Source organism: Drosophila virilis, chromosome 2 (genome assembly GCF_030788295.1).
Source record: "Drosophila virilis strain 15010-1051.87 chromosome 2, Dvir_AGI_RSII-ME, whole genome shotgun sequence".
Taxonomy (NCBI): Eukaryota; Metazoa; Arthropoda; class Insecta; order Diptera; family Drosophilidae; genus Drosophila; species Drosophila virilis.
The window spans coordinates 11,474,377-11,581,609 of record NC_091544.1 but is presented as its reverse complement, the minus strand read 5'-3'; the positions used below and the strand labels follow the sequence as shown (position 1 = coordinate 11,581,609).

Below are 107,233 nucleotides of genomic sequence, written 5' to 3'. Positions count from 1 at the left end.
GCAGTTAACATGCTGGCAAAATGTATTACTGCTCTTATGCTATTGTCAGCATTGCGCTAGCACTTAGCGAAAATTTAACATCATTGCAACGGCATGTTAACCATTTAAGAGGAAAATAGAAAATATATTAAACAAAATGTTTAAATGTATCGCAGTTTTCAAACAAATACGTAACCTAATAAATAAGTGATAAATATTCTTCTAATAAAATGTATGTCTACACAAAAAACGCCGGCTGTTGTTGCTTCTGTCAAAACCATCAGTTACATTTTTGTTGAAATTGAATTGGTGTTCTTTTTAACTGTAAAATTTAAAAAATAAAAGGCTGACTAGCTTAGTTAATAAACATTCTCATATCGGTCGATGAAATTTGGGCACCTATTGTTTTCTATTTGCATGCCGCGCCATTTAAAGTTTAAAGCTTAAACTTTAAAATGTTTTCATCTAGGCTAAATATATTTAATATTTGGGCACTTTACAGTTCAAAACTGACATGCATCAATCATGCGCAGCGATTCATCAAGACAATTTGAAGCTTTTAATTTGGCAAATTGTTTGAGTTGTTTTTGATAAATGCTTTGGAACTATGGCAGCTACATAATTATGTGGGCCACTCACACGCACACACGTTTACGCCCCTCCGGACTCATTAGTGTTTTCCCCCTCGCTGCCAGTACGTGAAGCGTATGCTAAAATTATCCCCAAGGTATAATAGAGGCGCACATATTTTCATATTAAAATTTGTTGCTTTAACAGTCAAGCACATAGTCATACACATAAAGATAAATATGTATCTGTGCACATAGTAGATAAGTATACACGTATACAGGATTTAATGCCTGGCAGCCTTGTCCTTGTCATTAGGTCTAAGCCTTGGCAGGACCCACAGCGCCTGTTGTTTGTGAGCTGCTCTTTATATACAATTTTCTTTTTTATATTTATTTTATACACTTTTGTGAAATTTCAATTTTGGTACCAGGCCCCAAACGGTAAACTCATAAATCAAAATGTCTGCGCAAAACAAAGCCCCGAAAATAAATACGCAAAAAAAGCGCAAGTATGCCCAGTAATCGGCCAATGAATAGGGATGTTCGGGTCCCACCAATTAAAGCAATTGATTTAAAAGCTTTTTTTGCATTGAATCGAGTGCTTAATGCATGCAATGCCATTTCGAGTGATTAAACAAGCATAAAGCGAAGTTAAAAGCTGCCCACAATGTGCATACAAAGCCACAGAGCGCGGGTGCGAAAGGGTAAAGTGCTGTCGAGATTGCCGAGGTTGGAGGATGGGGGGGCTAGCGCCTGCTAAACAAATACGAGTACGTACACAACTTAGCAGATTGCTTGCGGATATAGAAAACATCAATCTTTAAATGTCACCGACAGCACACACACACGCATACACACACAGATGCAAAGGCTGCGACTTGAACTGGGCTGGGTTCAAGCCAGGTTGGGTAACCATGTCATAAATTCACGTCAGCTTTTAAAGAAATACGCGTGTCGACAGTCGACAGCTGCTTAAAAAGTCGTTTAGCCTGCAAGAGAATTTCATGCACTGCAAATTTGATGCATGTCCCAATACAAATTATTGAAAAATGATGCAATGGATAAATAGAAAACATATTTTTGGATCAAATCTGGCAAATGGAATGTGGACGATGCGGATAGAATTGTAAGAAATAACAGAAAAGGACTAAAGCGAAAAGCACGGCGAGAAGCAAAATCTTACGAGAAATTTCAAATGTTTTGATAAGTGAAGCAAGCCAAAACCCGAGTGAATGTGAACATTTGCAGATATACGAAGCTCAGCGAAAATGTTAGCGAGAAGCGTATTTCAATAAGGATACAGCTTAGCACCGTGGAGCGAAAGAGTTGCAAGAGATAAAGGCGAAGGGAGAATCGAAAGAAAAGCAAACAAAGCAAAAAGCAGGAATGAAAGCGAATTCAAGCAAACAAATTCGAACAGAAATTAAAAATAAAGCGAAAGGAAACACACAATTAGTCAAAATAATGTTAAAAAAAAATAAAATAACTCACACAATAAAAAAAAAAACAAGGAAGAAAGCGCCAAGTAATGCAAATTGTTAAACTGAAAACTAAGAAGCAGCAAAATGTAAAAGAAATACTTTAAGTAAAACAAGGCACGATTTGAGATCAAGCAAAAAACATACAAAGCAACAGGACAAGACAAGGGAGAAGCGAAGAGCTGACAAGAGTTAAGCTATGTTTTGAGACAAAAGTCAGCAAGAAGCAAACGACATAGTTAAAGCGTGAAGAATAGCAACTTGAGATTACGGTAGTCGAGAGCAGAAACAAAAACGTTAAGTATTCAAGGAAGAAGCGAAGCAAGTCTATCTAAGAAATTGCAATGCAAAGGCAAATGTAGAAGCTCAGCAAAAAGACAAACGCAGGCAAGCCAATGTGAAGCAAAAAGCCAAGAGCGATGCCATAACCAAATCAAATCCAAGAACTTGCACAGCTAAAAATATAAATTCTGATTCAGCTTGAGAAGCAAAACAAAAAGAAGCCAAGCAAAAGGCGATTTAAGTAACAAAAAAGAGCTTTAAGCCAAAAGCGTGGCAAGATATGAATAAACAAAAACGAGAAAGTAAGGATATCTTCAACACGACGAAGATTTAATACTCTTGTAGACAATTCCCTTTGTAAGATACGGGAAAATAGTGCAGCTCGAAAATGCTGAGTTTGCTGAGAATATCTTTGAAAACATAATAATTTGCTATAAGAGATGTTGAAAAGATTTTGCATACTTGTAGAGGGTGTAACTAAGCTTAGAAATGTAGAATTCGGGTTAGATATCTTGTTTACTCTGATTTGGAATATCTATACCTTATGCGTCACACATTTTATGATAATATTAAAATACCCTCTATAAGGGTATAAAAACAGCTCCGTATTTGCTGAGCCTGGGCCATGAAATTGGAAACAAAAATAATTAAAACAAAAACTATAATGAGAGTATGAATAATGCATGCGGCATATTATTAGCATATTTAAACGTAAATTGGTTATATTAATTTGTAATTTTTAGGCAATCATTGGCGGCTGTTTGTTTTGGTGAATTCGAAACCCAAACGATGGTCAAAATAATTTGCCTAATTATTTACACCGAACAAACATAAAAGCATTAACACAGTTGGGGACGGATGGGGTATGGTGTATGCAATGCGTTGCAAATTCCGCAACGTTTCGGGGCACGAGGGTTTTGTGCCATGCAATAAAAATGTAAATTCATCGAATGAGGGCGGGGGTTGGCGGGTACGAAACCAATGCCTGTCAGCAGGAGCACTAATGATTAAATCGATATCTGTATCCTGCGCCTGTGCTGTATCTGTATCTGGCCATCTAGCTCATATTGTTTTGCCTGGATGCTGGCGGCTGTGGCCTCTGTATCTTGCCATTTGTCTGGGGCCGAGGCCTGCGCCTGTCAATCTTAAAGATGCGTCTGACGAATGCGCTGCAATTTGTTTGCCACGCAAATTTGTTTGTCAATTTTGTAGGCGAAGTAGCAAAATGTTTAGGCGCATAAGCGTTTGGTAAACAGCGTGGGCGGAGCATAAAATATGCGCGGCATTACGCGGCACAAATCAATAAGCTGTAACAGCATAAATAAACCACACAGCGCAGCGTACATTACGCATACGCCGCGGTGGTGGCCGCCAGGAAATATGTAAATTGCTCAATGTTAAGGTCGCGTTTCGGAAATATTTTTCGCATTCCTTGCACTCGCTTGCTTTGTGTTGTTGTTTTTGTGTTTGTTTGCCGACAGAAATATGAGTATAAAATGAAATTTACGGCAAACCGCCGGCATTGTGACAATTTGATTATTTCATGTCAAAATGGCAAGTTGTATTTTTTTTTTGTCCTTTATGAATTTTATATCAAATCAACAGTGCAGCCAGCGCTGTGCTGCTGCAGAGGGGAAGGGGGCGGGGCCTCGCGCAACAATGAAACTTTTTTGTGAATGATAAAAAATATTCGCTTTGTGAGCAGAAAGTCAACAAGGCAACATTCTTGCTCTGTGGGATTTTTCCGTAAAATATTGTTATATTTTTGTTTTGCGGCTGACGCGGCGTATGCGCAACTTTAGTTTGTGGGTGGAAAAAGTGCAGCATCAGATCAAAGCCCCAAAGCAACTAGTTATGGCTTTGACAGACAGCATTTTATAAGGCGCACACAACTGGGTCAAAACTAATTAAATTTGTAAATTCACAATGAGCCAAGCAAAGTGGCATAAAAATAGGAACTTATGTACGTTATAATTGAAAATAAATATATATAAAATATATAAATGCAAGCTGAAAAGTAGAGTAGAGCCAAAAGTGTCTATAATGGATGTAGTTTTGTTTAATATTAATAATAATATTTGTTGAAAACTTTATGTAATATTATAGCATATTGTCAGGGGCTTAAATATGATTCGAAATCATGCTTGTGCATTTTGATAAACTGGGATTGTAATTCGTTTATTAGCAAGCATTCCTAGAAGAGCAATTAATTAAACAATCGTTGCAATGTCGTGACAAAATTGATCGAAATATTGCAGCAAATTCGATTACAATATTAGATAAAAGCAGGTTAGGCAACGCCACAATAATTTTAGTGATATTAGTTAAATCGAATTCCAAGGAATTTCAATTATGACGTCCATAACATCTGGCAATTCAGTTCAAAGCGCAAACATGCATTACAATTTACACAATTAACAGCGTACATATATGCATTGAAACTAATCCGTATTGTGTCGATTGTTTGAGCAAATCAACCCGAACCCATTTCAAATGTTAGCGAACAATAATCTAATTAAATAAAAGGCCGCAAAATTCGCATATCGAAACCTTGGGCTTGCTAAATGCTATTGAGACGAAGTTATTTGAGCAGTAATAAGTGATTTATTTTAATTGATTTTTGCACTTACTAATGATTAATTGGCGTAATGGACACGCCCATGCAAAGGGGCGTTGACGCGCCTTAAATTGTTTGCCAAGTCTATTGTCCCAAAATTTGAGCAAACGAAACCTAATGACCTGTCTGTTCGTGTGTTTGTATGTGTGTGTGTGTGTGTGTATGTGCGTGTGTGCGCCATTAGGAACAAGTGCAAAGTTCAGGCTACCATATAATCGATTTTCACATTAATTAAGCGCTAATTACATGCACAGCCTCCCATTCAATCGCAATTTCATAATTAACTCACACTAAGAAAATTAAATACATTAATTTGCTTTGCTTGGCTGCTGAAAAGTTACTGTTGATTAAGATGTGTGTGTGTGTGTGTGTGTTTGTACGTGTGTGTGTGTATATACACAACATTATTAATTAAAAAGCTTGTCCCTTTCGCTCTCATTCTTAATGCTGTGCACAAAGTTAAGTCATTCAGCTGGCAATGACTGTCAGAACGCGGCTCTAAAAACACACACACACACACACACACTTTTCAAATTATACGGCCGAAAGGCATATATAAATTTCGGCGGTACAGCAAAAGTTTTTGGCTTTCAACTAAATGTACTCTCGCATTCAACTTTTTGACTTAGTGCTCACTTTGCACCAAACGCACTTCAGTTGCAAATTAAATTTACAACGCGACTCATTTATGTGGCAATTACAGCTGCTACATACACACACACACACACACACACACACAGACAAAAGCTATAAACAATTGAAATAAACCCTGAATAACCGTCAGATACTTAGTATATTAATAGGTATGTTAACGACTGGGATATAGCGACTTATACACGTTTCATTTATTTTTAAAAGAAAATAAACACATTTTCGATTTTGATCAGGCACGTATATATAACGACTAGCGGGTATTACGCGGCCTTGCCTTGATATTGTCGCCAATTCTATTTAAAATATGATTAAATTGCATCGCATAATGAACCAAATGTTGAAGCCGAAGAATACACTTTCGTTTATTAACATTTTGGTGCCGCATTCTCTTGACTTTAACAAAGATCTCTGAAAATAAGTTTGAGACGATCGGAGAGAAAATTTTAGCTTCCCATGTCTCACGATTTAGACAGTCAGTCAGTCAGTCAGTCAGAACAAACAGTCGTATATACAGATATATCCGTGAATATACATGTATCACAGATTTAATTCCAGAAGTTACTATACTCAGGCGCAGTCGAAGATAATACATAGCACATTTGGTTGCTAGTTTCATTAAAAATCAGTATATGTATCATATAACATATATTTCTCAAAAATTGAATTCAGCTTAAAATTCATCAAGCTGTAACGAACTTTCGACAATTGATATTGTTTAAATTATTTATTTTATATTGAACATAATGTGTTTAAAACTTTAAGTATAGATTTTCGCATAAAATTCAACCAACGCCTGAACTTTTGATTCTATATGCAGCGCTTGAAAATTTTAAATTAGAGGAAATAAAATTGCGTTAAATTTTTATTAAATTAATGCACTTGACTATATACAGCGTAGCATTCATAATTTTATGCATTTTTGATGAAAAATAGGGCTTTTAATAATTTTGAATAAGCTCTTAAGCCGAAGCCAACTAATTTGCGAGCGAAAAATTTGGTAGAAATGCAATATAAATTTAATAAAAACTATTAGATAAAAAAGGAAAGTAACATGTTCCTAAAGTTTCATGTTTAAAACCTTCGACGAATAATCCAATTCTTCGAAATTTTCTTTATATGGCCACAAATTTAAAGCCCTATATATGCTAATTCCAAATGAAAACGACAAAGCAGAACAATTTATTGCATGCCCCGAAAAGTAGGCAACAATTTTATATTTTATTTTATTTTTACTGTCGTTTTATTTTTTTTCCTTTTACCTTGTAGCACACGGCAAGTACAACAACCTTTTAAAGCAGCACTTAAAGCATTACCAGCCGGAATTGATGTCAATTCATGCTGGGGAAAAAAAAAAAACGGAAATTTACATAAAATGCAAACAGAACAATAAAAAAATGTGTGTATGTGGCCGGGTTTCGAGTAAAAATATTTCAGCTGTATTTAATAAAAGATGCAAAACGAATGTTTTTCTTTTTCGCAGTCGCAATGATAAATGAAAAAATGTTCATTGTCAGAAATGAAAAGTGTAACAAATAGCAAAAAACAGCAATTTGCCCGAAGAGCGGTTCGGGAGCAGAATAAAAATGCAATCATTAAATGATTTTAATCAGAGAGAATAAAAGCAATAGAGCCAGATGATGATGATAATAAAGGCAACAAAACAAAAGGAAACAAAAACATAAATGCAAAATACAAAAGGCAAACAAGTTTTTCTTTATTATTATAATGTCGAGCCTGAATGACAGTCGGGGGCCATAACTTTCTATCAAAACTGTTGAGGCGAGCATGAATATTAAGTAGAAGACACACAGCCACACACATACGCACAATTGGACATACACGTAGGGAAAGTTTCTCAATGAAAATACGCAAACAATTAAAACTTTTCACTTGCCTTTGGCTGTAGCAACGGCAGCAACACGTACTTTCAGTGCGTATGGGCGTGTCACGCCCAACTGACAAACTAATTGTTTGCTAAGTGTTGCCAAAGACGAAAATTAACATATCACAGCATGCGTGCCGTCAACAATTCGAACGAACGGGTTTCCACCCAGCCACCGCGGCACTCCTTTCAAATTACGCACGTTCCGTTGGCTGCGTGAAAAGCCGGCGCGACGCGAATGCGAACAAAGCAACAGAGCGAAGCGGTCACGGCAAAGGACATCTGCGTTATGTGCGGCTCAACAAAGTTTCGCTGTTGCCACTGCGAGGCGAGCTGCGAGCCAGCTGTTCGGGCGAATAACGAAGCCAGCGCTCGGCTAGCGCGCGTGTGTGTTGTGTGTCTGTATGTGTGCACCTATGTATAAGTGTATGTGTATGTGTTTGTGTGTGTGTGTGTGTGTCAGTGTGTCAGTATGCGGCAACTGTTGCTCTTTTTCAAGTTTATTGGCTCACAAGTGTCAAGGGAAGTACGTATTAATGGCAACGTGTTGCAAAAGGCATAGACTGTGGCAGCAAAAGGTAGTTTGTATAAATGGTAGTAGACAATGTTAAAATAGTAGCAACTTTTTTTATTAATGACTTAAGCAACAGCGTTGCCAGATAGTTTGCACTCTCGCAAATTTGAAGCCAAACATAGTACTATACATTTATATATACAGTTTCCTGAACAGAATAATTTATTAAATTCTTTATTTGTTAAGGCTCATAATATTTCAAAATATGAATCGGAATAAAGGTTGTAAGGGCCAATGCATACGATACAAGCGAAATTTTAATTCTTTGTACATCTGAAAAAAACATTTATATATCAATATCAGAAAAATCTCGACAAATTGAATAACACTCAGATATGCGAGGAGCATTAAAGAGGACAATATTGCTGAGTTTGCTGAAGCTATTAAATATGGGGTTCCGAAGAGGAGCAAAGTGAGACTTGTAAATGCCGAGTTCGGTCAGGGATATCTTAAAGAAAAGTAGTTAGTACTGAAATTTTATTTTCGGCCGATCATTGCTATGGCACCTATATGATACAGTGGAAAGTCCCATTTCTCTAGACTGTTACATTCTATATTAAGCGAATTCAGTATTCGGATAAAAAGTTAATAATATAAGCACTTATTTACACTCTATATATAAAATATTGCATTTTAAATAAATGCCAAAATATTCATAATATTGCTGTAATCCTTAAGCAGTACAAGTCAAGGACCTCCAGCAGGCAGACCCGCAACCGCCCAAAACTGGCGGTTACGACTGCGGCCGCAGCTTAACCAATGTCTGTCTGCTGTAATCGGGCAAGGCGTTCTTTACAAAAATTTGAGCTAATTAAACTATGGCTTTAAGCATCTGTACCACGCACACACGCACAAACACACACACGCGCGCACATATTTGGGTGCAGATGTTTTTCGTCAAGGCATGCAAATGCAAACGCTGGTGATGCTTGAGACGAATTCGCGTCGAGGTTGGGCCAAAGTGTGGCACGCTCCCAAGGGGACAGTATGTCTCAGTATCGCCATATGTATGTATGTGTGTGTGTGCGCGCGCTTTGCAACTCAATAAGTTGTAATTTTCTTGGCATTTTATGTGCCAAGATGCCGTCGCTGGCGACAACGGTCATGGCAATGGAAACGCGCGAGTGCGCAAAGGAAATTGAAGATGAAAGCAAAACAGATAGGGCACAGAGCAGACACAAAACACCTTAAAGGATGTGCACTGAGCAGACAACGCACAGTGGCCCAAAGACTATGGGAACCAGACACCGTACGGAGGGGCAAGGCGTCGCAGTCTTCCTACACTGTTTGACGGCGTGGAAAATGGGAAAAATGTGCAAGGGCACGCATAATTGAATATCGATGTTTAATAAGTTTTTTTTTTTTTCTTTTTCTTTGGTTATCATGTTATTGTGAATTAATTGTGAATGCGTAATGGCTGCATGAGATCTATAGGACATACCAATTCATAAGCATGCTGCTGTTTTTTTATGTTTCACGCAAAAAACGTAAAAAACGTATTTCTCTGGATTTTGAAACATTTTTCATTTGTATTTTTTTTTTTTAATAAGCGCACGTGGCTTTGGCTACAATGAAAAGCTCAAGCACACACACACGCGCGTAGCCATTTGTTAAATATACAAGAACGAAACAGTACTTAACTTCACGACTTTTACAACACTAGTCACGCACAGACGCGCACTCCGCTTGGCACGTTGTGAGCTCGGCAATAACAATCCAGGCACTGAAAGCCATCTGCCTACAGCACGCAGTAGGTCCTGGGTGCTCAAACACCGAAACAGTCTTGCACAAGGCTGCGACGCCAACTGCGCTGCCGCTACTCTGACTGACATACATATTTATGTATGGATGGGTGAGACCCCAACAATTTCAGGTAGAGCAGCATAGCGGCAAGGCTTTGTCTGGGTCGCGCGAAGGGTGTGAGCAGCAGCGCCTATAACTGTTGCTCCAACAGACTAGCAAAGAGAGCCAGCAAGAGAGTGAAAGCGCCTTAAGAGCGTCCAGTGTTGCCGTGCTGCGCGCACGCTCAAAACTGTTGCGCCTACTGTGGTCGTCATCTCATTCAGACAATGCTCATTATAATACGCGTAAAAGCTTTCGTGACATAGTTTTGTTAGCACGTTTAAAGCTTTTACGCCACACTGTGTGTGGGCGTTTGTTTATGTTTTCTTAACTGGAATAGCATGTGCTACACCAATACTCACGCATGCACACACATACACAGAGACAAAGGATCTCACACGTAAGCATTGTATGAAGCACTTGAAGCAAAATTTTTGTTTGGCCGCCTGAAAAATGGCGTCGCTTGACCTCAGTCTTGAACGCCTTTATTTATGTGCCAGTTTTTATGCATGTATGTATGGGTGTGTAGGCCTAACGCCTGTTGTTATTGTTGGCCGCAAAGAATGAGTTAATTTCATGTTAGACCAAACACAAAGTACAGCTCATTTCTCATCCAGTTTTGTTGCAAAGGACGATAAATGAACAGGCATTTTAAGGTCATAACTGAAAGGCAACTTCTTCTTTACCTTTAAGTTTAAAGCATTTGCAGTTAAAAATACTAAAATTGTTGCCGATTCATTGCGCGGCTTTATAAGCCAAAAAGTCTCGCACAAATAATTAGCATATTTTGGCTGGCTATGCAAACAATGGCAAAAGCAAAGCAGCATCAAATGCAAAAACAATTAATTTGCTCGAACCTGAAGCGGAAATGCTGCTGCTGCACAGTGCTGCCAGACCCTTGAAAAACTACACACAATGCGCGCATTACACAAAGCTCTGCTCGTTCGCACAGCTGTGGCCCACTGTGCATAGGCGGCGGCTGCTGTTGTGGAAGCCCAACAAAATGGCAGACAAATTAAATTGTAATTAATCATTAGGCTGCTCCACAACGGCGGCAGCACGTGCTGAGCGGCCTATGACAACGCTTCTGGCAGCAGCAGTAAAATATATGTACGGCCAATTAATTACAAAACGCACAAGAGGCCAGATAAGAGCGTTCGCCATTTAAGAAATTAAGCCTGGCGCCAGCACAGTTCCAGCCAACAAAAAAGAAGGACAACAAAAAAAAAAACGGTGTCAACAAGGATTAACAATTAACACCCAGCTCATAAAGGTGGCATTTGTGGCTCACGCAGATATATCTTCATATGGGTAAGGTAATAAATATATGCACATTTGTGTGCATATTAAAATTGACTGCATTTACTTAGTTGAAAATTGTTATGACAAGTCAAGTTGCAATTGGCTTGTGAGATCGACTAGCAGATACTCTGTTTTCAGTATGAGCATATCATGCATGGATTGTTTTAATCTTTTCTACTAAGATAAACCAAGTCATGATAAACCATATCATTTTATTTGATGGGCTTTCGTTTAAAAAGACTTCAAACTTAGATTGAGCTTTACCTGTTACAAATTTAAAGATGTTGCCATATGTTGTTTCCGTCTCTTTTCCCCTCATATTGGCAACTCTGCCCTGTTAATGTGCCTCATAGTACACGATTAACAATATGGCTGTTAAATACGGTTATCCAGAAAGAATAGAACGAGAGGGTGTCGAGCTGTAATCTAACACAACTTCTGCGATGCACGCAAGCTCGAAATAACGATGCCACCTTGTTTTTATAATATTTATATTCGAATATTTTCGTTATATGGCAATATACTTTCATTGCCACGTTTTTACTTCGTCAGGTGCATATACATACATATATATTATTTATGTTCAAGACGAGCTCGTCCAAATCCCAGAAACCGAAACGAAATTAGCGCAAAACACGCGCCAAAATTGGCTCACTTTAATATGCTGGGCGCACAGACACATACACACACACACACAAACGCACACGCACAGCCAAACATTTGTTCGCATTTGGTTAGCTGTTGGGGCTTCGCTACCCCCACCCCCACCCACCCATCGGCAAACAGATGAGTTGTATGAGTGGGGTGGTAGGGCACGGGGTGAGCACCGCGCAGGCAGGATATGACTGCGTGTGTGTGCGTGCGCTTGTGTTACTTGTTACACATTCTGCCACCATTATTTCTTTCATTTACTCGATTCCTTTATTGTTGTTTGCTCGAGTGTCGTTATCATTTGTCGGTTTATTCTCTCCACATGTGTGAGGTATCCACGCAGATGGAGCTCCACTCCTTTCGGGCACGGCAACTGCGGTTTATGCGCTCTGTTCCATTGCTTGCCCTAATGCCCTACGATTTCAACACACACACAATCACTATAAAAAGCTGCTGAATTAGCACTTCTCGTGACCACCCTTAGCATTAGCTCCCAAGTTTCCTTTAAAAGTACTTGCCAAACAAAAATTTGAGGAGTTGAGTTCTTCTCGACGTGAACCCAGCAGGTGAGTGCTGACCTAACTTTGCGGAATTTTGTTGCTCTGTGATTAATTACTTTTGCTTTTCAGCTGACAGGGAATCGATAAATGTTATTCATTACATCAATACCCTCCTTGAAATGTATTGTAAAGTAAATATTTCTATGTTTTATACTGTTGCTAAACCTAACCTTCAGTTAAATTCAGGTACAACCTTCCCGCTGGGTGCTTTGAAATGCCAGCTCAGTTACAGTTACAGCGGCATGCCGTGCTGCCAGATGCGCAAAATAATGTCGTATGCCATTCACAGCGATAAGCAACAACGTCAACAAAAACACTCACTACACGCATTTACAAACATATGCATATATGCGTAAAATAGTATATGTAAAAATTGTGTGTAGCGCAGTGCAGCTGAAGCAAATAAAGAAAACGCAATTCCAAAAATAAAGTGATCGCCACATTTAAAACGAATATTAAGTGCCGAGAGCAGCGCAGCGCAGCGCACAACAGTTGCCACACAAAGCCAGACGCTGCGTTGTCGTCGTTGTCACTGCAGTTGCAGTCGTCAGCGGGTCAGCAACGACGGCGGCCCCACCGCGGCAACAAATCGAAGCCACACAAATAGACTACGGAATTGGGTTGACGCTGCCACTGCGGCTGTGGAATAGTTGGCATGTCCTACTTTATGCACAGTGCCAGCAGCGATTTGGTTAATCTCAATGTGGGCGGTCAACGGTGAGTGGAGCAAATCTAGCATTAACTTTGATGACGCATGCAAAAAAAAAAAAACCAACACAATATAGACTACACACACCCCCTACCTCCCCCTTGATGTGCTTGCAGCTTCTCGACGTCACGGCAAACACTTACATGGATACCGGACACATTCTTTACGGCCCTGCTGAGTGGTCGCATCTCGAGTCTGCGAGATGAGCACAATGCCATCTTTATTGATCGCGATCCGACGCTTTTCTCCATCATTTTAAACTACTTGCGGACGAAAGACATTGATATCAAGAATTGTGAAATACGCGCATTGCGCCATGAGGCGGAGTATTATGGCATCACGCCGCTGACCAAGCGTCTGGCTCTGTGCGAGGATCTCAATCACTCCTCGTGCGGCGATGTGCTCTTCTATGGCTTTCTAACAGCACCAGCCATGCCGCCCAATGATGCGCTGCAGGCCACAATGGAAGCTGCAAACAGTCCCATGGAATCGTATGCTGGTTTGCCTACGTCATCTGGCAATGGTGCTGCTGCTGCACGACCTGGTTCCATGGTGCGCGTGCCGGAGACATCATCAGCCTCGTCGCGTCACTCCTCTACGCATTCGCGCAATTCGTCCTGGGATTTGCGCAGTGGCCGTGGCTCAAATAGCGCTTCGAGCTCCAATGCGGCACCTGTTGCGCCTCCAGCTGCCTGGAATCCAGTTGGTGGACATTCGCGCAACGCTTCGCTCGATTTTATGCGACACTCGCGCAACTCCTCGGCTGATCTGAACAAAGTGATACGCAACGAAGTGGGTCTGGTGTTCAGTCCCACACAGAGCTCGAATTGGACGCCACCGCTGCGCGTGCAGATCATCAAGGCGCATCAGAACTGGATTGCCGTTGCCTATGCGCACTTTGTCACCTGCTATCGCGTGAAGGACTCGAATGGCTGGCAGCAAGTGTTCACATCGCCACACATCGATGCTGCCATCGAGCGCATTGCCATCAACTCGAAGGTGAACACATCCACCGCCGAGCCGATGCCAAGTAAAATGATAGCCATATCGTATGGCAGCCAGATACGTTTGTGGAGCATACAGGAGGGCGGCAACAAATCAGATATTGGCACCTTCAATCTCAATGTGCGCGTGGAGTATTTGTTCTTCATTGGCAGCCAGCTGGTGGCGTTGTCCTCGTCTGGTAAAATTGGCGTCTGGCATGCCATGACACAGCACTGGCAAATACAGGATCTGGTGCCGGTGCTTTCCTTCGACTCGGCGGGCTCCTTTCTGCTGCTGGGCTGCAACAATGGCTCCATTTACTACATAGGTATGTCGCACAAGCCAAGATAGACTCTCTTTAATAACCCTTTTGCTCCTAGATATGCAAAAGTTTCCGTTGCGTATGAAGGACAACGATTTGCTGGTAACCGAGCTGTATAAGGACGCCAATATGGATCCCATTACAGCAATATCCGTTTATTTAACTCCGAAGACGTCGAGCATAAGCGGCAACTGGATAGAGATTGCCTATGGCACCAAATCCGGAGCCGTGCGCATAATTGTACAGCATCCGGAAACGGCCGGTCATGGGCCACATCTTTTCGAGACATTCTTTGTACATCAAAGTCCCATTACCAAGGCAAGACTTTTTTGATTCTTTAAAAAAAAAAATGTACTTAACAACCATCTTCTATGACAGGTCATGCTATCGGAGCGGTATTTGGTATCCGTTTGCAGCGAGTATCATCATGTGCGCACCTGGAGCCTGACACGCTTTCGTGGCATGCTCTCGACACAGCCGGGATCCACGCCGGAGGCTTCCTTCAAGATTGTCTCACTGGAGGCCACAGATAGCAACTACAGCTATGCGGCTGGCAATGATTTTGGACCCTATGGCGACTACGATGACATGATCTTTGTGCAGAAAGTGGTGCCCGAGACAAATCAGTTGTATGTGCGACAGGCTTCCAACGGTGATCGTGTCTGTGTGATACGCTCCGTGGATGGCTCAACCATATCGGCATTCTGTGTGCACGAGTGCGAGGTATCGTCGCGGATGGGCTCACGCTTCATACTCACCGGTCACTGCAATGGAGCCATACAAATGTGGGATCTAACAACAGCACTGGCGCTGCACGCAAAGGATGAGCCGCAGCAGAAAACCTCTGGCGGACCCGACACTAACGAGCTTCTCCGCCTACTTGACCAGTGTGAAATCAGCAATTCATCATGCTCAACACCTTGTATGTCACCGTGTCTATCGGCTATGGGAGGCGGCCTGGCCACCTCTATAGCCCGCATGAAGGCCAGCAATATTGCGCTGCTGAACCGAGATCCCGGCCAGCAACAGCAACCGCCAGTTGTCAGCCAGCCCCCGTCGTTGCCGCCTCCCACGTCGGCTTCATCAGCTGCATTCCTAGCCCAGGTGCAACAGCAAATATTGCCAGCGGCCCCACAGGCAATGCTAATGATGCAGCCGCAGCAGCAACAACAGCCTGCAGCAGCAGTAGCCGTAGCCGCAGCAGGCGTGGCGGCTATGGCACAGCCGGCCGATGGAAACAATGAATGAAACGTGGAAGCGGCTGTTTCGGCGCTTGTCGGGCGCGTTTCATCCTTTACATTTCATAGGTGTAGCTTGATCTTTGATTATCAATACATATTCCTACAGTTTGTGCTCTGTGCGTTCATCTACTATGTGTGGCGATCTCGCATGGCGAACAGCACACGAGCAACGGACACGGCGGGCACAGCATTAGATGCTGCTGCCGCTCATGCTGCCGGTAACAACTGACTGCATCCGGCATTTAGCTAAATCAAATAATCTCCCATATACACATATATATATATACATATAAAAATACATATATGCATACCTTTTGTGCTCGATGTGGTTGCAATTGCAATTTATGCTCGTAATGTTACTTGTATCTATGTAAACACAGTCTCGTGTAGTTGCACGTGTAGTTTGGATTGTGCCCCTCGTGCTGCTGTAAAACGTAAATAAATAAATTATTAAATCTATATAGTATATACAACAGTTTTTCATTGGTTATCAACACACTGTTAGATCTAGGAACTGGGTTTTCAACAATTCCACACAAAAAGCTGCAAAATTAATGGAAAGCTGCTTTGTCTGTTTAAGATAAATGTTATCTCGCTTGTTGGAAGAAAGTTTAATTTTCCTTAAACTTATCATTCATCCTTTATCATTATCCGTATTGCAGCAATTTTCCATTCGGCTCACACAGGTAAATCTTGGGTGGAAGCCAGAAAGTTAAAATTATGTTTGCAAAGTTTTTCGAATTGAAATTTAATGTTCATTCATTTCACTTCAAATTTATTTGCAATCCTCTTTTTTTTTAAATTCACTTCAAATGGTGAATAACGGGTGAAAAGGCTTTACGAAAAATAAACTAGATTGCAAGAAATCAAAACAATTGACAGTCATCAATAATTTATTCAACTTTTAGCTTAGTTATTTGTGGCTTGAATACTTGAAATTTGTTTTTGTTTTTTACTAACATGGGCTTGTCAGCCAGTTATCGTATGTGTGTGTGTGTGTAATCGTATTGAATGGGTATACATATGTCCGTATGTATGTCCAGGCGACATCAATAAAGTAAAAAAGCAGCAAAAAATGCTAACATATAAAAATATACAATCTATAATATAGTAATCTTCCCTTGATTTGCTTACTTTGTTTTTTGTTTGTTTTAAATATCTTTCTGCTTATCAACGCGGTATTCTAATCAATTGAAAACGTATCGCCTTTGTTCTTGCATTAAATTTAACTAAATTAGGACGCACTGGTATTTAGATTTACTCATAGTATATAGCTATCTATATATATGTAAGCATATAGGCTTATCTGCCGCGTGGAAATAATTATCGAGTTTAACATACAAATACTTTGTACATGAAGTTCTTGTTATTTATATAACTAAGTGCTAGGCTAGGGCTAAAGTGCGAACCGATATGAAGCAGCATACAATGCATGCAACACATCTAGCTTTATTCTTGGGTTCCATGGACTCTAATCAAAAACTTTGCTGCTGTGCATCCAATGTGATATGTGCGTTGAGTAAAAAAAAGTAATAATAATAAAAGCAATTGCTAGGCAAACGAAAATGCTAGGGTGTGCGTGTGCGTTTTTGTGGGCGTTTTGTAAATATAGTTCAACGAGATCCAGCTCACTACTGTTTGCAGCTACTGTTGTTACAGCTACACCTGAAAGTAATCATCCACTACCAGCTGCTGTTCACTGGGCGTGCTCAGCGGGCTGCTCGCCTGCGTATTGTTATCCGACTCCAGACGCTCGTAGCCATTATCCGTGTTGTTACTGCTGCTGCTGCTATTGCTGTTGCTGTTGTTGCTGCTGTTGTTAGTAGATGTTGTTGTTTGTGTCATTGTTGTGGCATTTAAATAGCACACCGACTCGTAGTTGGGATCCGTTTCACTGCCCGTGCCCGTAAGTGATTCATACTGTGAGGAACTAGGCGTCTGATGTGAGCTCATGCTGCTCACCATGCTGGTGCTGGTGGTCACTGTAATCATGGACAAGCTGTTCGCCATGGAGGATGAGTTGGGCGTAAGGGGCGAAGTGAGCGCCACATTCTCAGCTATACGCGCATAGTGATCCGTTTCGCTTGCAGCCGGTGCCAGATGCGCCTTAGTCTCGAGTATGCTGGCATAATTATGATTCGCATCGGCGCCAGGTATTGTGCTGTAGCCACCACTACTATCCACAACATCGCCGGGCGGACGCTTCTTTTCCAGCACCTTGGCATAGCCATCGTCCGAATGGGCGCGACTCTTCAACACCTCATAGTTGGGATCATAGTCGGACTTCTTGGCATCATCATCGTTGGGCGCCGTCTGCAGCTGCTCATAGCCAGGATCGTTGCTGTTCGAGGGCTGACACGGTGGGCAGTTAATAGTCTCGTAGTGCTTTGTGCTGGTGCTGGGCGCAACAGGTTTGACCTGAACGCTGCTGCTGCTGATATTGTTGTGATGCGTTTGACTGACAGCTGTTATAACCGGTACAACAAAGGCGGCTATTAGTAAAATGCATTAAAATTCTGGAGTAGAGGTTAAAGTCTTAAGATGCATGCCAAGCTAAAAAGCGTCATCCATTTGATATACTAACCACTGTCAGTTTCCAACAAAAACTGACGAAACTGTCGAAACGCGCAAATTTCTCATTTTGGCAAAACAACTAAATTGTGGATACCCAAGGCGTGGGTTAAAGTATAAAAAATAAATAAACAAGACACAAGGAGAGAAACAAGAGGAGATTAATTGGGCATATTAGGTGGTTAGACAGAGTAGCTGGGAACTAAAAGGTTGAGATAAACGATATTGTGCAAGAGTTACAAATCTTAAAGTCGACCTATAAACCTGATGTTCAATTTATTGCGATAAGTCAACGCAAATTAGCCAGCTTAAAGCTTCTAGCCATAATCTATGAGTTTAAAGACATATAGCTTATATTTATAGTCGAGCTCTAAGCTTTAACTTTAACTGAACTGAGCTTTGTACCATGACTTTAATAAACACTTTTGAAAATGTTCCAGCACGCGTTTGAGAAAGCTACAATTCATATTTTCTTAATACAGTTCAGTTCGCTTAAAGTTTTCCAGCTACAAGTTTGCAGCTTTTTTTGTTTTCTAGATTCGAGTATCAAGTAAAGTTCATTGCTCTAAGTAAATAAAATTTAACTTGCTTGAAACTATCATTAATTTGAAAAATAGCTTGATACATAGTCAAAACAACGCAACCTTCTTCAAGCTTCACAGCTTTTAATTTGCTTTTGACTTGTTGGGTTTCGAGCTTTAAGCACAATGAATTGCGTTTAAGCTCTATAAATTACATTGATTTCTCCCTGTTTTTGTTTCACCTTTGATCTGCACAAATATCGTTCATCTCTACTGGAAAATAAGAGACTGCTTGAACTTATTTACCTGCTTCCAGCTGCCGCTCCTTTTGCAGAATGTTGGCATAACAATCCGACTTGCGATTCTCGTGCGGCAGCTGATTTTGCGTCAGTTTCTGCCCATCCGCCGGTATCGTCTCGTATCCATGATCTTTGGCAGTGTAACTGTTGCTGCGCACACGACTCTTGTCAGACCCAGATGTCGTCAGCTTCAGTGGATCCATTAGAAGCGCCGCTGCTGCACTATCCAAGGGACTGACACCAAGTACCTCCGGCTGGTGTGAGGAGAACTTGTGCTTCTTCATCACCTGCAATCGGAAAGCGGCGAGGTTATAATTGTGATGTCGGCAGTACAATAAGCCAATACTCACCTTGGCGTACATTCCCTCGATGTTTCTGCTGCCCTCAACATCTTTGGATGGGCTTAGACTCTTGCTGTGCTTGCGCTGTGGGGATGCATTGCTAGCATCATTGGCATCGTTGTTGCCCTCACCGCCGGCTTCAATTACAGAGATAACAGAGCTGCGCCCAGATGTAAGATTGCTGCTGCTTGCTGCTGAATGAAGGTGATGTTGCCCTTGCGACTGACTGAGACTCGCTTTGGGCGTAGGAGGCAACGGAGAATTTGCCTGCCTCTTCTCCGGTTTGGGCGAACCTAAATTGCACACAGACGACGAAGAAGATGCTTGCCGCGAGTGCATTTGTGCGCGCAAATTATCCACATGATGCGGCACGGGCCCAGCATACTCCATGCTGCTGCTGCTCACTCGGTGCGTCGATCCGCTGCCCGTAGTGTGATTAAGCGGCGGCAGCTGCCCGCTACTGCCTGTCGCTGCACTCGCTGCCGACAAGCTGCTGCTGTTGTTAATCTCAACTGCCACTACAATGGGATTAGCCTGCATTGGCTGGATTTGTGCATAGGTCTCTGAACCGCTTGTATAAATATCGGTGGCATTTGGTATGTGACGATTGTTGGGATCCTCAATAGCCGCATATGTTTCATCTACATAAGTGAGCAAAATAATTAATCAACATATTTTTAATCAGCATCATGGCTTTGAGACTTACCCGAATCGTCTGAGACGGTTGCATAGTGCGAGTCATTGACATCACGCGTCAGCGTAGTTTTTCTGGCCGTCTGTTTGCTCGGCGGTTGCTGTGCCAGAATATTAGCCAGCGGCTCACGCACGCTAATGCTCGTATATCCCTCTGTAGATAACAATTACAATTACAATTACAATTACAATTACGAAAAACAGTTCTTAGAGAGCAGAGTATGACCACTTACTAGAAGAGTCTTGTGAGTCGCCACTAAAATGTTGATTTGCAATGGGCGGCGTCATATAGGGCAGATCCTGACTGGCCGATATCATGCCCGCAATAGCCGATGCAGCCGGTATTTCTACCTGCGAAGTCGATTCATCGTTCAGGTGCTGTGCCGACTCGCCACTGAGCTGTGAGCCACGCTGCAGTGAGTCGGTGCCATGTTGTGAACATGCAGCTTTGCTGCTGGAATTGCTTGCATTTGTTGCTGCTACAGCAGAGGTGGAGGTGGACGGTGCATTAAGTTGCGCATACGGATGCTCGGTGCCACGCACCTTGGCATAATCATGCGGCAAGCCCTTAACACGCGAATACGGCGAGCTAACATCATCCGCCTGGCTGATGGAGCTATGTTGCGATACGCTGGTTTGCTTTTTCAAACTGGGCTGAGCTGCTGGGGGGCAAGATAATGGTAGGGATTAGCATATTATTGTCTTGCCCCTAGTGTATATACGTACGACTTTGATTATGCGCATTGGCCAGCTGCTTGTCGGCAACAGTCTCATACAATTCGGAGCCATTGTCGTTGTTCTCCGCAACGGGTATGTCCGGCAAGCTGCGATGCGCCGCTGTGCTAGATCTATCGTACGGGGGGATGGAGCAATTAATGAATTGCAATTGAATATGATTTGCATGGGAATAGCGAACAGCAGGCAACCCACCTCTTTTCTGAGTCAGCATTTGAGACCGTAGACGCATTCAGCTCTGCTTGTGACTCACTGTTGTGCACCAGGCTGTTGCTATTTGTTGCCGCATTCGTATTCGCATTCGAATTGTTGCTGCTGACCACAATAACCTCGTCGGGGTTCTTTAGCTTCACCATGCCCTCCAGGCCGAGCAAATCATTTCTGCGTAAAATGCATATGCACATATGTAGATATCACTTACGTTTGTGTTTCTCTGGAGATCGGACGTGAAAATTGCAGTCTCGTGTGTGTGTGCGCGTTAGTGCACCGCTGGCAGCAGGCATAAACCAAGAAAGTGACATTGACACTGTATAAAGCCCGCCCCAGGGCAATCCATACAAATCCCGCTTATAGTGGGCAAACTATACGCAACTGCTGCCTCTGGCAGCCGGAGTGTTATACAAATTAACAATATTTTAACAAAAAAAAATTACCGCGTGCAGTGCGTGAGAACAAGTTCTTGCAAAACTTAAGCTGCGCTCAGCTGATCGCAACTCAAGTGCGTGTGTGTGTGCGCGAGTGCAGCAAAGCTTTCGCGAGAGAGCTTTCAGCTTGCAGCTGCACTGATAGTGCTGGCAAAACAGTCACTGCAGTGACAGTGCTGACACTAAAGTCACAATTTGTGATCAATCACTTGTTACAAAAATACGGGTTATTTTTGTAATTAAGTGTAAAAAACTTGTTTTGTTTTTATTTTTTATTCTTTTTTCTCCCTGTGGGGAAAAAATTATAACAAAGTAAAGAACAATGGCTACAAACAACCGACCCCAAAACAACGAAGAAATTCATTCGCCAATCTACCCGCTGCCGAACAGCTCAATAATATCCCCTACAAATATAGCCGCTAATGTCGATCGCCTCGACGGAAGCAGGCCACTGGAAGATTTTTACCAATATTACAACAACGTGCTCGCCAGTAGTGCAAACCGGAACGGCGCCTCCACCTCGCTGTCAGCCGGTACCCAGCAATGCTCGACTTGGCAACCGCAACAGCACGGCACTGTCAGCACAACGACAGCAACAACCACCACAACCACAGCGTCATCCAGCAGCGGCTGCAGGACATCTGCCTCAACAGGCACAAGCCGCGCCGCTTTAGAGCCCATCGGGACCCGCCCCAAAGCCGCCAATCCGACCTTGCAGTCCACCCCTTATGGCACCCAGGCAGCTGGTTCTTGTGTCACAAACCCCCCTCTGCCTCCCATAAAGAACGCAGGTGCTACGCTAGCCTTCGAAGAGCCACTGGTAGATTGGCAAACGGTTTCCGCAAAAAAACGGCGTGGGACTACATTATTATCCGAAGGCGTAAAAAAAGGGAAGCAACTAAATAACCGCAACACCAGCCGCGCTGGAGCTAAGCCCGCAACTCCCAGTACCGCTTCGGCAATTAGCAACAGATATGCCTCCCTTGAGCCTCAGGAAGACGCCTCTGTAATCGATGACGGCGAGATGGACACTGCCGACGAAGCGCCTCCAGTCACAGACCAACAACAATCAGCGAAAAAGATCTCCAAACCCAGGCCGATAACAGTCCCTGGAGTCAGCGATATTGTCGCAATGGAGCGAACCATAGATCAGGCAGTGGGCGCAGACGCCTATGAATTCAAGGTCTCTCCCTCTGGCTATCTAAGAATTTACGCCAAAGATGCCGACACCCACAGAGCAATTGTCCGCAAGCTCACTGAAGTGAGAGTGCAATTTACCCACTTCTGCCTAAAGGAAGACAGACCATACCGCGTTGTGGTTAAAAATCTGGCCGCTTCCACTCCCAGAAGCCAGATTGAAGCTGCCTTTACATCGCACGGCCATATTGTGACGAACCTTTACAACCCGGGCGCCAGACAGCCAACAAGTGATGCAGACTCCACCAACGACTTTCCAAGTCGCAACTTCTGGTTTGTCGATCTCAAGCAGTCTCTTAACAACAGGGAAGCGCTGCGGCTCAACAAGGTTGGCCGCCAACGGGTCACTATTGAGCTTCCGAGGAAGAACAATAGTATAAGGCAGTGTTTCCGCTGCTTCGAGTTCGACCACACCAAAAACTACTGTCTCAAACAGCCCAAGTGTGGTAGGTGCGGTCAGTCCCATTGGACAAACTCCGAGCAGTGCCAGGCCAAAACAGTGGCAGACCTGCGATGCTCCAACTGCGAGGGAAACCATGCTGCTTCCTATAAAGGATGCAAAAGCTATCAGGTGAGACTAAATGCCAGGCAGCCGGCCATCAATGTCTCCCCTCCTACACGATATAGCCATCCTCAAAATACACGAAGAACCACTCAGCAGTTCGTACCTTCCCGAATTGTGCAACAGGGCCTGTCGTATGCTGATGCGCTACGGCCAGGCCATCATGTACAAGTCCGCCAACCCCCAGCGCGCACTCTTCAGCCCACCGTCAATCCAATGCAGCTCCAACAACCACTGCAAGGACCTCAGGAGCAAGACGCTTCCCTTGGAGGCATCCTTCAAAACCTCCAGCAGTCCATTGCAGCACTGAATGCCGCAGTTGCAACCATTCTGGTTAGCATTAAAGAGCTAAAGGATGCGCAAGGTTCCCCGCAGCTTAGATTCCCAAAAAGCCGCAAATAATGGCTACCCAGTTACGTCTCGGATCGTGGAACGCTCGTGGCATCCTCCAAAATGCTAACGAGCTCAAGCTTTTTCTGAAAAAGCATGATGTAGACATCATGCTCATCTCAGAAACACATCTGCACACAAACTTGTACCTAACAATGGAGGGGTACGTCTGCTACCGTGCGGATCACCCTACAGGACGAGCCAGAGGTGGTGCTGTAGTGCTGGCAAAGCAGGATTTAGCACACTACCATCTACACACAGTGACCTCCAGCGACACACAGCTGGCTGCTATCATGGTGGAGACTCCCTTGGGCGAAATCCTCGTTGCGGCAGCATACCTACCACCAAACATCCCCTGGAACCGAGCGGAATTTGATTCCCTGTTTGGCCAGCTTGGCCCCAAATTCATCGTTGGAGGCGACTTCAACGCTAAGCACAGACTGTGGGGAAACTACAGAGCTGACAGCAGAGGCACTGCGCTCCATGAGGCGCTCACTCCCTGCTCAGCCCAGGTACTGGCCACCGGTAGACCTACCCACTTTCCGTACAACCGGCAAAGTACGCCTTCCTGTATCGACTTTTTTATATTCAAGGGCATCCCCAACAGCGTACTATCGGTTCGCGAAGAGTATGATCTATCTTCCGACCATCTGCCACTCCTCACAACGATCAACACGGCTGCACAAAGGATCCCAAAAAAGCGCAGGCTTGTCCTCCCTGGGTCGAACATCCAACGATTTAAGGCCGAACTAAATAGCTTGATCAACCTAAACACGCAGATTCTGTCAGTTGAGGACGTCGACGCTGCAGTACAAACCCTGTTGGACCAAGTACATGCCGCAGCCGCCAACGCTGCGCCCGCACATATCTACTCAGCCCCTACAAGCCAGCGGCCAAGGACGTTTTCCCCCATATTGGAAGGTCTTCTCGCCCTAAAAAAGCGACTGAGGAGGGAGTATGTCCGTACCCAGGACCCCACGATTGACAGGATCTATCGTCGTATTGCTAACAGGGTCAGGAAGGAGCTGATTATCTCGAAAAGAAATGCCACAGACACCATGCTGGAGGAAGCAACGGCAGACGAGAGCTCCAAATTCGCGCTGTGGAAACTTAGCAGTCGATACAAGCGGCAAGCTGCGCCAAAGTTCCCCGTTCGACTTCCCGATGACACCTGGGCCAGATCACCAATGGACAGAGCCGAAGCCTTTGCCTGCAACTTGGAGGAGCGCTTCAAGCCGTTTGAGACCGCATCGCATGGAAGGATACAGCGAGTCGCGCAAATCCTGGAGGCGCCACTCCAAATGTCACTCCCTGTATCGCCAATCACCTTCCAAGAAGTAGAGCAGGAGATGAAGAGATTAAAAAGCAGCAAAGCCCCTGGGGAAGATCGGTTGGACAACCAGACAATCAAGCTACTGCCATACAAGGCGGTGCTTTTTCTCGTCGCCATTTTTAATGCAGCTCTTCGGCTAGGTTACTTTCCAGTGGCTTGGAAGAAGGCACATATAATCATGTTGCACAAGAGCGGAAAGCCCCCTAATCAACTGGGATCCTATCGCCCCATCAGCCTCCTGCCTGCCTTTGGTAAGATTCTGGAAAGGTGCATCCTCAGAAGGGTCCTGGATACCCCGGAAATAAAACGCTTGATCCCGAAGTTCCAGTTTGGGTTTCGACTCAAACACGGTACCCCTGAGCAACTACATCGGGTCACAAATTATATTTTGGACGGCTTTCACAGGAAAGAGTATGTGGTGGCAGCATACCTCGACATCCAAGAAGCCTTCGACCGGGTGTGGCACGCAGGACTCCTCTCCAAGATAAAGGACAAATTGAATCCGCAGCTATTTAGCACCATTGCGAGCTTCCTAACTGAGAGAACCTTTCAAGTGGTGCAGGATGGAGTAGCCTCTCAAACCAAACGCATAAAAGCGGGCGTTCCACAAGGCAGCGTCTTGGGTCCCACGCTATATAGCCTGTTTACACATGACATGCCCACAGCAAATGCAAGCAGACGGAATGATCGGCAGGACCTTCTGGTGGCCACGTTTGCTGACGACACGGCAATCCTTGCAAAAAACAAATGTGTGTACGTGGCAACTGACCTCTTGCAGGAATACCTCAAGCGATTTGAAAACTGGGCTTGTAGATGGAACATCGCAGTGAACCCTGGAAAGTGCGCCACGGTTACCCACACTCTACGCAAGGACTCATGCCCCGGACTTTTTCTTCATGGTGAGCTTCTAGAGCAATATCGTCAACACAAGTACCTAGGTGTCACTCTCGACAGACGACTTACATTTAGTAAGCACGTCTCTGCAGTAACGAGCAACATCAAATCTAAGATAAGGCGAATGAGCTGGCTCCTCAACTCCAAAAACAAACTCTCGCTCCGAAACAAGGTCCTAATCTACAAGGTAATCCTTGCCCCAGTGTGGCGTTACGGGCTTCAAGTTTACGGTATAGCTGCAAAAACACACCTGAACAAAATTCGCATCATTCAGGCCAAAACCCTGCGCAAAATAACTGGAGCCGAATGGTATATTCGCACACGCGACATCGCCAAGGACCTCAAGGTTCCAATGGTGGGCGACGTAGTCAACAGGCAAGCAGCGAGCTACTCAACAAAGCTCCACAACCATCCAAACATCCTGGCGAGGAGCCTGCTAAGGAGGCGAAGAAGAAGGCGACTGAAGAGGACCTACCCAACCGACCTAATCGATCGTTATGTATAGGTGACAAGCTTCGTTAATTACACCAAAATATGTTTCTGTAATCTGTTAACCTAATTGTATAACTAATTGTAAAACCACAATCATCGCTAAGCTAAGTTATTATGTCACTCTGATAAAAGTTGCTAACATAGAGTAACAGGATACCAGATTTCTTAATAAACAAAATATAAAAAAAAAAAAAAAAAAAAAAAAAACATATGTAGATATAATTGGTGAATTAATGTTTTTGGCGCGAGCGCATCCAACTGGAACTGGGACGTAACTTTCACTCGCGCAGTGACCAATATGTGGCTGGCCAGCAGCCTGGTTATGGGCATAGCCGCAGACTCCATTTACTTACTTTGGTATTCTTTTCTTGCAGCACAGACAATTGAAAAACATTACAATTAACGCAAGCGTTAAATTTAGCGTCACAAGCAGATATGTGTAGGCCTCCAGATTGCCAAATTTTGTCGCCTCAACCATGCCTACATCTATATATACATATGCACTATGTATGTTTAGAAATAACACGAGCACGCTTTTAATTTTCCATGCGACGTCACGAAATGCATTGCACTTTTACAATTATTAACAATTACAACTGTTTTTCACATAGTTTTCGCTGCTGTTGCTGCTGCAGTTGCAATGTTATTTACGATTTTTCCATTTGCCATTCACCCGAAAAATGCACACGCAGGCAACACCAAATGCAAATGTCTGGCAACTCTAGTGAATACACAGCGAGAAATTTTAACTTCATGAGATTTTCAATTCATTTAATAACACAATTATTGCGCTCCATAGCTGCATAGGTTTTGGTATAAAAATGTTAGTAAATCTTAATGCTAAAGTTAACAATTGTTTGAGAAAATATGTATGTGTTTGTCTACAACTAATTTGCTCATTTTGCGCATTTGGCACGGCTATTATCAAATAAATAGTTAAAGTTCAGTATGCTTGAATATGGTATTTTCAATATTCTCCTGAAGTTTTTCGACTTTGCGAGTTTGTTTCTTAAGTAGCTCCTCCATATCTTCGAATCGATTGCTTTTGTCCTTGTGCTTTTCGTCCTGGTGTGGAAAATAAAGCATTTCAATCAACCAATTACACATTATTATTTCTCAATAATACCTTGTACTTCTCCTTGTGCAGAGCATGTTCCGCATGTAAATGACGTAACTTTAGCAGGCGACTCTCAAAATGATGCAATTCGGTTTTAAGAGACGCCAGTTCCTGGTCCGTGAAATTGTTTGCCTGTGCCACACGCCATAAGCCCTGCACCTTTGGCTCTATAAAGTCCTGGCTATGTGGTCCGGAGGATACCAAACGCTCCAGGCGATCATAGTGATCCTTTATGCCAACATGATGACCACGCAAAGCATTCATGTCGCTTTCAAACTTTTTTACATTTTGTTCATGTGTTTTAATCTCATTATCGTTGGGATCATTGGAAATGAGATTGTAGCTATCCAGATCTTCGGTGTTGATAGCATCTAAGGAAATTATTGCAAAATGAACACATAGACATTTGTTTTTATAGTAAAGGTTAACTTACTCTCATGCTTATCAGTATCCAGGCTGCCAATGTTCTCCAGTAGGCTATAATACACATCCACTTTGTCCTGATGATGCTCAAACTCTTGTTTGAGGGATTTAAGCTCTTCCGCCGTGAAACCGGATATTTCCGCTTTCTCCCACAAACGGTTCAGTTTCTTGTCCTTAAATAGACTTTTGTTTTTGTGTCTCTCCTCGGGATCATGGAATTTCTGTGTAAAGCAAAACAATTATAACAATCTGTAGCACTGAGTCGTTAAGCCTTGTCCGTACTTTAAAGGGCTTTATTTTTTCCGCATCCTGGGTATCTTCAAAGTGTTCCAGCAAATCATAGCTGCTCATTATTCCAATCAGCTTCTGGCGCAACTCATTAGCCTTCAGACCATCCTTGTCCTTGTGCTGCGAGTTGAGCTGCTTCCATGCAATCTCCTCCTTATCGTGGATCTTAAGCTCCATGTACAAAGACTTTATTTTGCTTTCAGTCAAACGCTAAAATGCATATTGTTACAATTTAAACGTCATGAACGAACAAGAAACACTTACGTTTTGTGCCTTGGACCAAATCAGATTCAATTTAGCCATGCGAAAGGGTCGCTGGAGATTCCGAATTTCCGGCTCATACTTTTCCTCCGCGACTTGCTTGAAATGCGGGCTGTTTGCCTCTTTGCTGTACTTTTTGCTCTGCTTTCTGTCGGCGTCCACATATTGCGTTGCAATTAATAGGAATATGGCGGTAAGTGCCACAATTAAGTGACACGTTTTCAACATGATATTTCTGCAAATCTGATCAAATCTTCTAAACTAGCCTCTAGTGTTGGGTTGGGAGCACAAAAAGAGTTACTGATTGGACTCAGCTCATGAGCTGGTTCTTTTCACGGCTCAAACGATATATTTATCGATATGTCCAATTTGAATAGCTGGAATGAGTGTGACAAGGATGGGGCATTCAAATAAAGCCCGCTAATATAGTTGACATTTATTCTTTTAAATATTATTTCTTTTGAAAATGTGCTGTAACACATAATAAGTTATTTTCAGTTGTATTTAATACTGTTTTATTTAACCGTCTACGTCCAGTCCAAAGTGGGTATTTACAAAAATTATATTAAGACTGCATTTTTCCCAAACATTACATACTAAAACCGAAAATATAATGATAATAATTGCACATGGTGATGTCCCTTTCAGTTTGTAAAGGTATGTTCAGATCATCGAATGGCCTGCGACATATGTAGAGGCGTAACCATCAGCGTCAGTTCAGCATCCTTAAGGTTAGCACCTCGCAAATTGGCCTCCTGCAAATCGCTGCCTGATAGATTGCAACGTTCCAGGTCGGCACCGGCCAGTACAGCGGCGCGTAAATTACAATTTTTCATATTTGCATTTTTCAGATTTGCTACGCGCAAATTGACACCGGCCATATTACTGCTCTCTAGGCAGGCACCCTTCAGATTCACACCCTCCAAATTGGTGCGCACACCTGTTGGATCCTCAAAATTGCAGCCACGCAAATTGGCGCCCTCCTAAAAATGAATGAATACATAACTTTAGGAATAAAATTGACCAGGCGTATTTCGTGCTCGTATCCTAGTGGGGATTCATGTTTGCGACGTGTTAGTTAATTCCGACACGCGCACATCTCTAGCATACACTGAGAAAATCTTTACCATGTTGGCACAAAGTCCACGCACTGAGACTAACTGAGCGCATTCCAGATTCGCATACTGAAGATCCGCACGCTCCAGGCAGCAGTAGTTTAGATTTGTGTGCGATAAATTGCAGCGCGACATGTTTGCATACTAATAAAGAAGAGAAAGTAATCAGTATAGATAGTAATTAAATATCAGAGAGCACTGCACACCTTAAAATTAATGTTCCGGAAGTCCAATTTTCGCAGATCGGCTCCGGCTAGATTGACACCCTGGAAACGCAGTTCCGTAATAGCAGATGTCTGTATGATGGCTTTTATGACGTCCATGCGCGTCAGTGGTCTATCGTCGAGCTGCTCCTGTTCGCCCAGTCGCTCCTCCAAGTGTGTGACCAACGAGTAAATGCCAAAGAAACGCGCCTCCTCTAGAACGCCCTTTAAGCTGATGTGATTGTCGCACACAAATTCGCCGTGACGCAAATAATTAATGATCGGCTCGAAATAGCGAGCACTTCGATCTATCAAGTACGCGCCCTGTTCGTCCCTTTCACTGGGCATCATGCCACCATCCTGTAGAAACATTCTCGCTAGCATTGAGTCTGGTTCACGGCCAACGAGCGTATCAATAGTTGTTGTATAAATTTTTCCGCCCACATTTAGTTTAACCCATTTATTGGATGGGAAAGTGTGGGGGGTGGGTGCTACACCGCTAACTGCAACAACAGCATTTGTATTTTTTTGCGCTCCATCACTTTCCATTGGGTTAAATTTTTTGCAATTGTTTTGTTTTGTTGTGGTTTTTGTTGCTGCAATTTCAGCTGCTCCGATTTCTTTGTTTGGGCGAACGGCAAATTATCGTTAGTGTGGCCGCACATCTTTGTTCAGCTATCGATAACAATCGTTTGTCTTGCGATAAAGTATCCATTAATAATCTTATATTATTGAGGAAAATTTAGAATCATCCTCCGTCAACATACATACGTACATTTCTAAAAAGTGCTGCACTCCCAACATTAAGAAACAATATGACAACGGCCGATGCCGAAAGACCTGTTGGCAGCGGCAGCAGCAGCAGCAGCTCAACTGCCAATCAACGGGGTGTCAGTCGCGTACTTGCAAAGTTATCCCATTCGTTGGCGGAGGGAGAGTTTTATGAAGCACACATGATGTATCGAACGTTATATTTTCGTTATACTGCCCAGAAACGTTACCAGGACTGCTTAGATTTGCTATTCGACGGTGCACAGAAACTAATCGAGAAGGAGCAGGAAGGCAGCGCTGCGGATTTGTGTTTATTGCTAGTGGATACCCTGGAGAAGCGTGGCCCGCGACCGGATGACACGGACAATTTCGAATGGGTGCCTCGCTTTGGTGCATTAATACGCGGATTGAGCGCAACTACAGTGGAGCGCGAGACGCTGATCGTATGTCAAAGTTATTCAATTTACCCAACTATTTCTTATATGTTTTGTTTTGTTACATTAGCATCGCGTTGTGAAATGGAGCACCAGTGTGCACGGTCAGTTCGGTCATCCGGTCTTGCACAAGCTTATTGCGCATGTGTTCTGGACAGAGGGAAACATTGAGTCGGCACGCCACCACTATTTGCTCTGCCAGGATGGTAGCCTGTGCGGGCGCGTGCTGATTGAAATAAGCCAGAGCAAGGGCTTCCACAAAGAAGTCGATTTGTTTTTGGTGCAGGCGGTGCTGCAGCAGCTATCATTGAAGGATCGCAAAACGGCAGATGACATGTTTAGCGAGTATACACGATACCATCCAAAAATACTGAGGCACGAGTTTCCCTACAAGGAGCCGTTGATCAATTTCCTGTACTTCTTGTTTCGACTTATCGACACGAAGAGTGTGATGGGATTTCGTGCTCTGCGCAAGCTGTATGATCCTTCCCTGAAGCGAGACGCTTCCTTTCATAAATATCTAACGAAGATTGGTGTCATATACTTTGATGAGCAACCGGAGCAGGTGCATGCTGGTCCCTCCGGGCTTGGTGGCATGTTTGGCGACATCTTCAACCAGCTAATGCAGGGTTTCGATGAAGAGGATGAGGTGCAAAGCAGACCACAGCGACAGCGACAAAACGCTAACAGTGAACTGGACTAACAGCAAATGCCGTGGCCGGATTAGCAGTCCGCGAAGTCAACGGGGTTCATTAATACTTATCTACCACACCGGGGCTTTGTTTGTAATGTTATTATATATTTGCTAAATTAAAACCTTACTGGCATTTGCAGTAATAAGCATAAATGATTTATGTATATACGCTGTTAGTGTGGGCAGCCGAAATATCCCTAAATGGCAAAGCACAAATTCCACAGAATGGCATTGGACGACACAAGTTCATACGCTGTTCGTAGTGTAATAGTGTACGGTATAGTTATCGATAAGCTGTTGCTCGATATAAATCTCTCATTACACATCTCTATTGGAATGTATTGTATTTTTTAGTACATGGCCGCATGCGGTATTTTACCACGTAATTCTGCCGTTTAACAGCAAAATGCTGAGTTAAGAACGGTTTTGCTTTAATTTTGCAAGGCAATTTTTAACAACTAAAATTACGGTTACAAGACATGTCATATATAAAAATGTACACCGTTGCTTACACGTGAGTGGGATTGGAGTAAACAAATATAAGTCACGTGCCCATCTCTAGTTCACATATATTTTAGTTTCAGATAGAGTTGAATAGAAAAAGTTGAAAATTAAGTTTTATTCTTGGGCTGTAAAGGAAACAGACCTAATCGAGTGACTTTCAAATTTCCGAGTAAGTTAACCGCGTTCAAATTCCAAATGCCTAGACAAACGTACGTAAATCCATCTAAATACGGTGCCATTTGCAGCGATATGGATGATAAAGCAGCAGCGCCCACTGCCGACGCTGCAACCGAAACAGAGGCCGGTAATGAAATTTCATCAGCGCTAGATCACACAACGGTCACATTGGAGCCATTGCCGACCACATCAAAGTCGACAATTGCCGAAACAGATGAGGCAGAGAGGCGCACGGCGGCAGCTGCTGCAGCAACAGCGAGAGATTCGTTCAACGTGGACACGGAACGGTGCTGTTGGATTTGCTTTGCGACGGACGAGGACAATCGCTTGGCGGCCTGGGTGCAGCCCTGCCAGTGTCGTGGCACAACAAAGTGGGTTCATCAGAGCTGCCTGTATCGCTGGATCGATGAGAAGACACAGAAGGGTAATGCGCTTCGCTCTGTATCCTGCCCGCAATGTCAAACGGAATACATCATTGTATTCCCACAAATGGGCAAACTGGGTGGTGCCTTAGAAGCCATGGACAATCTGGTCAAGCGTCTGAGTCCGTTTCTGGCGGCGGGCTTTTTTGTCGGTTCGCTGTACTGGACAGCGGTGACTTATGGCGCTGTGACCTTCCTCCAGGTGAGCCCATCAGGCGAAAGCTACATATAATGTCATAACGATGTTCATGCAGATTGTTGGTCACGAGCATGGCATGTCTATAATGGAATCCGGTGATCCGCTCATACTACTAATTGGCCTACCTGCCATACCAGTTGGCCTGGTACTTGGTCGGCTAATTCGTTGGGAAGACGCCCTGTTGCGTTTGATACGCAATCGCGGCACCGTCATGCGCAAGTTTCCCTTTGTGAACTTTATATATCCAGACCTGTAAGTTTCTCAATCTATCTGATAGTGGCTTTAGTTGAGGTTATTTTCGTTTGCAGTAATCAGCAGGAGGAAGAACTGCCGACATCTTCAAATCCGGCCACGCCGGCACTTTCGGATCCAGTTTCGGCAACTCGCATATTTTGCGGAGCTCTGCTGCTGCCAACAATTTCATGCATTGTGGGTCGCATATTGTTCGATTCCGTGGAGAACACACTGCATCGCACACTACTCGGCGGTTTAACCTTCATCACTGTGAAGGGCATGTTGAAAATCTATTTAAAACAGAAGCAATACGCGCGTCGCAAGAAACGTCGTATTGTCGACTATACGGAGGAGAACATACGCAATTTTATGCATCGCAACAATAACAACGCTGGTGCCGCTGGTATTGGTGGGGCTCGTCATATCCTGCAGCAGCAGCAGCAACAACAGCAGCAGCAGCCACAGCAACAGCCAGTGCTGGCGATGCCCCGCCTGGTTGCTGCTGCGGCGGCTGCTCGGGACCGTGCTGCTCGAGACCGCGAGCGGGAAAGGGAGCATGAGGTCAATGGTGTGGACAGCGTTGTTTAGATGCAAATGGACACTCAATTGAAATTCAATTGATATATAGCTATATACTTATTGTTCAACTAGTTCAGTTTTGGTTTAAGTTCATTTTGTTAACCACTCAAAAACACGGGGCACAGGTCACCAACAACTCAGAAAATCAAAAACAAAAAAAAAAAAACAAAAAAAATGCACCTGCGTACATGCGAGCCAAATTCAATGTTAAATCTTGCGAGATGAAGCCCTTCAGGAAGGAACGATTAAGTCAGCCGCATATTGGTTGGTCAAATTTTATGTTATCAATAAAATATGAGAGAAATCAAATTTGCACTGTCCATTTAGCTATTAAATATATATATATATATATTTATATATATATATATATATATATATATATACATACACATATATATATAAATAACTAATTATAACACATATTATGCATATATGCTTCCACAGAATTGAATTTATGTTAACATTGTGTAAACTACAAATACTGCAAAATTGCCTATGTAAATAAAACCAAAGCCCTTGGCTGTGGGTGGGTTTATAATGATGCCAATATTAATTCACTGTGTATTTAAGATCCATGCCCCAAAGTGCAAAATACGTATTTGACTTGGCCAGATTAGATTAGGCTCGCCGCGACTGTTCCCACTGCAATCGCAGCAAGAAAGTGTGAATAATTTCTTTATTTTAAAGCACTCGCCCTGTAAGCCGCTCGGCCTGAGTCATCAAGATAATGAACCCGCTTTGTGAGTGACCGCCCCGGCAGCACTTACTCGGCTATATGTGTGAGTGTGTGTGTGTGTATGTGTGTGTGCGTAGTTAAACATGGCTTGAAGGTGCTGCACAAGAGCCGCAACATCATCCCATCTATCATATGTACACAAAAGTTACAGTTAAAGACCCGGACAAAGTGAATGCTCCAAAAAGCGATCTAATCATTTATAATTGTTAGCGACTCGAGTGTTTGTTTTGTCTATTTGCGCTTATCATCGACAACACACGAGCTGCTAGATGGTATCTGTGTGTGTACATATACAAAATACATATGTATAACAAACGCAAACTTCTGTCCGCCAATAGCGACTTTTGCAGTGCGCTCTAATCTCTTTAGTTAGGCATAAATAGATTTCTTGGGCGCACTTTTTTAAGTTTTAAGATTCAGTTAGATCTGCAAGCTTAATGTTTAATGTCTCTCGAAGTTGCCCAAATAGCTCTGTGTCAGATTAACCGAAACTTTGAGCTTAAACGAAACTATGATAAAATCTTTTTGTTGCAGATTGTACACATTTCGGTTCCGGCCGGTTTGTATTACGATATCATATCATATATATCATAAGGTTTTCGTTTCGATTTTTTGTTTGTTTTTAAAGGTGTCTTAACAAAATTCGAGACTTACAGGTATTACTAAATGCATGTCGGCAAAATTATTTAATAATAATATTAATATAAATATTTTATTAATTGTAGTGCATTAAGGCAGTCTGCAAGGCTGCGTCTATTCAACATGAAGTCATGAAGCACAACCAATACAGAGCCAAATTCGCACACAGGTGATTTATATAGGAGTGTGTATGTGAACGTGTGTGTGTGTATGTGTGTGTAGTGTGCGAGTGTGTAGCCCACCTGTTTGGCTTTTCAGGAGCAATCACACGCTCTTGCGTTCACCGCAGTTGAAAGATTTCTTGCTGCTTTCTTTCGCTGCAGTCACACCAGCAACAACAGCAACAACAAGACCAACAACAGCAACAACAATAACAACAACTCCAACGGGTTGCGTTTGTTCTTTGTGACTGAGCGTCCGTTGGGGGCCAAAGGCGGGCGCACTCATAACGTAACGAATCGCTGGAGCTGGAGCTGGGAGTCGTGTCGCTGCTTCTCGACTCTGTTGCTGTTGTCGTTGTTATTGCTTCTGCTGCCGCTGCTGCCGCTGCTGCTGCTGTTGTTGCTGTCGCCGTTGTCACTTGTGTGCGACGACAGCGACTACGGTTAATAACAACGTTGAGTCGGCAACTCCGCAGTCAGACGGGCACCGGCGACCAACACGCATCGGCAGCGACGCGTTGCTCTGATAAAAGCGGCAGCAAAGAATACGAAAAAAGTTGAAAGAAAACATATGTAGAAATACGCTAATATATATTGTATAGTACGTTAGTCGGTATCAGTCGCGAGTTTCTCGGCATTATAACAAAATAAACGAAATGAACTGATACCAAATCGAGTTGTTGTCGCAACTGCAACTGGCCACGATTACTGATTGTCATTGAAAAAGGTGCAGCAGCAATTATCATTGAACCGGCGACCAGCAACAGCAGATACCCACGATCCTTGAACAACATGAGCAACACCATGACCGCCGCCCATGAGCCGACCATGCACTATCTGGACAGCATCTTGAATGAGGAGGAGAAGCGCTGCGATCAATACTCGCATCAATGGCGCAATTTCACAATATCACGCTCGGGCCGCTTCAGGTCGAAGAACAAGAAACGGGACGTGGTCGACGGGAAACTGTTCGATGGCAAGGAAAATGATAAGGTGCGTTCAGGTGCTCCTTTTAGCCCAGTTTTGTAGTGGCCCATTTTCATTTTCATTTTCATTTCATTGCTTATCGGCGGCCACTCCAAAAATAGACAATATATATATATATATAAATCAATGACAGCAATATCGCGATCAATATTGTAAATTGTGTGCGTGCACGTTAGCGTGATTTATATATATATATATACGTATCTGTATATATATTAATCTAGCAACGTCGTGGGTCTTAAGGGTCTTTTGGCTCGAAAGTCCAAACGTCAGATATAAGTTTTGCTGTGTCTTTTTCAAGTGAATTGAACAAACAACAACAGCAATAACAAAAAGAAGCAAAAAAAAAAAACAGAAAAAAACGGAAATGCTCATTAATAATAAACGGAAGTTGCATTATTATGATAAGACGGCGTGCAGTCAGCTCTATGATGATGATTATGGGCTACGCTCTCCCTATATACATATCCATACATATATATATACATATAAGCCACAAGGATGACAAATTTTCACTTTTTCCTGCGATATATGCAAAAATGAACAAGTGCTTTACGTGTATCGTACACTTAAGGCCAAGAGTAGAGATACAATTGTGAAATATTTATACAAAAAACCTCTTAACGTTAGTCATTCGTAATAAAAGCAATTAGGAGAAGTGTTGCTCGAATAAAAAAAAAAAAAAAAAAGTTGAAGCTTAAACTCGTTTATGAACACAAGTGAAAAGGTTGCCAAGCTTAAATATAAATCAGACCCGAGCGCTCTTAGTATCTAGTATTGGCCTTATAAAAACGCATCCCGCCTTCACATGGCCCAAACCAAAATCACTTATAGATATGGCGTAACTAGTGCAAAATTCTCTTGCTTGCAATTTGGCAACTATAAAAAAGAAAAAAAAAAACAGATAAGATTATAATGGGTACTTTTGCTGCTATCAAATTCATAGCCTTGACTGCAATTTTTCACTTGCGTCGCAGATCTTGGAACCTAACATTTAGTAAGTTTTTATGCCAGACGAATGCCCTCATAAGAGGATTGTTTACTTTTGAATTAAGTGAAAAAGTAGAAATATATTACTTTTTATATGTGCCTTTGCAAAATGAATGCACAGGTAAAAAAATAAATTATTAAAAATAAGTATATAAAGTAAACAAAAAACCGAACAGAACTCACTCGTGTGCAAGCCAAAATAAGTAAGATCCATGTGTTTTTTATGCATATAATGCATATAAAGATATATATATGTATATATATATTTGCGTACATGTATGTACAGACAGCGACCGACAAACACACCTTTCTGGAAATTTGATACACCTGTATTTGTTTGGCGCCACCGTAAGATGAGTAAACCGACCAAAATTTAGCATATTGTCATATAATACACATTCGAATTTCGTTTATAAATATATGCAACTATCTACACGGCAAACAACGTAACCAAATACGTCGCAGGGGCCACATACAAAAGTTGTATTCGACGGCACGCGAATCTTGTTAAATTTGGCAAACTCAACCGGCCAGCCAGCCAGCCGGTTGGTCAGTGGAGAAGGGGTAATGCCACGACACTAACTGTAGGGGTGTGATGGGGGAGGAGGAGCTGGGAGCTGGGTGGTGAGGGTGTGTTCCTTACTGCTTTGTTACGCAACAAATGCAGTGACCGATCGATTGTCAACAGCCACGCGGCGGTTGCCGCGTCATTGTCGTCTGTGCATTGAACTTGGCTAATGTTATTGAGAAACGAAAACAAATATCTCGCTTTGTTTTATTATACCAGTTAAAGTAATTTCAGATTGGTCATGTTTCTGGTTGTACCACATGTCGTATGCATAATTTAAAACAACAAACACCTCGGCACAATAATTTTCAAGCTGTGCAAATTTAAACAAGGATTTCAAGCCAAACTTTCCAAGAATTTCGTTGTTTATCTTAAAACTAAAAACTGGACCAGTTTTTAAGAGTTTCTCTACGACAAAAAATTAACCAGTATTAATAGAACTCGTGACGTGGTCTGGGCTTAAAGTATGACAATGAAAAGCCCCTGTCTGGTCTATATATCCGTGTTAATGTGCTATGATAGTGTAGCATGAATTATGGCCAAGGTTTTACCAACTAAAGCACTCAAACAATATTGTATGTACACCTATATCAGATATTGCAAAATTTTCTTCTTTGCGTTTTAACAGCGCAAAAACCTTATCAAGCAACAACAATGGCAAAAGCAACAGCAACAAAGACAAACCTTTTTTTTCTGTGCTTTTATTGTTATACATATAGGGAAAAACACCTATGTATATACGTAGGTACGTACATATATCATACAGGTAAGTGGTTGTGCACGCTTCGACTGTTGTGTTGCCGCCACTTGTCAAAAAACAGCTCCAGCAGAGAATTATACTTGTGTATACATACATATTCGTATATATATATATTCGTATGTATTTAGTGCATGTCGATAGCATGTATTTGATTAAAATCAGGTGCTAAATCAAAATTATGACTTTGGAACATGTCTTTTGATTACTTTTTGAAAGTCAGTGTCTCTGATTGCTGGCAGCCAAGTGAAGCCCTAATCTAAATAGACCTCAAATTGTAGCTGATATCGTTTAAAGATTGCTTGACTAGATGTTAAATTTATTATAACTCTTATATTGCAGATCTCAGCGCGCAATACAACCAGCGCCATGTCCAAATCATCCTGCTCCTATAATACAAATACAACAACTGGCGGCAGTGCAGCGACAACAACGGGAACGTCCTCGGTGCGAAGTCAACGTGACAAAACGGAGAGCTATAAAAGTTTTTACGAAACAAATTTATAGATAGTGCCGGGAGCTATATACATTCTGACATATGCATGCATTTACGTATATATATAAAGCCTTAAATATATGTATATATATGTATAGACATATGTGTCCCCTATATAGCATTTGTATTACGCTTTATTAAATCAACCTAAGAGTTTATTGCACAACGTGTGGACTATATAAATGTGCAAAATTCGCAACAACAAAAAAATAAAAACAAAAGAACACGACGAAAAAAACATACAATAACTGCAACAACACAGGAAAAGACTAATTTTTGCGCAGGCTGCTTGATAAAGATTATTTTGTGTGTTTTTTAGTTTTCTGCTATTTAGTTTTAGTAGAGTATAGAACAGATTGGGCGCTAGCTTAGACATTCTCTAAATATATATAAACACATATATATATATATATATATATATATATATATATATAGATCGATTGTACTTACATATATAAAGTAAATGTATGAACATTATTATCTCTTTCTTGCTTAGATTGTACAAGTATTAAAACGTGATAATTGCACTAAATCGCATATGCATATCTTTAACTATACACATTACAATAGTATATATATACATATGTATATTTGTCTTAACTTTAGTAAAAATTCAATGCTTAAAATATAATCAAATAAAGCATAAGGTTCCTTTTCCTTAAACGTTTAATTCACTTAACTAAATCATGAGGCATCATCGTCGTTTTCGTTGGTGGCCACTGTTGCTCTTATATAGCTCACATCTAGCACACAGAATTTGGCACGACACATGGGACATGTGCATTTCTGTTCTAGCCATACCTCACGATCGATGTCACTCTGACGGGCTGCAAACCAGCGCGCCAAGCACTCCACACACCACATGGGCCGACAATAGCAATTGGAGCAGCATGCCTCATCTGTTAGAGGCGCGCCTGCCCGATTCAAATCGGAGCATTGCTTGTTTATCTTGATGTTGGGCTCGGCTAGCATGCAGGCAAAGCACTTGTCTGTAATGGGTTCCGAGCTAAAGATTGGATTGAGTGCCACCTGCGTTTTGAATACATCCACAAAGCGATCGATGACGCTTCGATGGAATTGTATGTTAGAGGGTATGGTAATAGGACGTCTAAGGCGATCCTCCAAGCTACGAAATTCCAATGCATTGATGCGAATGTTAAAATCGGAAACACCTTGACGCATCGGACGCACAACTATGCTAATCATTTGCAAGGTATCGTTCTGATCGTGGTGCGATATATTGTACGTTTCCGCCTTCAAAAAAGTATTTTAGCTATCTAAAAATTATAGAAATTTGGAAAGCAGCCGATAAATACCTTGGCAACGCTGAGTGAAGTGTTGGCTTGATGAGCAAAGTTGACATTATACATGGTTGTTTTGATAATCCAGTTCTCTGTGGCAATCACCATGCTAATGGAGTTGAGTTTCTTTTTGTATATATCCTGGCGACGGAACTCGGTGCCAATGTCGCTGGCTACGACGCTGTAACTGCCTGGAGTATTCGAGTATTTAGCCAGTGTTTTGTTTATGGGATGTCGGCGCCAGTTTTGCTGATGCCAATTGAAGATCAGTGCCGGCACGGCTAAAACAGCCAGCACGCTGAAGCGTTGCGCCATTTTCCAGGTGAGTGTTTTAAAGGCCACTGCCTCCTGTGGCATGGGAAAATCCGGGTCAAGCTCATTATCTTCGAGCGGTTGTTGTGTGGCAAAAACTGAAAACTTCAATCTGTGTATGAGGAAATAGGTGACGGGCAGGCAGCTGTGTACGAAGAGATTAAGTGATGTGCGGCGCAAATGGTAGCCAACAAAATCACGATATTCCTCTCCCAGGAATCGCGAGAACACCTGCTCGATTGTAAAGCCCAGACGCTGAAATTCCTCGGGCGGATAAATGACGCACATGCACAATAGGAAGTAGAACAAATTGAAGAGCAGTTCCGACTCATCCATGTTGCGAAAAATTTTGAAAAATTCAAGAAAAACCAGTAATAAAATATACAAGTCCAGGGTCTAAATTAGAGATGCGCAATTGTTGTTGATGTGTCGCGTACACAGAGTTGCACTCGCTGTGGTCGATAAATCGATGAGTTTGAATTTCCGTTTTTTTTTTTGTGTTTGAGCGCGACTGACATATTCCTGTCAATTTCAAATTGTTTTGTTGTTTCTCGGTTGATCATAGCTGAGGGTATCCTGATGATTTTTTGAAATCCTCAGTGCTATCAAAAGTGGTAGCAGCGGAATAAGGTATATGCCATAATCCATTATGAAATCAATGGCGGAGATTATGAAAACCATTCTTCAGTGTTATAAATGTATATTTTTTGTAAAATTGTTTTAATACAAAACTTGCTTTGATTGATTGCTTGACTTGTGCTTTAGTTTGATGATGAAAACAAATGCAAATATGTAATATTTTGCGTCAAATGATTATTATATAACATTCCATTGGGTGTCATGGATGCTGTGTCTGATTTAAAGCGATATGTTAAATTAGGCAGTTAACAACTTGCGTTAGAATTTTTCTTATCCGGACATTATATACATTACTCTATAGCTATATCATTAGTATAACAAACCACATCCATTAACGGCCACTATTTTAGTGCTTAACGGAATGTGTGTGTGCGTTGGTGTGGCTTGCAAAAAGTAAACTAGTGCGTATTAGTGGACGGTTACTCTACTGCTGGAGTTCACTCAGATTCGGAATGTTGTTGGTGTAATCATCGTTGGAGGCCGAACTGGAATCGTTGGTAAACTCAAAGCTATTCTCGCCGCTGGTACAGGTAACTGTTGTCAGACTGGAGTCATTATTAGAGGTCTGATGATCGGAATTGCTCAGATTTGGTAGTGACACATCTGCCTCTTCGTCATCCACATCCACCACATCATCGTCGTCATCGTCATCGTCATCTTCTTCTTGGTCGTCGTCATCATTACTCAGGCTATTTGTGCCGCTGCTGTTGTTGTCCGCATTATCACCGCGAGCCTTGGCTCCATTGCCATCCAGCTCCCCAGCCCCGCTGGCAATATTCAAATTTAATGCGCTTATCGCTGGCAAATTATTGTAGCTAGCTGTGCTCATTTCTGGTACTGTTTTCGTAGCGGTCGATTTTGATGTTATTGCTGTCGCATCAGATGCGTCGCTTATCTCGCAGCTGGAATTTTCAATTAAAAGCGTTATCAGTGGCACATTTGGTATGGTCGCTGTTGATGTGCTTGCACTGCTGCGGCCATTGCTGGCGTTGTCCGATTTGCCAGCATCCAGCGTCGTGGATGTTGTTGCCATTAATACTGCCACGGAGCTGCCATTGAGTATGGATAGGTTTGGTATATTTTGCGGCTGAAGTGTTTGTTCGCTTGAAGCCGCCAGCTTTTTGCTGCTTGCATTGAGAATTGAAAGATTGGGCACGTTGGCTGTGTTTGAGGCAGATGGGGCATTGCTTGCAGTTGTGGGAGCGACATTGCTGGCCGTGGCTTTCAGCAGACGCGAGGATCGTGCGGCTCGTGGTGGAGGCACGGGCACTGTGCTGGATGTGCCATTCTCAAGCTGCTGCGGTACGCTCTTGTCGCGTCTAACCATATGCTTATCGAAGTAATCCAGATTCATGCCAGTACCACGGGCTTGTTCAACGGCTGCATTCAATGCGGATGTATTGGGCTGGTAGCTAGCACCGTCCTCCACGTCCATGTCCTCGCTGAGATCTTCACTGCACAAATCCAAGCTGATGTGCGCTGCAGGTCCATCAGTGGGACGTTCTGGTTTCGGCTCTAAAACAAAGTGAAACCTGTTAGATATGGGTAAATTAAAATATTGCTGATGTTACTTACCATTCAGGAAATGCAATGCCACAAAATCGGCAGCGCTGTAGATCTCGGCATGCACAAGCAATTGCAGCAACACACCAACTGTGGGGCGTTCGTTTAGCTTGCCTGAGGTTTTCCACTCGTCAATCATTACCTGCGATATGCTTTGCCCGGGCGTTAAGCGTTCTGCGGTGCCATCAATCAGGCTTATTTGTTGGGCGGTATATTTAAGTCCCACCTTGGCAGCGATTTCCTGATAGTTGAGCGCACCCGGTGCGCTGCAGGCCTGCGCATCCAGGCGCTTCGGTATGATGGACATTAGCTTGCGCCAGCAGCCGTTCACATCGAGAATTGTGGCCAACTTGTATATGTCGTTGTCATCGACACGCCGCAGTTCCGTGCAGCGCGTATATTTTGAATATATGGGAACAGTGCTTGTGTTGGTGCTGGTACAAACAACCGCCCAACCGTTTGCTTTTGCCATTTCCATTTTGTTTCGGTTGCTGAATCCTTTAGCTTAACTACGAGCGAGCGTCTTTTGATTGGAGGGAGCTGTTTTCTGATTGTCACATGTGCCGTTATAAAAGCATTTTATTTATTTACTTGCGTTTCGTTGCTCTTGCGTTTTCACTGAATTTTCCTATGAGCCATCATCATTGGTTTCTCCGCACACACATATATGTATAAAAATACATATGGAATTGCCGAAGCGATCAGCTGTTTAAAATTTCAGAGTTGCTTTATCGATAAGCAATCGATAACATCGACTGCTCAGCAATCGAACTGAACTGAGCGCTCCAACATTTCAAATTGCTGTCTTCAGTACTATTATTTTAGAATTGATTTTAATTTTATTATAAAATAGCTGTTCAAATATTTGTATAATGGACACAATTACATTCAATCAATACATTGTATAAGTGTATGCTTAAAAAATCATAAACAAGGACGAACGAACACAGATAAGGTCGTAAAATGGATAGACAGCTTTGTGCTTATGCTAATTATAAAACTTTCGTTGGTAATTTCAAAATGAAACATACATATATATATGTTATAACTATAATAGATTTGTGTGCTTACATTGCTTTCAATTCATATGCTCTACTTATTTTTTATATATTTAAGGTCACTTTCTTATTTGTTTCGCATATGTTCAATTCGCTGAGGTTTCGCTAGTAGACGGAATGTTTGCTGATTTATATCTAAACGAGACTCTTGAGTTTGTATGTATTTTGTAAAGCTGTACGCTTTGCCAAAAAACTCGGACGGTTTGATTTCATATTATCTTATTACTAATTATTGGCGTTGGTATAAAAAAAGGTTGTGATAAACAATAACACGCTCATGATCAGCGCGGTATTGATGTTGTGGCCGTGTCGTGTATTCGCTGCATTGCGTGTTGTCTTGCCCATTTGGAAACGCAGAGTGGGACTGGACATGCGTCCATCGCCTCCATTGCTGTAGGCTAGCACACGCATATTGTAGCTCTTACCGGGCGTCAGTGTGTTGATGAAGACCTCGAGTTTCTGTCCAATAGGCACAATTGTATTGTTGGCAGTGATCATATTTTGATCTGTCTCCCAAATGCGTACCTGCCAAAAAGGGAATTACATTTTATATATGGTTGCCTAAAGCATATTCACAGGCTTTTATACCTTATAGCCCTCAATGGGTTCCTCATCTTGAGCTGGTGATACGTAACGCCACACAACGCGCACCGTGGACGGATTTATGCCATAGACATGCACTGAAGACGGTGGTTTCTGTGGTGCCTTGCGATATGTGCGTTCTGTTGTAAATAAAATAAATACGTTAAATATTTGTTATTTGAACACTTTTGCCTAATTGACGTCACCTTCGAAACGTTCGCTTTCGGGACCCTCGCCGGCCGCATTGTATGCCATGACTTTCACAAAGTAATACGTATCCGGCTGCAGACCCACAATAAGCGCCCAGGGGCGTGTGGTACGCGATAAATAGTAGACGGCATCCTCTTCCTGATGCGTAGTCTTCCAATATTTTAACTGGAGTAATAAACGTATATAGTAAACAAGCTATAGCAACATACTTAATAAGCTTTCACTTACCCTATGACCTATTAGCTTGCCGCGTATATTCTCACGAGACATGTCAATGGGACTCCAGGATACATTGAAACAGGTAGAATTATAGGCCAGCGCAAACGGTTTCTGTGGCGCCACTTGTGGCATATCTTCGGCAGAGTGTATGACAACCGTATCGCTAATGGGTCCCGGGCCAACGCTGTTGATTGCTTGCACTCTCACCTCGTACTCGGTATAATAGTTGTTGAGCGGAATGTTTACCACGGCCACGCCTACATTTTCTTGTTTCTTTATTATATCCGAGGCCCAATCAAGGGCACCCTTTAGCTTCCAAAATACCTTGTAATGTATGCCATGACTATGTTGCTCCTGTGGCAACAACGGATCCCAGGTAATGGTCAGATCGCCAATCTTGCCGCCACCACCGCCCACATTCCGTGGGGCAATATACGGTTTATCGTCGTAGGTGCTGTAGATGGGCGATGGTGCCGAAGGTGCGCCAATGCCCAGATCATTGACAGCCGTGACGCTGAACTCGTAGGAGGACCATGGCGTTAAATCTCCGACCTCAGTCTGCTGGCGTGATGTATAACGATCTACCTCACGCGCATGTTGAAACATGGAAACGTTGGTCCAAGTACGATTCCAGTTGGTGCGGCCAAGTATATGGTAGTAGCGTATAGGACGACCATTGTTTACGCCATCCACCCATTCAATGATGGCCTTGGTCTTGCCAATCTCAATCACCTGCACCCCGCCTGGAGCACCAGGAGCGCCCTCAATGATAACATTTGTCGTGGTACTAATTTCATTGACAGCTGATTTGACGACACACTCATAATCGCCAGAATCGCGCATCGTTGTGTTGTGCACCGTCAAGCTGTTCCAATCGACAATCTGCAAAAGAATTTATAAAGATATAGAACTTATAATTTTTAGATTTGGAGTAAGGTGGGACATACAATGCGCTCGGTGCCGTCGTGATTATTGCGTAGTACTTCTCCATTATGCTTCCAAACATAGGCAATGTCCAGCAGCTCATCGTAAGCAGCCTCACAGTGTAGATAAATAAGGTCATGCTCGCGGGAAACAATGCGCTGCGGTGGCCTCTGTACAAAGCGAATTTCCTCTGCAAAAATATATGAATGCATGTTCAGATACTGCAGTGCCTCTAGTATTCACAATTATAGCTTACGTAGGACAATTACTCGAGCATGCGATTCATCCGATCCCGCTTGATTGGAGGCTACGCACGTATACATGCCCTCATCATCACGGGATGTAGGTGATATGATGAGAGTGCCGCTGGGCAAAATGCGACGATGTCCACCGGAGCCCAGCAATTGACCATCTTTTTTCCATTGAAATTTGGGACGTGGTGCAGCCTCTGGATCACAAACAATAGTCGTATTGCCATTGTAAACAGCATAGATCTCCGATTCGAGCGGACGCTTCTTAAACGATGGCTTCATGGATAGCACACGCAACTGAGCCGAGCTGTAGGATGTCTTCAGCTGATTCTGTGCACCACACTGGTACATGCCCTCATCTTTGTCCTTCTCAAGGAATTTAATGGTAAGCAAATTGTCCTGTATAACATAGCGGTCCCGATTGATGCTTAAAGGATCAAGACGCTCGCCGTTCTTGTACCAAGTGTAGTTGGCATCGGGTATGGCAAAGGCTTCACAAATGAAGGTCACATCACTGTTGTAGTCCTTGATCATGTCCTTAAGCGGTATGGTGAATTCAGGTCGCATTTGTATGTTGATATAAATGGACTTTTCCAGAGTCTTACGGGGATTGGTAATACTGCACGTGTACTGGCCATTATCATTGGTCGTGGCATTCCGAATGATCAGAACGCGTCCATAGCTGGTCGTGTAGGCATTGCGCTGCAGCGGCTGGCCATTGCGCGTCCAGTTGTACGCAGGTATAGGATAGCCAAAAGCCATGCATTCCAAACGAATCTCTTCGCCGGCAACTGGAGCTTCCGGAAAGACTTTGGGAAAAGTATTGGCAAAGATCAACGCCTGATAATTGCTATTGGGCGTAACGCGCAGCGGAAAGAAGGGTCCATTGCGACCCGTATCTGAGACAAGCGTTTGTACAGTGCACGAATAATTTGCACGATCTACGATCTCAATAAACGAGAAGTAGAGGGCACCATCGTAAGAGACAAAAACACGCTGATCCTCCTCCACGAAATTGGGGAAATAATCACGCGACCAATAGTATTTAATAGCCGGGTAATGTTGCGGCGGATCGCAGAATATAGACTTGCCCCAGTTCATTTCACTTGATTCTGCCGAACGCTTCAAATTGAATTCCATAATGAAACCAAAGTTAAGATGCGCACTCTCCGAACGGATGCGACCAAATTTGTTTTGTGCAATGCAATGATACGCGCCCTGATCCAGAGCCTGCTTGGGCTCATAAATAATCAAATTGCCGCCCGATATGGTATAGCGATTGTCCACCAAGGGATCAATCCGATGGTATTCCAACGTATCGTTCACATAGACTTCGCGAAACCACTCGTATGTGGGCGTCGGATAGCCTCCAGCAAGGCAGCCCAGTGAAACATCGTTGATCAACCGATTCTTGTTCACATCAAAGGTTGTGTCATTTGGTTGCTTTACAAAGAACGGGCCACGTGGTATGCGCTCCAAATCTCGAATGTCCAGGCCATAGGTATAGGGGCGTTTATCATCCAGTTTTATATTGACATTGTCAGGACTGTAAAGCGCCTTGGACTCGCATATAAAGAGATTCATTTCAATTTCGTACGCAGGCATAAACATCCAGCGATCGCGTTTTTTCGAATAAGCATAAACCACACGATCCCGCAAATAGCCATTATCTCCATAGGGCTGATTTGGACCTGTAATGGATAAACGATATTAATATGTGTATTTGCATTTCCTGATTTTTCTTCATACCAAAGTAGCCACGCAGATTGTTTTGATTCCGCTGATTCAGATTCGTTGTGCCCGCCAGCGAATTATAGTACTGATTGGGATTATTATTAAAATTGCGATTGTTCGGATCGTTTTGCACAAGAAAACGATTGTCAATTAGATCCTCGTTTTCGAGCGCCTGCTGCTCATCGAAGGCAAAAGAGTCTTCAATTTGCACCAGTTGCGTATTGTCATCATTCACCCAGTTTTGTGGACCCGTTTGGCGTGCCGAGATAAAGAAACGATTTTGTCGCTGATTCTGCAGGATCAACTGCTTTAAAATAAACGAATGCTTCTCCACATTGTCCACATTCAGCAAATCCGCTGTGTAGGCCTTGCATATTTTCTTCGCCTCAGCCCAGTTGCGCTTGGGGGACCGTATAAAGCGATAGCATGTCTGTCGGAATGATACCCAATGCTCGGGACAAAAGTTATCCTCATCGGTGAACATGTCCCTATAGCCGATAGCTGAGTTGCCGGTCACAGTGTTGCGATTAAAGGGATCGTATTGGGGCCCCGCGTTGCCAATGCTGCCTGGTCCGCCAATATTGCTGCCAGTCCCCAACAATGGACGATTACCGTCGTAATTGTTGTAGCCATTATAGTTGTTTGGATTAAGCCCGGCGCCACCATAATTTGGGTTACTTGGCTGATTGTTGAAGTCCAGCAACGGATTATCGTATTGTGTGCTGTCGGGATTTTGTGGTTGACCCGTGTACAATGGATTATAGCGAGGCGAATAATCCTTGTTATAACTGGGCTGATATGGCTGGGGCTGTTGCAGTTGCGTCGGCGACTGTGGCTGGCCCGGCTGTTGTTGCTGCTGTTGTTGCAAGTCGCTGGGCAGTTGGGCCCTGCCCGTTGCCAGCAGCAATAATTGCACTAGCCAGCAGACTAGTAGCCTGCTGCATGTTGACATGGTGACTTGGTTTAGTTTTAGTAGGAGCTCGTTATGAGAACTCTTCCAGCTGGCGTTGCGTCGAAGACTAAAGGCACATTTTCGTATTGGAAATTCGTAGTCTATAAATAAATAACAATAGACAATGTTTATTTGCAATAATCGATTTATGAACAGTCCATATAAACAAATCAAGAGATCAGTTGTATTAGTCAGACCTCTAACGGTTGTATTAGTAAGCGCACACATACACACACACGTGTACAGTGCAAGCTCGCAATAAGCGACAGTTACACTGAGAACACAAGAACTTATGTTGCAAAAATTTGCCAAATATATTGGGATTAAAAATAATGACGGGCTAAGATGTTCGGTCGAGAGAGATGTACGTAAGTCAAGCTCCACTGTATATGAACATGGGGAAATTAATGTACGTTTGTGTGTGTGTGCTGCTGCTTTAGGCGTGGTCTGGAGTTTGTGTGTGCATAATTACAAAACAATTAATTAAACTAACAAACATTTCTAACATAAATATAATTGAATTGTACATTAACTGTTTTAATTATATATTTAGTCACTTTTTCTTGATTTACAGCCTAAGAAAGTTGGCAGGGCCGCCGCCCAACTTGAGTAAAGCTGCGCTTAGTCAAACAACCAAAGCCCAACCACACCTTAAATTTAGAGCCACGAATTTTGGTGCTAATAAAGGGACTTGACCATGTTTATTATCAATTTAAACACATTGTTTCTCCCGAATTTTAAGTTGCACTAACCAATGTGCATAAATTACTCACAAAACACTTGTTTATTAAGGCTGTATTAAATAAAAACAAAAACTAGACACAACTGCGACAAAGCCACGATTAGCTACGCGATAAGCGATAACAATCGCATGCAACTCCTGTGTAAGAGTTGTCAACACATCGCATTATTTTTAATTTGCGCTTATGTTAGCATGATACTTTCTTTTTGTCAAATACTCATACGAAAAGATGTATTCAGTGTAATACAACGGAAATGTTGCTCATAAATTCTAATGCATTTATTATCATTTTATTAAATTGTTGTGTTTAAATTATAAACACAAACTAAATGAAATGAATAGAGTAATTTTATAACTGAACCAACCAATAAGAATTAAAGGACCATCATACAGCTAGATTTATTTTACACTCGATATTTTTACCTCGATACTTATCGATGTTTCAACAACAAATCCGTCGTGTACTTAATGAATTTCAGCCGAGTGGTGATGTGTAATAAACCAAAGTTTTGCTGATATTTCAAATAAAAACAGAGCTATTTACTCAACAAACAACACAGCAAGTGACAGGGCCCAACATCAACGAGATGAACTATAATCCAAATGCGGGTATACGGAATCGTAAGTGGGAAAATTGTAAGGAACAAGCTATGGCTACGCAAGTATACCACGAAGGCAGCTGCTGCCAATGCCGCCTCTGCTGCTGCCCTCGCAGAATGCCGCAGCTGGCGGTTGTTTTAGTTGCCTCTCGTATTCAATTGTTGAATTCCTTGAATTGATTACCACAGCCTGCATTACTAATACTGTTGCGTTTATAGTTTGTTTACTGCGTGTGTAGCTTGATTTTACCTTTTTCCCCCTAACACTTCACCCATCCCACCAATCCCATTGGAATGGCCAATAAATAGTTGCAATTTTCTCTTTCTGCTCAACCAAAAATAGCACAAGGCGGCGGACGTGCACGCCCCATTAAACGGGTGAGCGATTTGAATGCTATGGGTCCAACGGCACCGATGCCAAGTGGCTCTGCTTTTATGACACCAACGGCTGCACCCACCATGTTCGATCCCAATATGTACGGCGGACCGGCCCCACAGCAGGTCAACAGTTATGGCTACAATGCAGCACCAGCACCAGCGGCACCAGTTCAGCCACAGCAACAGCAGAACTATGGCTACCCACCACAACAACAACAGCAAATGCAATCGCAGGCTAATGCACCAGCTGGACCGGTCTCATATGGCCTGGGCGCGCCACAGCCGCCGCCATATGGTGTTGCTCCCGGCGCGGCGCCAGTCGGCCAGTATCCACAGCTTGCCATGTTCCAACAGCCCATTGTGCAGGACATGGCCATGCAGTATGGCCAGCGTCTGGCCGACCAAGGCAAGCAGCTTGTAGAGAATCAGTTCGAGAAGTGGGTGCCTGTGGCCAAGCTTAAGTACTATTTTGCCGTAGATAATGCCTACGTCGGACGCAAGCTACGTTTGCTCTTCTTTCCTTATATACACAAGGTAAGTTACCCATTTGAATTGGGCCAATTGGTGCAAAATGTGACGCTGATTGGAGTCTGTTAACGCTTTTACAGTCACTAAAGAGCTATTAACAGCGCCGTGCAAATAGATACGGTTGCGTGTCCAACACGCACGAACCCGAATTTAAAAGCACGAATTTTGCACAGTTTCAAAGAATCTTTATTTTGAATTGTGCGTGCAACTAATTAGCTTAATATTTATGACAGTGCTGGGTCGGTGTTAAACTTTTATATTGTGCCTTTACAGGACTGGTCCCTGAAATACGATCAGGAGCATCCCGTGCAGCCGCGCTATGATATAAATGCACCAGATCTCTATCTGCCAACTATGGGCTATATAACGTATGTGATTGTTGCCGGCCTGCTGTTGGGCATGCAGAACCGCTTTTCGCCCGAACAGCTGGGCATACAGGCATCCAGTGCGCTGGCATATAGCATTTTCGAGCTGGTCATCTACTCCATTTCTCTGTATGTAATGAATGTTAAGACGAGTCTTAAGACTTTGGACTTGCTGGCATTTACGGGCTATAAATATGTGAATATCGTCGTCTGCCTGCTGATGAGCGCGATGTTCTTTCGCTCTGGCTACTATATAGCACTGGCGTATACCAGCTTCTCCTTTGGCTTCTTTCTGGTGAGCATCATTGGCTATGTATTGAAATCATCAATTATTAATTTCAACTCTTTTACAGTTGCGCACGCTGCGAACGAAATTGTTGCAGGATAATACACCGCCTGCGCCCAGCGGTGCCATTAACTATGATCCCTATGGCAATCCACAGCAGTTTGATTATAGCGGCGGTCGCAAGCGGAAGCTCTACTTCCTGTTCATTGTGGTTGCCGGCCAGATGTTGTTCGCGTTTCTGCTCTCTAAGCATTTGTATTTGCCCGGTGTGGATCCGTTGGCCACGCTAAAGGCGCTATAAAAATCCATAGTATAATTTTTGAAACTCATTTAACTAACTGGGGCAATGAAAGAAAGACACACACCGCTGCATGGATGTGTGTAAGTGTGAGTGTATCTCTGTGTGTGTGTGTGTGTGTGTGTGTGCAAAGTACACTAACCCTCAAAATCGATGTGTTAAATTTTTTTAAAATACCAATGCAAAATCATTTCCAAAATGTTAAATCGTCTTAGTAGTTTATGTGGTTGGAGAGACTTAAAGTTCGCGAAATATCCAATTGAGATTTGCAGTAGGTGATGAATAAACATATTTTTGTTAACAACAAAATGAATACATTTTATAAATAAACAACGCTTGAAAAAACAACAATTATTTCATAGAATTAGTTCACAAGCAATTATTTATCTCTTGAAACTAAGAAGCTTCTTCTGCTTTTGCATTAAGGCTGGATGCAACCTGGAATTATTTAAACTAATTAAAAACTGAACCATTAATCAAATATGTGACCTTACGAAAAGCTCAACCTTAAATCGTAATGGTTATTCGAAATAAAAAGTGTGTGGGACAACCGAAAAAAATATAATATATTTGTATAATCCATCCAGACATTAACAAGAATTCGATACATGGAAGTGAATATTTGATATAATTCAAAATGTTTTGTTTTAATTGGTTGAAATGACACGAACAAAGTTTAAAACCAAATTTGGAAATGGATAATCGGTTTAACCGTCTGAAACAAGGCCGTGCATCGAAATTCATTTGGAAGAAGTTGCAGAGCAGACTTGGCAAGAGGAGAAAGTTACAATGGGTAAGTGCTAGTTCTCTAGTTCTCATACTTACACAATTTGAGAAATTAAACTCGGCTTATCAATTATTTGTCTACGAAGGATTAATTATGGTTCTCTTGATTGAAAAGCTTTTTGATTGTTTTAATTGCTTTTGTATTGTTTTTTTTTTTTTTTATTTTTTTTTTTATATAGTATATAGTTTTTATTGAAATTTGTAGTCTTTATTACTGTAACGTGTTGTTGGTTGGTTGTTTGTTTTTTATTACTTTTTTGTTTAACATGTCCTCGTTCTTCTTCATTAACTGCTTCACTTATTGGCTACGTTTTGTTTTTATGTTCTCTGGATCTGTTCTTAGAAATTTCTCACTAGTTTCACACGCGTAACGATTCGCTTTTATAAAATATAGGCCAGTATGAAATATGTTTCTTCTTATTTTTACGTTGTTATCTGGTTTTTGTTTTGCATTTAGTCTAATTTGTTGGGTGTGTGTGTGTTATTTTTCTTGAATGTTTTTTGTTTTATTTGACTTTATAAATATTATGTGTGGCTGACTTTTGCACTCGAATAGCGTGAAAAATAATTATTATAATTATAATAACGATAACAGTTCCTACATTAGGTATTAGTTTTCGTGTTTTTCGTTCTTGCTTTGCTTTTATTTAGTAATAATGCATACTAATTAGTATTTATTCTTCTTGTTGTATATGTATAGTATAAGTAGTTCGTTAGTTGGGGCCTCAATCGCAACTCAGTACCATAGCACAAATGTGAAAAAGTTCTGCATACAAATTCGCTAGCTTAGCTTCCGTTTTCGGGTGTTATTTCTTTCTTTTTGTTTTTTTTTTTTCTTTCGATAATCCTCTTTAAAGTTGACTAATGCAATGTGTGTGTAGTCGTTTGTGTGTTTGTTTTATTAACGTGTATTGTGTATTATGCTAGCGCTTAGTAAATAGTTATAAACATGCTTTGCTTTGTTTTTAACAAATTCCATGTATTAAAAATAATACATTTACAACTAATCATAATCCAAATTTAAATATATATAGATAAATTTATATATATATATATATTCATATATATGTATGTATATCGTATTTATATAAATGTTTGTTTGTTTTGTTTTTGTTCTGTAGCCTGCTGCTGTTGCATATAAATCGTAGTTATGTTTTACATAACTATATCTCGTATATATTCTTGATTTTTCTTCTGAATATTTTATGTGTGTTCAATCAAAATCGGAATTAAAAAAGACGCAACATAGTTTAAAAAAAAATATTGAAAAATAAAAACAATTTAAGACTCTGCCTAACAGGAAATAATTTGAAATCAATCGCTAGCTCTAACCTAAATCACCGACTGCGCCGCCTCCTGCTGCTTGACAAGATTACGCTGATAGTTAATCGCATACATTTTAACGAACTATATTACCGTGCCGCCCGGAGGCGCTGCTTGACTGGGCGACAAGTGCTGAGCAACGTGCTGTGGGCCAAAGAAAGAAAACGATTAGAACAGCTTGTCACAGGCCGAGTCAAGCGTTTCCACTTACCGTTGTCTGACCCGGTCGCGCCCATGTGTAGATAAAACCATCCTGGCATGCCGTCAAAAAGCAATCCTCGCGAAATATAAGCGCCGTGAGGCGCTCGTGCGCAATCTTCTTGCAGACGAGTGGCTCCAGCAGCGGGCACTCCTCGAACCGTGGACACGCGGGCGTGCCAATAAGCTTCATGGGATCATAACTACTCACACTGGCCGACGACTGTCCAGCCGTTGTCAGCGAGGAGTTGTGCGAGGATTTGCTCAGCTTCAGTGAGCCAAAGCTATGCGCTGTCGCACTGCTGCCAATGACTGTGCCCGCGCCCGACTCCAGCGCCGTGGAGTGAGCGAAATTTGTGGAGCTGCTGTTGCTGCTCCTGTTGTTGTTGTGATTACTGTGATTATGTTGATTATAGCTCTTCAGCATGCTCATCGCCTTTCGGTGCTGGCGATGATTCGTGGCCGTCGAGCCGCTGCCCTCGAAACCAATGGTAGCCGATCGTTTGTCCGAGTTGCTCAGAAAACTAAAATTGGATAAACGCTGGGTGAGACTATTGAAGGCGCTAAAGCTGCTGCTGCTGCTGCCGCCCGCATTGGAGTTGGTTTTGGTCGAGCTATTGGAATTTTTACTATTATAGCCAGATGTGGAGTAATTGGAGTTGCTAACGCGCGGCCCACCGCTATCGATGCTGTCCGACTTGGTCGCACTGATGCAATTGGGGAACTTGATCGAGTTGCTGTTGCCGTGTGACCTGCTGTTCGCTTTGGATGTGGATGTCGACGTGGCATTCGCGGCAGCAATTGCTGCTGCTGCTCCAGCTGCTGCCGGCTCTGTGTCACAGCATTCATCCGGCGGCGTGTTGGCATTAGATGATTGCGAAGATATCGTGCAGTTGGCCGTGGAGAATTTGCTGGAACTGCTATTACTGTGCTCTGTCGCACCGGCGGCGCTGCCACCCGCTGTTTCCCTGATGGGGCTACAGCTGCCGGAGTCGGCAAAGTTGCTTGCCTGACCCATGGCAACCGGTCGTATCACTTTGATGCCATCCGCATCGAGGCAACCATTCATGAAACTGCTATCGTTAAGCTGCGTGCTGTTAACGCGCTGCCGCAACGTCAAAGGATGCCGCAGCACATCCTCCGTGATGTCCCACAGGCAGATTTGCGTATCCTGACTAACTGAACCGAGGCGATAGCTAATGGCCAGTTTGTCCGGTGTCAGCGCCGCCGATGAGCCGTCCGAACGAAACGAAGCTGAGTGAGGATGCGCTCGGTTCGTGTGCAGCGGCGTTGAGTTTTTATCGAAGCCCTCAAAGCCACCATTGGCTGTGGAGTCGCCTGAGAAGCGGTCCTCCCTGGATGCAGTGTATTCATTCAGCTGATTTTCATCGTCACTGAAATCACCGCCATCCCAGTTCGTGTAGGAGGTGGTATACGGATCAAAGGCCACCACAGAGACCCAGGAACGATGGCCCTGGCCGCGGGCAACAACGCGTCGCTCGTGCAAAGACCACACCGTAACCAGATCATCCTCGCCGCCAACAACAATGTATTTGCCATCGGGCGACCAGCAGACACAGAGGAAGCCACCAAAATAGGAACGCGCAATGCCCAGCAGCTCCATTGTATCATAGTGAAAGACACGAAGGAAGCCATCTTGTGAGACCAGCGCCAAATTAGAGCCGCAGGGCGAGAAGCACAGCTCATTGATGCAGCAGTTGTCGGTGCTAAATACCCACTTGTAAAGCGGATTGCGCGTCGACTTTGATTTGCAGGTGAGTATCGTGTAGCCGTCGCCCACCTTAAATGGTTGATAGCTGGGCGCTGTGGCCGCACAGGGCAGCTCCTCGTTATACAGATACAAATGGCCCGAAGCGTGCGAGGCGAGAAACAGATGCGGCGAATTTGGCAGCCACTTCAGGCAGGTCACTTTGGTCTTGTCAATCAGGCGCTGCAAGCGAAGTGGCAGGGTTACACTAAGCATGTGGGCATATAAGCTTATTGTCAAGACTTGTTGCTCACCTCCTCATTGAATAGTTTGCGCAGCTCGCGTAGCCCTTGTTGCGGCGATACCAGCTGTATTTGTCCCGTTGTGAAACCAACCAGCAGCGGTGCCCCAGTCGGCGTTGCTGCATTGGCATTAAAATCATGACAGCTGGGATTTGTGCCCTTGTAGAACTTCTTATCGATGGGTTTGCTCATCTCGGTGCCCTGCAAAAGCAATCAGAAATCAGCAAACAAAGTTAGTCATAATTGTATTCCAACAATATGTGGGTGTGCATTTGCGGTGTAGCCTTAAGGCTCAGCTGATGTGAGAGTCAACAAAAAATATGTACAATCAGTTAGATTAAAAATAAACGCCCTCTTAAGACTTTCTTTAAGTGAAATTCGGAATGTAATTATCGCAATTATTTATATTTTTCCGACCACTCAGAGTTTTCCCTATATAAAAATATACATTAGCATTGAGAGAAGGTTCAAATGTATCGCAAATGAAGTGGGAAAATTAGGATTCTATTATAAGAACCCACTTAACATATTATATTTAACCAATTTCCCAAATTTTATTCTTATGCAACACCATTTAAAGTTTCTTAGGTGCAATTTAATTGCTTCAAACGATAGTATTTGGGTTTATTGAAATGAGAAATTGAGATTTTATTATGAGAAATCTCTCAGTACTATAAAATTGCGCTTATATCTGTTTCATTCCACAATATATTAAAGGAAACCCCACGAATGCTATCAGTATGCCTCCGCTTAGAGATTAATATGCTTTTAAAAGCATTAGAAATGGCATTTTTTGTACAAAATCTTTAAGCTATTCACTCGATCATTGGGTATACAAATTAGCAACGTTTCAGATAGCTTTGTGGAAATTAGCGGCTTGTTCGGAATTTTCGCTGGGCACCTGATGCAAAAGATTTTAATAGCAAGCCCTGCGTCACAAAACATTCACCTAACCAAGTGAAGACCTAAACAAGTTGTTGCAAATTGCTTGCTAACTCAGACAAATGCAAGCTGTTGTAGTTTAAAATGCCAAGAACACAAAACAGCTGCTTGGCAAATAAGAAAAAGAATGCATTTATCTGACTCGAAGTGTGCATACCCTTTAAATATTGTCAAACTTCTGATGTTATTATCTTTGAAGAAAATTATCCTCATTAGCTGCCGTATTCATTTAGATTTGTTTACTTAGATGGACCTATCATTTCCATTCACAACGAAGTTCATTTCGTTTTTTATAAACAAATTTTGATTGATTGAAAACACCTTAAGAATGCCAATTTTTAGAACTAGAGAGCTCAGGTAAGAGTATTACCAAAAGAAGGCGTAGATGAATAAAATGAACAATTCATGTCAAGACACAAAACGAAGATGCCTTAAACAGGCAAGGGTAAACCTAAAGATAACAATGATAATAACGGACAAATTCAATTGATAGCATAAAACACATGTTCCCATTCGTCTAAGGGTATATACAATAACAATTGGACGGTTTGTTTTGAGACACACAGCACAAATGCCGCAATCGCGTAAGGGTATTCGAAGAGACCACGCACAAAACTGACAAGTTGGATCAATTCCAGTGCAAAAAGCTGCCTTCAAGCGTAATAAACACATTTAAATAAAAGCTTAGCAAGCGAATTGATCAACAACAACAACAACAAGAACAACAACAAATACAACAAAATACAATGCAACAACTAAATAACAACCACTGCGAGAATTGGAACAAATTAAGCGATTGTGTTTGAGGCAGCGTTTTGTGTGCTATGGAGAAACTGGATACGTTGTGCCAAAACGTGTGGGGGGTCAGCCCGGGGCTGTACGCAGTTGCTAACTAAGTGGTCACTGTCAATTGGTGCGGGGGTGCAGAGATGCGAGGAGGTACTATTACATGACCAAGACTACAAGGCAGTCAAGGCGTGGGTATTCGCTGCCAGCTTATCAGCGTGCGGCCTGATAACAGGCTGCTTGAAAGATCTATTGGAGTCTCGCCACGTCACCTTGTTACGAAGAGGAGAGAAAGAGTGAGAAAGTGTGTGTGTTTGTGTGTACGTAATATATGCAAATTAGACAAAAGCCATGTTTTCTCACCTTTTTAACGCCACGAAACGCATAGACATAGAGGTCGCGTCCGAAATTGAAGCAGATTCGATCTCCGCCATAGATTTGATTTGTTGGCATACCATTTTGGTCCAGTACGCCGCCATTGGTCATCGAGTGCATGGAGATGCCCCCGCCCAGGCGGGCGTCCACTGTGCTGCTGCCGTTGTAGTTGCTGTCGCCGCCGGCGCCGCTGCCGTTTAATGTATTCCCGGATGTTGTTGCTGTGGTTGTTGGTGTAGCAGGTGTTGTTGTTGTTGCGCCATTTGAATGCAATTGCGTGCGCTTATCACTCGTTGTTGTTGTTGTTGTTGTTGCTGTTGTAGTTGCTGTTGATGCTGTCGTTGCCGTTATATTCGCTTCGCTGTTGTTTTTACTGCTGGGATTCGGTAGCGTCACAAATGAGACGCGCACCTGGGGCGAGCTTTGATTGTTGCTGTAGCCGACGCGATTGGGACGCGAGTATTCGGATAAGGTTAGCAGGCGATAGGTGCCCTCGCGGGTTACAAATTGCGTTTTCAGATCGTCCTTGACATTGGCATCCAGTTGGTTGGCCATTACGTAGGCGTTCGGTTCAGTTACACGCGCCGCTTATTGTTGTTGCTGCCGCTGCTGCTGTTGCTGCTCTTTGCATCACACCCGCAAAACACTGACACACAGCACACACTCGCACACACACACACACACACTCATACACACACCTCAACCCATGCCGCGCGCGCGCCCCAATCACATACAACTGTTTGGGCTACTACCTGCCGCTGCCACTGCCACTGCCGCTGCTGCTGCCGCTGCCGCACTGCCCTGCCCGTTTGCTTTTGTGTTGTTTTCAAAATTCGTCGTTTTGTGCCACTAATTAACTAGCTTTGCTTGTATGAATCGGTGTGTGCGTGCTCTTAATGCTTGCGCGTCGCTTGTTATAATTAGATTTAATTCTTCACTACACTTCAATTTGTGTGTTGTTGTTGCGGAATTTTTATTTTTCTCTCGCTGCCACTATTTAGTTATCGATAGGCGATAGTAGTGCTTTTTTCGAGCGCAGCTAACTTCAAGTGACTCGCAATGTGCGCACAGATGTTAACAGCTCGGCATCAGCAGTGCGTTGCATCCCTGTTAACTGTGGCGTGTGGCAACGTTGTTTGCTTTGTGTAGATATTTATTGGTCAGTGCATGTAGTCTGGCAGCACTTATATAATTTGAATTACATGCGCGCGGGCAAAATAGAACAAATATTATTTCAAGTTGGTTACGCTTGTTTTCAGTAGGTAAGCATGTATAGCAAAAAGCAATCCTTTTTATATGTCTAGTTTAATGAAGAACTGCTATTACCAGTGACTTGCATTCTTTCATTTTAACCTTCATCCATATATGACTGCCTTTTGTGGCTAAACGGAAATGCATTTCACATGTCTTGGAAAATTGGCCAAAGGCAATGCTTTGTTCGCCTGTTTCTGTGCTACGCTTGCTCCAAATGAAATTTTCCACGTTTTCGGACATACGTCTTCTGACCGTTAGCTGCACTCAGCCAGTGTGTGGGAAATGTGGCAAAGTTTTACGCTGCCAGCTCTTGTACGTACAAATTCAGTTTAAGCTTGGCAATTGCAAGACGTATGAGTGGCATGCAATTTTCTAGACAAAGCCGTAAAGTAATTTGTAGTGGCAAAACAATCACAGCGATTGAATACGTGAGAAACAGTCAGACGCAATGTGAGTCGCAGGTCTTGTAGCTAATTATATGCCCATTTTTTGTATAGCCAAAAGCTGAATGTTTAAGCATGCCAAACTTTTCTGATGAATGATGAAATTTAAAAACTATTTAATGAAAATTTCAGCCATTTAATAAGCTTCGAAATCATTTCAATGCAATTGAACTGCAGCACAATTGACTTGTATGGGGTCGCTGAAATGAATTTGTCATGTCCAAGAAAATTGGAAAAGGGCAACTTTTTTCTGTGGAACTGTCGCTCCAAATGCAGTTGTTATTCCCAAAGCTTGCATTCCTTGTGGCTAACATTGAGAAGGGATTTCTTTTGTTTTCTTTTGTCGATTTTTTTCCCCATTCAAGCCATTGCCGAATGCGTGAGTGGCATGTTATATGCTGGACAACAGCTTGAACAGGGGGATCACCAAGTCATTTATTGTTGGAAAACAATCAGAGAGAACACTCGAAGAAATCGTGACCTTGGCTGGCACTTGAGCGATATGTACAGTGCCAGTATGTACACAATATAGAAACAAGTGCTTTTACATAGTACAATGAACTGAACTATTCACCCAGCACTTGAGCTGTCTATAAAAACTGCTGCATCGCAACTCGACCAGATCCAGTTGCCAGCGGCTTGTGCCATTATCCATAATGCGATTTGCAGGTAAGACCATTGCGTTGGCCTCAAATAAAGTAACTTAAGTGCAACTTATTGTCCTTTTTAGCTCTGCTACTGGTCTTGGCCGTGTGCCTTTGCCTGGCCTCAAATGCGCTTGGCCAATGCATAGACACATATAAGCCTGGCTGCAAGTTGCCCGTGGAGGTGGGTCGTCCACAACGTAATTGCATTGATCCCACCAAATATTGGATGTGCTCGGCTCTCAATGGCGAGGCCGAGCTTTTCAAGTGCCAGCCAAATACGGGCTTCAGTCAGGATAGAAACGCATGCATATCATGGATAGATTGGGTGTGGAAACCCTGTATAGAGCCACCAAGTCGTCCAACAGGTTGGCAATCTTGTTAACAGCACTGAATGCGTTCATTTTAAGATTCCAAATGCTTATTGATGAAAACAGAATGCCTTTTCGATTACCAGTATGAGCAAAATAAAATAAATATCAAATTTTTCATAAAATTGAATGTGAGAAAAAGAAGAACAGAATATTTATAATATATTCAGTTAAAAAACAGTTCTTAAGCAAAGCACAGCAAACTTTGAGGGAGTTCAATATAGTTCTTAAAGTAGAAATTTTGTTGAAATCTTAACCTTTTCTCCAAGTGTTGCAATTTCTAGCTGCTAACTAGATACACGGATATGGTATAGACCTAAGCACCATAGCTATCAGAGCTTTAGTACCCGCTCCACATAAAGCTGTTCTAGTTAAAATACAAAAGATATATGATGGACATTTGAGCATTTCCGATGCCATATCCGTTGGACTTAAAGAGATTTATAATACGTCTTATTTGCCAGACAAACTTTATCAGTCAACTTTAGCTTGACGGGGAAGTCAACTGCCGCTAAACAATTGTTTATCTGATCGTGTTTAAAGATGCAATGTCAAGTGCCAGATACAATTGAGCGATAAGCTATCTGCTATCTGTTAATGGGCGTGTTGTTCATTCAGATGACTCAGTGTGCGTGTTTCGCACAGTGTGTGTCAAATGCAAACTAACAGAGACATTTTCATTGGTCAACAGACTTTTGACTTATGACAGCAATTAAGCTGACCCGCCCTGCGAACCAACCGCCACGCCCCACGTCCCACGTCCCACGCCCCGCGCAAAAATCACAAGTGTTGATAGTTTTTGACAGTGACATTTAAATCCATGTTGAACGGCACCGAAAACATTTGTCATAAATCAATATTGGTGCATTTGGCAACTGGTCCGGTTGCATTGCCATTTCCACTCCACTTGGCGCCGGCTTTGGCTTGAAAAACAAATGTGCATTTTTTGATTATTTTATTTTTATTTTATTTTTTGCATTCTGCCAGTTTTCAGTCAAGCCCTTTGTCAGTCAGTCCTGAAACGAGCACATCAATAAAACGAGCTGCAAACGCATTTTTTCTATGGTTTTTTTTATTATTTTTATTTTTATTTTATTTTTTTTTTTGCAGCGCATGCCGATTTTTTTGTGTGCGTGCAAGTGGCAAACACAACGAGGAAAAAATATTAAAAAATTATTGCATGTTAAAAAAGTAGTATTAAAAATGCGCAAAAATTGGGAAGTGTAATTGCATCATATGCGTCCTATGCGAAACATATTTGTATTTGTATTTAATTATAATTTGGTTTTCACTTCAAAGAGGCCACAATATCAAAAGAGCAAATAACAATTTTTGACTTTTATTTTAATTGGCAAAATTAAACGAGAAATGGCATGCGTAAAAGAGTTGAAGCTCGACTAGCAGATATCCATTGGAAGATAGGAAGAGAAAAAGTGAGAGAGAAATTGCAATTTGTGAAAAAGAGAGCGAGAAAGAGAAAAGGAGATTCAGCATAGAATTAAAGACCTTCAGACCTTGTTGCTGGATTTAAGGCTCGGAAGAATATATATTATCTTCAAATATCCATTTATCTTCAGCATGCTTTCAAATTTAAGACAAAAGTGCATACAAATTGTGCACTTGTGTTTGAAAATCTGGAAATAACTTCAAAATGCTCGAAATGCCTCACGAATTAGCATAAATCAACAAAAGCTGGACTCAAGGCGCAGTGCAAGGATAACACACAAAGCGGTCGCAATGCCCAGCTTGTAGTTGTCCCTGTCGTTGTCGTTGTTGTTGTTGTTGTTGTGCTGCTCCTGCCTGTAGCTTCATTTAATGGCAGACATTAATAACCTGATTTAATTTATGGCCAAAAGCAAACAAAGCCAAGTGCGCAACGTGCGCGGCCTCAAATGCTGCCGCCAGCTCCTCCCCGGACCCAAGCGCCAGGAGTCGAGGCTCCACTGCAGCCACCGTGCATTGGCGAGGGCAATTACTCAAGTGTGTGCGACCTAATATGGCTTAAGGCAGCCTAAAAAGGCAGTCGAAAAGTGGGTTCCCATCCAAACTCATTTGCCCAGGTGAAAATTTTCGTTGGCCTGCGACCAAAAATTGCCTTTAAGGCAGCGTTTGGAATTAATTAGCTGTTGGTCCGCTTGTTTGTGGCTTGCCAGGGCTATCTCTCGAAATAATTTACAGCAGGCGTGCTGATGTCATGAATATGCAAGCTCTTCCAGCGGGTGGTCCGGCAGTTGCCACCCCTCCCCACCCGCTCGACCACCGCGCGCCAGCTCTGCGCAAACAAACAGGGCCATAAACTGTCTGCCAAATAGCAACAGGCCCTGCGTAGAGCCCTGTTTACAAGGCGAACCCGTAACTGTTTACAGCATCGCGCCACACTTATTTTTTTGTGATTAGTTCCGTTCCATGGATAAGATAACATCTTAGTTTTTGCTCTATAAAAGCAGCGCTTTGGCATTAGCATAGGTCAGTCTTGAGATCAACGTCTTCCAATCATGAACTATCTGTATCTGTTCGCTCTGTGCCTGGCTCTGGTCAGCTGCTCCATCGCTATACCCTTGGGTAAGCCCACGGGCCAGCCCGGCTGCCAGACGGAGGCTGAAATCGCCGTGGGCGCCTATCGACACTACTACTTGAAGAACCAGTACTGGGTATGCCATGCGCTGGGTGTGCCAGCTTCGCTGGCCACTTGTCCGGTTGCCCAGGCCTGGCTGGATGACGCTAAGGCCTGTGTGTACTTTGCCCAATGGTATTGGACTCCAACAGTGGCTCCACCAAGTCAGCCACTTGCTGCCGGGATTTAAATGGCAAAACTTTTTGATTGATTTTGTGAACTGTTTCTTAAAATATACAAGAAATACACTTTTTAGTTGAGCACGTGAAATTAGTTCGTTTTTATTATGTATACGCCTCGTGATTACTGAGGCGAATTAGGAATGTCTTTCATTTATTGCTTTGTAATCACATTACTTTAGTAAACGTAAGTATTGCAGGCAATACTGATTAAATGCGAACTTAAAGATATTATTTAGTTATTGTAAAGGAGGCATATTAGTTTAGAGGAATGAATACTTGAAGTTTGTCTGTGTTCAGGCAATATTAAAGAAATATTGCCGAATTTAAGAATATATCGTTTTAATATTCTGTAAACCTATTAAAAAGAGACATTCTGTGCAATGTCCATTCTGCCGTCCTTCTGTCTGTCTGCGCGGTTCCAATTATTTTTCTACTGGAGACAACAAATTTGGATTATTTACTCATCCACAATTATGCAGGGTTTTAGCTAAACTTAACAAATTTTACAAGCTTTTGACGAACATATTTTATTTGCCGCTTTTCCTATTTTATATATGTCGATGTTAAAGAGTTTCGAGCTGAATACTTTACCTGTATTGTTATGAGAACGGAAAGTAATTCCTGTATGGCGTGCATTGAAATTTCGTTTTACAGATATTCGTGGTTTAACTGTTGAATTCATTAGATTTAGCGGATTTTGGGGCGACGCAAAATGAACTTAATTAAAAACCAATTTTGCCAGAGCGGTCACAAAATTGTCAGCCAGCGGCTGCTAATTAAAAATTATTAAAATGGGCAACTGGGCTTAAAACCCATGGAGGCCAACGTACCGTCAATTTATCGAATTACGCAAACAATGGAGCGCAATGGGCTGGGTCAGGCTGGCCCTGTTACGCATCGGCTGGATAACGTAGGATTTGCGCGAAGCCATTGCGCGACCGCACCAAATGCTGTCCAGTCACGCCCACAATCCATGCTCCAGTGCATTTGACCACGCACTCTGCGTAATTGTTCCGCGTAAGGGGGGAGGGGCGGACATTTTCACAACAAACAAATGCAAATCCTCTGCCGGGGCCAACATGCTGTGTGTGAGTCCGCTGTGTCCCTAAAGCGGCTTATGGCCCGTTTGGCTGCAGCTAACCGCTCGCCCATGGCCCATGTTCAACCCGCTGACAACATAAACAACGCCCAGGACAAAAATTGCTTTTAATTAAATTGCCGACAATTTTTTGTTTTAATTATGGGGCCTTCTGGTCAGCTCCTAGGTGACAGACCATGGGCCCCAATCTCGCACACGCCCATGCCCACTCCATCGTTCGACCACATCGGCACGGCTCGGTTCGGTTAGGCAACAGTTCATTTGCTTATTTGTGTGCTAATCTTCGATTACAAGCCAGGGGCCAAAAGTGTTGAATTTGAGCACATTTGACTTGTAATGCTTCAAAGGCCATGTTCAATTAGCATCCGGCTTAAGCTGCCCTCTGACCTGACTTTATCAATACAAAGCCAGTTTCACAAATGCTACATTTTGATCTAGGTTCGTTTTCTATCGATTAACGAATAATGAAAATGATAAAGGCGCTGAACAAAAAAAGTTTTAAATCAAATTTACAAGTTATAAAAAATGTATAACATTATATCTTAAATTTTTAAGTTCATTTTCAGATGAAACTTAATTTTTTATAACTCTCAAATTGGAATAGATTCCTATGTCTTCAAGCATTTATGTCGTAGTTCTTACATTTATTATAAAATTTTTCTTTCGATTTCGGTTATCAGAAATTGTATGTATTTCTTCATTTTGAGATGGTTCTTTCTTTATTCTTAAATAAATGCTGAACATAATCCATTTGTTTAATGTTTTGTCACCTTGATTGACTTTTCAATTTATTCTTCATAACTTACCAACTTAAATTTTATCCACAAATTTATTGCTTTTAATAATCTGTCCATTAGGTCCAGACCAGCTGGAGCAGAATTTGAAAAGTAGTTTCCCATATATCCTGCACCATGCAGGTAAAGTTTGTACAATAATTTGAAATAAGCCCAAAACAAAGAACAAACTTTGTGGCTTTCAGCGCTGAATACTGTTTAATGTTCACTGCACTTCACCTCTGGCCAAGTTGGTGGCACCTCCTGGGCTGATTTTCCATGTAACAGTTGCGCGGAGGCAGTCATTGTTTCTGGAGCGCCACAATTTGATACACACAAATCGATTTGGTTGCGCATGTAAATAACTTTATTTGCTTAGTGGAAGGAAAATAACACAAAAGAAAAATCAAGAAAATGGAAAACTGTTAACAAAAAAACGGTCGTCAGCGGGCGTTGGCTCATTTTGCTGCTGTTCTGTGTGCCAAGACGTCAGCAGGCAAACAAATTTGCATATATTCCACACACACACACACAGATCCGTCACCCACACACACACACACACACAATGAACAATGTGCTTATTCACGCCCATGCATAGACATCGATGTCAACAACGACACGAACTGAAGTGAAAGGCGCAAAGACTAAGTGCATGCTTAAGTATATTTGTAACCCATCCATGTGCCAGACGCTGCCTGCTAGTAGCCACTGTGCACCACTGCACCACAACACCACAACAATACCACTGCGATTGAGCAGCGTCGTTTGTTTGCACTGCTGCGGTTGGCCCCCCCTATACCCGTCTACCTGAGCAGGTGTCTGTTTGTTCTTATGTAAATCAAGGTAAACAGCAATCTGTTACAGCATGATACTATTACAATGACATGTAAGGGAGCTTAGGCTTGACTGAGATACACTCACACACACACACACACACACACACACATACACTCAGTTGCAAAGGACAGCAAACTAGATGCTTAGACACGTGTCCGCTATTGACTGCGCCATGTAATACAAATGGGTTATGGATGCCATATCACCAGCAGCAAGCTCGACAGAAGCGTTTCTCTGATCTGCCATAAAACACGCACGCCTCTCGGTATTGCATGTGGATGTTGCTCCTGTTTTCCATGTGCTCCCTTTGCATAATGTTGGCCAGCCAGCCAGTTCGTTTAAGCCTTCATTAAATGCGCACGGACGAAGGTATGCAGCGAGAAAAAAAGGAAAAAGCAAAATGAGCAGCCTGATAAGAATATGCCGAGTGCGTTTCCCATTGGGAAGCGGGCAGGAAAAAAAGGCTGACACAGTATAAAGCAGAGCAGAAAGAACTGCGCGGGACAGGAAGCTACAGAAGAGTTGACAGAAGATGTAATAAAAATTATAAAAAACTGCCAGAAAGTAAGAATTAAAAGCTAAACAAAAACTTCAGTCGAGGTGTCAGATTATAAAGTGCGAAATGCAACTGATTCCTGGAAGCTTAAAAAAAAAAATGGTTGCAGCAAAGAAAATTAAAGTATCGGAAATGTTGGTCATTATTTCAGCTTTGTAGCTCTTACGGAGAGAGAGAAAGAAAGAGAGAGAGAGGGAAAGAGTAAGAAGGCAAATAAAAGTCTGAGCGTTAGAAGACTTAAAGCTTATTAGATGACCTACACTTTCAGGACGTAAATAAATTTGTTTAAAATGAAATTAAAGGGAATTGAAAACAATAGTTAAAAGTTGCTTTATAATGGGAAGCTCTAAAAATGAATATTATATATTTATATCTAGTTAAATGTATTGCATGGTATGTTCATCAGTTTGATTTACTATTTCTTAAAAAGGTTATGCATCAAATAATAAAACTACTGTAGAGTGTATTTATTTTGCACATAAATATGAAATGAAAGAGAACAGAGGAGAATTTGTTGTCTGTTTAATATTTATCTGCCTGGCCCATGACTGCATAGTCCAAACTAGGCCACACCTGGAGTCCGGAAAGGATTACACCTGGATAGCGTCGACAAGCCAGGGCGCAAAACAGTCGAATGGCAATCAAGTAAATGCAACAACAAAACAAACAAATGCAAATGCAATAACAAAAATAAAATTGGAAATGTGGCGGAAATTGAAATCGAAGGCGTTGAAGTGATTTCGTCTCACGAACATTCAATTGAAATGGCAAAAAGCCCCCGTAAAATGCTTGATAAACAGCAGATACAGGGGGGAGTGTGTGGGGGGCGGGGGGTAGGAATAGTTTGTGTCCGGGTACTAGGTAACCGATTCCTGCAACACCTTTTGCAACATATTGTGAGTTCTGGCTTTTGGCAACGCGATGTTGTGGCTTGTTTTTTTTTTTTGTAATTTCTTTTTTGTTGCATGCAATTTTAATGCGATTTTGGATTTGATTTGTAACCGAAAAATAAGCCAAACAAAGTTTGGTGCACAGAACTGCAAAGTTGTTGTTATACCCATTGAAAATATGCAAGGACAAAGGGTATACTGGTTGTGTGGTTAGTTACAATGATACACCATATACTCCATAGAGTATCCGTCCGTCCGTCTGCCCGACTGTCTGTTCTGCATTTTGTATAAGCTGAATGTAAAATATACGTTTTCGTATAGCTTATATCTGCTTTCTCGATGTCGATTTTGAAAAAAAGTATAGATTTGATTAGTTTTCAATTATTTTGATAACCGCATGTTCAACCTGGAGCTAAGCGCTGCGTACAGGGCATCGTCTAGTTGCTGCACTCGCGACTTTAGTCTGCTGTTGTTGCTGTTGTCGCTTGTTAAGTGCAAATATAAATTCAGCGGCGCCATAAAATACAAATGCAAGGCGCCGGGTTGGCCGTAAGGGACGTACTGAAAGTAGGTTCGCTTGGGGGAAGCGGGGCTGGGTCAAATATTTATTTGTTGCAGCGTAGCAAATTTTATGCTGCATACTTTCATGCGCCGCTGCAACACAATGTGGCAACCAGCAAAGGGATGGGGGCTAGTGGAGGGGGCAGGATGGGGGATAGGCGACTCATAAAACCTTCCGTTGCCATTCAAGTGGAAAAGTTTAAGCCAACTTAACAGCGAACACCATGATTCATCCAGCCCTGCCCGAGCATGTCCTCTGCAAGGAATGCGCACGCTGAAAATCAGCCAAAGAGCAGACCCAATAAGGGATGCTTACCGGCTACGTCGGCGCTTGTTGTTGCATGGTGTGGGTGCAAGTGGTTTTGCGGCTGGTGCCGCTTAAGTTGACTTGTGTAGTGGCTGTCGCAGCGCTCAAGAGCGGAATGTGCAGGCAAAAACAAGAAAAAAACAAAAAATACGAAGAAGAGCAAAAAATGCCAATTATGGCCATTCGACAGGAAGTGCCGTGCAAATAGCTCAAGGCACAAGCAAAAGCTGAAATATTGTTGCATACTGTTGGGCGCATTGCGTATACGCCGTGTCTGTCTGGCGCAGGTCGCTGGCATGGTTTATGGCAGCTATGTTTATGTCTGCTGTAGCCAAACGCACACACGCACACACACCCAAGCGTAATTAAACCAACAACATCGTTGACCCGTGTCCGTCAATGTGTGGAAACGGAAGTTGTTTGCCGTTGACTGAACACTCCGTGCTGTTGGGTCAAAGTTCAGCTCGTTGGCTAGCGATTCAAATGCATAACTTGGCGAAACACTTCGAGTTGGCCAGGCCGCAAAACAATTGCAAACTCAATTAAATCTGAGCACCGTTGCGACAGCTTCATGGCCCTTAGCTACAGGCCAACTTCTCGACGCGACAGTCAGCTGGACACTCATTTTGTGTGTGTGTGTGCTTGCTTGTGTGTTGATAACATACGACAATTGTGACTTTAAAAATCCCTTTTCGTAGTTTCAGTGCACAACTTGTGCAGGATTAATGGCCCAGGCCGGCACACGAAGCCAAGCAATTAAAATGCAGCAACAGCAGCTGCAGCAGTTACAACAGCAGCAGCAACGGGCGGAAATGGTGCAGAAAAATTTCTGTGACTTGGAGAGCGTATTTGAAATTCGCATGTGTGACAGAAACAGTGTCACAGCGGAGATGGCTAGCGCCGTTTTAAAGTGCCCGGCAGTTGGCTGCAGAGCTCAGCCAAACGGATAAGGGTGAGAGAGGAAAGTGAGGGGGAGAAGCGGGTCGGCTGGGCAAGGGACAACAGCCAAAGACAAATAATGCAATTTCCTGACTAACTCATTTGGGGGCACTGTCGCAGTTGCCATTATTGTTGTTGTTGCGCTTTTGCAGCAGTTTCGTGTCACTGACACTCCAACTTCACATATACATGTGTGTGCGAATGTGTGTGTGCGTGCGTGTGCTGTGAACTGTATCGCACTCAGCAGACATTTATTACCTAGGCAATAGAGTCGCTTGTAGACAGCATTTAGCTTTTGGTTGGATTCATCTTTGCTCCGGCAAAGCGTGACTAATTCCCTAGCTGGCCGCACGATCTTCAATGATAACTGATTTAAGGCTGGATTTAAGTCAGTTCCTGGTTACCGAATCGGATTGAGATATTTTGACAAACTAACGAAAAATCATTTCTATTGCAGAAATGATTAACTGATCCCTATGTAAGCAAAGCAAAAAAACAAAATCATAAATTGATTACCCGCTTCAACATTTGGCATTTTTTCATGAATCAGTTTTTCGGTATACACAGGTAAACACTGTGCCAAACAAGATGCATCTATCAGGAAATATATAAAAATAGTCAGCTGGCACCGAGGCATGTTTTAATTTTGATACGGAAAGAGAAAGTTAAATAGCAACAGCTGCACATTAGATAAGATATGTATGTTATTTTGTTTTTTAAAAAAACAATAAAAGAACATTACTCACATCGCTGTCATTGTTTAGAGTTCTTGTATTCCCTTAGACGATACCATAGACAAAATGTAAAATAAACATAACTCAAAGCTTGAAGGCGCCAACTGCAAACGTGGTTATCGTGAAGCAAACACTCTTTATGAAAAGATCGGACAATAAGCAATGAAGCACTCCAAGATCGCATTTTCGATATACAGAAGAACCTTCTATCGGCAGCCTGGCGCTTGGTTGAGGGTATCTCGTAGCTGGGCACTCCCGACTGAAGCGCTCTTACTTGTTTTCTATTAAAACTAAAAAAGAACAAAAATAAATCTAACAAAGCAAACTAATGCGCTTCAATGCCGAACTTTAAACTCATTTTGAACTCGCTGTTAGTTGTCACATCGCACACACACACATACACACATTCACGCACACATCGAAACAAAAAAGTGTATTTTATTTAAGACATACATATGTTTGCTGACCGAGTCAGGTTGGCCGCTTCCCTCAATGCTATGTGCTCTGCAATTTGCCATTTCGTGTTGTTTTGTTGAGGGTAAAATGTGTGGTGACAATTTTTTTTTTGCTAGCTCAGACAGCACACACACCGTTCACTTGTGTTTGCGCTTCAGCTTGCAGCTCTGAAATTTTTGCTGCAAAAAGCTTTCATTTTAACGTTCCACATTGAGATCTGTTCTCAATGTAATTTTGTTTTTTGAGCATTTTATCGTCTTATATATCAGTTAAAGGCCCTTATCAAGCAGCGTCAACTGATCCGTTGTATCTTATCAAACAATGGTAAATTACTTGGTATTCAATTTAAAATTAATTTTTCATTCATTTTGGCAAAATTTAATCATGATAAAGTCGCGCTAAAAATTGGAACGTAATTAAAATGCTTGATGGACATTATCATTCGGGCTAGATAGCTTTCAATTGCCATTCGGTTAATTGCAACCGCGCAGTGCACGCCAGACCTCCCAATCAAAGCAGCCCAGGTAACCTTCCTGCTTAACGAACGCCTTGTCATCTACACATGTAAGCTCTACGGGTGCGGCATTCTCCTCAGTGCATAGCCAGAAATTGGTTAGCACTTGGCTGGCCTGCGGCTGCTTCAGATTGATGCCGGTGCAGGGACCCACAGTTACATCCAAGTTGACACAGTTGGGATTCATTTTTTTAGCGGGTATGCAGCCGGATAGAGTTGCATTCCTCACAAAGTAATAGCCCTCATTGCAATTCGTAAGTTTTGGCTTATTGTCCGCACAGATGTAGTATTGACTCGGATTAACACTGGCCCAGGGTTGTCTTTCATATAAACAGGCTTCGGGCGCAGTGGTAGTATCTGTGGGATCAGATGTGGACTCTTCCGCCTCCGTATAGAGGGTGGTAGCACTGCTGAGCGCTAATAGGCCAAGAAATATCAGAAAAACTGTGGGTAAAACAGAAATTTCAATACGTAAATACTTGTATTAATAAAGAGCCACAGGCTTTACATTGTAAATAACTTAAAAAAAAACACATTCGTCGTTATTTCGAAACTATGTTTCATCTTTAAACCTGCTTGTAGCAGTGACGTCACAGAAGTAGGAGATTCCTTACAGGTGGCAACACCACCATGATTGGCAACTCAGGTGGAAGTAGAAGAAAATCGTCAACGGTTTGGCTCAGTATTGTTAAAATTTAAAGGATGTTATTTAATTTTATTAAAATGATGCACTGCACTGCACAGTTAACTTAAAATATATATTAAAAGCTTATTTTTAAATAAAACAGTTTGTAACATATATTTTATATATTGCGTTCACTTTTACTAGCAACATTTAAAGCTTAAGGATACTTTTTAAACTTGTCATATATTCCCAGTTGCTGGCACTCTATTTTCAATTGAAAGTTATTTTTATAGTTATACTCTCCAAATTAAAGCTTTTATAATTTTCATCACTTAATGTTTTATAGCATAACATTAATTTCACCTTTTAGCATGTTGAATTGAATGTTTCCGTTCTTTGGGTTTGCACACTTGAAAATAGACTAAACTGATTTCTAGCTATTGCCAACGAATTTATAACATTTTTGGAAATGTAATCAAGCGACTTATCTGCACCTCACTTGATATCATTTTCAATGGCTTGTTGACAATGGTCTAAAGATGCCGTGAATTGCTTATACGCACTGTGAGCCGCTTATCGGAGGCACAACTAATTAGATAACTTATTTTCTAGGCCCAATTTCCTTATTGTTTTGTAGTAAGTTTATATATAAATATATATACATACATATATTTATATATATTTATATATATATACTTATCATTTATCATCTCAAGTGGAATGGCAAATTCCTAAATAAAAACCCATTTGATGAGCGTTTCTTAGAAAATTCTTTCATCAGCTGCTGCGCATGTGCTGTGGGTAAAGTTTTAATAGAATTTCAGGCCACATGCCTATTGGAATTTATGTCGATAATGTTGTCAACTTTTGCTGCCAGAAGTTTCCCTATTTAAACTTGGTGCGCGTAAAATAGACTGCGAAAAGTGGCTGCCACGGAGCCGGCTGCCACTTCAGAAACGACACCGGAACGCCCGGAAAGAAGTTCAATTGACAACGTGACTCAACAACAAAGAAGCACAGCGCAGACAAATGGAGAACTTTTTCTTCCAGGTTTTAGTATGGCCTATGCCCAGGTCCGCAGCTGGGCCCAATTGCTGGGTTCGCGATGTGGAATTTTGCTGTAAGCGAAATCAATTAGAACTTTTGACAGCAGCTGCACCTGCAGAGGGCTGCACAGCGAGACGTTTCTGGTGCTTGTCATGTAGCTAGCTGGAGTTTGTAATTAAATTTTGTCTGATTGCCCTGCAGCAATAATTTCCAATTTACCTTCATTTGAAAGGCAATTAATGTTATGCTATCGCATTGATAAGGCGCTTGTCACCTTTTTTGTTGGTTGTGCTCTTGCGCCTCTTTCAGTAGTCGAATTTAACGCCGATTCAATTTCAGTAACTGTGAATCACGTCGTAAATTAAATATGTATTGACGCACATTGAATGGAATTCTAAGTCTACCAACTACTTAAAGGCAGAAGCAATTGAATGCCCTGGGCAAAATATAATTATAGATAAATTAGGGAAATATCCGAAATGTACGATTATTTATTATTTGAATTGAATATTGGAAATTTCTTGATTAGCTTAAGCAATTATTTCTGTTCAATACATTTTCACAATTTATACAACAAATATGGACGCCAGAATTTGGCGTACTGTATATATCTTATGAGTTAGAAATTCAAAATACATCAAAATCATTTAGTATAATCAGGTTCATTATAAACCATTCTAATTTATATATAAAAATTGAAATAAACAATTGCATATAAAACATACAAATATGTATATACAGTGATTGCCATCTATGTAAGTAGAAGTTGAATTTGTGAGAATCATATAGTAGGGCGAAATTTAACATGATATGCTCTTGGTCTTGATCTTGAGTATACAAACATACTAGCATAAATTCATAGTTGAATAAAAATATATACATCTGTAGACAATTTACACAATTTATGTTTGATATATAGAGAAAGTTTAGTTATATAAAATTCAGATTCTAGAGTAAAATATGTGGTTTTGATAGTCATTAAAACTTTTATTTGGTAGAGCATACAAAGAACAAGCACTGAACCCCGTCTTTCTATCAAATCGGCAAATTCTCAACAGACACAAAGATAAATGTAGAGAGCAACCCAGAGGGCAAACAGCTGCACAACGTCACAACTCCAATTTTCCCAACTCTTGACAATGTGACAATGGGAATAACAGAGCGAATGATAAAACAGTAGATAAAAGCGGGCACAATGAGAACTCTGCAATGGGTATAAAAGTGAATGACAATGGCACCATATCAATCAGTCAATGTTTTTGTGGTGCACAGTTAAAACGTGGCTTTAAAGGATATCAGATCATATTTTTTATGAACCAATACACATACTGCTTATAGAGCTGTAAAATAATAACAAATAACAATAATATCATACACATAAAGGGAATTCGCGACAGTGTTGTGCCATAAAAGTTGCTGATGAAATTATTTATGAGAAATGAACGGAATTTCGAGAAACGAGTAAAGCTGCATCTGAGGCATGGCGCGATGATGCCGATGATGATGATGTTAATGATTATGATGTTGATGCTGCTGCGGATTGCAGACGCATCCGTTGCGGCCACGAATGCAACATGCAAACATGCCACGAACATGTGGGGCGATCCGAATCCCAACATATTCTACGTATGCTCTGTGGCGGACCAAATGCCGCTGCAGCTGCATTGCCCACAGGGGCGTGGTTATTTCAATGGCCACGGCCATCTGGGCTGCCTGCCCTATGACCAGTGGCCAGCCTGCCGGCCCACAATGGAGCTAGTGGCCGCCCAGCTGGCGGCCGGCTGCAACAGCAGCGAGTCGAACGCAAAGGACCAGCCATGGGCCACGCTGGATCCCAATCAATTCTATATGTGTCCGGGTGTTAATTCCGCGCCCTTGCTGCTCAGCTGTGCACCCGGCAAAGGATTCGTGCAAACGGTGGGCTGTGCGGACTGGTCACTATGGCGCCGACAGATGCAATGCGAGGCCTACTACTGAACTGAAATCCCTCATGCCCAAAAAGTGCCCCATGGGTTGCACATGAAATATGAAATGTAGTCCATATGCATAATAATAACCTGGCTGAAAAATTGTTATAATAGCAACAGCGAAAACAATGTGTTTATGTGTGTGTATATAAATATCTATATTTAAATGTGATTATTTTTGTTGTTACTGAAATACCAAAAATTGAAACAAATTACAAGTGCTGCAAACGAAATTGACAAGTGATGCTAACTATAAATAAATTTAACTGTTTTTGTATGTGCCACATGTATTTCAATTTATTTATTCTTATTGGCTTGGCTATTCCATCACAACAGTTAGGCTGGCAGCAGAGCATATGGAAATTCTTTTTGTGGCATTGTTTTTATGGCCTTAAAGCTTTCAAATTTGTACTTTATGTGTTAATAACATGCAATCATAGCTGCAAGCACAAAAGAAAAAAATGTGGTACGATTCACGTTTCGAGCCAATGCTTCGCCTGCGGCTTGTGTAACCGATTTTCCACGTTTATGAATATACATTTTTACTCGAATCTTGTTTTGTCAAATTTGTTTCCAATTTAAAATTTAACAATTTGGTTTGTTAACATTGTTAACATTAAATATTGGAAAAATACTTTAAGATTTCCATATAAAAAAAAAAAATGTTAACCAGGCTCAGGTTTGGGTTAATGTTTGGTCCTTGATCAATTTCGAGCTCGCATCGATTCCGTTTCAAACCGATTAAGATGACAAAATACAGAATATTTGTTTTAATTGCAGCTTTAGTATTTCGCCTATTTTGGAATATGTATTATAGTTTCTTCCTCCATTTCTGTGCATAGACTAACTAAGCTCTATATAATTTGTATATTAAACATTTTTCTGAGTGGACTGCTTGCGGAAAATGCATTGCGAATATATACAGGCAAGGTTGCAGCTGGCCATTAGCATATAGGCTAAAGGTACTGACCATTATTTCGAAACAATATCCTGTCTCCCTGCTAACAGCCAAAAGGTTCAATAAGAAAAGACCCTTTCAACCCGCTTTTCAGGTGGCCAGGACCTCAGTTGAGACGAACTTTTGGCTTTGATGCGCTATTTTGCTTTGTCATCCTTTATAAATTTACGCGCGTAATTGTGTATGTGGGTGTGTGTGTGTGTGTGTGTGCCAAAGTGAGCAGCCCGCATAGCTTTCACCTGTGTCCTGTTAAGCTGCATTCACGTTCACAGCTAAAAGCCCGGGCCGTAAAACATGGATACTGCTGGCTATGGCATAAAGAAAAAAAGAAAACGGGGCGGCGCGTTTAATCGGAAATTGCATTTTTCTTTGATCGCTTGCCATGGCAGGAAATTACGGCCAATGCGGGCGACAGGTGCCTGGTCCCGATCAGGCCTTAATATATGTTCAATTTGTAGCTGCTCTTTGAGTTTCTTGAGCCCGGTAATCAAGCATTTGTTTTATTGTCCAGAGTTTACTTAGGCCTCTCAGAATTACCGTAGGTCTCAGTTTTTATAAAGTCTATAACTCTCTCTTAAATTGCAAAGTTGGGCTTAGATAAAGCCTTATGCGGCAAATGATACGCCCAATATAGAAAGTTCTGTCCGGACATCAATTTATATTTTAAGATGTTTATTAAAGTCCGTTTAGGCCAACTACGTAAGTCAATACCTTAAACAGTAAGTAAACGCAAAATATATTCATGACTTAAGACGAGTTTATAGATTATCAAAAGAAGTTCATTTCTGGCACAAAATGATTAGATAATAATATGATTAGATACTCCTCGCTAGATAATGATAAAATAGTCTTACAATATATGCTCTTTGCTGTTGTATTAGTCGTATCTCCTTAATCTGCGGGTTGCACAAGATATTTGTGCTTTCTCATTAAGTATGCAGTTTGATAACATTAAGTTTGCATTTACTGAATTAAAATGAATAAATAATTGTTTACAACTTAATAGATGATCTGTGCTCATTGAGCATAACGGAAACGCATCCCCGTTTCGGAAGTTTGACTAGCACGGATAATGGATTTTGTGGCATTTTTGTTGGAAATTAACCTACCGCAGGGCTCATAATATTCCTGATATTCCATATTTTGTGCAAATAACTTAAAATGTTTGGCTGGAATTAAGGCAGCAGAAGCAATTAATTAACTGACGGCTACCCACAGGCAGCTGAGATACGGTGGGGGGTTTGTTTGAGATTTCATGTGGGAGTATATAAGCTCCAACGTGGACAAAAATGTAACGAAGGCTGCAATGGATGCAAATGGATGGGTTTTGCTGGGACCAGAGCTGGCTAAAATATGCGTGAAATGCAAACAAGCTGACGGAGTTAGCTGGGTGTGTGCGTGCGTGTCTGTATCTGTGTGTGTGTGTTGTGTGGCATAAACCCATTTACAGGTGTTTGCCCAGAGTCAACAGGAGTCATCGTCGATGCAGGCGCAACCAGTCGTAAAACATTTGTCACATTTACATTAAGAGCAACGCAACGTCGCACAGGGGCTGCCCCACAGCTGGGGGCGTGCACCAAATGCAGGCTGTGGCCGCTCTGGTGGATGTTAGCCACTGTATATATCTATATTCCGACTGCCATATACAGTAACCCCAGCATCGCCTATTGCCGGGCTATGCAATTTATTTGCACACTGCACTTGCCAATTAATTCTTATCTCAGCAGCCATGCGGGTCGCTTTCTCGGCGACTGCATAAATCAGTGTGCCCGAGGTGATAACTCATATACGATTGAGGCGCTTCCCCATTTATTCAGCGCACACACAAATCGTGACCAAGCCGGAGGAACTAGCTCGTGCTCTGTGCAGGTCGATTGCCTCTTCCAAGTGTAGACTGTCAAGTCGTGCGGCTACAGCTGCAGCCCACTCAATTTCATGGTGTCAAATGTGCACGAGCACACATCCACACACACACACACACACACACATACACCCACTCACACACATACGCATGCACACACATAGACTCCCATTAAAGTGGAATTTGTGGCACCAGCATATTGCATTTGCTGCACTGCATCTTTTTTGGGACCATGAGCCCAGCGGCATCTAATTGAATTGCGTTACGATAACGACTGACAGTATAGATAGCCATGCCGCGTCGCGCCGTGTAGGGGACCCTAATTGAAAAGTGTTGTTCGGGAGAGCGGCAAAAGCCAGTTAAGTTGGTCTGTCAGCTGTTCATTGATTCAGATCAATACAAATGAAAGATAAGATCGGTAATCAATAAAAAGGATATCAAACATTTTTGTGAGCAGAGACAATGCTAATATGTTGGGTTGTCAAAATATTGGCAACATCGATAATTATTGTGAATTATGTGTATGACAAAAGTTAGCTTATTTAGCGTGTACTTTAATGGATTTTCAATATACATTTTAATATGGCTTAAAATTTAAAAGTTGTGTAATTGTAGATCTGGTTATGGTTGAGCAGTAGGCTCATTATTATTTTAATTAAAAACGATTAATTAGTGGCCGAGCAAATGAAAGGCAGTATATTAACTTTTCGATCAGTTAACAATGATAATCATGGCCACGCCCTGTCAGCTCCCAGCGTTAATTCATATAATTAAAGGCGTCCAATTACCATATTTTTTTTTTTATTTCATATTCTCTTCCGTTTAACTCTCAGGCAGCTGTCAGCAACAGCCGCACCTGAGTCCGGAGCCCGTTTCCGGGGTGTTGATTGTCAAGTGAGGCATTGAGGTTAGGGCCTAGCACCGTTTGCCTCGGCACTGTGGCACACGCAACGACATTGCCGATGCCGTTGGGAAATGTGCGCGCCCTGGTAATTAATTATGCCAGTTGAAATGACGGCGCAGAAAATGCTCGCATTTTGCATATACAGAACGGTGAAGGGCAGCTATAGAAAAATGGCCGTGTCCTTCGGCCTCGCCGCCGCCGACTAGCTAGCTGGCAATGCGGAAACGGAAATAAGTACAAGCAGTTGGCGGCAGCGGCAACAACAACAAGTAAACAAAAGTCACTGGGAATTTGCCGAAATGATTTATTAGCAACGACAGTTTCATTTTTCGTAGCCAGGACGGCGGTAAAAATAAGAAATACTCCTATAATTTGCTTGTTGACAAAAACGTAACAATTCTACATGCAACTAAATGCGTATTTCCGGCCGGAAGTCTCAGCCAGTGCGTGCGTGAGACAGCAGCAGCACATCCGCTCGCCTGTCGGCTGTTTTTCTTCTTTTTTTTTTGGGGCAAGCTGATAGCTTCTGATGGGGCTGGTGGTCGCATTGTTAATCTCTGCTGTCGTAAAGGATATAGCAATCTTCCAGCGCGCATAAAAGTATGCTATGGTTAGCCAGTCCGCTTTTAAGTACGCGGGGCGATTTAAAAACCGCAAGGAAACAATAAATTAGCAGCAATGTGAAACGGAAATGTTTGTTACGGAAATAGAGGAAGCTCAGAAAGCGACCCCAGCGACTGCAGCTGCATCTGCCGGTGTTGTCCTTGCGATTGTCGCACGGCGCAACGCACACAAACAAAGCAATTGGCGCACAAATTATCGCGCAAAGTATAAGCGTTTTTGTGTGTGCGGTTGTACGACATGGAGTTACCCTGTAAGCACCTTTGATGTTTCTTAACTATTAAACAAAATATTGTGACATGGCGCCCAATTCACTGTAAATGAAAATATAAGCTATGGAACACTTTAAAAGATCTGAAGCGATCTAATCGAATAAAATATGTATTTTACTATTTTAATCCACAATTTATACCACATTCCGCGTTCATCCGATTATTATAAAATTCTTAAAGTATAATTGGCATCCTTTAGCCGGTACATTAATTTGCACCATTTAATGACACCCCGTTTAGAAGTATGTAAGGGTGCATACAAAAAAAAGAAAAAAAAAGAGGAATAAAAAATATTGCCATGAGCCAACTTCAGTAATAGCTAGTAAATTTTATTATGGCCATGTGGATGCTGGGCGTTGCCTGGCTGGTTTTTCAGGCCAGTCACCGGCACATAAATTATGCATATTTAGCTGAGTGAAATTGAAAACTAATTAATTACACTTGCAGCCGGAAGCGTCGGAAAAGCAAACGGCGGGACCGGTGCGCCATGGCCATGCGAAACAGCTGAAGAAAAATGTTGTTCAACTTTATAATTGCCAGCATCAAGTGTTTTTCAAATTGCTCTTGGCTCTAATTATGGTGAAGTGGGAGAAGTGGCTGAAACGTGAGACATTTTAAGCCGGCCAAAGGGTCGCTTATGTTTGCATTCGGACTGCCATGGTTAAATGTACATATATAGCGGATGGGGGCCCGGCCTTAACGCTCTAACTCAAAGTAAAAGTTGAGACACTTGTTGGTTATTATGTAGCTGCTGCCTCCCGTACAACCAGCTGCCGACAAACGAAACATTTTGCTGCCCACTTTGAGGCGACTTTTAAGGTAGATCTCTGCGTGTATTTCAAACACAAAACGCCCCTCAGCTGTCTTACAAGGCGAGTTTAATTAATTCAACCGAGTTGAATGCTGTGCACAAGAGCAGACTTAAAGCTTGGTAGGAGATTACGAATTTTGTGAAATTAAAAGGCTAGTTTAACAGCTTGTCTGCTGTCTAACCACTTAAATGTTGGAATTAAAATAATAATATAATATAACAGATGGCTTAAGGGACATTTATGGTGTTAAATAACTCGACTGGATCGAGGTCAAAGATTTATTTTATTCATAAATAAAGGTTAGTTAAACACTTTTAATAAACAAACAATTCAATTCAATAAGCATAATGATTAAATCATAATCATAATTATATATCTCTCGCTCTACTAGGCGACTTTATATAATAGTTCGTCTCCCGCCTAATGAAATATATATATTCATGTCTAAATATTTAAAACTGTTCTGACTTACTAACTGATTGGTGATCAACGCGTAATAGTTGCACTGTAGTCCTTATGTGATGGAGGTGCACGTTTGGATGGGGCTTTTATAAATAGCACACAACTTGCCGCGAACAAGGCCGGGTAATACCCCTTTTAATATATATGTACGCATAAATATTAATTTCACATATATTTTTAGGTGCAATAAAAATGTTGTATCGATAACTAGAATGGCTTCCACCTAAGGCTTAACATAGTAGCTTAATACATTTGTGGGTCTAAAGTTAACTTGAATTGGCTCCCGTTTAGTTTTATGTTTTAAATTTCAAAGTGCCAATCAAAGAGGCGTATTGATTTGTTGTATTTTATGCCTAGTATATCTACAGCGGCTGGTGATGCTAGGGCATTGGCTGAACCGAAGGCAACAGTCACGTACACCTGTCACAGACCAGTTTCCAGAGGGAAAACCTGCCGCCATTTCATTTTACCTGCCTGCCTTTCGATACCCTATGTGTAAGCACTCAATGGGGTATATCCCTTGTTTCTTAGAGCTCGAAACACTTATCGCTAGAATGGTATAGCTGAAAAATATTCTATTTCTGAATATTTCTGGCCAAGCGAAAACTTTTAGTTTAACAATGAGAGATTATCTTATATATGCAAATATTTCCATCTTAGGTAAGGTAAAGGGGTATATGGTAGTCGCAGCGTGCATTTGATATTAATTTCATTTGTTTTTGCCTTTCTTTTTATTGCCAAAGGTTGCTCCACAATAAATTCGCTTAGCCAGTGCTAAGCTTTTAGGAGCCTTAGTCCGGGCGGCTGTGTAATATTGTCTAACTGCAAGTGTTTGGGGGCCGGCAACCCTTTTCAAAAAATGATACTAATAAAAATCCATGTTAATGTTGCATGAATATCTAATAAATTGAGGCAGCCAACACGTAACCGTCACTCGACATACGAGTATTTATTGATTGAGCATAAAATTGGGCAATTTCATTGACGTAACAACTTTGTATGCCAAATGCCAACTGGGGAACATTTGGAGCAGCTCAGCCCCAGATAGTGTGTTGTGTAAATAATTTATAATGCTGCCTGAGCCAAGTGACAAATGAATGGCTCGTGCTGTTCAAGGATCTGCTTAAGTAGCTGTCGCCAGCAAAATTCTAGCTGAAACCGTGGCAAAGTCTATCGATTTCTTGCCACCAGTCTCTGTGGCAGCCGCATTCTGCAATCAATGCAAGTGGCAGCTGCGGTTGAAACATTGTTTGCCACCGCTGCACTTTCAGTCTGGGCGGGCGTCTGCCACAGTATCTAACAATGACTGAGGATAAACAATGCAAAGGCAGCGTCGCTAAATGCCAGAGACAAGGATGAATTGGCTGGCTGGCTGGCTGGATGGCTGGATGACTTGATGCCTAGCTGGTGTACTCATTATACAGTGAAACTAGCATATAACGAACTTAATATGATTTTAATATTTATATTTAGTTTAAAGTTTGAAAAAATGTTCAATTATTTTGTACCCTAATCAATCTGGCCAAGATGAAAAAAAAAACAGATTCTTACTTTAATATCTGTTTGTGCCTTATTTCTTGTTATCCCAAATACTTATTTATTTCTTCCATAAGAGATAACTTACAAGTTTTCTGATAGAAATTCATATATATTCACATTATGTTAAATTTCGATAAATATGTGCGATTATATATAATTATTTAAAAAATGTGAAAAGTATGTTAATTGAAGATTTTTGAGCTGTGCATAGGCACATCGTAGGGATGTATGACTGCCCAAGTGTTTGAGTGCAGATTTTTAGCGTGAATCAATCAAATCACATGACTGCTTGACTAACAGCCAGTGATTTGATTGATGAACTGCGTTGCCAGATAGCTGTGATGGCAACTGTGGGTGGCAACCAAATGGTGCCGCAGACAAACCTCCTAACCGCCAATAACCCATTGTGACACGCACATTACAAGCGTTGCCGGCTGCCGGCTGCTGCTTGGGCTGACTTTGGCTTGCGGGCCACTTAGCTGAGCTGCCTTTGCCACGATGAAATTAACTTCTTGAGACGCTTAAGTAGTGCCAGCGGCAGAGGCATGTGAAGCACATTATTGATTAGCAGATCACGTGCTGAAGGATGCCTTTGGATGCCCAATCAAATACATGACAACGCGCTGGCATTAAGCTCTAATGAATATTTTACTTATCACTGATGTTGTTTTAGTCAACATATGAAACATGATTCTATTTTCAATTTGGCAAGTGCTGCGCAAACAAATTTAATTTGCATATTTTTCAGTACATTTTCATAGTTTCAATTGGTGTTGCGTCATTTGTGGCGCTCGTTTCGCATTTGTGCGCTGTAATAAAATATTTTATTACTTTTTAAGTGTATTTGCAACTCGTAAAGTTTTTCTGCCCCCTTTATATATACATTTTTTTCCTCTTTTTCACCATTTTATATGTCATGCAATGTCACATATGACTGACTGAGGGAATGACTGAGCGCCCTTTTGCATTGGCATGCAAATTCTCTGACGATTTGACTCCACTTGAGCCAAGTTAGTAAAAGTATGCAATGTCAGCAGAGCCGTTGGTAGGTGGTTATTCCAATGTCTTAGAAATGCCTCTGTGTGCTGCTAACAAGACTCGAGATGCAGGAACTGCCTATGAGCTGCGTTTTGTAGGTTGACATAAATATAAATAAATTGAAATAATAAATTACCTGAATTTGTGCATCCACCCTTATATGAGTTTATATTAATTATCATTATAATCAATAATCATCAGCATATTAATATTTTAAAATTTGTTGGAACATTATTTTTGACAATTTAAATAATAATCATAACGGCTTTAGCTAAAACTTAGCTTAAAATACAATTTTTGAGCTGATTTCTTATCTTAGTTACCCCTCGGCTTAGATACAAATAAATATTCAAAATATTTTATATAGTGCCTAAAATGTGATAACTGGCATAGATTTATAAAAAATAAAGCGTATTGATTTACGATACATATACGAGACATAATTCTAAGTTTTAATAGTATTTCATACAAGATCCTAATGATATAGTGGTCCGATCCAGCCGATTCCGACATATGTACTGCATGCAACAGAAAGAGTGATTTCTGCAAAGTTTCATTACGATAGCTTTAGCTTTAGCTTCGCATAGAAACAGACAGACGGACATGGCTACATGGAGTCGGCTGTTGGTACTGATCAAGAATATATATACTTACACATTTACTCAGTTTATACAGTCACACATTTAACAAGAAAATGATAATACCCTCTGCAAGGGTATAAAAGTAATCACATATGAAATTTTTGTGAAATATTTTATTAAAAATGAATGAAGCATTAGTTTTTAAGCTTATAAACTGACACAAATTCATGTTTTCCCAAAAAATATACTTAGAGAATGTATGCAGAAATAAATTATTGTTTTCAATTTTTTGTGAAATTAAGTTGACGGTTTTTATAAAGTTATTTAAGTTTGAAAAGGGCTTTAAGCTGTCCTTTTTGAATGTCTGTTTCGTTAAAGCAACTGTAAGGCAATTTGTAATTTAAAAGTATTTAGAATTTTCGAATACCTGAACCCAGCACCTGTAGAATATGATATGCTTGACTTAAGCTCGGATGTAGGGCAACAACCGTCTTATGGGAAATTTTGCGCGTTAGCCTCGGCATGAGCCATGTAACTTGACTGCATTGCTGCCATAGCTTTCTTCTCCTTTCCTGTTTTTACTCTTGGCCACATTTTCAACATCTTTTTTATGTAAATGTGCGAAAATTTCGTCACATATATACACACATACACAAACACAGACACAGTCACAGTAACATCTAAGGGATATAAAATGAAATTGTACTTTGTGGCATGGCTGGCAAAGTACAAAAAGTAAAACATGCCAACAAAAAGAGATAGAAATGTCTTATTTGCAACGTTGGCAGCTGGCGAGTGTGGGAACGCTGCCGAGGCGAGGACCTGCTGCTCCTTCTGCTGCGGCTCATCATCATCATCAACAGCAGCGGGCACCGTACTCGTCCCCAAAGCTCGTCTATGTCGTTTCCATTTCGTCATTGTCATAACTTTGTGTCACAATTTTTCTTGCCGCTGTTCGTGTGCACATGATACGACCATAAGGTATTATTATGCAATTTTTTGGGTCAGAATCGAGGCAATTTTCTTGTGGCAGTCCTGAATAGGTCGCCATATCGCCGCATGCAGCTCCAAAAATGGCAAAAATGCCTATCAATGGATTTCGACAACTTTTCAATTATTGACAGGCAGCTTTAGCCCATAAATTATTTAAATATATTTTATTCAAAAAATTTCGCAAAAATTTCAAATGATTTTTAAGGCCAACTGCACACACAACAGGCAGCAGCAGCGGCAAACAAATGTGACTGACAGCGACAACAACAGCAACAACATCGGCGCTGACAGCAGCTGCTGCACAAATTTACACTTCACATTGCCAGCTACGGCAAAATATTTTAGCAATCTAACAAGAGAGTGCTGAGAAGAAAAGAAAAAAAGAAAAAAACGAAAAACAATTTCTAAAAGCGCAAAATCTCATGTTTTTGTGTGTTGGCTAAAACACTGTTTTCGTGTCGACATTTGCAGCAATTTATTATGTCATTTAATCTTAAGTATATGCCGGGAATAAGCTGAGGTGTACGTATGAGAGCGATGGGCTAAGCAAATAGCTGACTCCGATTTGTTGGCGCCACGACATCAGCAGCTGTGGCCTATCAAATGACAATGTGTTGCATGCCGCTAGGTTGGTTGAGTGTGTGGGTGGTCCGTGAGCATGTATTAGTGTGCTTTTGCATGAAAAGCTCTGTGCGCAGTACTCTTCCTGTCACGGGTGTGCTTTGAGCTTTTGTGGCAGTAGAGTATGTGTGCACTGTGTGTGAGGCGCAAAAACGAGCTGTCTGTTTTGGAGGATAAGGCTTATTATTATTATAATATACAAAGTATCTGTCTTTAGGCTCGGCTTCCAAACTTGGTTTTCCACATCCATGAAAGTGACATCCAAGACAATGTGACTACAAGGTTTCATGTGTTTAAAAGGCAGCGCTTCGTTGTATTCATTTTAAAACTTTATTATGTATAAAAAATTAAAGATTTATTCAAGAAAAATCCTTGCCATAAAAGTTGCCCAAAATTTGGCTAACAAACTGCTTCAAAGCACCAAAAGTTTTGCCGGACAATGAAAATGCGAAAAAAGTTTAGGTAACTTTTAAAGTGTAATAAAAACGTTGCGCGTTGCAGGACGAAAAAATGCAATAGAAAATAAATGTTAACAAGAAGAACTGCACACTAAGTGAACCGCCAGGATGTTGCAAAAGTTCCCGCTCTCTGGAGATCAGGAAAGCGACTTTATTATGTCGTCTCGACAAAGGCCTTAACTAAGAAAGACTGAACTCAAGTCAACTAGCTTGGACTTGATGTAACCGTTAGCTGCTGCTGCACTTCATCCATTTATTTTAGATATTGAGCATGGAGCTTAACTAAGGAAACAACTGAAATTCGAAGCTTTAAATTTTCATTTGGCAGACCATAAAGTAAAGTTGAAATGCGCATATTACGCGCGAATGTAACAACCGGAGTTGAGGTTCGAATCCTGCTGCTACTGTCGCCTCCCTTCGACCTCCGCCGCTGCCCTTTGACCATGTCACTGTCATTTGGCAAAGTTTTTTGGGGCATAAAGTTTAGCTGCAACATTTGCCTTTGCATTGTTTTGTCGCATTTCTTTGTGCGCGGGGTTGATCTAGGCGGATGGGCTGGTGGTGGGTGTGGCAGTTGGCGAAATTAAAGTGCATTGTATGCTAAAAGTTTTTGTGCCGGCAAACCGGAACAATGAAAAGTTCATGAAAATTTTTGCTTCAACGCATAAACAATAAACATAAAAGTTTTGACCATTAAAAACGCGCAATGGCTAAGTGCTCATTGGTCCCTCTGCGCTAGGCTCTATGGGGGCGGGCGGCCACTGGGCAGGGGCTGTCATTTGTTTGTTGCTGTCGAGTTGCTCTTCAAGTTTTTGCATTCCCCTAATGACAAAAATCAGCGTGAATTTGATGTTTGGCCAGGAAGTTTTCGCTGGCCCCGCAAGTTCAACGCAATTTGGCGACAGAATATTGTGAGTGTACTTTTCTTATTATCACATTCATAAGATACTGAAAAATCGATATTTAACTTTTGTCAAGTGAGTGCAAACGTTTGCACTTGCTGAGAGCATACGGAACCATACTTTATCCAGTTAGTTTAAGGACCTATAGTATACACCAGGCACTCAAATGCTAGCGAATATTTATATATCTTATTATTATGCCGTGTATTCATGAGTAGGGTATAATGATTTTGTGCAAATGTATGTTTCTGGCAGAATGAGGCGTACCCGACTGAACTATATGTATTCTTGATAAGGTAGACGAGCTCAGTTGAGTTAGTGATCAAGTGTGTGTGTCCGCAGCTACGCAAACGTCTTGAAATCGATCTGACTATATCGCTGAGCTTATAAGAATTAGAAACATGACGTTTATTATGTAGTATTTCGTATCTCCTCCCGTTTTGGCATTAACACCTTGAACCCATAAGCAATAGAGTTAAGTTAGTTGATTGTTAGTGTGTGATGTTTGTGTCTGTGTATTTGTGGAAGCTAAAATCTTTGAACTGCAGCTTGACGATAGGTTCAGGGCATCTCCTAGTCGGGCACTGCCGAGCACACGAATTTGTTAGTTTAATCATATTCTTGTTCTTTTTGTGTTTTTCTAGTCTGAGAAACAACCTATATGAGCGAAAAAGTGTCTTGTGGGAAACTTGTAATTCTAAAACAAATTCTTTTACAAATTTAAAACCATCTTTCAGAAACATGTCTCTCAATCAAATTTACCAGAACAATCAGTAACTCTTTGTTATAGTAAAGACTTATCCAAAGATAAAGTCTAACGAATGTATTTTCATACGTCTAGAAAACAGTATATACCCTGCTCTGGAAAGCTAATAATATTATGATACTGCTGCAGTAAAATCAAATTAAATTCACCGTAGGACCTTTTCCAACAATAACTGCACAAATCTGTCTGTCAAAAGTTGAGCCCTTGATTAGGTTTCATGTATTTACCGCCTGCTGAGCACCATGTTGACTAGTGTAATCGTAAATATGCTCTCAATGCAAACCGCAAACACATCTAAAATTGAAATCATTTTCAAAGGAACAAAAACAATAATAAATAAAAGCAACGAAAGCTGTTGAAGCGCACAAAATATGCGCATGCGCAAAAGTCTCTCTTATACCAGTTAAAAAGAGAGACGGAAAGAGAGTTAAAAATAGAGGTAAATTGAGAGGAAGCATGTATAGATGGGCTAAGATTACCAGTATTTCACAGATTTTGTTGACATTGCATACGAGCTGTGCCAATTAAACCCGATTTGCAGCTCGGATTTGCACCTTAACCAACAGCCAGCCCCCAACCGCATACACACACACACACACACACACACACACACGTACAACACAAGCCCAAGGAGCCGGCTAACAGCTGATGATAAGTAGTCTGGCAACTGTGATAGTAGGCTAGAGCTGTTGGCGGGTGCGGAGCACAAAATCATCTGAAAGTTTATGCATGAAATTTGTCTAGAAATTCTACAGCTATAAGCTCGCAGTCAAGGGGGTCGCAGTCGACAGGGAAGTCAGTCGCTGTGTGCGGCAAGTATTTAAATTTTTGAATAGTAATTTTTGAAAACGCTGCATTATTCAAAGCGAATGACGTTAAGGATCTTAAAAACTTTATCTGGCCATTTTACAGCTCTTAAATCGCTCGTACAAAGTTTTCGGACTACAGACGTAAAGCATTTGTAATGTGCCAGGCGAATATATTTATTTGAGCTCGTATGTCACGGCCAGGTGCGGGCTGTGGCGAGTGTTGGGGTGGCCCATAAAACTTTGGGCCATTTTTCAAATTTGTCGCGCTCGTGTCCCTTCCACAAAGTGGGCGAGTGCTGAATGCGGTCGCATTTCAACTTGATAATATCACAGTTAGTATGAACCACATGCGGATTTAACAAGTGCGCCGCCAAGTTAATGCGTTATGACCCAACCTGTGCCGCACACCGCACCACTCCGCACCACACCGCACCACACCGCACCGCACCGCACCACACCACACCCTACCGCCCACCGCACACAAACTTTTTGGCGCGGGAGCCAGAGCGTTGGCGGCCATCGCGTCGTCGGGCATATTAAAAAAATGATTAATGATTATTTTTCGCCGAAAACTGCGTACGTCTGTGCGGTTGTGACCTAGCCTCGTCCTGGTCGACGGGCATTCCTGGCTTTGGAGAAATATGCGCTTGAAAATATGTTAACGCTTTTTAAATCATCTGGCGCGTTTATTTTCTGTCTGCTGGCCTTGGCTTGTTTTGTATGAAAGTTTTATGTGCCTGGGCTTTAAACTAAATTGCAAAACAGAAAATGGCCAAAGCGGGATTTGTGGTCTGGTAAGTTGGTTGGGCATTATAAATAATGGAGTAAGAGCCACAGAGCCTCTTACATAAACATCACCGACTATGCAATCAAAATCACTCTATATATACTTATTGTGTGTTTATAATAGCTAATATATTTAAAAAAGGAACCGGAATCGGAAGCTTTTTAAAAAAAGTCAGGTTTATAGTTTGTAAATATTAGGATATTTACAAATTTTGATGAGGTTGGCTGACTAAGTATGTCATATCTTTCGTAAAAGTCAGCTGATTTCATAAGCTCCCTTGGTCATAGACTCAAGCAAACATAGCAAACATCGTTGCAAGATCCTAAATTTGTACTGATAATTCCTATGATAGCCAAACTCCAAAACAAATTGAAAATTTTGAGAGATGGGCTGCAGAAAATCTTTAAAAATCTATTTTGCTTTATGGATCCTTAAATCTATAAATATTATTTGCTTCGAAATCGGCAACAAAAAATAATGGAAAAAAAAATTTGATATCAAATATATTTTTCGCTAAAAATATTTTCCTTATCATAAAACTATGTTAAATATGTTTTATAATATTAATACTTATAGAGTTGAAGACTTCTAAAATCTGACTTTGGCTTAGATTCCTTTGGCGACCTGATCTTTTTACTTCCTCATCTTTTAAATATAACAGAGTAGAAAGTGGGTTAGACACTGACACCGTCAGATATAGATAGTCTTGTTCTTTTTAGGAACAGAGTGTTCAAATCGCAACAATTTCATCATTTGTTGTAATTTTTGTGAACTAAATAAATAAACAAAAAAAGCGCACAAAAAAAAAAACAAAACAAAAAATAAATAAAAAAATACAAATAGACTTAAATTGAATTCAGCTCTTGTGCTTAGGAACAATGCCAGTTTTGCTGAACAGTCTGGAATAAAAAGCTAACAAAACAAGAGAAAATTCAAAATGAATGCAGTTGGAAAGGCATATAGCTCAGTTCAACTCACAAGCAGCCACCACTTGGCCCACCGTATTTGGGCCAAATCGCATTAAAGCATAAAATTCAGCAGTGGCTTTTGTTGTGGCTCGGTGCACTTAAGCCTTGGCTAGATAACAGTACTTACCAAATCCGTCTACAGGCAACATTGCCAAAAGCGACTAGACACAAGTAGTTACACGCCAGACCAGACAACAGACAGCCCAGAGATAGGTAAGGCAAAAAGGCGGGAGTAAGAGGGCAAGGGAGGCAGCTCTTATAAATTGCATATCGAATTTAGTAATTTTCTACATTGTGTGAATATCGTGCGTTGCCCAAGGCTCCGGCATGCTGGTCAGCACAAAAACCTGGCGAGTCGTAGGATGCAGTTGCCTGGTTTCAGTTCTCCATTTAATACTAGTTCATAAAGTGAAAAGAGTGTATTGGTTGTATTGTTAATACCTTGTTTATAGAGTGAAAAGAGTATATAGGTTTCATTTATACTCGCTTACAAAGTCTTGTTATCCGTCTGTTCGTTTCTATAAATCAATGTTTCCAGAAATGTATTTTGGCACAGTTTAATAAATCTTAATGAATTTAGGCGGGCGGCCTGCTATTGGACTGTGAGCGAGTACAGGGCAGTCGTTCGCATCCTGGCCTGGCTTCTGGTCTGCAGTGTATTGCTGCTAATCATGCGATCGCCTGCTGCATTGTTGAAGGTGGCCACTGCATTATTATGCCCTAGACGCAGGGGACGGGACTCTGGGCACTCGCTGACAGGTTCTGTGCGCTTCCTTCCATAACTTACGTTGCACATTTTTCATTTCTCATTTTCATTTTCATTTTCATTTAATATTTATGATTTATTTATGTGCGGATGTTTGTTGGCTGTTCTCGTATCGTATGAGAATTTATGCTTTCCGTTTTGGCTTAAGCTACTTTACTCGAACTGGGAGCTGGGCGCTGGGCGCTGGCCCTGGCCAGCGGGTAGTGAGCCGTGGACAGTGTCTAACCTGAAGGTAGCACAGCAATTTCATGCACTGCTTAACACAGAAGCCGTGTCCATTCGCCAGGCTTATTATGCAAATGTCTGGCCAACAGCAGTTCGTTCCACAGAACTTGACCACAATCGCATTGTTGTCCAGTTCTGCCGTGAAATTGTAATAACAATTTGTAAGCTCTGTACCAAAAGGATAATATGGTATACTAAGCTCCTTTGAATGCATGAAAGAGATATGTGTAAGGATGTCAGCTTGAATTTAGCTTACATCGCATCGGCTCAATCGTATTCCGAGGAAACCCTTTAAAGGCATTTCTCGGAAGATTTTAGAAATTCATTTTACTTTTCAGCCGTTACTTAAACCACACTTCTAATTAGATTTACAACTTTCCACTGGCTATATTCGTACTTTGAACTGCAATTTTGACTTTAATTTTTCAAATTTCATCTATTTGCAACACAAATTTTTGAATTTCAATTATTTCTTTTGCAATTAGCCCAGCATAGAAGCATTTAGTAGTTCTGCTCAGGCTAACGGCTGGGGAACAGGTTTCCAATCCGTGCGGCACAAAGTTTGTTGCACGTCCTGATAGCTGACAGCTTTTTGCTGCAGGTGCCCAAATATTGTTCTCAGTTTTCATCATGGCAGTTGTTTGTCGTATGTGCTGACCAGTACCCTGTAATCAATTCACCCTCATATATATGTAAGCTGTGCCCCTTAACCTATAGTTGTATTCAATGAACTCACTTATGTATTCATAACTAAAAGGCATCGATTTATTTTTCCTTCAAGATTGTTTATGTATATTTTCACGACAGCCCAAGAGTTGCTTACTGTTTATTGTTTATTTTATTGTGTCTATCTTCAGCTACTGCCACAGTTTTTTACAACGGCCTGCAACTGTCCACATGAAATAAAAATAAATAATACATTTGGCTGATATGCTGCAAATTACTCAACAACCAAGACCATTCAAGAGGGGGACACCTACATGTTATAGAAACAGTAAACCTCATATTATATTTATATTTATATTTGTCTCAACTGAAGGTTTGCCCGCGGCTGACCGATGTCAACCAATGGGCAACGAGACATTAACAAAATGGTTTGCCTTCAGCTGAGAAGGATAACGGAAATATTTTGCTAAAGCAGGGGGAACACGGACAATAACTGAACATGCCAGGATCCAAATAGCAAGCGTTGTCCTCGGCTCGAAAGCACAACAAAAATTCCAATAAATTCAATGCGACACAACAGACACTTGGGAGAACTTTAGGGGCATGTCACAGCAGCAGCAGCAGCAGCAGCAGCAGCAGCTAGCAGACGGCTTGCTGAACGGGGGGCGTGGCAGCTTCCGGGATGGGGCTAAGTCGCTTTGCTGCTGTTTGTCTCTGTCATTTTCTGGCAATGTGTGGCAAAGTTCAAACCTTTGACATTGTGTGAGCCAACATGCATTACTCATACGCAGCGTGGTTGCAAACAGAGGCAGAGACGAAGTCTGAGGGACAGAGAATATGAAGTGACTTTATGGCAAATAGCTGAAAAGCTTCGCAAAGTTTTCCAATATACTCGAGGGTTACTTATAAATTTAATGAAAATCTCAGCTAATAGTTTTGCACAGCACATAAATAAAGTTTCCGTTGCCATGGCCCCACCTTCGAGCAGTTTTAAAATATGTTTCGCCTCTGCGCCCGCCATATAGCATGTGTCAGAATTTATATGGAAACTTATCAACGTCGCAATGTCTCCAAAGCATCGTTTGCATGCATGTATCCGGGCCACTAAAACGACAAAAAATAAAATAGAAAGCCCAAAAAAAACTTCAATGTTCTGTTAATTCCCAGCACACTATGCAGAAAGTGCGGCAGCTCCAGCTCCTGCTACAGCTGCCTTTGATAGTAGAATGTGACGGCGACGCTGGCGTCTGGCACTCGGCACTTGGCAACATAAGTTTGGGGATTTTTATTTGCCGTCTGCCTGAAAATATTGCTCGCAGGCTAACACATGACAAACGCAGCCGTTTGTCAGGACCAATATGGCAGCGGCATGGGGGCCAAGGACCGGAGGGCGGCCGCTCCGACCAAGCCCTTTAAAAACTTTTTTCTTTAAGTTCATATAATATTTGACTGCACATAAACAACGAGCGAGAGAGAGAGAAAAAGAGAGACAGAGAAACAAAATAGTAATTATTGTTTGTTCATTTCTTTTTCGACACAGCGCAGAGGCTTAGCAAAGTTTTAAAGCAAACAACTTGCTGCTGCTGCCGTATTTGAATTGTTTACCCCTTGTTATTGTTGCTGTTGTTAATGTTGTTAACTTTCAGCGAAAGTGCCACTTTGTACAATTCACTTATAGCGAGCGCTTGGGGCGCTTGGGGAATATACAAAAAGTTGATATTAACCTAATCATGAGAATCGCTTAAAGTGACATCAAATAATTCTTATATGCAATTCTGATAAATTGAAAAAGGGCTTCAAAATAAGACTTGTGTTCATTTTGATCACTTCTCGAACTTTACACGACTTAAATTTGCTTTAATATGAACTATACCTATCTTTTTAAGTTTACCGAACGAGCTTTATAATTATAATTGAAATTGAATCACCGACCACCATCAATTTCCCATAAAGGTGCGAACAGGTTGCATGCAAATGAGCGACAGCAGGCAGAATATGTCGCCGCTAGCGCTGCCGCTTGTCAATTATGCGGCAGCCATTTTTGTGGCAAACAAAACTATTTTGCATATCAAATGCACGCAATGCGCATTACGTATACGCAACGTGTGGCTGCGCATTGCATGTCAGCCAGCGGGGGCGTAAATTGCGAATGGGTTGCCAAAACAGTGGCGCCCAGAATTCAAAATAAATAATGTAAATTTTGGCAAGCACTCGCTGCCATTTTGCATATGCCAAGCTCTGTTGTGCGCCTAATGAGGCGCACAGGATTCTCTGAAATAAGACGCACGCACACGCATCCACTCAGTGTCGATTTCAAAGGTGCGCAGCGTCAAATAAAAGGACCAACAGAGCGTAACGCTACGGTACAAGGACATCAAATGGTTAAAATCTGTAATTTTAACACTTTAAAAAGGGATTCAATTTGATTACACATACAAAGCGCTCGCATTCAAAGTCGCAAGCATATTAACATACAAATCTGTATTTACCTACACACGCATACTCTCACACAGACACACAAGATGTAACATTTAAAAAGGATTACAACAATAGAAAATTACGTTTAATGTTGAGTTTTTGCTTGACTGAATTTGCATTAGCTGTGCCTGTATGTGCGCCTGAATTCACTTCAGACTACTAAAATTCAACTCGAGTCGCCTGGGGCCGGGTGCCGCGGTCTGGATCTGGGTCTATGCCTAGATATGTTTTTTGTTTTGTAACGAGCTTAAATGGTATACTCCAGATAAGTGTTAAACAATGATGCGAGAGCTCTGCCCACATTCATTTGGCTGCCCTGAGTGTACTCATGTCTTAATTTGGTTTTGTAATCTGTGCCGTGCGCATTGTTTGCTTGATTGATTTTCCAGGCTTCCATTTTGGAATTTTGCATTGTTTCCTTATCAAATATCTATATCGATATCTGCACATGCGGAACGGTTCAATTGAGTGGCTTCCAAATAATTTCGATGTTGGCTAAACTGAACTCTAATTTGGACGCACTCAGCAGGCACTTTGGCATAGAGTAGCCAGGCGAGTTACACTAATGAGTACTTATGCCAAGCACACACACACATTTGTTGGATTAAACAATCGATACTCCCTCACATAGACACCTTTAACACACACACGCACACACATACACGAACGCTGCCTATAGGCGCTTTCACACGCTCAACAATGAATTGAATTACATGTGGAATACACACATATACACACATACAATCATACACACAGGCACACATATGTATCTGTTAGACACACTAATACTAAATGATGACAAGTGTTTTGTGGATAATGAACATAAGTACTCAAGCTGCAGCCAACACTGTAATTTATAGGTCTTTAATTGTTTGCCCAAAACGATATTTACCGCCCAATCAACGATTAATCGATTGCCAATTGCATAATAAAGTATTGTGTCTATTGTTGAAACAGTTTAACTATAAAACTAATAATAATTTACAAATATGAAATGAATTTGCTAAATGCCGAACCTTGTAAAAGATGTATGATCTGGGAGCTACCAGTTCTTTCATATAATTAATATTGGGTTTTAAGTATTCGTACAGCTGGGCCAGACTTAATTTTTGCATATTTCTGATTTTAAAGTATTTATCCTAGTGTTTATTGATATTAATTATAAGTATTTAAGGAAAGATATTTGGGCTTCAAATGTCTGGAAGGAGTCTCATAATCAAATAAAATAATTGCTCGTGAGTGTGCATTTAGTTGATATTGTAATAAATTTTATTATTATTATTATTATTATACCCTGAACCCATTAAAAATGGTATAAGGTATAAGGGTATATTGTATTTGTGCAAAATCCAAATGTATGTAACAGGCAGAAGGAAGCATCTTCGACCCCATAAAGTATATATATTCTTGATCAGCATCAATAGCCTAGCCATGTGCGTCTGTCTGTCCGTCTGTCTGTTCTTCCGTCCGTCAATCAAGCAATCGATAAAAATCGATATCGATATTCTGTTTTTTTTGGGCAATTTTGGTAAATAACAAGAGCTAGAGTCACCAAACTTAACACATAGCTTCTAAAATAGAATATATATATGCATTTTATGTTGGAAGAAGAGGATTCACGGTATCCCCTAGTCGGGAGCTCCCGACTGGAAGCTCTTACTGGCTAATATTATTATTATCCTTATTATTTAGATATTGACACTTAACATTGCACTTAAGATTCAAACTTGATCCTCTTTTAATGTATATATATATATTTAATAAGTTAATATAATTTTTTTTTTAACTTTAAACTGGTCATTTCGTACATTGCCCATGCACATTATCCATTCAATTTAAGCCGTCAGTTTGTTAATTGCTGGCAGCTGCCCATTGCATGGACCCTCGACTACTTGTTTTAAGTGCATTTAAATGCACAAGCCATTTAACAAAGAGCTTTTGCTTTAAAATGCAACTGCATTTTTATGCTTTTTATGACAGCCAATGACAGCCGCTAGACTGCAACATATAAATGCAAGTGAGCACTTTGTAATAAGAGCATGTTGGAATACTTTAAAACACGATCTGTTAATGGCAGGGCATACGTACATACATTCCCCTAAAGACTTTTTGCATTCAAGTCGATGAGCATTGCTGCCTTTTAAGTGTATATTTTTATAAGATAAGTGCGTTGTTCCAGGAATATGGTTAAAAACAATTTGAATTTTATGTTTGTATATATATACATAACTCTGTTTTATTGCGTACTCGTTTGAAAAAAAAAAAAATAGGAACAGAACTCAGTCATGAGCTGTCAAGTGTGAAAATAGAAAACCTTTCTCTTATGAAAAGCGTATTTAATACTCTTAAAAAATTAATTATAAGGTAATCACTCTAAGAAAGATGTTTGGACTAGACAAATATATAATTATATATATATATATACATATATATATTCATAAAATGAAAACGTGGAATATGAATAATATAATTGGTTCGCTTGAAATAAACAAGTATTTATTTGTTTATCCATTGAATATTGTTTTTTAAGGCTATTCAGAAAAATATGAGTTCAATGTATTTAAATTCAAACAAGCTTGCCTCTGCTGAAAGGGTATTTAAGTTGTGGCACTTCGAACATCGCAGCTTCTCCTCATTCACTTATCTTTTCAGCACAAGCAGAAAACTCATTTAAAATTAACATTGCAAATTCTTCACAATTCGTTTCCCACTCTTATGAAGTTTTCCACTGAATTTACTAAGTTTTTAAGCGGATTGTCTTTCAGTGCATTTCTCTATATCAAGCTGCAGTTGATTAATTTATTACTCATCCGCCACGTGAACGTATGTGAATAAAATGCTTCACAATGCAATAATGCTGCGTGATTCGGAATAGTTTTAATTGTTTTTGAATATAGGGAAATATATCATATCATTATTTAATGAAACGTTTTGCATGTAAATGTGGTTTTTGTGGGCCTTTTCGGCTGCTCACGAATTGCTTTGTTATGAATAAAAATGTGCGCGAAATACCCAAAACTTTATTTCCAAATTGAAAAAGTTCCATAAATATAGAGATACATGTAGAAAAAAGTGGATGAAAAAGTTGTGAGCTGGTTTTTATTTTTTTCCATTTTCTTTTTTAGCTATCCAACTAAACTCAATTTAGTTGTGTGTTTGTATATATGTATGGGAGTGTGTGTATGTGCGTGTGTGTATGTATGTGGGAAGCCCGGTTGACGGTGTCGGCATAAAGTTTACTACTTTGTGAAAATTTCATGTCTGTGGCACTCGATAGCGGCCGCAAAAATGTATATCCATCTAAATGTATATCCATATGTAGACACAGAGCCAGCATCCAGCTTTAACTGTTGCCAACTTATGTAGAGCTCTGGAAAAAGTTTTGCAGATTTAATAGAGGCAGTGATTGCCGATGCAAAGCCCACTCACTGAGCTACATGCGGGCCAGCTAAAAACTATTTAATAAAAGTATATGCTTGGACTGTGTGTGGTTAACTGCAGTCAGGTGTGAATCATAAATATCAAAGGGGAATTAAATGAAGGATTTTTTTTAGACTTTTATGGCCTGAACCCATTTAAAGTGAGTAATGTTATCGTGCTGATGTATTCAACATGCAGAATCATGCAGTGCCGATTCCATAAAAGAGAAAAGAATTTATTTAATCGGGGTACACCTGCTAGTATATGTTTATTTAAGTGATGCTTGGCTCTACGTTCTGGGTATCCCCTAGTCGGCCATGCCCGACTAGAGCACTAACTGTTATAAATCTAGCACAAGTTAATACCATATAATCAGGCTTGAGGTTTAATTAGGACTGTATCGGTAAATAAATTTATGAATGGCTAGATCGATTCGACAGCTTATGCTGGCTTATGCCGCATGGAGTAGTCTTTCGTCTATTGCATTTGCATACTTTAATTAAGCCGACCATTAATCACGCGCTGCTATTACATAATTGTTGGCAGTTATAAAGGGATTAAAATGGATTCTAATTAATTATTAATGCATCCATTAGCAAGATTTAATTTGCGATACTAAATAGCTGTGTCTAACGAATTTTGACATGACTAATTAATTTGATTTACATTGATTTATTAATTCAATATTAAATATCCTTTAGAAGCAACGGTCTATGACTCGTTAAGGCGATGCACAGTGATATATTGCTTCAACAAATCCAATGGTTTGTTATATTACATAATTGAAATGCTCACGAATCGCATTTGAAAATTAACTTTAATTATCCTTATCCATTGGCTAAAACAATTGAAACCTTTCGTTGGCTCGTTACGCTTTTAGCCGACGTTCAAAAATGCGCTAATGGGATTTTAACATTTTTACACAAAGGGATACGTACACACACACACATATACACACACACACAGTTAACAAAACATGTGGGTGGCACAGTTCGTAATCAAATTAGATTCTATATCCTGTTGCACTGCAACTACTGCTGAAGGAAATGGTGTGGGCTGAACTTGAGGGGTTGTGCACTGCTAGCCGCAAAACCAAATATTGCTATTACACTTGCAGGCATGGAATTTAATTACATGCGCATACACACACACACACACGAGCACACAGACACACAGCACAACAACCATTGCACGCGTGGACGCCTTTGTGGTTGCGTTTGGTCAAAATGGTTTTTTTCCACATTTCACATTTGTACAAAACTTGTTTTTGTATGTCTACAAATTAAATGAAATACTTGAAAAAATTGCTATAGTTTTAAAAGGCAGCATAGATGCTAGCGTTGACTTTATGGCCTTGAGCTGAAACTACTTAAAGTTTTCATATTGTTTTATAGTCAAATTATTTTCTTTCTTTTAGCAGCTGCCACCAATTGAAAGGACGAAAGTCAACTCTTTAGCGAGTTAATGCGTTCAGTTAATGCAGTCTGACCTCTGGGAGCTTGGGGTGTTTTTTTTCGCGCTATATTATCGCTATCCCTTACTATCAATCTTTATGCCCTTGTGCGCTGCACCACACTAATGCAATTTGCGCAAATATCTTTTATTCATATTTAATCCACTTTATGCCAATTCTACTTATGCCTTGCCCTCAGACCCAGCCGGCTTGGCTACTGTGCCATGGGCCCCCGAACACCCCAATGGCGATGTCCTTGTCGTCGTTCTGCCTGGGCCTGCGTCTGGGCCCAACTGACATCTGCAGGGCCATGTAATTGGCATTCGAGTCAAGTGCAATTTTGCAAGTAACTGGCTGCTGCTGCTGGTGCACTCGACACCCGCGGAGGCGTCTCGGGCTACAGTTTATTGCGGTAATGGTAATGCAACAGGAAAGTCAGCTAGTCACCTCGTTAAAGGTAATTTTGCACAAATAATGTCCATGACTCTATTCAAGTCAGCTCTCAGCTTCATCTCCATTCCCATCTCTATTTCTAGTGCCCTGTCTCTATACGTTTCCGCTTCCGCTTTCTGTCCAAAAACATAGCATACTTTTCTGCGCCGTGCGTTTTAAGCCTGCATTTTACATTGGCCAACTGACTTGGGCAGTCTTTTGGGCCTTATCGAAGTCGCTTAGCTGACTTTTAGTTGCGTTTTGAGCCATTGATTTTGCAATCAGCCTGTTGTTGTTGTTGCTATTGTTGTTCTTGCCAGCCAAGTGGTCTTATCAGCACTTGGGCCAGCTCGTTGGCCATGCTCAATTTGCATAAGTGCCGGCTGACTCAGCAAGTTATCTTCGTTTTTGGCTCTGTAATTCAATTACTTGGGCATTTGTCTTGTCTCTGGCAGTCGCATAAATCATTAGCGACCAGCCAGGCGAATAAGCGAGTGGGCCAACAGATTTATGGCTCTTACCTTTGCCGTTGATTACACGAGTTGCCTTTCATTACACAGCTGATTGCGTGTACACAATAATTTCAGCAATTGAACGTGCATCAGCCACCAGCTAACGAGCAACAGAAACAACAAACAGACAGCAGTAACAACAACAATAACAACAACAATAACAACAACATCAGCTACAACAAGGAACGACTTATAAATTTGCATGCCCTTTACAATTTGCAAGGATTTTGTTTTGCGATTTATCGTTTTTTGTTTATCAAGTTGTTAAAGATAAAAATACATATACTTTATGGGGTCGGAGATGCTTGCTACCCTTTTTTCTCATAGTCAATGGGTTCACGGTATAAAACGTAATACAATATCTACATGTTTTGGCTCAAAATTCTTAAACTAATGGCAGTTCTTAAACTATATGGCATGTGTGAACCTACCTATTGTTATTGCCCATTGCTCAAGCAGACTCTTCTCATGCAGCTCTAATCAAGTTAAATGTTCAATACACAAATATGCACATTAATGCTATATGAAAAGTATGTGGCTGTGGCAGCTATAAAAACTGTGAATGACACCCTGTAGCCCACTTTAAATGGCCGCAGGGTATATAATGCTGATGACCACAAGCTGCGAATCAGATTTTAGAAAACCCTCTACTCTACATGACGGAGCTGTTCGCCCGACTCTCTATATATATATATCTATATTGACGTGCGAACAATGGAGCCTTTGTGGCAGTAGCAGACAATGTACTCACAATGCGTTGGTGTTGTAATTTTTTTCTTGTTTATTCAGATTGGCGTGGTCATTGTGAATGCTGCTGTGGATGGTAATCGGCTTAGGGTTGCCACCGCTACCGCTAACGCTGTAAACTAGCGGTGCAATCATCAGCCTGGTTGTCGGCTGTCTAGTTTGTGGCTTATGCTAACAGCTTAACTTTACATATCTAATGAGCTCTCTTTCTAAAATCTAAACATTATTAATTTAATGCTTAATTAAAATTTTCTACATTAATTTCGCACTGCGCTCTCCGCAGTTACTTTCTATTGTCTGTTGTTTCGCGGAATCTTTTGCAGCTGCTGGTCGCAGTGGAGCTGTCAAAATTGCTTTAATTGGGCTAACAACATTTGTCCCGCCTCATTCCTCCTGCCCCTCTCTTCTCGATAGCCCCTGTTGCCGTGGCGCTGTGTTTATTTCCTTGTCCGCTTCACTGGTCCCGCTCGCTGGTGCAGGGGTGTTGCCTTTGTTTGGCTTGTTATTGTTGCTGATGTTGTCGCTGATGTTTTTGTTGTTGTTGTTATTAGCTGATGTTCTTTATGTGCTTATTGTTGCTTGCCCTCCGAATTGTGTGTATGTGTATGCGTGTTAATAATCGATATTATATTGTTTTCTTTCACAGCAAAAGTTTTCAGCGGCTTTCAGTTTGTTTCGTTGATGGGCATCAAGTCTTAGCATCCGATTTGACTGCCTGAAAGAAGGACTGTATTGTTTTTATATTGAAATGAAAGTCACCAAAGTCACCTATAGAAAATAAAAACATGAAACAGGGTATTCGACACGTTATAGATAACTTTTTATATTAAATTTAGCTTTAATATATATGGCATTCTAACGAATTATCTTTCTTTTTTAAGGTCCTTTTATATTCCTTTATAGTTTTGTGCTCGTTTTAATTGCTCCGAAACTGCAGGAGCTGACTTTGGGCGTCAGGAGGAAAGCCGGCCCATAAAAGTGGGATATTTGTATTTCACAAGCAGCCCAGCACATACTCACACACCCACATTCCCACACATGGCATTCTGCTCCATAGCTGCATCGCATTGCAATTCTGTATACCCTGTACCCAGTGAGGGTAAATTGTGCAGCTGTATGTCACTGGCAAAAGAAAGCATCTCCGATCCCATATAGTATATATATTCATGGATCAATGCTCATTAGAACTAACCATAACCATCCGTATCCGCCTGTGTTTGTATAGAAGTAAACAGAATGATTTGAAAGTCACCTCGGCGCTGGATTCAGGGTATTTTCTAGTCCGGCACTTGAGCACTCTGCTTTTTTATGGTTTATTTTTTCTTGGTGCAGCCTCTATTACATTTTGCCTTTGCTTCCTGTAAACGTTATCCTGACCTGTCGTTGACGTTACTCTCTAAGCTTCCTGTGCTCTCGGTTCAGGATGGCAGCCACGCCCACATGCGGCCTGCATATGTTAGTATTTAAGAGCGCACATTCAAACATTTTTTCTATCGCATATCTTTTTTTAGGCCAACTGCCCGTACAGAAATTGGCAAAAATGCCTTAGCCTTGGCCAGCTCACATAAAATTGGCCGTAAGTCGTGGGCGTAACTGGCACTAACCCTCCCCTAAAGCTCAGCTTTGACTCTGTTTATGTTAGCACAGGCAGCGAGCTTAGTGGCGAATTCATTTTGAGCCCCTGCTGCTGCCAACGCTGCTGCATTTGCCTTTTTGCCACTGCTGGGCCTTGCCACTGATGACAAAGGCGAGCTGCATAAAAAAGTTGCGCTTGCACCAAATCCAAATTGAATTTTCTGTTTGTTCCAACCACTTGAGTTTTTATGCTTGAGCCAATTTATGCAAACGCATTTGCGTACGGATATAAAAAGTTGTCCATTCTGTCCCTCTGTGTGGAATAAGCCAACCGAAATTGGTATAACAAATCATTTAAAATATGGTAGGCATATTGAGTCATTTTTACTAGAATTTTGTGACATTGTAATTGGCTTACTATAATTTTTTCCACATAAAGAAAAGTTGGTTTCGCTTGTCTAATAAACTAAGGTATTTCAGTCTATCCTTATCCCCAGATGGAATATATATAACGTATCTACAACAAAAAGGAAATCTGTATTAAATAATCTTTGTCCTTGTTCTCTGGCTCGTCATTTAAAAAAATAAATAATTTATAATTTAATTTGGTTAGCTTTGGAGTAACGTCAACTTCTGTTTAAACTATTTTAACAAGCGAAAACATTTCATACTTCGCTGGCTCGGTCCTGTTTTTTTTTTTTTTATTTGTGGTGGTCTTTTGGTTGCCGCTTAAAATTTTGCTGTGGCCGTCAAGAACAAAAACAGTGTAAACAGAGGCTAGCGAAAAGGGTTTCAACAAAAGTTGTAAAAAATGCGCGGAAAAATAGTTTTCATTTACGCCATTTGCATCCGGCAGGCAAAACGGAAACGGAAATGCAACGCCATTGTCCTGCGTAACAATTGTTGTTGGCCGCCCAACTCCTGCTGCCTGCTGTCATTGTCATTGGAAGCCAAATATATCCTCTGCACTGCATTTGGACTTAGATTTTCCTGCGTTTTTGTTTACTGTCCTAAAATGAACACAAAAAGAAACCAACGTAAAATATCATTTAATATTTTTAAAGACTATTAACTAGCCGTACAGGAATCAGCTTTAGCAGAATGCGTTTTGGGTATATACACAGCCTATTAAACCTCTTCGAAGGCTCATAGGTATCATTCTATCCTAACCATTTCCATATGTTAAATTTCTTTCTGTCCGTCTGCTCCTATGCAAACTTATTTCTTAGTTTTAAGACCATCTTCAATCATGGATTCGTCTAATGTTTGAGTTGTAATCGGACTGCTGGATTACACTAATAAACAGTTCCAAATTTAAATCTTGTATTAAGAACATTTTTCTATTTTTAAAGATATCTTGACCTATACAATGCTCCTCAGATATTAGCAAGGATAAGCCGAATGAAAAACGAGTCCTTATTTAGCAAATAATTACAAGCTACAGCATTCCACTAATATGACCAATTTATAATTATAAGATAAAATATAATTTAATACAATATATTGTATGATTCTATTGAAGCAATTGATTAAAATACCATAGGTATTTGATCGTCGATACGCCGAATGGGCGTTTCTTATCGTTTGCTATTGTTGGTTGATCCAATTAACTGATTGGTTTATTAAAAAATAGATCTGTTTGGTTTGTTTAACAGATACGAATACGAAATATTACAATAAGTTTTTTATATTTGGTTTCCCTTCACAAATGCTTTCTTTCGGAACATTTAAAGTTTCATTCAAAAGCAGCTGCAACAACTTTGGTCAGATTCCTGTGCAAGGCACACACACGCTCAATCAAACACTTAAATACATATATACATAGCTCCACTCTTTTGCCAGTAAATATGTAAAGCTTTTTATCTGATTAAAATGCAAAAACCCAATTTGTTGAAATTCGAATTGGCTAGCGAATCCAGCATATCAATCAGTCGCAGCAGCAGCTCACACCAGCTCCCGGCCCAGTCCAGTCTAGCTCGGTTCAGGCCAGCTCAGTTCAGGCCAGTCAGTCTGGCTGTATCCATTGAAACACATTGCACACGTAATGTATCAATCTGTTTTGTGGTTTATACCTTCAGGCGAACAGAGCTGGTTAAAGTCGAGTGGTTTTTTGCATTAGCTGAAGGATACATGCCATTAAATTAGCATTTTTTACTTGATTTTTTTTTTCGCAGCCAAAGTACACGCAGCGCACTGACAATGCTGTACTTTGTTGATTTGGTGAAAGCATTTCATATTTATTCATATCAGTTGGTTGTGCCTTTCACTTTTGTAATTTAGGTTGGCGTGCATTGTTCGTTGGCATTAAATCTTTAAATATGCATATTTTTGTAATTAAAATTGTCTAGCGCCAAGTCAGCGCTATAACATTTTCAGCTGCCTCAATTAGTGGGCGAGGCGTGGCCAACAACGGCTCTGGCCGTGCCCAGGACAGGCACGTAGCCTGCCAGTGAGATCTCATTAAAATTAAAAAGCTCAGCAACGTCCGCCCAAGGAGCAGACAACGCAACTCGGGGGCTGTCGACTATGATTTGGGGCAAAACAGCCTTGGCCAGAAGTGTGCTGAGCCGGCTGAGTGGGGCGTCTAAATTAAAGCCACACTTGAGGTCACAGTTGGCCAGAAGGCACAATTTAATGATTGAAAGCTTCACAGGGCCAAAAGTCGCATTGACAAAATACAACTGAAATTGTCAGCAGCAACAGCAGGACCATAGAGCACAGGCCTACTGCAGTCTGGCAGAGCTTTAATTAAACACAAATGCATGGCAAATATCATACCCACGTCATAAACAGGCCAAATGGGAGCCTATAACTTTGTACACACCATCGCCATGTCCATTGATTTGACATGAACAACAATTTGCTGGCTCTGCAACTTTGAGTGAGCCGGAGCTCTGCCGTCGCCACCTTTGCATGCTGTGCTCTGTAGTTTGTTGAATGCACGTGAAAATATGCATAATGGAGGCTTTCATGCCAGTATAATGCTTGCCTTCTGCTAATCGAACCAAGGACCAGCATATTCAGCAAAAACTAAACTGCACACACACACACACACACGCACATCGATATGTACACAGATGTGTTACAAGTTGCAAGGTCTGACTTGTTAGTTATCAATTTAGGGCCAAGTACAAATGCTCCAATAGTTATTAAAATGTGCGCAAGCAGAAATAACTTGGGAATTTCCACCTGTTTACTGCAAATACAATAATCCTAATATTTTAGCTAACGTTGCATAATTAAGTTAAATGCATTTCTTGCGGTCAGCGCAAAGTCTCACTGCGCATGCAAACTGTCATAATTTCCTAATTTGCATTCAAGTAATGGCTAAAGTTTTTCCATTAAGCTCAGCCAACTGTTAACCAAATCCTTGAAGTGTCCTTAATTGCAAGCCATTTGCATTTAATCAGCTCCTCAGGTCTGTAGTAGGCAATATATAGTTGCAGGTGCTTGAACACTTCGTAAGAAATGATTGCTAGCTAGGTATAGAACAAAAGAACAATATACGAATTTGCGAATAGATAAAAAAATAGAAACATATGAGTTTTTAGTTTTTTTTTCTTAATAATTTGTGTCTGTTTCAGTTTGAAATCTATCAAAAAGTTTAGAATAAGGAATGGAAACCTTTTCTTTTTGTGGAAAAAGTTGCTTTGCCAAAATAAAATTCAGCCTCTGTAAGTTAGTTAAGCCTAATCAGGGTATGCGTCTGTGGTTAGAGTTGGAAGGAAAATGTGTAAGGCATAATAAATTACAATTTTAGGTCTGCGAGGAGATTCATGGTGTGAAACGAAGTTTTTTGGGAAGCCCAAAAAAAGTCGTATAATTGAAATATAGCAATTTGCTTCGAATTCTTATTGAAAATATGTTAAAAATATGTTATCTGGCAGGTATATAATATAGTAGTCCGATGCTAATGGAAAACTATAAATGTCATAGTAAAAAAGATTGATTAAAAAGTCGGCTTAAGAACAGCTATATGATATAATTTACCAATGTGACCCACCACGTTGTATGCAGTAAAAGGACGTAGCTATGCGGAATTGGATTAATATTCCAAACTTGGACATCTTTGCTCTTGCTCTTAATTAACAATAAATAAATGGAGTCAAAGATATTTCCTACGATGCATTACACATTTCGTGACAAAAGGATTTACAAAAACAATAATTGCCAGGGATAACAAATTTGTATAATTGCAACGAATCACAATTGTAAGGAATTCATCATGATATTCCAATTAAAAGTTCTCCTTTGAATGCGCTAACATGTCGCATAATCAAAACAAATTAAATTATTTTCAAGCTTTGTCTAGAAACAAAGGCATTTGTATTTGTTTGCTATTATGTAAAGCATGCGGACT

At 41.4% G+C, this 107,233-nt stretch overlaps 16 protein-coding genes across 21 annotated transcripts; 8 read left to right on the top strand and 8 right to left on the bottom strand.

The window, feature by feature from the left end:
- The first annotated feature begins 12,710 nt into the window (after positions 1 to 12,710).
- On the top strand, positions 12,711 to 16,112 carry LOC6630829 (BTB/POZ domain-containing protein KCTD3-like). Its single transcript, XM_002054079.4, has 4 exons — positions 12,711 to 13,107; positions 13,216 to 14,411; positions 14,464 to 14,723; positions 14,784 to 16,112. Exons 1-4 carry the CDS (start codon positions 13,046 to 13,048, stop codon positions 15,651 to 15,653), a joined length of 2,388 nt encoding a protein of 795 aa, XP_002054115.1. The 5' UTR covers positions 12,711 to 13,045; the 3' UTR covers positions 15,654 to 16,112.
- Positions 16,113 to 16,521: 409 nt separating this feature from the next.
- On the bottom strand, positions 16,522 to 21,225 carry LOC116651819 (serine-rich adhesin for platelets-like). Of its 2 annotated transcripts, none has more exons than XM_032438891.2 (7): positions 21,002 to 21,225; positions 20,798 to 20,919; positions 20,305 to 20,730; positions 20,085 to 20,225; positions 19,388 to 20,019; positions 19,045 to 19,324; positions 16,522 to 18,111 (listed from the first exon to the last, which is right to left on the bottom strand). In XM_032438891.2, the coding sequence occupies exons 1-7, from the start codon at positions 21,208 to 21,210 to the stop codon at positions 17,306 to 17,308; spliced, it is 2,616 nt and encodes an 871-aa protein (XP_032294782.2). In that variant the 5' UTR covers positions 21,211 to 21,225; the 3' UTR covers positions 16,522 to 17,305. The 2 variants fall into 2 exon arrangements, with proteins under 2 accessions (XP_032294782.2, XP_032294781.2); XM_032438890.2 differs by having other exon boundaries at positions 20,305 to 20,733; positions 21,002 to 21,206.
- A 5,836-nt stretch (positions 21,226 to 27,061) lies between these two features.
- Positions 27,062 to 28,696, bottom strand: LOC116651838 (alpha-2-macroglobulin receptor-associated protein). The gene is made up of 5 exons (XM_032438939.2): positions 28,411 to 28,696; positions 28,141 to 28,356; positions 27,869 to 28,079; positions 27,445 to 27,806; positions 27,062 to 27,383 (listed from the first exon to the last, which is right to left on the bottom strand). The coding sequence occupies exons 1-5, from the start codon at positions 28,633 to 28,635 to the stop codon at positions 27,255 to 27,257; spliced, it is 1,143 nt and encodes a 380-aa protein (XP_032294830.1). The 5' UTR covers positions 28,636 to 28,696; the 3' UTR covers positions 27,062 to 27,254.
- Positions 28,697 to 28,905: 209 nt separating this feature from the next.
- On the bottom strand, positions 28,906 to 30,643 carry LOC6630832 (BTB/POZ domain-containing protein KCTD9). The gene is made up of 4 exons (XM_032438941.2): positions 30,501 to 30,643; positions 29,729 to 30,421; positions 29,535 to 29,666; positions 28,906 to 29,390 (listed from the first exon to the last, which is right to left on the bottom strand). Exons 2-4 carry the CDS (start codon positions 30,272 to 30,274, stop codon positions 29,076 to 29,078), a joined length of 993 nt encoding a protein of 330 aa, XP_032294832.1. The 5' UTR covers positions 30,275 to 30,421; positions 30,501 to 30,643; the 3' UTR covers positions 28,906 to 29,075.
- On the top strand, positions 30,541 to 31,777 carry LOC116651839 (Golgi to ER traffic protein 4 homolog). Its single transcript, XM_032438940.2, has 2 exons — positions 30,541 to 30,939; positions 31,001 to 31,777. Exons 1-2 carry the CDS (start codon positions 30,541 to 30,543, stop codon positions 31,631 to 31,633), a joined length of 1,032 nt encoding a protein of 343 aa, XP_032294831.1. The 3' UTR covers positions 31,634 to 31,777.
- A 342-nt stretch (positions 31,778 to 32,119) lies between these two features.
- On the top strand, positions 32,120 to 34,048 carry LOC116651837 (E3 ubiquitin-protein ligase MARCHF5). 2 transcript variants are annotated; one of them, XM_070206757.1, is made up of 5 exons: positions 32,120 to 32,138; positions 32,203 to 32,297; positions 32,374 to 32,929; positions 32,982 to 33,178; positions 33,235 to 34,048. In XM_070206757.1, exons 3-5 carry the CDS (start codon positions 32,378 to 32,380, stop codon positions 33,746 to 33,748), a joined length of 1,263 nt encoding a protein of 420 aa, XP_070062858.1. In that variant the 5' UTR covers positions 32,120 to 32,138; positions 32,203 to 32,297; positions 32,374 to 32,377; the 3' UTR covers positions 33,749 to 34,048. The 2 variants fall into 2 exon arrangements, with proteins under 2 accessions (XP_070062858.1, XP_032294829.1); XM_032438938.2 differs by lacking the exon at positions 32,120 to 32,138 and having other exon boundaries at positions 32,184 to 32,297.
- A 1,675-nt stretch (positions 34,049 to 35,723) lies between these two features.
- Positions 35,724 to 39,453, top strand: LOC6631031 (uncharacterized). Its single transcript, XM_002054086.4, has 2 exons — positions 35,724 to 36,268; positions 38,920 to 39,453. Exons 1-2 carry the CDS (start codon positions 36,068 to 36,070, stop codon positions 39,082 to 39,084), a joined length of 366 nt encoding a protein of 121 aa, XP_002054122.1. The 5' UTR covers positions 35,724 to 36,067; the 3' UTR covers positions 39,085 to 39,453.
- Positions 39,454 to 39,571: 118 nt separating this feature from the next.
- Positions 39,572 to 41,207, bottom strand: LOC6631032 (E3 ubiquitin-protein ligase TM129). Its single transcript, XM_002054087.4, has 2 exons — positions 40,390 to 41,207; positions 39,572 to 40,327 (listed from the first exon to the last, which is right to left on the bottom strand). Exons 1-2 carry the CDS (start codon positions 41,020 to 41,022, stop codon positions 39,758 to 39,760), a joined length of 1,203 nt encoding a protein of 400 aa, XP_002054123.1. The 5' UTR covers positions 41,023 to 41,207; the 3' UTR covers positions 39,572 to 39,757.
- A 355-nt stretch (positions 41,208 to 41,562) lies between these two features.
- On the bottom strand, positions 41,563 to 43,557 carry LOC6631033 (protein Tube). Its single transcript, XM_015171523.3, has 3 exons — positions 43,480 to 43,557; positions 42,901 to 43,428; positions 41,563 to 42,840 (listed from the first exon to the last, which is right to left on the bottom strand). Exons 2-3 carry the CDS (start codon positions 43,364 to 43,366, stop codon positions 41,750 to 41,752), a joined length of 1,557 nt encoding a protein of 518 aa, XP_015027009.1. The 5' UTR covers positions 43,367 to 43,428; positions 43,480 to 43,557; the 3' UTR covers positions 41,563 to 41,749.
- A 142-nt stretch (positions 43,558 to 43,699) lies between these two features.
- Positions 43,700 to 49,727, bottom strand: LOC6631034 (contactin). Of its 2 annotated transcripts, none has more exons than XM_015171522.3 (8): positions 49,592 to 49,727; positions 47,882 to 48,919; positions 46,138 to 47,823; positions 45,905 to 46,071; positions 44,967 to 45,839; positions 44,735 to 44,903; positions 44,535 to 44,668; positions 43,700 to 44,471 (listed from the first exon to the last, which is right to left on the bottom strand). In XM_015171522.3, exons 2-8 carry the CDS (start codon positions 48,816 to 48,818, stop codon positions 44,172 to 44,174), a joined length of 4,266 nt encoding a protein of 1,421 aa, XP_015027008.1. In that variant the 5' UTR covers positions 48,819 to 48,919; positions 49,592 to 49,727; the 3' UTR covers positions 43,700 to 44,171. The 2 variants fall into 2 exon arrangements, with proteins under 2 accessions (XP_015027008.1, XP_002054125.2); XM_002054089.4 differs by having other exon boundaries at positions 49,571 to 49,679.
- A 281-nt stretch (positions 49,728 to 50,008) lies between these two features.
- Positions 50,009 to 52,362, top strand: Yif1 (Yip1d-interacting factor 1). 3 transcript variants are annotated; one of them, XM_015172106.3, is made up of 4 exons: positions 50,009 to 50,169; positions 50,503 to 51,071; positions 51,339 to 51,725; positions 51,784 to 52,362. In XM_015172106.3, the coding sequence occupies exons 1-4, from the start codon at positions 50,148 to 50,150 to the stop codon at positions 52,015 to 52,017; spliced, it is 1,212 nt and encodes a 403-aa protein (XP_015027592.1). In that variant the 5' UTR covers positions 50,009 to 50,147; the 3' UTR covers positions 52,018 to 52,362. The 3 variants fall into 3 exon arrangements, with proteins under 3 accessions (XP_015027592.1, XP_002054126.1, XP_015027593.1); XM_002054090.4 differs by having other exon boundaries at positions 50,010 to 50,181; XM_015172107.3 differs by having other exon boundaries at positions 50,010 to 50,196.
- Positions 52,363 to 53,617: 1,255 nt separating this feature from the next.
- LOC6631036 (WD repeat-containing protein 20) lies at positions 53,618 to 59,449 on the bottom strand. The gene is made up of 4 exons (XM_002054091.4): positions 58,423 to 59,449; positions 56,344 to 56,532; positions 54,335 to 56,272; positions 53,618 to 54,267 (listed from the first exon to the last, which is right to left on the bottom strand). Exons 1-4 carry the CDS (start codon positions 58,987 to 58,989, stop codon positions 54,208 to 54,210), a joined length of 2,754 nt encoding a protein of 917 aa, XP_002054127.1. The 5' UTR covers positions 58,990 to 59,449; the 3' UTR covers positions 53,618 to 54,207.
- A 1,258-nt stretch (positions 59,450 to 60,707) lies between these two features.
- Positions 60,708 to 61,272, top strand: LOC6631037 (uncharacterized). Its single transcript, XM_002054092.4, has 2 exons — positions 60,708 to 60,800; positions 60,862 to 61,272. Exons 1-2 carry the CDS (start codon positions 60,788 to 60,790, stop codon positions 61,158 to 61,160), a joined length of 312 nt encoding a protein of 103 aa, XP_002054128.1. The 5' UTR covers positions 60,708 to 60,787; the 3' UTR covers positions 61,161 to 61,272.
- A 2,349-nt stretch (positions 61,273 to 63,621) lies between these two features.
- LOC6631038 (uncharacterized) lies at positions 63,622 to 64,030 on the top strand. Its single transcript, XM_002054093.4, has one exon. It carries the CDS (start codon positions 63,642 to 63,644, stop codon positions 63,948 to 63,950), a length of 309 nt encoding a protein of 102 aa, XP_002054129.1. The 5' UTR covers positions 63,622 to 63,641; the 3' UTR covers positions 63,951 to 64,030.
- A 7,408-nt stretch (positions 64,031 to 71,438) lies between these two features.
- LOC6631106 (uncharacterized) lies at positions 71,439 to 72,738 on the bottom strand. Its single transcript, XM_002054094.4, has 2 exons — positions 72,597 to 72,738; positions 71,439 to 72,052 (listed from the first exon to the last, which is right to left on the bottom strand). The coding sequence occupies exons 1-2, from the start codon at positions 72,604 to 72,606 to the stop codon at positions 71,568 to 71,570; spliced, it is 495 nt and encodes a 164-aa protein (XP_002054130.1). The 5' UTR covers positions 72,607 to 72,738; the 3' UTR covers positions 71,439 to 71,567.
- A 1,803-nt stretch (positions 72,739 to 74,541) lies between these two features.
- Positions 74,542 to 75,544, top strand: LOC6631107 (uncharacterized). Its single transcript, XM_002054095.4, has one exon. The coding sequence runs from the start codon at positions 74,700 to 74,702 to the stop codon at positions 75,255 to 75,257; it is 558 nt and encodes a 185-aa protein (XP_002054131.2). The 5' UTR covers positions 74,542 to 74,699; the 3' UTR covers positions 75,258 to 75,544.
- The last annotated feature ends 31,689 nt before the right edge of the window (positions 75,545 to 107,233 follow it).

What these genes read in the sequence shown, in the direction of transcription:
- LOC6630829 (XM_002054079.4), top strand. Translation starts at nt 13,046, where the DNA reads ATGTCCTACTTTATGCACAGTGCCAGCAGCGATTTGGTTAATCTCAAT. An exon ending in TGGCTCCATTTACTACATAG is followed by an intron (nt 14,412 to 14,463) that starts GTATGTCGCACA and finishes TTTTGCTCCTAG; the next exon opens with ATATGCAAAAGTTTCCGTTG. An exon ending in ATCAAAGTCCCATTACCAAG is followed by an intron (nt 14,724 to 14,783) that starts GCAAGACTTTTT and finishes CTTCTATGACAG; the next exon opens with GTCATGCTATCGGAGCGGTA.
- LOC116651819 (XM_032438891.2), bottom strand. Translation starts at nt 21,210, where the DNA reads ATGTGCATATGCATTTTACGCAGAAATGATTTGCTCGGCCTGGAGGGC. An exon ending in AATGCTGACTCAGAAAAGAG is followed by an intron (nt 20,920 to 21,001) that starts GTGGGTTGCCTG and finishes CCCGTACGATAG; the next exon opens with ATCTAGCACAGCGGCGCATC. An exon ending in GGAGCGGCAGCTGGAAGCAG is followed by an intron (nt 18,112 to 19,044) that starts GTAAATAAGTTC and finishes CGGTTATAACAG; the next exon opens with CTGTCAGTCAAACGCATCAC.
- LOC116651838 (XM_032438939.2), bottom strand. Translation starts at nt 28,635, where the DNA reads ATGTTGAAAACGTGTCACTTAATTGTGGCACTTACCGCCATATTCCTA. An exon ending in TTTGGTCCAAGGCACAAAAC is followed by an intron (nt 28,357 to 28,410) that starts GTAAGTGTTTCT and finishes TATGCATTTTAG; the next exon opens with CGTTTGACTGAAAGCAAAAT. An exon ending in TGCACAAGGAGAAGTACAAG is followed by an intron (nt 27,384 to 27,444) that starts GTATTATTGAGA and finishes TTTCCACACCAG; the next exon opens with GACGAAAAGCACAAGGACAA.
- LOC6630832 (XM_032438941.2), bottom strand. Translation starts at nt 30,274, where the DNA reads ATGGAAAGTGATGGAGCGCAAAAAAATACAAATGCTGTTGTTGCAGTT. An exon ending in TCCGGAACATTAATTTTAAG is followed by an intron (nt 29,667 to 29,728) that starts GTGTGCAGTGCT and finishes CTTCTTTATTAG; the next exon opens with TATGCAAACATGTCGCGCTG. An exon ending in GTGGACTTTGTGCCAACATG is followed by an intron (nt 29,391 to 29,534) that starts GTAAAGATTTTC and finishes ATTCATTTTTAG; the next exon opens with GAGGGCGCCAATTTGCGTGG.
- LOC116651839 (XM_032438940.2), top strand. Translation starts at nt 30,541, where the DNA reads ATGACAACGGCCGATGCCGAAAGACCTGTTGGCAGCGGCAGCAGCAGC. An exon ending in TGGAGCGCGAGACGCTGATC is followed by an intron (nt 30,940 to 31,000) that starts GTATGTCAAAGT and finishes TTGTTACATTAG; the next exon opens with CATCGCGTTGTGAAATGGAG.
- LOC116651837 (XM_070206757.1), top strand. Translation starts at nt 32,378, where the DNA reads ATGGATGATAAAGCAGCAGCGCCCACTGCCGACGCTGCAACCGAAACA. An exon ending in GCGCTGTGACCTTCCTCCAG is followed by an intron (nt 32,930 to 32,981) that starts GTGAGCCCATCA and finishes ATGTTCATGCAG; the next exon opens with ATTGTTGGTCACGAGCATGG. An exon ending in AACTTTATATATCCAGACCT is followed by an intron (nt 33,179 to 33,234) that starts GTAAGTTTCTCA and finishes TTTCGTTTGCAG; the next exon opens with TAATCAGCAGGAGGAAGAAC.
- LOC6631031 (XM_002054086.4), top strand. Translation starts at nt 36,068, where the DNA reads ATGAGCAACACCATGACCGCCGCCCATGAGCCGACCATGCACTATCTG. An exon ending in ATGGCAAGGAAAATGATAAG is followed by an intron (nt 36,269 to 38,919) that starts GTGCGTTCAGGT and finishes CTTATATTGCAG; the next exon opens with ATCTCAGCGCGCAATACAAC.
- LOC6631032 (XM_002054087.4), bottom strand. Translation starts at nt 41,022, where the DNA reads ATGGATGAGTCGGAACTGCTCTTCAATTTGTTCTACTTCCTATTGTGC. An exon ending in CTTCACTCAGCGTTGCCAAG is followed by an intron (nt 40,328 to 40,389) that starts GTATTTATCGGC and finishes ACTTTTTTGAAG; the next exon opens with GCGGAAACGTACAATATATC.
- LOC6631033 (XM_015171523.3), bottom strand. Translation starts at nt 43,366, where the DNA reads ATGGAAATGGCAAAAGCAAACGGTTGGGCGGTTGTTTGTACCAGCACC. An exon ending in GGCATTGCATTTCCTGAATG is followed by an intron (nt 42,841 to 42,900) that starts GTAAGTAACATC and finishes ACTTTGTTTTAG; the next exon opens with AGCCGAAACCAGAACGTCCC.
- LOC6631034 (XM_002054089.4), bottom strand. An exon ending in ACGACGGCACCGAGCGCATT is followed by an intron (nt 45,840 to 45,904) that starts GTATGTCCCACC and finishes ATTCTTTTGCAG; the next exon opens with ATTGTCGATTGGAACAGCTT. An exon ending in AACCCATTGAGGGCTATAAG is followed by an intron (nt 44,472 to 44,534) that starts GTATAAAAGCCT and finishes CCTTTTTGGCAG; the next exon opens with GTACGCATTTGGGAGACAGA.
- Yif1 (XM_015172107.3), top strand. Translation starts at nt 50,148, where the DNA reads ATGAACTATAATCCAAATGCGGGTATACGGAATCGTAAGTGGGAAAAT. An exon ending in GAATCGTAAGTGGGAAAATT is followed by an intron (nt 50,197 to 50,502) that starts GTAAGGAACAAG and finishes AACCAAAAATAG; the next exon opens with CACAAGGCGGCGGACGTGCA. An exon ending in TCTCCTTTGGCTTCTTTCTG is followed by an intron (nt 51,726 to 51,783) that starts GTGAGCATCATT and finishes ACTCTTTTACAG; the next exon opens with TTGCGCACGCTGCGAACGAA.
- LOC6631036 (XM_002054091.4), bottom strand. Translation starts at nt 58,989, where the DNA reads ATGGCCAACCAACTGGATGCCAATGTCAAGGACGATCTGAAAACGCAA. An exon ending in GCAAACTATTCAATGAGGAG is followed by an intron (nt 56,273 to 56,343) that starts GTGAGCAACAAG and finishes CTTCGCTTGCAG; the next exon opens with CGCCTGATTGACAAGACCAA. An exon ending in CGCGACCGGGTCAGACAACG is followed by an intron (nt 54,268 to 54,334) that starts GTAAGTGGAAAC and finishes TTTGGCCCACAG; the next exon opens with CACGTTGCTCAGCACTTGTC.
- LOC6631038 (XM_002054093.4), top strand. Translation starts at nt 63,642, where the DNA reads ATGAACTATCTGTATCTGTTCGCTCTGTGCCTGGCTCTGGTCAGCTGC.
- LOC6631107 (XM_002054095.4), top strand. Translation starts at nt 74,700, where the DNA reads ATGAAATTATTTATGAGAAATGAACGGAATTTCGAGAAACGAGTAAAG.